The sequence below is a fragment of the Pseudochaenichthys georgianus genome, chromosome 17, assembly GCF_902827115.2.
Source record: "Pseudochaenichthys georgianus chromosome 17, fPseGeo1.2, whole genome shotgun sequence".
In the NCBI taxonomy this organism is placed as follows: domain Eukaryota; kingdom Metazoa; phylum Chordata; class Actinopteri; order Perciformes; family Channichthyidae; genus Pseudochaenichthys; species Pseudochaenichthys georgianus.
In genome coordinates, this window is record NC_047519.1 from 24,760,347 (window position 1) to 24,881,435 (window position 121,089).

General features: G+C 41.0%; 7 protein-coding genes across 14 annotated transcripts; 3 read left to right on the forward strand and 4 right to left on the reverse strand.

Annotated features, from left to right (window-relative positions):
• Positions 1-37,731: 37,731 nt before the first annotated feature.
• On the reverse strand, positions 37,732-71,451 carry kif1ab (kinesin family member 1Ab). Of its 7 annotated transcripts, none has more exons than XM_034103574.2 (50): positions 71,364-71,451; positions 67,498-67,992; positions 66,142-66,355; positions 64,076-64,149; positions 63,686-63,865; positions 63,494-63,562; positions 62,934-63,112; positions 62,683-62,794; positions 62,289-62,366; positions 62,137-62,202; positions 62,022-62,039; positions 61,838-61,916; positions 61,638-61,716; positions 61,243-61,385; positions 61,046-61,084; positions 59,759-59,889; positions 59,503-59,582; positions 59,051-59,126; positions 58,881-58,960; positions 58,682-58,788; positions 58,462-58,545; positions 57,762-57,942; positions 57,604-57,676; positions 57,438-57,528; positions 57,202-57,350; positions 56,607-56,785; positions 56,168-56,305; positions 55,935-56,053; positions 55,734-55,819; positions 55,473-55,602; positions 55,117-55,300; positions 53,283-53,373; positions 53,070-53,188; positions 52,926-52,981; positions 52,641-52,749; positions 52,403-52,469; positions 52,096-52,180; positions 51,892-51,997; positions 51,597-51,620; positions 51,347-51,461; positions 51,079-51,212; positions 50,900-50,961; positions 50,665-50,810; positions 50,064-50,252; positions 49,903-49,974; positions 47,969-48,078; positions 42,978-43,097; positions 42,635-42,827; positions 42,415-42,533; positions 37,732-41,553 (listed from the first exon to the last, which is right to left on the reverse strand). In XM_034103574.2, the coding sequence occupies exons 3-50, from the start codon at positions 66,245-66,247 to the stop codon at positions 41,496-41,498; spliced, it is 5,085 nt and encodes a 1,694-aa protein (XP_033959465.1). In that variant the 5' UTR covers positions 66,248-66,355; positions 67,498-67,992; positions 71,364-71,451; the 3' UTR covers positions 37,732-41,495. The 7 variants fall into 7 exon arrangements, with proteins under 7 accessions (XP_033959465.1, XP_033959468.1, XP_033959472.1 ...); XM_034103577.2 differs by having other exon boundaries at positions 59,759-59,958; XM_034103581.2 differs by lacking the exon at positions 61,046-61,084.
• On the forward strand, positions 71,363-75,416 carry agxtb (alanine--glyoxylate and serine--pyruvate aminotransferase b). The gene is made up of 11 exons (XM_034103582.2): positions 71,363-71,703; positions 72,054-72,246; positions 72,886-72,950; positions 73,096-73,196; positions 73,290-73,360; positions 73,464-73,548; positions 73,666-73,764; positions 73,855-73,924; positions 74,364-74,459; positions 74,587-74,715; positions 75,050-75,416. The coding sequence occupies exons 1-11, from the start codon at positions 71,431-71,433 to the stop codon at positions 75,155-75,157; spliced, it is 1,290 nt and encodes a 429-aa protein (XP_033959473.1). The 5' UTR covers positions 71,363-71,430; the 3' UTR covers positions 75,158-75,416.
• A 6,798-nt stretch (positions 75,417-82,214) lies between these two features.
• On the forward strand, positions 82,215-85,422 carry thap4 (THAP domain containing 4). The gene is made up of 5 exons (XM_034104363.2): positions 82,215-82,346; positions 83,608-83,761; positions 83,927-84,036; positions 84,345-84,448; positions 84,588-85,422. Exons 1-5 carry the CDS (start codon positions 82,322-82,324, stop codon positions 84,702-84,704), a joined length of 510 nt encoding a protein of 169 aa, XP_033960254.1. The 5' UTR covers positions 82,215-82,321; the 3' UTR covers positions 84,705-85,422.
• Positions 85,423-85,651: 229 nt separating this feature from the next.
• LOC117462232 (bcl-2-related ovarian killer protein homolog B-like) lies at positions 85,652-94,738 on the reverse strand. The gene is made up of 5 exons (XM_034104362.2): positions 94,357-94,738; positions 93,503-93,846; positions 91,657-91,785; positions 87,735-87,898; positions 85,652-86,825 (listed from the first exon to the last, which is right to left on the reverse strand). Exons 2-5 carry the CDS (start codon positions 93,723-93,725, stop codon positions 86,700-86,702), a joined length of 642 nt encoding a protein of 213 aa, XP_033960253.1. The 5' UTR covers positions 93,726-93,846; positions 94,357-94,738; the 3' UTR covers positions 85,652-86,699.
• Positions 94,739-100,171: 5,433 nt separating this feature from the next.
• Positions 100,172-104,501, forward strand: elovl1a (ELOVL fatty acid elongase 1a). Its single transcript, XM_034104361.2, has 8 exons — positions 100,172-100,668; positions 101,437-101,530; positions 101,773-101,963; positions 102,056-102,136; positions 102,512-102,568; positions 102,679-102,784; positions 103,018-103,157; positions 103,262-104,501. The coding sequence occupies exons 2-8, from the start codon at positions 101,470-101,472 to the stop codon at positions 103,583-103,585; spliced, it is 960 nt and encodes a 319-aa protein (XP_033960252.1). The 5' UTR covers positions 100,172-100,668; positions 101,437-101,469; the 3' UTR covers positions 103,586-104,501.
• A 1,109-nt stretch (positions 104,502-105,610) lies between these two features.
• Positions 105,611-109,607, reverse strand: cdc20 (cell division cycle 20 homolog). Of its 2 annotated transcripts, XM_034104619.2 has the most exons (11): positions 109,501-109,607; positions 108,949-109,160; positions 108,509-108,651; positions 108,324-108,420; positions 108,101-108,226; positions 107,759-107,955; positions 107,458-107,552; positions 107,145-107,373; positions 106,427-106,552; positions 106,176-106,293; positions 105,611-106,059 (listed from the first exon to the last, which is right to left on the reverse strand). In XM_034104619.2, exons 2-11 carry the CDS (start codon positions 109,136-109,138, stop codon positions 105,881-105,883), a joined length of 1,500 nt encoding a protein of 499 aa, XP_033960510.1. In that variant the 5' UTR covers positions 109,139-109,160; positions 109,501-109,607; the 3' UTR covers positions 105,611-105,880. The 2 variants fall into 2 exon arrangements, with proteins under 2 accessions (XP_033960510.1, XP_033960509.1); XM_034104618.2 differs by having other exon boundaries at positions 107,145-107,552.
• Positions 109,608-111,669: 2,062 nt separating this feature from the next.
• LOC117463002 (uncharacterized) lies at positions 111,670-116,063 on the reverse strand. Its single transcript, XM_034105402.2, has 6 exons — positions 115,719-116,063; positions 114,488-114,667; positions 114,151-114,408; positions 112,985-113,083; positions 112,711-112,728; positions 111,670-112,334 (listed from the first exon to the last, which is right to left on the reverse strand). Exons 1-6 carry the CDS (start codon positions 115,795-115,797, stop codon positions 112,249-112,251), a joined length of 720 nt encoding a protein of 239 aa, XP_033961293.1. The 5' UTR covers positions 115,798-116,063; the 3' UTR covers positions 111,670-112,248.
• Positions 116,064-121,089: the final 5,026 nt, after the last annotated feature.

Here is a 121,089-nt window from a genome sequence, read left to right on the forward strand (position 1 = left end):
GACGCACGGCCGGACTTATCTCAGCCAATGACAGCTCTGCATGCATCCCCTGGATATTATTTTAGAAACTATAGGTTACTTACGTAACCCCAGACCTCAGAGTAACATGTAGTGAGATGTCTCACTATGGGATGCGCCTCATCGCGGAGCAAACAGAAGCATCAATCTCATTACGCCAATCCTGATTGGCTGGTGATCTTGACGTCAGCGTCATGGGAATCCACCCCCTATAAGTAGCTTGCGCTACGTCGCATGCGTCATTCAAAATAAGCACCTCTTCTCGCTTCACCATAGCAAGGAGGGCAGTCTGGTGAGACATCTCACTACATGTTACTCTGAGACTGGGGTTACGTAAGTAACCTATAGTTCTCATTCATAACACTCTGTTCAATGTCTCACTACGGGATATTGTAGCTCCCGTATTGCCAGGCGAGCTTATCTCGAAATTCACCAAACCAACCAGAAATTAACAGGTAGAGCTCTGACTCAACAAGGTGCCCACGCCCAGCACTGGTCGGGCCACACTAGGAGCAGAGACGTCTAGCCTGTAAAAGCAGACAAAAGTGAGCGGCGAGGACCAGCTCGCTGCTGCACAAATGTCTTGGATGGAAACAAAGCCCAGGATGTAGCCAGACCACGAGTCGAATGAGCACGCCGACCCGAAGGTGCCTGCAAACCCTGACTCGTATCAATAGCAGCCAGGTACACTTTGATCATAGAGAAAGCTCTGTGTTTATCAATCAAGTCCTGTAGAAATGATAAAATCACCCCGACAGGACATTGAAAAGAGTCCTTTTTTTAAGGCACCACTCCTCAGACACCCTCCACTGATGCGACTTTCACACCAGCGCTTTTCAGTTTCTAGCTCCGAGCGGGAGCTTTTCTGGTTCAGCTCCGGTTTCCCTTTTCAGCTCCCGCTCTGTGCACACCGCCCACTGGCGCCCCAGAGCTGCCCCTGCTGCGTCATGACGTCACCGTTTACATCGCTGATTTGCTCCCCAACGGCAGCTCACAACAACAACAACAACAACAACAACTGCGTCGGGTCGATGATTGTGTTGCTTTTAATCACACGAAGCCAGAATAAATTGAATAACGACTTCTCCAACCTTATGCTTTTCTCCAGAGTGCCGTGGTTCATTGTTTATTAATATGTTGTGTTAATGTGTTTATTCTCCCGTTAGCTCCCGGTTAGCTCACACTGCCGCGGCCGCTCTAAAGTATTCACTGTCCGACTCACACAAGCAGCTGATGCATATCCCCAGTTCCCCTTAGCCTAAGTGAATGTGTGTCAGTCTGAATTGACGCTGTTTGGTATCACAACGCTGTTATGCAAGTTTCTCTGGTATAAAACGGGTGATGTTAGCATAGCAACCGAAGCTAAACTGACTACTTGCATCCGATAGCTGCAATAATACAAAACAACACGTCTGCCTCTCTCCACAATGATCGATAACAGCGAACGGATGGTCAAAGTAAGGTACAAATAAACAGAATCACACGAAGCCTGGTTAGTGTTGCCTGACTTTATAAAGTGTGTTTATAAGCACACTGCTTGTAGGCAGGCATAACAGTCGACCCATGTTCAGGGGAGGTGGGTTTAGTTTCCTGCACGCCTCGACGTAAGAGAGACGTAAGCGACGTCGCCTCTTAGCTCCAAAGCTCTTGCCTCTGGACCGACAATTTTTTGGAGCTGGAAATGAAGCGGATTCCGGAGCTAAGAGCCGGCGCCGCTGCGGTGTGAACAGGAAAACCCGGCGCTTTTCAGGCTCTAGCTCCGAGCCGGAGCTGAAAAGGCGCTGGTGTGAAAGGGGCATTACAGTCATAGAGAGACCTGGTGGAGGAAGCTCTTGTACTCTGAATAGTGTTTGTCACCTGTATTCAGATTGTACCACTCACGGGCCAGGCCCATAGTGCCAAGCGCTCTGGGTGTGGGTGAAAGATCGCCCCCCCCGCCTGAGACAGTATGTCCCTGCGTAGTGGGAGCTGCCATGGCTGCCCGCACAGCAGCTGATATATCTCCGCCAGCCAGTACATTGCGGGCCAGTGTGGAGCTATCAGGATAAGTGTGTGGCGTTGTTCCCTCACTCTGGCCAGAGTTGGGGGTATCAGAGCCAGGGGTGGGAACGCGTACAGAAGGCCCGGAGGCCAAACGTGCGCGAGCGCGTCCACGCCTAACGGTGCATTTAGATCGCGCATTGAAAAGAACAGCTGACATTGAGCATTTTCTTTTGTTGCGAACAGATCCACCGCGGCTCTGCCGTAACGCACCCACAGCTGACTCACAATCCTTGGATGTAGAGTCCAGTCTGCGTATAGTGGTGCACCTCTGGACAGCAGATCTGCCCCGAGGTTCATCACTCCTGGTACGTGCGTCGCTCTCAGAGAGAGGAGACGTCCGTCGCTCCATAAGATCAGTTTGCGTGCCAGCATGTGTAACTGGAGAGAACGCAAACCCCCTTGGCGGTTTATATACGATATTGTGGTCGTATTGTCTGTCCTCACGAGGACATGGTGTCCTCTGAAAAAAGGCAGAAAGCGTTTTAGGGTGAGGAACACCGCTAAAAGCTCCAGGTAATTTATGTGCGCCCGCTGGAGGTCTGCTCCAGAGACCCCTCACCGGGCGACCTTCGTAAATACCTCCCCAGCCTGTCAGACATGCGTCCGTGGTGACCACCTTCCGTGAAAGGACAGCACCCATAGGCACGCCCCGTACTAGAAAAGTCGGGTGCAGCCAGTGGCGCAGTGCCATTACGCATTTCACCGTAACCATTACTCTCCGCGCGCTATGACGTGCAGGTTTAGTTTTAGAGCGGCTACCCAGCGCTGAAACTCCCTCATGTGTAAGCGTCCCAGTCGTACGACCAGGAGCCCCAGCAACCGCAGGCATGATCTGAAGAGAACATGTTTGCGCAGCTGGAAATGAGCAAGACAAGCTCTGAAAGCTTTCACTCTTTCTGCTGACAGTCGGGCTGTAAAGGGTACCGAGTTCAGGTGTAAACCCAGGAAGAGTGCAGTCTGTACTGGGCACAGCATGCTCTTCTCTGTGTTTATTATGAAACCCAGGTTGAGCAGGTGCTTTACGAGGACATTTGTCTGCGTAACAGCCTCCTGCTCCGACTGTGCGAGAAACAGCCAGTCGTCTAGCTAGGTCGCCAGGCGAATACCCTGTTGTCTTAACGGGGCTATCACGGCTTCCGTACTTCGTACAAACACTCTTGGACTGAGAGACAGGCCGAAGGGAAGTACTCTGTATTCGTAACAGATCCCCTGAAATGTGAACCTCAGATATTTCCTGTGTGGGTAATATACTGGGATGTGGAAATACGCATCTTTCAGGTCGACTGATGTAAACCAGTCGTTTTGTTGCACGAGACGCAGCAGAGATGTGTGAGTGAGCATTCTGAATTTGTATCTTTTTAGATATTTGTTCAGAGCCCTCAAATCTAGTATTGGCCGAATTCCGTTCCCTCCCCGTTTGGGAACGAGGAAATACTTCGAATAAAAGCCGCTCTGACTCTGCTCTCGGCGGGTACTATAGATATAGCCCTCTTTTCTAGAAGTGAGAGGATCTCTCTCTCCAGAATATGGGCTGACTCTCCTCAGGCTTGTGAATACAGAATGCCCGAGAAGCGAGGGGGGGGTGACAGCGAATTGGAGTCTGTAGCCCCGTGTTACTGTCTTGAAAACCCAAGCAGATGTTGTGAGCATCTTCCACTGTATGCTCCTTAGAGCCAGCGGAGATGTCACGTTTCTAACCCTCTGAGACTCTATTTGTTGTGTTATGGGGCCCTCTAGTGTCTGAACACGGTGGTAAATGGTAAATGGACTGTACTTATATAGCGCTTTATCCAGTCTTTAAGACCCCTCAAAGCGCTTTACATACTACATGTCGTTCACCCATTCACACCCATTCATACAGAGCAGTGTACCTAACTCTAGGAACTAACATTCATACACATTCACACACCGTTGGCCATGCCATCGGGAGCAACTCAGGGTTAAGTATCTTGCCCAAGGATACATCGACATGTTGACTGCATGGGCTGGGATCGAACCCACAACCTTCTGGTTGAAAGACGACCGCACTCCCTCGCAGCCACAGTCGCAGTCACAGTCCCAGTCACAGTACCCCATTTCGACAATACCCACCGACACTGCGCATGACGGTAGTGCCTTCACAACCCCAGCCGGCACTGCGCATGCGCGTGACGGTGGTGCCTTCACAGACCCGTCTATTATCCGCCTTTTGAGAGAGGCCGTAGCTGCTCTCAGAAGGGGAACAGTTGACAGACTGTTTATTGATTTTATTGTTTTTCTTTTCATTTTTTTGAGCTGCGCCCTTGGCCTGAAGCCTGAATGCGTCAGCGGAAAATGGTTTATGTGAGAAACAACAACAATATTGTGACATGTGTTTTTGCGGACTTGATGATGGTGTTGAGGCATCTTTCGAGGCAGCGGGAACACATCTAGAGCTGGGGAACCGTGGACTTCCAGCTCTGTCACAGAGGGGAGAAGGGGGGGGCTGTCAGGCCGCCCGCTTCTTCTTCCTCGACTGCTGGCCGAAATTCTGGGTTGGCTGCGCCTGCGCTGCAGCCGGAACCGGAGATTTTCTAGGCCAACTCACCCTCGTCTCCTGCCTGTGCTGGGGACTCGGGGCGGGCTGTGACCTCTGCTGTTTCGGTACTTTGAACCGAGCAGGGTTCGAGGCAGCTTGGGCAGCTGTGAAGGCAGCGGCTGGACCCTTCGAGGGAGACAGAGGTGGAGGGCCTCGTCCTCCTTCTTTTTCGACTCGCATCTCCTCTGCATGGAGGCGAGAGCGGAGCCGAAAATCCCCTCGGGAACGATGGGCATGTCTAGCACATCCTCCTTTTCCCGGTCTGGGAGGTTGGTGAGGTTGAGCCATCTAGCTCTTTCCTGCACCACCATGATCCCCATTGCCTTGTCCGTGGCCTGGACGGCGCAGCGTTGAACACGAAGACAAATGTCTGTGATCGCGGCCATTTCGTCCAGAACGGCCGGTCCAGGATTGCTTGACAGATCCTCGCAGAGCTCCGCTTGGTATGCGGTTAGCAGCGAGGAAACGTTCAAAGCCCTGGCGGACAACGCTGCGGCTCGGTAGGACTGTTCAGTCATGGTCGACTGGAATCGGTCCGCCTTCGCTGGCAGCGTGGGGTTCCTGCTTGGTGACGGGACCAGCCTCGGTAGGAGGTGGGCTGCCACCAGCGGTTCCATAGGCGGTATGCGGAGCAGGCCGAGCATGCCGAGCCTCTCCATACCGTCACAGTCTAGGGAGGAGGCACCCTGGATTGGGGCCTTGTTGCTAAAGGGCCGGTCTCTCCACGAGACCGAGACCTCATCCAACATCTCCGGGAAGACCGAAAGGAGTTGCCTCTTTGTCCTCGTTGCTTGGGGAAAATGTTTCCCCTCGTAACGGGACCTGGAGGTCTCCTTGGCCATTTCGGGCCACGGGATGTCTAGTCTGGACACGGCACGCTGACACACGGCCTGCAGGTCCATGCTCAGACAGGGCGAAGCTGGTGTGCTATCGCCCGGGAGAGCAGCCATCGCTCCCGGCTTTTCAGCCTGAGCCGATGACATGAAGATATCGTCCTCTTGCTCATCCAAATCAGACAGGAGGAACTCAGAGGCACTCAAGAACTCAAGACGCCCTCGCGTCTTGATTGCCAGCCGGCAAATCAACGGACATGAGGGGGTCCTGTCCCGACAAGCTAGCTTGGCGTGCTAACCGTCGGCGGAGGCTCTTTATGGTGAAACGGGCACAATGCCCGCACGTCGTCGTCGAGAAAAAAAGTGTTACCAACCTGTCTTTAATCCGGAGAAAAAAAGGACGGTGTAGGTCTTTTTTCTCAAAGAATATTAACTGGTGTGTTAATATTCTTTTAATCCTTTCCTCCTCCGTGAGAAAGAGAAAAGAAAAACGGAAAGCAAGCTAGCGACAGGTGTGTTTCTAGCTTGAAAAAATCAAAACCTTACCTTAATTCCCGAGGAAGAAACGGCGAGGTCGATTATAATACTAACTGGTGTGTTAGTATTAGCAGTCTTCTTGCGAAGCAGGAATCCAATCCAATCCAATCCACTTTATTTATATAGCACAGTTTAAAAACAGAGGGTTTGCCAAAGTGCTTCACAATGAACATAACATTATAATAAAATATAATATTACACGAATAGATAAAAAAAGCACACATAAGAATAAATACAAGGCACATAAAGGCTATGGACAGACAGTGAAAGCATACAAATAGGTATGACATAGCTCGGACTGACTGGTAAGCGAGGGAAAATAGGTGGGTTTTTAGGCGGGACTTAAAAGCTTCAAGAGTGGGCGACAATTTAACATGAGGGGGCAGGTCGTTCCAGAGCCTGGGGGCTACCGATGAGAACGCTCGGTCTCCCCTGGTCTTTTTCTTTGTTTTTGGGACTACAAGCAGCAGCTGATCAGCTGACCTCAAAGCCCTTGAGGGGGTGTACACCTGTAAGAGGTCGGAGATGTACTCTGGGGCCAGCCCATTAAGAGATTTAAAAACAAACAATAAAATCTTAAAATGGACTCTAAAATGGACAGGAAGCCAGTGGAGCGAAGCCAGAACTGGTGTGATGTGGTCAAACTTGCGGGTTCCTGTGAGCAGCCGCGCCGCAGCATTTTGTACAAGCTGCAGGTGGGCCAGCGAAGTCTTATTTAGGCCGGCATAAAGTGCATTACAATAATCTGAACGAGTTGAAACAAAGGCATGAATTACACGCTCAAAGTTTAAAAAGGATAAAACCGGTTTGATTTTGGACAGGAGCCTCAAGTGATAAAAACTGGATTTAACCACAGAGTTTATCTGTTTATCTAATTTAAAAGCACTGTCGATTTTGACACCCAGATTTGTGACCATGGGTTTTGCATACTGTTGCAGGGAACCCAGGTCAATGGAAGGGACATCACCATTTGGTCCAAACACAATTACCTCAGTTTTGCTCTCATTTATATTTAAAAAGTTTAGCGCCATCCAGGCCTTTATGTCATTAAGACAGTCAACCAGGGGCATCAGAGAGCTAGTGTTTTTTCTTAGGGGTAGATATAATTGGGAGTCGTCCGCATAAAGGTGGTAGGAGACGCCATATTTTCTAAAAATCAGTCCAAGGGGGAGAAGGTATAAGGAAAATAAAATAGGCCCCAAAATAGAACCTTGGGGAACTCCACAGTATAAGGGGGCAGAAGAGGATGTAAAGTCACCAAGCGTAACAGAGAAAGATCTCTTGGACAGATAGGACCTGAACCACTCTAAGGCAACGCCCCTGATACCCACACAGTGCTCTAGACGAGAGATAAGGATGGAGTGGTCAATCGTATCAAAAGCAGCTGTGAGGTCTAAGAGCATAAGGATGGCAGAGTCACCAGAGTCTGTAGTGACCAGGAGGTCATTGAACACTCTTAGAAGGGCAGACTCAGTACTGTGAAGCGCTTTAAAAAAAATTGAAAAATATCGAAAATATTGTGTGCATGTATAAAAGACTGCAGCTGTAAGAGTACGGTTTTCTCCAATATCTTTGAAATAAAAGGAAGCTTCGAGATGGGTCTGTAATTAGAGAGGACAGAAGTGTCCAGATTAGTTTTCTTTATCAGGGGTGCCACAACCGCTTGTTTGAAATAAACTGGCACAGAACCGGACTCTAGGCTGCTATTTATAATGTTATGGACATTAGGTCCAATAGTGTCCCATACCTCTTTAAAAATTCGAGGAGGGACTGGGTCTGTGGGACAAGATGAGGGTTTTAATTTAGCAACAATGTCACTGAGAGATGACAACGACACAGGTTCAAACTGCTGGAAGACAGCAGTGCATGTGAAGTCAATGGAGGGGTCAAAAGAGGGTGGTGAGATACTGGCTCTAATAGTGGAGATCTTGTCTATAAAATAGCAGAGGAATTTTTCACACATCTCAGTTGAAGCATCAATACAAGTGGATAAAGGAGAGTTTAACATAGCATCGATTATTTTAAAGAGAACACGAGGTTTGTTTAAATTACTAGAAATAACATCAGAAACATCTTTTCAGCTTTTACAGTGCTCTGATACTTTCTCCAACTCTCTTTCAAAATGTCACGAGTTACATGAAGCTTGTCCTTCTTCCACCTGCGCTCAGCCTGCCGGCACTCACGCCTGGCAGCACGAGTGACGTCATTGAGCCAGGGTTCAGATTTAACTTTGGGGCGCATGAGTTTTCAGGGGAGCAACAATGTCAAGAGCTCCAGTGCAGGAAGAGAGAAAGGCTGAGGTTAATAGCTCAGTGTCCATGGAGTCAGCGGACATAGTATCAGACTGTGTTAATTTAACAAAGGCAGGGGAGAAACTAGCAGCAGTGGAAGGTTTCATCATACGACCGTGACGGACAGGAAGGGTAGCCTGCGAGCGCCCATCGACCGAAATTTAGATTTGGGTTCAGTCTGTGGACTGTTAAGCTAGCCCGGCTACCATAGAGATGTGCTCTGAAGCGAGAAGAGGTGTTTGAATGACGCATGCGACGTCGCGCAAGCTACTTATAGGGGGTGGATTCCCCTGACGCTGACGTCAAGATCACCAGCAAATCAGAATTGGCGTAATGCAGTGCTTCTCAAAGTGTGGTCCGCGGGCCACTGGTGGTCCGTGAGCGCCCCCTAGTGGTCCGTGAGTATATTGGTAACATTTCACATTTGAAATAAATAAATACATTTAAGTTGTCCACACTCTTGCGAGAATATCTCCGCAATGGAACGAGCTTAAGTTTCACTTTCTATTGCATGATAAAGCCATGATGTGGCCACTTGTTTGTACCATTTTCAGGCGATGTATAATCTGTTCTAGAAAAACGATGTGTTTTGGGATATAGGTGGTCCGCGAGTGTTTTTTTATTGGTTAAGTGGTCCTTGGTATGAAAAAGTTTGAGAAACACTGGTGTAATGAGATTGATGCTTCTGTTTGCTCCGCGATGAGGCGCATCCCTGAGACATCGAACGGAGTGTTATGAATGAGAACTGCTTTCATCGCGTCGCGATGTTTCCAGAGAGAACAGCTGTGAGGTCCGTGCAGAAAGCAGAGCAGTGTGTAGAATGTATATCACTCAGTATAACAGGCTTACTCTCTTTATTTGCTTTAGTTTAGTAGATATCTACAAACAAAGATTCAATATTTTTCTAAAACCATTTAGTGCTTCACATAATAAAATACACAATGGCTGTAGCCTGATTATGCTTTAGGAGCAGTAGTTGAGTGTGTGGAACAGTGTGTGTGTGTGTGTGTGTGTGTGTGTGTGTGTGTGTGTGTGTGTGTGTGTGTGTGTGTGTGTGTGTGTGTGTGTGTGTGTGTGTGTGTGTGTGTGTGTGTGTGTGTGTGTGTGTGTGTGTGTGTGTGTGTGTGTGTGTGTGTGTGTGTGTGTGTGTGTGTGTGTGTGTGTGTGTGTGTGTGTGTGTGTGTGTGTGTGTGTGTGTGTGTGTGTGTGTGTGTGTGTGTGTGTGTGTGTGTGTGTGCGCGCGCGCGTGTGCGTGCGTTCTCACTCCCATCCCATCACATATTGACGGACGGTCAGGGCCCCTCCCCGTTGCTATATTACGTACAGGGTACCCCTTGACCGTCAGGCTTCTACGGGCAGGGCGTCCCATAGACCTTCATTGCGGACAGCGGACCCCTTGACCGTCAGGCTTCTACGGGCAGGGCGTCCCATAGATAGACCTTCATAGACCACGTGATCAACAACAATGGCCGACCTTCGTGTTATTCTCGGTGGAAAATGCCTATTTTAAGGTTCATTTGGCCATTAAAATGGGTTTTGATGTCATTTTATGCGATTAATATGAGTTGTTATTTCTGATTATTTGTGTAGTAGATGTACATGATGTTTAGTTTGCTAGTTATGACGAAGATTACTTCATGAATGTGTACACATTCATGGTTGCTAAGGTGGTTGCTATGGACGCTGCAACAGCTCCCAGACCAGTGATCAACAACAATGGCCGACCTTCGTGTTATTCTCGGTGGAAAATGCCTATTTTAAGGTTCATTTGGCCATTAAAATGCGTTTTGATGTCATTTTATGCGAGTAATGAGTTTTTATTTCTGATTATTTGTGCAGTACATGTACATGATGTTTAGTTTGCTAGTTATGACGAAAATTACTTCATTAATGTGTACACATTCATGGTTGCTAACGTTTTTTTGGTGGAAATGTGTTTTTTCACAGCAAAGTCACCCTCTGTACTTGGACTTATTGGGAGAATCTAAAGGCAAGAACATCCCAAATATTCATTTAGGTCTTTATTTTAGACCTTTAGTGTTGCCGTCTGTGAGTAAAATAAATGGGGCTCAGAGCCTCGTATTTTTAAATCTTTTTTCCTTCTAATTTGTTATTCTTTTCAAAATAACACACTGTTATTTTCTCACCAATAACACACAATTATCCTTGCTTTTATTTATTGGTTTAATTCCATAATCTCGGGCTTTTTTGGCGTTCGTCAGGAACTGAATTTCAAAATAAAAATAACCGGAAACAGACGTAGGCCTATAAGGGACATTTCGAGTATCATTGCGATTGTCAACATTTTTGAGTTTAGGATGGCCGAAGACACTACACTACCCATAATCCCCAGCTATCGTTTAGGACTACAGTCCCCGTGATTACTCTTCAAGGTCTGGGATTGGATGTTGGAGTGGCAGTGCGCCAAGGTTACGCCGAGAGTCAAACAGCTGTTTGAAATGGAACGAAACCACGCCAGACTATGCAAAACTGGAATCGAACGCCCCCCCAGATCTACCCACTACACTATTGTGTTTCGCAAAATGTTCTATGGGACGTCTCTACTGAACGTTTTCGTTTTTCCCACAATTAGAAGTTGCCACTATTAAACACATTGGTGTTATTAAATGTAAAACATATAATTAATAAATGGGTGAAAATCGCTGTCCATAATGCGCAGCATCAATATATAGCATTAATATATACCCACATGACTCATTGATACTTTGTAATTCTACTCCACTACAATTCAGAGGTTAACCTGGTATTTTTACTCCACTACACTTATTTGAGTTACTTTACAGATTCTGATTAATGATGTGAAATATAAACAACCCTTAAATCAGACTTTAGTTACACCTGAGTAAAATTCAGGTAAGGTGATTGTCAAGTGCCAACAATCAGGAGAGATATTTGATAGTTGGTGCTTGAGAAGACTAAACATACCTGCAATTGACATGAATGGAAACGAGTAATAAAGTATATTAATTACTCGTTATTCTCTACTAATAGTTAATTAAAGACTGTATATTATGGCTATTTTGCACATCCCTTTCAAGATTTCAAGATTTTCAAAGGTTTATTGACATATCATATACACAACTACGGTGTAGTTATGCAATGAATGAAAAACTTGTGTCACAGGTTCCTCAACAGTGCATTACAAGACACCTATCAATATGTGTGTACCTCCACCATTAAACTGTCATATTCTGCACATTTCTTATTATATCTATCTACATAAGAGTATAATCCATTATATATAATATCAGTTAAAATAAGTGCTTCAACATAGTTAACATTGCAGGAAAGCAATATATTAGACGTTAAAGGTGGGGTAGGTAAGTTTGAGAAACCGGCTCGAGATCGCTAGAATTTGAAAATACACAACCAGAGAAAATCTGCCACTTCCTTATAGAGCCCCTCCTCCAACACACGAACGCGCACATGACCAATGAAGGCACGAGATAAGTTTGTGCCCCGATGGAAGGCTGGCAGGCAGGTAGGCCATCCAATTTTTTTACAGTATTACGGCTTCTACAGATGACATTTTTTTATGGATTTTTTGTCAAAGCACTTAAGATATTCATTGCTATCTGGGTGTTAAGAGCATTCCATGGAATATAACAAAAGGTGTATCTCGAGCCGGTTTCTGATACCCCACCTTTAAGTACTTTGTCAGGCTTAATATTTATCTGTAGATAGATACCCCCAAAGTTTTTTTCTTATTTAAAAGAAGACCTTAATCTGTTATTTAATGTTTAAATAAAGGTTAATTCGTTTTTCTGTTTTGCACCTCCTCCTATTAATATCTTTGTACATCCTGCACTAAACTGTTTTATTGTAGAGATCACTTATAGTATCTTCTTGATTTTTTATATTCTATATTTCTATCACAGACCTTCTACTTTCCCCCTATGAAAGTATGTACTCTTAATATTTTTTTAATCAAATATAACACATAAAAACAATAATTCAATAACGTGCTTTAACCACTAGGCGGTGCACACTGCCATAATAACTTTGTATTATTAGTGTAGGACACTTGTATGTACAACATCTGAAGATGTGTAGTTTTATTCATGCTTTCACATAATTTTACAGCATATTGCTATACTATTTCAGACTCAGTATTTACATTCTTACATTCAAAATTCAATCCAATTCAAATCAGTAATATCTTTAAAAACTACAAGTCCTTTTATATCAGCTGTGCACCGTTATGGTGTAAATATAACCTATCTATGAATTATATCAAATGTATAAGTCAGCCGAATTAGTGTTGATACTGCAAGGAGACGTATTGTGTGAAGAGAAATTGAAGATGTTTTTTAATTGTTGATATATTTATGATCCACGTCAAGTATTCAGTTTCGGCGGCATTTCTTCAGTTTTTCCAAAGGTCTTCTCATCAGGGTGCTATAAATAAAGAACTACGGCAGATCTGTAATATTTAATGCAGCCGAACCGTGTATTACAATGCCGTTATGAGAAAAGCAAGAGCACTCGGAATTAAGTATTATTTTATTCTTTTAAAATGTTTTCCGGATTTCATATAATATAAACACCAAATCCCAGCATGCATTGCGGCTAAAACATCCAATCAGCGTAGCTGAGAATCTTGGGTAATCGCTCGAAATGCTACGTCTGTTTCCGGTTATTTTTATTTTGAAATTCAGTTCCTGACGAACGCCAAAAAAGACCGAGATTCTGGAATTAAACCAATAAATAAAAGCAAGGATAATTGTGTGTTATTGGTGAGTAAATAGAAGCATTTACGTTAGCATTCATGAAGTAATCTTCGTCATAACTAGCAAACTAAACATCATGTACATGTACTGCACAAATAATCAGAAATAAAAACTCATTACTCGCATAAAATGACATCAAAACGCATTTTAATGGCCAAATGAACCTTAAAATAGGCATTTTCCACCGAGAATAACACGAAGGTCGGCCATTGTTGTTGATCACGTGGTCTGGGAGCTGTTGCAGCGTCCATAGCAACCACCTTAGCAACCATGAATGTGTACACATTCATGAAGTAATCTTCATCATAACTAGCAAACTAAACATCATGTACATGTACTGCACAAATAATCAGAAATAAAAACTCATTACTCGCATAAAATGACATCAAAATGCATTTTAATGGCAAAATGTACCTTAAAATAGGCATTTTCCACCGAGAATAACACGAAGGTCGGCCATCGTTGTTGATCACGTGGTCTATGAAGAGGCTTGTTTGAGACAAGCAAGACCTGCGCAGACCTGCGCAGTTGCGATCAACGTCTTGCTAGTGCGTTGCATGATGGTTAGTCATTTTGTCCGACTTGCTCTGGAGGCTCGCCCACATGAGACTTTGAAATCTCGCGGGACAAAGACGCCCGCAGCTTTGAGAGCGAGGCGAGGCGAGTTGGCGCAGTTGCTCTCCACGAGCTGCGGAAGCGAAATGCTTGATGGGAAACGGCTCGCTGGTATCTCGAGCTGAGCGCTCATTGGTGGTTTTTACCCCGTGCTGCTGATGAAACTCTCCAATTGGCTGGCAAATGTTTGTTGTTGTTTTGTGTCAGTTTTACGTCGCCACATCCATTCCCATTTTTCATCATTGTTCCACAATGTTTATCATCATGAAATTAATATCTATATATTTTATACTATACTGCTTACCGTTTTCATACTTTATATATCTTAGCATATTCATACACACTGTTCATACTGCTCACAGGCTGATATCTAATGTATTCATACCCCACTGTTTATTCATCATTCAATATGTTATTCTGTAGATTGTGTGCATTACTTTCCACTTCACTGCTTGTTGCACCTGGTTAGAAGCTAAACTGCATTTCGTTGTCTCAGTACCTGTAATATGTGCAATAACAATAAAGTTTCTCTTTAAGTTAAACCAAATCATTAAAATAAAATCTATTGTAATGTAATGATTTGGTTTAACCTTATTTATTGAATACATCATTTAAAATGGCAAGATTAAATCAATTTCCGCCATTGCAAACCCAGCCAGTCAAACCGACTCCGAGTCCGAGCTGTCCGACTTAAGACGAGCTTTTTGACACCTCCCCCGGCTGCGATCGGCTACTCTCATCTACTTTCGAGGCGAGCCGCAATGTGTCTCAAACAAGCCTAAGGTCTATGGGACGCCCTGCCCGTAGAAGCCTGACGGTCAAGAGGTCCGCTGTCCGCAATGAAGGTCTATGGGACGCCCTGCCCGTAGAAGCCTGATGGGCGAGGGGTACCCTGTACGTAATATAGCGACGGGGAGGGGCCCTGACCGTCCGTCAATATGTGACGGGATGGGAGTGAGAACGTGTTGGTGTTGGTGTGTGTGTGTGTGTGTGTGTGTGTGTGTGTGTGTGTGTGTGTGTGTGTGTGTGTGTGTGTGTGTGTGTGTGTGTGTGTGTGTGTGTGTGTGTGTGTGTGTGTGTGTGTGTGTGTGTGTGTGTGTGTGTGTGTGTGTGTGTGTGTGTGTGTGTGTGTGTGTGTGTGTGTGTGTGTGTGCGCGTGCGTGCGTGCGTGCGTGCGTGCGTGCGTGTGTGTGTTGTACAGTGCGTAGATGCGGCGGACAGACGGGTCTCAGTTGGTTTGGTGTCCTTACTTTTAATACTTGTAAATACAACTTTTGCCCCTTAATTTCAATTCCCCATTTCAGCGACCAGAGAGAGGGGGGGGGGATATATCCAGTCTCTGATTGTGTTACGTTATTATGAGAGTGCTCTCATACAGAGGCGGCGCTAGGGGGTGGCTACTTGGGCTCAAGCCCCGGATGTTTTTTGAAAAGCCCCGGATGTTTCACTTGAAAAAAAAAAAATGTGGAGTAATGTGCAGTACTGGAGTCCACCAGAGAGGCAGCCGCTGCGGGACATTAGCCTGCGTACTGCGTAGCCTTCCCTGCCCTGAAGAAGAAGTGATCCTTCTTAGTGCCTGACGAGTTTTAAGCTGATATATTAGAAAGTTATTTTCATCGAAGCAGGCGCCACAAGCTGCAGCAGCAGCAGTATCAGCAGCTGACAACAATGTCATCACCAGCAGTGAAGAAATGGATGATGTTTCAGGTTTGTGAATCTAATGGTGATATCTGCGCTCTGGCTGACTGAGTAAGAAGTGAAAAAGAGTGATGGACTGTAACGTTAATCTTATAGCTAGTAAACATGGAGTAACCAAGGCAAGGCAAGTTTATTTATATAGCACCTTTCAACACAAGGCAATTCAAGGTGCTTTACAAAAATGAAAGACATTCAGACAAAGGCATTTAAAAACAGTCAAAGATAATAAAATAAACATTAAAAGAAAAAATACATGAATACAAAGTTACAGTGCAGTTTAAGATATGAATAGTTCACACAGAAGTTCCACTTTACTGATGAACACAACAGCTCAGTTTAAATTAAAAGCAGTGACAAAAAGATAAACCACACTAAGTCAATACCCTTATATGTTAGTATGTATACAGAACATGACTAAAAATTATTCTAAGATGTAACGTTAACCCTTCATACCTCAGTCTACTTTTAAGACACTAAAATAACATATTCCAATTTTTATTTTGTTTTCGCGCGTGGAATTATACCGGCTCTCGTTTCAGTACACATAACAACGGAACCATAGCAACGGAACTGACAGGCAACGGAACTGACAGGCAACACTCTGAATCCGATTGGCTGTGACTGCATCCACTCAGAGTGCCCGATTCAGAAACGTGACTCTTACACTCTTTACGTCACAAACAAAGATGGTGGATGAGAATAGATCTATAAAACGATAAGCAATGCGCAGTGGATCGGAAGAGGACGGTGTGTCGGCGTTGTTCGATAGCGGTGCGGTATGCTAATGGGAACACACGCCAAACATGCTAAATCACATCAGAAGGCATCACCCAGATTTGCCAATCACCGGAGCCCAGCAAAAGACAACAGCAGTTCAACAGCTGATCCCCGCTGTTTTTAAGCCAATAGACATGAAAGCAGAGAGACTAAAATAAATAACGGAAGCTTTTGGCATATTTTTTCAACGACTTTGCGCTCTTGAAACACTTTCTTATTATTTATGATGTAATATTTTCAAGACATTCTTTTTAGTTTTACAGCTTGATGAAACCTTTTAGTTTGACATCAGCCATTATAGATACTATGGCCATCTGAGTGTGTGTGGTACTGTTTGTGATTTGTTTTTAACTGTTTAATACAGTTAATTATTCAAAATGTCAGAGTTCCTTATTTTTAAACTGAAACTTGCACTACTGTTCAAAAGTAAATAACAACAAACCTGGAATTATGCATTTGGGACTTTTTTTTGCTTTTTCTTGTTGTACCGAACCGTACCGAACCGTGACCCCCAAACCGAGGTACGAACCGAAACGTGACTTCTGTGAACCGTTACACCCCTAGTCCCCGGTGTTCCAGGGAACTCACCAAGTGTCAGAAAACACAACCCTCTCTCTTTTCCTCCATACCCAAATCTCTAAAAACGGGGCTGCAACGGATCTGATACAGACTGATCTTGAATTATTTTCTACGTACAGAAGTGGTTCTCCGCTTATTTGTCAATTCTCCACCTATCAGGGGAATGTGGGGTTGGGCCACGGCCGGCCATTGCGCTGGAGACGCTGTAGTACATATTCCAGGCCTGTAAGTGGCGCTGTAGTCTGCCACAAAAGCAGCGAAGAAGACTTCCCGCGCATGGTTGCCCTTCTGTTTATACTCTGCTCTGGCTCTTTTTCTCCCTCCCCGAGGCAAGCGTTTGCTCCCGCTGCTGTAATTCAATGCAATCCCTCCCTCGCTGTAATGCTCTCCGGTAGTCCACCAGCAGATGACAAACACCCTCCTCTCCGGCTCTTCCAAGGAACGAGGGGACCGTGCGGCAGAGTTTCAGTTAGATTTTTATTTCGCCGGTCAACATGTCCGTTAAAGTTTATATCTTCCGGACAAAATTAGAAAAGTGCCGGTCAAAGGTCTTCTTTGTTATTTATTGAGCTTTAAAACAAATGAATAACGACTCTATATAATCATATAAGAATAAAACACAGAGGACGGAGATCTCTTTTTCTCCCCCTCTTCTCCCCACTGCAGCCCAGCAGCTGATCTCAAAGCACGCGCCCCTCTCCTGCAGGGGGGCGTGGTCAGCTGCAGCTCACAGAATCAGCCCCCTGCAAAAACAGCGCTGGAAAGAGCAAATAGAGCGAAATGAGGCATGGCTAAAATGCAAGATCTGTTTGGTATTTTGAAAGAAAAACTATTTATATACTTTATATAGGTATGGCCCTACAATATATTGTTCAAATATAGCATGATATGTCCCCTTTAAGGTATTATTAAGGTAGGGTTAATGTTGCTCTCAAAGTGCACCAGATTGATGCCTTTAACTTCAATATTTAAAAAAAATTCGACGACCCCCCTAAAGGATGTTTGGTCCACCCCCCACTTGTAAAAAAAATAGCACTTTACCCCTGCACCCCCCCCCCCCAATAATTCCTGGGCTAAGCCCCGGATCTCCTACAATCCTAAATCCGCCTCTGCTCTCATACTTTAAATTGTAGCCGCTCAGGGTTGCCAACTCTCACGCATCTGGCGTGTGACACACGCTTTCACCCTCAATCTCACGCTCTCACTCTGCCCAAACTATTCTCACGCCAAAAACAAGAATACCGAAGACTAGAAACGGTTTTGAAAACTTTTGTCAGGTAGTGATTGTCTTCTCAATAGAACATCTTTGATAATGTCTTCTGGCCAATCAGAATCAAGATAACGGCGTGGTGTTGTTGCAGGAAGTCCCGACGGAGAATACTTTTGCTGTAGTACATCTATACATCGATACAACATTACGTGTTGATAGAAATCAACACGTAATGAAATAAGACCCCACGGTTTGATGATTGATAGGTGTGTGGGCTGTCTTTCATGTTGACACACAGAACAATGGGGGCTATCCACCCTTATCCACAATGTAAAGTAATTCACACAGCCTCTTCTCTCTGTGAGGAGCAGCAGGTTCAGCTTTCAGAACAAAGTAACAAAAAACTAAAATGGCATTCATTTGTTTAAATATGTCGTGTAGTAATAGATGTATTTATTTTTCTTCTCAAGAGAGTACCAGAATGTGTATTTTATGTTAGTATTTCAAAAAACGTTGTATTATTAGTGTAGGACACTTGTATGTACAACATCTGAAGATGTGTAGTTTTATTCATGCTTTCACATAATTTTACAGCATATTGCTATACTATTTCAGACTCAGTATTTACATTCTTACATTCAAAATTCAATCCAATTCAAATCAGTAATATCTTTAAAAACTACAAGTCCTTTTATATCAGCTGTGCACCGTTATGGTGTAAATATAACCTATCTATGAATTATATCAAATGTATAAGTCAGCCGAATTAGTGTTGATACTGCAAGGAGACGTATTGTGTGAAGAGAAATTGAAGATGTTTTTTAATTGTTGATATATTTATGATCCACGTCAAGTATTCAGTTTCGGCGGCATTTCTTCAGTTTTTCCAAAGGTCTTCTCATCAGGGTGCTATAAATAAAGAACTACGGCAGATCTGTAATATTTAATGCAGCCGAACCGTGTATTACAATGCCGTTATGAGAAAAGCAAGAGCACTCGGAATTAAGTATTATTTTATTCTTTTAAAATGTTTTCCGGATTTCATATAATATAAACACCAAATCCCAGCATGCATTGCGGCTAAAACATCCAATCAGCGTAGCTGAGAATCTTGGGTAATCGCTCGAAATGCTACGTCTGTTTCCGGTTATTTTTATTTTGAAATTCAGTTCCTGACGAACGCCAAAAAAGACCGAGATTCTGGAATTAAACCAATAAATAAAAGCAAGGATAATTGTGTGTTATTGGTGAGTAAATAGAAGCATTTACGTTAGCATTCATGAAGTAATCTTCGTCATAACTAGCAAACTAAACATCATGTACATGTACTGCACAAATAATCAGAAATAAAAACTCATTACTCGCATAAAATGACATCAAAACGCATTTTAATGGCCAAATGAACCTTAAAATAGGCATTTTCCACCGAGAATAACACGAAGGTCGGCCATTGTTGTTGATCACGTGGTCTGGGAGCTGTTGCAGCGTCCATAGCAACCACCTTAGCAACCATGAATGTGTACACATTCATGAAGTAATCTTCATCATAACTAGCAAACTAAACATCATGTACATGTACTGCACAAATAATCAGAAATAAAAACTCATTACTCGCATAAAATGACATCAAAATGCATTTTAATGGCAAAATGTACCTTAAAATAGGCATTTTCCACCGAGAATAACACGAAGGTCGGCCATCGTTGTTGATCACGTGGTCTATGAAGAGGCTTGTTTGAGACAAGCAAGACCTGCGCAGACCTGCGCAGTTGCGATCAACGTCTTGCTAGTGCGTTGCATGATGGTTAGTCATTTTGTCCGACTTGCTCTGGAGGCTCGCCCACATGAGACTTTGAAATCTCGCGGGACAAAGACGCCCGCAGCTTTGAGAGCGAGGCGAGGCGAGTTGGCGCAGTTGCTCTCCACGAGCTGCGGAAGCGAAATGCTTGATGGGAAACGGCTCGCTGGTATCTCGAGCTGAGCGCTCATTGGTGGTTTTTACCACGTGCTGCTGATGAAACTCTCCAATTGGCTGGCAAAAGTTTGTTGTTGTTTTGTGTCAGTTTTACGTCGCCACATCCATTCCCATTTTTCATCATTGTTCCACAATGTTTATCATCATGAAATTAATATCTATTATACTATACTGCTTACCGTTTTCATACTTTATATATCTTAGCATATTCATACACACTGTTCATACTGCTCACAGGCTGATATCTAGTGCAGTGGTTCCCAAACTTTTTGTGCCCAAGGCACACCAAAGGACAAGTCAAAATCTCAAGGCACACCTATTGTGCAAAATAGCCCTGATAACACGTGTTATCACTCATATGTAAAATATCTGTAAATGTGCATAATTATTTACAAATGCCAAATAAAATGTAACAAAGACAACTATATTACTCATGAAATATTTAGTAACGAAATATTTCAGAAATGAATTTGAAACGTTATCAAATTAGGCTTCATCAAAGCAGCAACACACTCATTTAAACCAGACAGGTCACAACATTAAAAATGAGACAAAGGAAATTCAGCACAGATAACTGTCAATGCAAGGAAGCTGCATTGTCCATGGTCCTGAACTACAAATTATAAATGTAACATTTCAGCAGAGTCGTTACTAAAAAAAAGTAATATATTACATATTACTTAAGTATTACACTACTTCGTTACTCTCTACATAAAGTAACTCGTTACTTTACTCGCAGGGCCGGCCCGCCCCTCCCTGCAGGCAGATCACGCAGACTGCTAACGTTTCAAATGTTCTCTTTAGTTCAGTTTCCATCCTGAATGTTTTCCTATCTGACCATGGCTGTCCTCTGTCTCCTGCTATCTGTATATTTTGCGCAGTCTATCTCTGCTCACTCTGTTGCGTCGGCGTGTTCTCCTGCGTGTTGGCCATGTGTTGCACTGGAACCAGACACCGCAAAGACTTCAGCCGAGCACGTACGAACTGCGCATGCGTGAGTGGCAATAACTCTCCTTACCAGCAGGTGGCGGTAGTGTGTATTCGTCATTCAAAACAGGCAACAACCGGAAAACAGAGAAGAAGATCAGACTGTGATATAAACAAACACATAGCGTGTGCGGTAGCTCCACCATAGCATGTGTTATTTGCAGGTGCTTGTTGAGGTTTGACGTTGTGTTTACAGCAGTGGATAACAGCTTCTGGCCTGGACACAGTTTGCACCTCACCGTCACATTCCTGTCTATTCTTCGGATGAACTCAAAATAATGGGCATACGTCCTCCACCCCTCGAGAGTTATCGCTGACTCAGCCATGTTTATGCAGCACTGCAGGTGGAGATGTAGTCGCGCAGATTACGTACATATAAACCTACAAAGTACTGATATAGTAAATAAAAAAATAATTATTTTTATGTAGTTGTATATTGCAATAATAACGTATGGTTGTCACAAAATCCCACGGCACACCCGGACTTGCCTCACGGCACACCAGTGTGCCGCGGCACACCGTTTGGGAACCACTGATCTAGTGTATTCATACCCCACTGTTTATTCATCATTCAATTCATTCTATATGTTATTCTGTAGATTGTGTGCATTATTTTCCACTTCACTGCTTGTTGCACCTGGTTAGAAGCTAAACTGCATTTCGTTGTCTCAGTACCTGTAATATGTGCAATAACAATAAAGTTTCTCTTTAAGTTAAACCAAATCATTAAAATAAAATCTATTGTAATGTAATGATTTGGTTTAACCTTATTTATTGAATACATCATTTAAAATGGCAAGATTAAATCAATTTCCGCCATTGCAAACCCAGCCAGTCAAACCGACTCCGAGTCCGAGCTGTCCGACTTAAGACGAGCTTTTTGACACCTCCCCCGGCTGCGATCGGCTACTCTCATCTACTTTCGAGGCGAGCCGCAATGTGTCTCAAACAAGCCTAAGGTCTATGGGACGCCCTGCCCGTAGAAGCCTGACGGTCAAGAGGTCCGCTGTCCGCAATGAAGGTCTATGGGACGCCCTGCCCGTAGAAGCCTGATGGGCAAGGGGTACCCTGTACGTAATATAGCGACGGGGAGGGGCCCTGACCGTCCGTCAATATGTGACAGGATGGGAGTGAGAACGTGTTGGTGTGTGTGTGTGTGTGTGTGTGTGTGTGTGTGTGTGTGTGTGTGTGTGTGTGTGTGTGTGTGTGTGTGTGTGTGTGTGTGTGTGTGTGTGCGTGCGTGCGTGCGTGCGTGCGTGCGTGCGTGCGTGCGTGCGTGCGTGCGTGCGTGCGTGCGTGCGTGCGTGCGTGCGTGCGTTGTACAGTGCGTAGATGCGGCGGACAGACGGGTCTCAGTTGGTTTGGTGTCCTTACTTTTAATACTTGTAAATACAACTTTTGCCCCTTAATTTCAATTCCCCATTTCAGCGACCAGAGAGAGGGGGGGGGGATATATCCAGTCTCTGATCGTGTTACGTTATTATGAGAGTGCTCTCATACAGAGGCGGCGCTAGGGGGTGGCTACTTGGGCTCAAGCCCCGGATGTTTTTTGAAAAGCCCCGGATGTTTCACTTGAAAAAAAAAAAATGTGGAGTAATGTGCAGTACCGGAGTCCACCAGAGAGGCAGCCGCTGCGGGACATTAGCCTGCGTACTGCGTAGCCTTCCCTGCCCTGAAGAAGAAGTGATCCTTCTTAGTGCCTGACGAGTTTTAAGCTAATATATTAGAAAGTTATTTTCATCGAAGCAGGCGCCACAAGCTGCAGCAGCAGCAGTATCAGCAGCTGACAACAATGTCATCACCAGCAGTGAAGAAATGGATGATGTTTCAGGTTTGTGAATCTAATGGTGATATCTGCGCTCTGGCTGACTGAGTAAGAAGTGAAAAAGAGTGATGGACTGTAACGTTAATCTTATAGCTAGTAAACATGGAGTAACCAAGGCAAGGCAAGTTTATTTATATAGCACCTTTCAACACAAGGCAATTCAAGGTGCTTTACAAAAATGAAAGACATTCAGACAAAGGCATTTAAAAACAGTCAAAGATAATAAAAGAAACATTAAAAGAAAAAATACATGAATACAAAGTTACAGTGCAGTTTAAGATATGAATAGTTCACACAGAAGTTCCACTTGACTGATGAACACAACAGCTCAGTTTAAATTAAAAGCAGTGACAAAAAGATAAACCACACTAAGTCAATACCCTTATATGTTAGTATGTATACAGAACATGACTAAAAATTATTCTAAGATGTAACGTTAACCCTTCATACCTCAGTCTACTTTTAAGACACTAAAATAACGTATTCCAATTTTTATTTTGTTTTCGCGCGTGGAATTATACCGGCTCTCGTTTCAGTACACATAACAACGGAACCATAGCAACGGAACTGACAGGCAACGGAACTGACAGGCAACACTCTGAATCCGATTGGCTGTGACTGCATCCACTCAGAGTGCCCGATTCAGAAACGTGACTCTTACACTCTTTACGTCACAAACAAAGATGGTGGATGAGAATAGATCTATAAAACGATAAGCAATGCGCAGTGGATCGGAAGAGGACGGTGTGTCGGCGTTGTTCGATAGCGGTGCGGTATGCTAATGGGAACACACGCCAAACATGCTAAATCACATCAGAAGGCATCACCCAGATTTGCCAATCACCGGAGCCCAGCAAAAGACAACAGCAGTTCAACAGCTGATCCCCGCTGTTTTTAAGCCAATAGACATGAAAGCAGAGAGACTAAAATAATAACGGAAGCTTTTGGCATATTTTTTCAACGACTTTGCGCTCTTGAAACACTTTCTTATTATTTATGATGTAATATTTTCAAGACATTCTTTTAGTTTTACAGCTTGATGAAACCTTTTAGTTTGACATCAGCCATTATAGATACTATGGCCATCTGAGTGTGTGTGGTACTGTTTGTGGTTTGTTTTTAACTGTTTAATACAGTTAATTATTCAAAATGTCAGAGTTCCTTATTTTTTAAACTGAAACTTGCACTACTGTTCAAAAGTAAATAACAACAAACCTGGAATTATGCATTTGGGACTTTTTTTTGCTTTTTCTTGTTGTACCGAACCGTACCGAACCGTGACCCCCAAACCGAGGTACGAACCGAAACGTGACTTCTGTGAACCGTTACACCCCTAGTCCCCGGTGTTCCAGGGAACTCACCAAGTGTCAGAAAACACAACCCTCTCTCTTTTCCTCCATACCCAAATCTCTAAAAACGGGGCTGCAACGGATCTGATACAGACTGATCTTGAATTATTTCTACGTACAGAAGTGGTTCTCCGCTTATTTGTCAATTCTCCACCTATCAGGGGAATGTGGGGTTGGGCCACGGCCGGCCATTGCGCTGGAGACGCTGTAGTACATATTCCAGGCCTGTAAGTGGCGCTGTAGTCTGCCACAAAAGCAGCGAAGAAGACTTCCCGCGCATGGTTGCCCTTCTGTTTATACTCTGCTCTGACTCTTTTTCTCCCTCCCCGAGGCAAGCGTTTGCTCCCGCTGCTGTAATTCAATGCAATCCCTCCCTCGCTGTAATGCTCTCCGGTAGTCCACCAGCAGATGACAAACACCCTCCTCTCCGGCTCTTCCAAGGAACGAGGGGGACCGTGCGGCAGAGTTTCAGTTAGATTTTTATTTCGCCGGTCAACATGTCCGTTAAAGTTTATATCTTCCGGACAAAATTAGAAAAGTGCCGGTCAAAGGTCTTCTTTGTTATTTATTGAGCTTTAAAACAAATGAATAACGACTCTATATAATCATATAAGAATAAAACACGGAGGACGGAGATCTCTTTTTCTCCCCCTCTTCTCCCCACTGCAGCCCAGCAGCTGATCTCAAAGCACGCGCCCCTCTCCTGCAGGGGGGCGTGGTCAGCTGCAGCTCACAGAATCAGCCCCCTGCAAAAACAGCGCTGGAAAGAGCAAATAGAGCGAAATGAGGCATGGCTAAAATGCAAGATCTGTTTGGTATTTTGAAAGAAAAACTATTTATATACTTTATATAGGTATGGCCCTACAATATATTGTTCAAATATAGCATGATATGTCCCCTTTAAGGTATTATTAAGGTAGGGTTAATGTTGCTCTCAAAGTGCACCAGATTGATGCCTTTAACTTCAATATTTAAAAAAAATTCGACGACCCCCTAAAGGATGTTTGGTCACCCCCCACTTGTAAAAAAAATAGCACTTTACCCCTGCACCCCCCCCCCCAATAATTCCTGGGCTAAGCCCCGGATCTCCTACAATCCTAAATCCGCCTCTGCTCTCATACTTTAAATTGTAGCCGCTCAGGGTTGCCAACTCTCACGCATCTGGCGTGTGACACACGCTTTCACCCTCAATCTCACGCTCTCACTCTGCCCAAACTATTCTCACGCCAAAAACAAGAATACCGAAGACTAGAAACGGTTTTGAAAACTTTTGTCAGGTAGTGATTGTCTTCTCAATAGAACATCTTTGATAATGTCTTCTGGCCAATCAGAATCAAGATAACGGCGTGGTGTTGTTGCAGGAAGTCCCGACGGAGAATACTTTTGCTGTAGTACATCTATACATCGATACAACATTACGTGTTGATAGAAATCAACACGTAATGAAATAAGACCCCACGGTTTGATGATTGATAGGTGTGTGGGCTGTCTTTCATGTTGACACACAGAACAATGGGGGCTATCCACCCTTATCCACAATGTAAAGTAATTCACACAGCCTCTTCCCTCTTCTCTCTGTGAGGAGCAGCAGGTTCAGCTTTCAGAACAAAGTAACAAAAAACTAAAATGGCATTCATTTGTTTAATATGTCGTGTAGTAATAGATGTATTTATTTTTCTTCTCAGAGAGTACCAGAATGTGTATTTTATGTTAGTATTTCAAAAAACGTTGTATTATTAGTGTAGGGACACTTGTATGTACAACATCTGAAGATGTGTAGTTTTATTCATGCTTTCACATAATTTTACAGCATATTGCTATACTATTTCAGACTCAGTATTTACATTCTTACATTCAAAATTCAATCCAATTCAAATCAGTAATATCTTTAAAAACTACAAGTCCTTTTATATCAGCTGTGCACCGTTATGGTGTAAATATAACCTATCTATGAATTATATCAAATGTATAAGTCAGCCGAATTAGTGTTGATACTGCAAGGAGACGTATTGTGTGAAGAGAAATTGAAGATGTTTTTTAATTGTTGATATATTTATGATCCACGTCAAGTATTCCAGTTTCGGCGGCATTTCTTCAGTTTTTCCAAAGGTCTTCTCATCAGGGTGCTATAAATAAAGAACTACGGCAGATCTGTAATATTTAATGCAGCCGAACCGTGTATTACAATGCCTTATGAGAAAAGCAAGAGCACTCGGAATTAAGTATTATTTTATTCTTTTAAAATGTTTTCCGGATTTCATATAATATAAACACCAAATCCCAGCATGCATTGCGGCTAAAACATCCAATCAGCGTAGCTGAGAATCTTGGGTAATCGCTCGAAATGCTACGTCTGTTTCCGGTTATTTTTATTTGAAATTCAGTTCCTGACGAACGCCAAAAAGACCGAGATTCTGGAATTAAACCAATAAATAAAAGCAAGGATAATTGTGTGTTATTGTGAGTAAATAGAAGCATTTACGTTAGCATTCATGAAGTAATCTTCGTCATAACTAGCAAACTAAACATCATGTACATGTACTGCACAAATAATCAGAAATAAAAACTCATTACTCGCATAAAATGACATCAAAACGCATTTTAATGGCCAAATGAACCTTAAAATAGGCATTTTCCACCGAGAATAACACGAAGGTCGGCCATTGTTGTTGATCACGTGGTCTGGGAGCTGTTGCAGCGTCCATAGCAACCACCTTAGCAACCATGAATGTGTACACATTCATGAAGTAATCTTCATCATAACTAGCAAACTAAACATCATGTACATGTACTGCACAAATAATCAGAAATAAAAACTCATTACTCGCATAAAATGACATCAAAATGCATTTTAATGGCAAAATGTACCTTAAAATAGGCATTTTCCACCGAGAATAACACGAAGGTCGGCCATCGTTGTTGATCACGTGGTCTATGAAGAGGCTTGTTTGAGACAAGCAAGACCTGCGCAGACCTGCGCAGTTGCGATCAACGTCTTGCTAGTGCGTTGCATGATGGTTAGTCATTTTGTCCGACTTGCTCTGGAGGCTCGCCCACATGAGACTTTGAAATCTCGCGGGACAAAGACGCCCGCAGCTTTGAGAGCGAGGCGAGGCGAGTTGGCGCAGTTGCTCTCCACGAGCTGCGGAAGCGAAATGCTTGATGGGAAACGGCTCGCTGGTATCTCGAGCTGAGCGCTCATTGGTGGTTTTTACCCCGTGCTGCTGATGAAACTCTCCAATTGGCTGGCAAAAGTTTGTTGTTGTTTTGTGTCAGTTTTACGTCGCCACATCCATTCCCATTTTTCATCATTGTTCCACAATGTTTATCATCATGAAATTAATATCTATTATACTATACTGCTTACCGTTTTCATACTTTATATATCTTAGCATATTCATACACACTGTTCATACTGCTCACAGGCTGATATCTAGTGCAGTGGTTCCCAAACTTTTTGTGCCCAAGGCACACCAAAGGACAAGTCAAAATCTCAAGGCACACCTATTGTGCAAAATAGCCCTGATAACACGTGTTATCACTCATATGTAAAATATCTGTAAATGTGCATAATTATTTACAAATGCCAAATAAAATGTAACAAAGACAACTATATTACTCATGAAATATTTAGTAACGAAATATTTCAGAAATGAATTTGAAACGTTATCAAATTAGGCTTCATCAAAGCAGCAACACACTCATTTAAACCAGACAGGTCACAACATTAAAAATGAGACAAAGGAAATTCAGCACAGATAACTGTCAATGCAAGGAAGCTGCATTGTCCATGGTCCTGAACTACAAATTATAAATGTAACATTTCAGCAGAGTCGTTACTAAAAAAAAGTAATATATTACATATTACTTAAGTATTACACTACTTCGTTACTCTCTACATAAAGTAACTCGTTACTTTACTCGCAGGGCCGGCCCGCCCCTCCCTGCAGGCAGATCACGCAGACTGCTAACGTTTCAAATGTTCTCTTTAGTTCAGTTTCCATCCTGAATGTTTTCCTATCTGACCATGGCTGTCCTCTGTCTCCTGCTATCTGTATATTTTGCGCAGTCTATCTCTGCTCACTCTGTTGCGTCGGCGTGTTCTCCTGCGTGTTGGCCATGTGTTGCACTGGAACCAGACACCGCAAAGACTTCAGCCGAGCACGTACGAACTGCGCATGCGTGAGTGGCAATAACTCTCCTTACCAGCAGGTGGCGGTAGTGTGTATTCGTCATTCAAAACAGGCAACAACCGGAAAACAGAGAAGAAGATCAGACTGTGATATAAACAAACACATAGCGTGTGCGGTAGCTCCACCATAGCATGTGTTATTTGCAGGTGCTTGTTGAGGTTTGACGTTGTGTTTACAGCAGTGGATAACAGCTTCTGGCCTGGACACAGTTTGCACCTCACCGTCACATTCCTGTCTATTCTTCGGATGAACTCAAAATAATGGGCATACGTCCTCCACCCCTCGAGAGTTATCGCTGACTCAGCCATGTTTATGCAGCACTGCAGGTGGAGATGTAGTCGCGCAGATTACGTACATATAAACCTACAAAGTACTGATATAGTAAATAAAAAAATAATTATTTTTATGTAGTTGTATATTGCAATAATAACGTATGGTTGTCACAAAATCCCACGGCACACCCGGACTTGCCTCACGGCACACCAGTGTGCCGCGGCACACCGTTTGGGAACCACTGATCTAGTGTATTCATACCCCACTGTTTATTCATCATTCAATTCATTCTATATGTTATTCTGTAGATTGTGTGCATTATTTTCCACTTCACTGCTTGTTGCACCTGGTTAGAAGCTAAACTGCATTTCGTTGTCTCAGTACCTGTAATATGTGCAATAACAATAAAGTTTCTCTTTAAGTTAAACCAAATCATTAAAATAAAATCTATTGTAATGTAATGATTTGGTTTAACCTTATTTATTGAATACATCATTTAAAATGGCAAGATTAAATCAATTTCCGCCATTGCAAACCCAGCCAGTCAAACCGACTCCGAGTCCGAGCTGTCCGACTTAAGACGAGCTTTTTGACACCTCCCCCGGCTGCGATCGGCTACTCTCATCTACTTTCGAGGCGAGCCGCAATGTGTCTCAAACAAGCCTAAGGTCTATGGGACGCCCTGCCCGTAGAAGCCTGACGGTCAAGAGGTCCGCTGTCCGCAATGAAGGTCTATGGGACGCCCTGCCCGTAGAAGCCTGATGGGCAAGGGGTACCCTGTACGTAATATAGCGACGGGGAGGGGCCCTGACCGTCCGTCAATATGTGACGGGATGGGAGTGAGAACGTGTTGGTGTGTGTGTGTGTGTGTGTGTGTGTGTGTGTGTGTGTGTGTGTGTGTGTGTGTGTGTGTGTGTGTGTGTGTGTGTGTGTGTGTGTGTGTGTGTGTGTGTGTGTGTGTGTGTGTGTGCGTGCGTGCGTGCGTGCGTGCGTGCGTGCGTGCGTGCGTGCGTGCGTGCGTGCGTGCGTGTGTTGTACAGTGCGTAGATGCGGCGGACAGACGGGTCTCAGTTGGTTTGGTGTCCTTACTTTTAATACTTGTAAATACAACTTTTGCCCCTTAATTTCAATTCCCCATTTCAGCGACCAGAGAGAGGGGGGGGGGATATATCCAGTCTCTGATCGTGTTACGTTATTATGAGAGTGCTCTCATACAGAGGCGGCGCTAGGGGGTGGCTACTTGGGCTCAAGCCCCGGATGTTTTTTGAAAAGCCCCGGATGTTTCACTTGAAAAAAAAAAAATGTGGAGTAATGTGCAGTACCGGAGTCCACCAGAGAGGCAGCCGCTGCGGGACATTAGCCTGCGTACTGCGTAGCCTTCCCTGCCCTGAAGAAGAAGTGATCCTTCTTAGTGCCTGACGAGTTTTAAGCTAATATATTAGAAAGTTATTTTCATCGAAGCAGGCGCCACAAGCTGCAGCAGCAGCAGTATCAGCAGCTGACAACAATGTCATCACCAGCAGTGAAGAAATGGATGATGTTTCAGGTTTGTGAATCTAATGGTGATATCTGCGCTCTGGCTGACTGAGTAAGAAGTGAAAAAGAGTGATGGACTGTAACGTTAATCTTATAGCTAGTAAACATGGAGTAACCAAGGCAAGGCAAGTTTATTTATATAGCACCTTTCAACACAAGGCAATTCAAGGTGCTTTACAAAAATGAAAGACATTCAGACAAAGGCATTTAAAAACAGTCAAAGATAATAAAAGAAACATTAAAAGAAAAAATACATGAATACAAAGTTACAGTGCAGTTTAAGATATGAATAGTTCACACAGAAGTTCCACTTTACTGATGAACACAACAGCTCAGTTTAAATTAAAAGCAGTGACAAAAGATAAACCACACTAAGTCAATACCCTTATATGTTAGTATGTATACAGAACATGACTAAAAATTATTCTAAGATGTAACGTTAACCCTTCATACCTCAGTCTACTTTTAAGACACTAAAATAACGTATTCCAATTTTTATTTTGTTTTCGCGCGTGGAATTATACCGGCTCTCGTTTCAGTACACATAACAACGGAACCATAGCAACGGAACTGACAGGCAACGGAACTGACAGGCAACACTCTGAATCCGATTGGCTGTGACTGCATCCACTCAGAGTGCCCGATTCAGAAACGTGACTCTTACACTCTTTACGTCACAAACAAAGATGGTGGATGAGAATAGATCTATAAAACGATAAGCAATGCGCAGTGGATCGGAAGAGGACGGTGTGTCGGCGTTGTTCGATAGCGGTGCGGTATGCTAATGGGAACACACGCCAAACATGCTAAATCACATCAGAAGGCATCACCCAGATTTGCCAATCACCGGAGCCCAGCAAAAGACAACAGCAGTTCAACAGCTGATCCCCGCTGTTTTTAAGCCAATAGACATGAAAGCAGAGAGACTAAAATAAATAACGGAAGCTTTTGGCATATTTTTTCAACGACTTTGCGCTCTTGAAACACTTTCTTATTATTTATGATGTAATATTTTCAAGACATTCTTTTTAGTTTTACAGCTTGATGAAACCTTTTAGTTTGACATCAGCCATTATAGATACTATGGCCATCTGAGTGTGTGTGGTACTGTTTGTGGTTTGTTTTTAACTGTTTAATACAGTTAATTATTCAAAATGTCAGAGTTCCTTATTTTTAAACTGAAACTTGCACTACTGTTCAAAAGTAAATAACAACAAACCTGGAATTATGCATTTGGGACTTTTTTTTGCTTTTTCTTGTTGTACCGAACCGTACCGAACCGTGACCCCCAAACCGAGGTACGAACCGAAACGTGACTTCTGTGAACCGTTACACCCCTAGTCCCCGGTGTTCCAGGGAACTCACCAAGTGTCAGAAAACACAACCCTCTCTCTTTTCCTCCATACCCAAATCTCTAAAAACGGGGCTGCAACGGATCTGATACAGACTGATCTTGAATTATTTTCTACGTACAGAAGTGGTTCTCCGCTTATTTGTCAATTCTCCACCTATCAGGGGAATGTGGGGTTGGGCCACGGCCGGCCATTGCGCTGGAGACGCTGTAGTACATATTCCAGGCCTGTAAGTGGCGCTGTAGTCTGCCACAAAAGCAGCGAAGAAGACTTCCCGCGCATGGTTGCCCTTCTGTTTATACTCTGCTCTGGCTCTTTTTCTCCCTCCCCGAGGCAAGCGTTTGCTCCCGCTGCTGTAATTCAATGCAATCCCTCCCTCGCTGTAATGCTCTCCGGTAGTCCACCAGCAGATGACAAACACCCTCCACGGCTCTTCCAAGGAACGAGGGGACCGTGCGGCAGAGTTTCAGTTAGATTTTTATTTCGCCGGTCAACATGTCCGTTAAAGTTTATATCTTCCGGACAAAATTAGAAAAGTGCCGGTCAAAGGTCTTCTTTGTTATTTATTGAGCTTTAAAACAAATGAATAACGACTCTATATAATCATATAAGAATAAAACACGGAGGACGGAGATCTCTTTTTCTCCCCCTCTTCTCCCCGCTGCAGCCCAGCAGCTGATCTCAAAGCACGCGCCCCTCTCCTGCAGGGGGGCGTGGTCAGCTGCAGCTCACAGAATCAGCCCCCTGCAAAAACAGCGCTGGAAAGAGCAAATAGAGCGAAATGAGGCATGGCTAAAATGCAAGATCTGTTTGGTATTTTGAAAGAAAAACTATTTATATACTTTATATAGGTATGGCCCTACAATATATTGTTCAAATATAGCATGATATGTCCCCTTTAAGGTATTATTAAGGTAGGGTTAATGTTGCTCTCAAAGTGCACCAGATTGATGCCTTTAACTTCAATATTTAAAAAAAATTCGACGACCCCCCTAAAGGATGTTTGGTCCACCCCCCACTTGTAAAAAAAATAGCACTTTACCCCTGCACCCCCCCCCCCCCCAATAATTCCTGGGCTAAGCCCCGGATCTCCTACAATCCTAAATCCGCCTCTGCTCTCATACTTTAAATTGTAGCCGCTCAGGGTTGCCAACTCTCACGCATCTGGCGTGTGACACACGCTTTCACCCTCAATCTCACGCTCTCACTCTGCCCAAACTATTCTCACGCCAAAAACAAGAATACCGAAGACTAGAAACGGTTTTGAAAACTTTTGTCAGGTAGTGATTGTCTTCTCAATAGAACATCTTTGATAATGTCTTCTGGCCAATCAGAATCAAGATAACGGCGTGGTGTTGTTGCAGGAAGTCCCGACGGAGAATACTTTTGCTGTAGTACATCTATACATCGATACAACATTACGTGTTGATAGAAATCAACACGTAATGAAATAAGACCCCACGGTTTGATGATTGATAGGTGTGTGGGCTGTCTTTCATTTTGACACAGAACAATGGGGGCTATCAACCCTTATCCACAATGTAAAGTAATTAACACAGCCTCTTCCCTCTTCTCTCTGTGAGGAGCAGCAGGTTCAGCTTTCAGAACAAAGTAACAAAAAACTAAAATGGCATTCATTTGTTTAAATATGTCGTGTAGTAATAGATGTATTTATTTTTCTTCTCAAGAGAGTACCAAAATGTGTATTTTATGTTAGTATTTCAAAAAATCTCCTGGGGGAGAATCCCCCCAGACCCCCCTACAGGGGTTGGGCTTTCAGCATGTCAACTCTTTCACCTGTGGGTAAATTGCAGAATTGGCTCCAGGTCGGCCTTTTTATTTACAAGACAAATGTGCCTTTTTATTTCATACAATTCAATTTGGATTGAGACAGGGAAATAATCTAAACTTCACGCGTGGCGTTTCACTGTCAAGGGGTAGCGTGTATGTAATTACATTGAAAATACTGACTTCACCCCACCACTGTATGGGTTAGCCCTACCACAGATTACCCAACACAAATACTCTCTGGCAACTGCCGACCCGTATTGCGCAAGCGCAGATCTAAGATCCAGTAGAAATGATAAAAAAGTAAAAGTCTGCTGCTTATTGTTCTACTAGGCCAAAATAGAGTGTGTTAATTAATATGTTTGGCAGTTTGGAATAAGTCTGTAGATTTGTTTGTGTGTTTCATGTATAGGCCTCTCACGATAATTAATTTTGTTGGATACATTTTCCAGGAAATTATTGCGATAAACAATAATATTGTCGGCACTGTTGTATGACCATTTTAGACCCCTGACATAATGATAATATATAATAATAATTGAAGTACATCCTTTCGAACTGCTAGTCACATCCTCATGTAAATGAAAATGTATCGAGTTCATTTTAATTTAAGTCAATTAATTGCTCTGACTGGGGGATCCCAAGGCGCTCCCAGGCCAGCGAAGAGATATAATCCCTCCACCTGGTCCTAGGTCTACCCCTTGGTCTCTTCCCAGCTGGACGTGCCTGGAACACCTCCCTAGGGAGGCGCCCAGGTGGCATCCTAACTAGGTGCCTGAACCACCTCAACTGGCTTCTTTCGACGCGAAGGAGGAGCGGCTCAACTCCGAATCCCTGCCTGATGACCGAACTTCTCACCTTATCCCTAAGGGAGACACCAGCCACCCGGCGCAGGAAACCCATCTCGGCCGCTTGTATCCGCGATCTCGTTCTTTCGGTCATGACCCATCCTTCATGACCATAGGTGAGGGTAGGAACGAACATGGCCCGGTAGACAGAGAGCTTTGCCTTCTGGCTCAGCTCCCTTTCCGTCACAACAGTGGGGTAAAGCGACTGCAGTACCGCTCCCGCTGCTCCGATTCTCCGGCCCATCTCACGCTCCATTGTTCCCTCACTCGAGAACAAGACCCCGAGATACTTGAACTCCTTCACTTGGGGTAAGGACTCATTCCCTACTTGGAGTGGACAGTCCATCGGTTTCCTGCTGAGAACCATGGCCTCAGATTTGGAGGTGCTGATCCTCATCCCAGCCGCTTCACACTCGGTTGCGAACCGATCCAGTGAGTGCTGAAGGTCGCAGACCGATGAAGCCATCAGAACCACATCATCTGCAAAAAACAGTGGTGCAATCCTTAGTCCACCGAACTGCAGACCCCCTCCCCCACGACTACGCCTCGAAATCCGATCCATGTATATTACAAACAGGATTGGTGACAAAGCGCAGCCCTGGCGGAGGCCAACCCTCACCGGAAATGGGTCCGACTTACTGCCGAGGACCCGGACACAGCTCTCGCTTTGGGAGTATAGAGATTGGATGGCCCTGAGTAGAGACCCCCTCACCCCATACTCCCGCAGCACCTCCCACAGTAACTCCCTGGGAACTCGGTCATACGCCTTCTCCAAGTCTACAAAACACATGTAGACCGGATAAGCGTACTCCCAGGCCCCCTCCAGGATCCTTGCGAGAGTAAAAAGCTGATCCGTCGTTCCACGACCAGGACGGAATCCGCATTGTTCCTCCTCAATCTGAGGTTCGACAATCGGCCTGACCCTCCTTTCAAGTACCTTGGAGTAAACTTTCCCGGGGAGGCTGAGTAGTGTGATGCCTCTGTAATTGGCACACACCCTCTGATCCCCCTTTTTAAGAAGGGGAACCACCACCCCGGTCTGCCACTCCTTCGGTACTGTTTCCGACTTCCACGCAACGTTGATGAGACGTGTCAACCATGACAGTCCCTCAACACCCAGAGCCTTCAGCATTTCCGGGCGGATCTCATCCACCCCCGGGGCTTTGCCACTGTGGAGTTGTTTGACGACCTCAGTGACCTCCCCCCGGGAGATTGGTGTTGATCCCCCGTCATACTCCAGCTCTGCCTCTAACATAGAGGGCGGAGTTGTCGGGTTCAGGAGTTCCTCAAAGTGTTCCTTCCAACGCCCCAACACTCCATCAGTTGAGGTCAACAACGTCCCATCCTGTACACAGCTTGGATGGTCCCCTGCTTCCCCCTCCTGAGGTGTCGGACAGTTTTCCAGAACAACTTTGGTGCCGCCCGAAAGTCCTTCTCCATGTCTTCTCCGAACTTCTCCCACACCCGCTGCTTTGCCTCTGCCACGGATGAGGCTGCTGCCCTTCGGGCCTGTCGGTACCTTGCAACTGCCTCGGGAGTCCCCCGGGATAACAAATCCCTGAAGGCCTCCTTCTTCAGTCGGACGGCTTCCCTGACCACCGGTGTCCACCAGGAGGTTCGAGGGTTACCGCCCCTTGAGGTACCTAGGACCTTGAGACCACAGCTCCCCGCCGCGGCTTCGGCAATAGAGGCTTTGAACACCGACCACTCTGGTTCAATGTCCCCAACCTCCACAGGAATGCACGAAAAGCTCCGCCGGAGGTGCGAGTTGAAGGCCTCCTGAACTTGGGCCTCCTCCAGACGTTCCCAGTTCACCCGAACTACACGTTTGGGCTTACCAGGTCTATCCAGAGGCTTCCCCCGCCACTCGACCCAACTCACCACCAGATGGTGAACAGTTGACAACTCCGCCCCTCTCTTTACCCGAGTGTCCAAAACATAAGGCCTCAGGTCCGATGATACGATAACGAAATCGATCATGGACCTTCTGCCTAGGGTGCTCTGGTACCACGTACACTTATGAGCATCCTTATGTTCGAACATGGTGTTTGTTATGGCCAATCCATGACTAGCACAGAAGTCCAGTAACAAACCACCACTCCGGTTCAGATCAGGGGGGCCGTTCCTCCCAATCACGCCCCTCCAAGTGTCTCCATCATTGCCCACATGTGCGTTGAAGTCTCCCAGCAAGATTAAAGAGTCCCCTTCAGGAGCCCCATACAGGACTCTTTCCAGGGTCTCCAAGAAGGCCGTATACTCTGAACTGCTGTTGGGTGCATAAGAACACACAACAGTCAGAGTTTTCCCCCCATAACCCGCAGGCGTAGGGAGGCGACCCTCTCGTCCACTGGGGTAAACTCCAACAAACGAAGCACCTAACCGGGGAATTGTGACTGGCTCCAGAAAGGGACCCCGGGCTTCCTCCGGGCCGGGTATCCTCACTTCTTTGTTGTTCTTTCATGAGGTCTTTTGCACCACTCTTAGTCTGGCCCCTTGCCTGAGACCAATTTGCCATGGGAGACCCTACCAGGAACACAAGGTTCCAGACAACACAGCCCCCAGGTTCATCAGGGCACACAAACCTCTCTACCACGGTAAGGTGCTGGTTCTTCAGAGAGGGTATGTGTAATTAAACCCATGATATCAAAATCTCACTCCAGCCAGGTACCCAAAGTTGGCAACCCTGTTGTAGCCTATATTTATATAAATATATGTGTGTGCGTCCGCATCTGTAGCCTGTTATTATCTCAATGAATTCAAAGTAAATATGTGGGGGAACAATGTTCAGCTGATCTAACAGAGATTATAAAATACAGCGCTATGACAAAACACTCGACAGCTGATGCAGCTGTTGTCACGTAATAATGAACGGACGTCGCTTTAATATGACCGCTCAGAGGAGAGGAGTTCTCATTTCTTTAAACGTCTGCTGCTTCCCCTCCTCTCCTCGGTTCCCCTCCTCGGTCCTCCGCTCGCATCTCCTGTGAGAGAGGAGGGGACATTTAAGAATTGAGAAGCCTCTATTGTCACGTGTCAGCCAGGAAACATGATGTGCTGCACAGAAGTAGTCGCAACAACTCAGGATAAAACACCAGCTTTTGTTCTGCTTCTGTCTGTTATAACTATTCTTAAAGGAACTAAAGGCTGATGTAGTTGTGCTTTTGATAATTAAAAAGAGAGCAGAATCAAGATTTAAAGATCCCCCAAACACGTTTTTAGACAGAATGAGAATCTGTCTCATATGGACTATTGGTCGCTGGGTAATCCTGCGCATGACTGCGCTGTTTATCTGTCAGTTGCTTATGAACAATCATGTTTTCTCATTAATAGTTATGAATGCAATCGAGATTGTATTTAAAAAAGCAATACCTGACTGCCATAGTTCTTTATGAAAGCAGTCATCCCATTCTTCAAATTGTGTGGTCAAACTAAAATGGTTTCATTTTTTAATTAAAATTGGAATATATTCATTTTTAGTCTTACCTTTGATGAATAAGATGACCACAGTCACAACCAGTATTATATATTTTCTTTTGCAGATGTCAAGGTATATATATCTGAAGTTTGCTGGGTCATTTGGACAATATTCAATTCAAATTGTGCACAATAATGCAGACTTCTACTCACCCATTCAAGTGTCACATGCTGTGTAATGATAAATGTGAACAACACATACACATCACACTCAAATGTTGCATAAGTTTCAACACTCATTTATTTTTATTTTATTTTTATTGACAACTTTTGTTACGTGTCCACAGACATGAGAAATAACTCCAGAACACTCAAAAGCTAAATGTGAGCACTGAGATTAAAACTCGATCACAGGCTGAGACCCGATTCTACTTCGGTCAAGCTGCTCAGAGCAAGAGTGGCAAACCAGGGATCATCTACTCTGTCCACGATCGCCACCTCACCCACACTGAGCTGAAATGTGCAAAACTGATCCCCGCTCAGCACTCTTAGCTCTGGGGTGACGCTTGACCAAGCAGCAGGCCAGTTATTCTAATTCATCATGGTATACAGAGGAAGAGAGAGTTAATATCATCTGTGTGACGAGACCCAACACAGAAACATCTCCATTTATATACAAGACGGAGCCAGGAGGAAGGTTTCCAGTTAGTCATACAAGGATCATGGATGACAATACTTTACAAGCAGCACTTCAGGGGGGGAAGCTGTTGTCATTAGCAGGCGGTAAGGCAGGAGAGAGGGACAGAGAACAGCAGAAGAGAAGTGGACCTGCATGCTTTGATCCAGAGCTGTGACAGTTAAAAAGCAGCCAAATATAAATTAATCAACTCATTAACCTCTCAACGTTTATTGGCCAGTACACTAAAGCTGTCTCACAAAGTGTTTTCTTTTAAACATGATATCCTTGAACTATTGCGTCTGGAAGCATTGCAAGACATACACCAGCTGTATATTAAAACATTAAAATAATCAATGCATTTTGGTGCAGTGTTGTTCGTGGTTTGATTGCTGAAGCAAAAATGGCACAGATCTAATTCTAATCTTCTCCCTCCAGGACAGGGTTGCTATAGGTTATTGTTTTTAAACAAACCAGTATTTTCCATACATTCCTAACATCATGATATGAAATCATATTGAATAAAGATGCCTTGTGCATGAGTGCAAAATATAGAACATAATCCATCCTTCTAAGCTTTATAAATAAACCTTTTCCTTTGTCTTCTGTTCCAGCAGACAACATACCGTATATATATATATCTTTAAACATTTTACAAAACAAAGTTGATTATACCAAAATGACCCAGAAATCAATTATGCTATCCTATTTATTCCTTGCAAACAGACAGAACATCATTTTCAAAATCAAAGCAGCGACAAGAAGCAACAAATCTAAAGGTCAATTTGAAGTAAAACCTTCCATTTATCACAAGTATAAGCCTGCATTGCTCAACAGGTTGGTTGGCCTGTGGCGTACAGAGTCCTCAACACTTTCTGTTATCTGATTATATGTCGGGTTAAACCAAAAGAAAGATCAGAACCACAAACGAGAGGAAAATGGGAAAGACAAAATGGTTGACTGACCATGTCTTTGTCAGAGATTTGCAAAAGAACGAGGTGAATTAAGGTGTAGATAATGATGTAAATAATGCTATCGAAGTTCAAATAATGTCCACCTTAGGTATTTTCAATTACCTTTATCTTTCCTCTGATAATATTGATCTAAAATCAACATTAAGGGTCATCTTGGTATAATGCAAAATAGACAGTCGGTGAAAGCAACTACAAACAATTCCCTGAACATAAGAGTCAAAACGACACCAAGCGAATCATACTGTACTGGTTTCAGACACAAGCATCAAGCTGTCAAATATCTAGCAGATACAGTACAAAAGCTGAGGGGGGGGGGGGGTTGCTTTTAAATGCAACATTTACAGTCAATGATAATGAGATACAAACTGCACCACAGGCTATACCAACATACTATAGCATCATTGATAATATTCACTCTCCAAAACAATGACATAGGTCAAAAATGTGGGAACAAATTAAGATTCACAGCTTTACACTTTACATAAAAGCCAAATCTTGGACACATGTTATTAACTTCCGCGTTGATGTGAAATACAATGAGGGAGGGGGAGATAAGTAACGAGGTGAAGAAAGGGAGGCACTATCTGGTGCATGGACAACGCTCCTGCCCACTCAAAGCAACCACCTTCAACAGATCCCAGGTCCATCGTCAATTACAACCTTTCATTTAGCTAGAGGAACCGTGAATAGTAAACGTATTAGCTCTGCTGGCCCATAACAGACAGAATAAGTGCTCATTTGATTCAAGTTAAACAGTTGTGGCCCAGGTGCATTTATCATCTTAGGTTAATTTAGATATTATTGATACGTTTAAAAAAGTTGCTCAACAATTTTGGAAATATGCTCATGTGCTTTGTTGCTACTTGGGAGTGTGAGATTTGCGTCCTTGCGAGGATGCTATACTGAGGTTTGTGACTAGATAGAAAAGTTAGCATAGCGTTGCCGTACACTTAAAAACGGACTCCATTTATAGGCAAAACATTGTTGCTACCAGCACATTTAAAGCTCACTCATTTATGCATTAAATCTCATTTGTGTATTCCTTAATCTCGGAAATTGTCAAAAAATATTCTGGCACAAACGGCCTTGTTAAATCTCAACTTTGTACACTTATTAAATGAGATATAATGTGCTATAAGTGATTTTAGAGTTGCTTCTTTTGGACATGCTAGCTGTGTACCTCTGGTTCCAGTCTTCATGCTAAGCTAAGCTAACCTTCTGTTTGCTGTAACAACTTCATAATTACATTATCAATCTGCTCATCTAACTCACAGCAAGAAAGCAAATAAGTGCATTTCCAAAAATGTAAAACTATTTCTTCTATGTTTTAAATATCTGCTCAGCAGCACAGTGGACAATGATTTGAAACACTAAAACAAAAAAATAATGCTTTGGTTAAACAAATGAGTAAATGATACATTAACTCAACAAAGACAGTAAAGTGCCATGCAACAAAACTGGTAAGTGGTCATGTCACAAATAAATAACAGTGCAGAAACGTACAATAGCGACAATAAATATCATTATGCTTTCTGGTTCTATGTGCACAAGGGATTATTATTTAAAAAAATAAGAAGCACATAACAAGAACAAGGCAAGGACATGAGTTATCTCTCCTGATATTGGATTATTTTTGCCTTATTTTAGCCAAAGAACTCAGTTTTCGTGGAATCAATTAAAAAAACAACATCACATGAACAACAACGTCCCCTTTTGTCCTAACAAATCCCACATGCTACTTCAGTGTTACAATGACTATCTGAAACCTCTGCAGTGAAACAAATACTCTATGCTGGAGAACACCAAGCAAACCCAAACTGAGGTAATGTACAGTATACGACGGATATATGCGGAGTGATCATCCCTGCACTTAACACACTTCTACAAAGAGAAACATCCTGTTTGCAACTTCCCACTCGCCTGATGCCATTAATTACAAATACACGAATGGCGGATTTCAAATTGGGACTTATTTTTTGTTATAATGAGTGAAGGAGGGACTGACCACTGACTAACTCTCTACAGGGATTCACAGATACTGGATTATCTACACCAAAAGCTAATCAAAACTAGTCCCAATGCCCAGCAGAGGTAAGTTTATTTATGAGTTTGGGTAATTAGTTTGTCTTATGTTTCTTCTAAAGGTCAGGTGGGAGCACATCATGCAGGGTTTTGAGGAGGGGACTGCAAAAAAGACAGGAAGGAAAGTTTTGTCTGGTTTCAGGATGAGCAATCAGGTGATGTTTGGGATAGAGACGGTCATCATATAGAAGGGTATTTAAGTGGTTTTATGTATAAGTTTGTTTATATGGTCTATGTTCATTAGAGCAGGATGCTGAGTGGAGCTTTTGGATTGTTTTGTTTTTTTGTTGTTCTCCACCGGGCCGGTTCACCTCTCACATCCTCAGAGCAGCGGGGGCCGACTGCACCGACTTTCTCCGGGAGAGCTTGGACCTGAGGAGATGGAAGAGAGGGGAAGTAAGATGTCAAGAAGTAGGACCTTGTAAATAAACAGAAAGAATTTGTGGTAATCTTTATTTTGCAGGTTAATTAAATTACCAATCATTTCCAAGGATTTTTTTCTGAACTATATCACTCTTTTCTCTTTATTTAACTATTGTGTGCTTGATTGTGAACAAATTAAAACATTTTTGGATGTTATAATGAATCAGATGCACGCTGACTTAAACACAATCTAATGCACAGTTCTCACTACACAATAATCAAGTGATTTTTGGTCTGATTCCCCTCAGACAAGCTTTTTATTTTTTCTAAAAATCATCCAAAATGTTGTGTGGTGTGTGAGGAAAGTTTATTACATCCCCTAATCTGTTTGATCCATCAAAGCCGAACCAATTTCAAGTCCAAAACATATAACATGTTGGTATATTCGTGATCAGGTAACCTGTTGTGGGTGGAGACCCCCAGATTTTTAAATCCTGTGAAATACAAGTCTGTTAATGTCCTTCCAAAAAACAACCAAATATATAAAATTACCACTTTTCTTTATCTTTAACCTGTAATAAGTAGTCACCTCAGGTACTCACACTACTTATCTTGAAGGTTTTATAAGCAAAAAAGTCTGAAAACCGTTGCTCTTGGTTTTGTTATTGACAATGTAACACTACCTGCATTTTCCCAGTTAATAAACTGTAATAATTTAGATCTCATTTCTTTCTATGATAACTAAATGAAAGGATCTGCATATATAATTATATTATATTTTAAATGCTTAAGAGCAACATCTGTGTTGCTAATCAGATTTCCCTTGTGTTTTATGTGTATTTTTACCTTTACAGTGTCTCCCCCACTCACCTGATGGTGCCAGCTAACAGAGGGTTGAAGGCGTACAGCCAGTCGTGCATCTCTTTGTCGTTGGTGGCCTGCAGCAGAATCCCACGATGCTCAGTGCACACAGCAAACGTGTTGGGAGTCTGGAAACATGAGGTAAATGAAGCTCATCAGGTTTACTGCACAACTATTTATTCATTTATCTATAAACATGTTTTGCTATTGAGCAGTAGCTCGGTCGTACCCGCAGTAAGGTCTGCTTGTCTTCGCTGTATTCCACCTTGGCAGACGACAGGTTGATGACAGCTCTCTCCACGCTGTCCCTCTCGCTGCGATACAGGTAGACGTAGGGCCGGCGCACCACCACGAAGCGCCTCACCCAGCCGCTGGTGTGGGGCTCCAGGAAGTGCAGGTAGCCTTTCTTTGACACAATAGGGCTGCACACAATCAAATAAATACAAATGTTAAACAACAACTTTTCTTAAATAATGATTGTATCGGAAATACGCACTGTGGAGGTTGCAGTTAACAAATACAATTTTTTGTCCACAGTGACTTCAATGTCATTATAGTCCGAGTGCTCTGACCTGACACGGATCTCCTGTATGTCCGGAACGAAGCTGCATCCTCTGAGAGTTTTCTTTCGGTCCACCGGGCTGTACGGGTCCAGATCTGGAGTGGAAGCTCCTGAACTGGGATCAGTGTGTCTACACAACACAAACAAGGGACAAGGAACATAAATGAACAATTTAAAATCTCTACTGTATATATTGGCCTTTAAATCTGTTTGACACTTTTTCTTAATCCACAACAAAAAATATTTTTGAATGATCCTTTTACAATATCTCAGCAATAAGGGACTGCTCTTGTAACTTAGATAAGTATTTTCATTTAATGCCATTTTAAACTTTTAAATCACTACATTTCAAAACGATATATTGTCTTTTTTACTCCACTAAACTCAACAGATTTTTTGCTTTAAAAGTAGTGACAATCATCTCCCCATACTGACCTGCTTTCTACATTGAAATACTGCTTACATGTTACTGCATCAGCAATTCTTTTCCAATATGAAATGTTGACTTAATAATTATACATAATAAAAGAACAGCCTGAAAGGAAGTGTTCTGCTTATTAAAGACTTTCAACAAGTGTATTTGCTGATCATGCTGTTCTACTTTTACTAGAGTAAGACTTAGAATGCAAGACGCTAGACCAGGACATCAAGAGTATTTCTACATTGTGTTATTGCTATTTTACTTGATCAAATAAAAATACTTTTGCAAAATATCTGGTATTGCCTGGTTTTGGTTCATGCTAAATGTGTTTGAAGATTAAATATAATAATAATAATAATAATAATAATAATAATAATAGATTTAATTTGTTAGCGCTTTTACAGGTGCTCAAAGACGCTTTACAGATATAGTGAAGGGAAAAGAAAAGGAAGGAACAACAAATACATATATAGTTAAAGTTAAAGTCAAATAATACAAAAACAATCACACATTAAAAGCCAGATTGAAGAGGTGAGTTTTTTGAAGGTGGTGAGGTCAGTGCCGTCTCTGATGGGTTGGGGGAGTGAGTTCCAGAGGGAGGGGGCAGCGACGGAGAAGGCTCTGTCCCCCCAGGTCCGGTGATTGGTGCGGGTGGGGATGGATAGGAGGTTGGCTTCTGATGAGCGGAGGCAGCGGGAAGGGGCGTGGTGGTGCAGCAGGTCTGTGAGGTAGGGGGGGGCTGATTGTTGAGGGCTTTGTGAGTAATGAGGAGGACTTTGAAGTTGATTCTTTGACGGACGGGGAGCCAGTGGAGGTTCTGGAGGACGGGAGTGATGTGGTCTCGGGAGCGGGTGTGGGTGAGGAGGCGGGCAGCAGAGTTCTGGATATGTTGGAGTTTATTGAGGAGGTTGGATGGTATGCCGTAGAGCAGCGGTCGGGAACCTATGGCTCGCGAGCCATATATGGCTCTTCCGGTGACGGCATATGGCTCCCAGACAATTTTGAGTTGAAAAAAAAAAATCAGTTTGGAACTGATTTTAAAATACTTGTGATATTTCTTAATAATACTGTGTCATTTTAAAGTAAACAGAAATTAGTTTTGAAGATACATTTCACGGGTCACGGGTCACCCGTGGGTCGGGTCGGGAACCAATGGCTCGCGAGCATGTCCGGGTCATTTTAAAGGTGAAGAAATCAAGTTTATCCGCTTCAACCCTTGTAACGGAAAAGATGGCGAAAAGAAAAAAAGACGATGATTACCGTGCATTCCAGGCTGCGTGGACAGAGGAATTTGCATTTGTGGAGAGAGCAGGATCTGCAGTATGTCTAATATGCAATGATAAAATTGCATCGATGAAACGGTCAAATATCAAGCGGCACTTCGATACGCACCATGCTTCATTTGCATCGAAATATCCAGCGGGGGACAGCAGGAAAAGGGCATGCGAGGAGCTACAGCGGAGAGTGCAGACGAGTCAGCAGCAACTACGTGTGTGGACCAAGCAAGGTGACGGGAATTCCGCTAGCTTTGCGGGTGCTTTGGCAATAGTAAGGAATGGAAAGCCATTCACAGATGGCGAGTATGCCAAAACATTCATGCTTGATGTGGCCAATGAACTGTTTGATGACTTCCCAAATAAAGACAAGATAATCAAACGAATAAAAGACATGCCCCTGTCAGCAAGAACTGTGCACGATCGTAGCATCATGATGGCAAATCAAGTCGAGGAAACACAAATTAAGGACATAAACGCCGGGACATACTTTTCTCTCGCGTTAGATGAGTCAACAGACGTTAGCCATCTATCTCAGTGCAGTATAATTGCCAGGTATGCTGCAGGTGACACACTGCGTGAGGAAAGCTTGGCTGTTTTGCCAATGAAAGGGACAACAAGAGGAGAGGATTTATTCACCTCTTTTATGGAGTTTGCTAAAGAAAAAAACTACTGATGGACAAACTTATTTCTGTCTGTACTGATGGTGCACCCTGTATGTTGGGGAAGAACAAAGGATTTGTAGCGCTTCTCCGTGAACATGAAAAGAGAGCCATCCTAAGTTTTCATTGCATCCTGCACCAGGAGGCGCTTTGCGCTCAGACGTGTGGCCAGGAGCTTGGTGAGGTGATGTCGCTGGTCATTCGAGTGGTCAACTTTATTGTTGCCCGAGCTTTAAATGATCGCCAGTTTAAAGCTCTGTTAGAAGAAGTTGGGAATCATTATCCCGGTCTGCTTTTACACAGCAACGTGCGTTGGTTGTCAAGGGGGAAGGTGCTCAGCCGTTTTGCAGCTTGCCTGAGTGAAATCCGGACTTTTCTTGAAATGAAAGGCGTCAAGCATCCTGAGCTAGACAACACTGACTGGCTCCTGCAGTTTCACTATCTCGTGGACATAACTGGCCATCTGAACCAGCTCAATGTAAAAATGCAAGGTATTGGAAATACAATCTCATCCCTTCAACAAGCAGTGTTTGCATTTGAAAGCAAGCTGGAAGTCTTTCTCAGGGACATTGAAACAGGTCGTCTTCTGCACTTTGAAAGACTGCAACAATTTAGAGATGCATGCTTAGCAAGTGACTCCACTCAACATCTGGATCTCCTGCAGCTAGCTGGCTTTACGTCCAATCTCCTGCAGTCATTCAAAGCACGTTTTGGAGAATTTTGTGCGCGCACTGGTCTTTTCAAGTTCATCACTCATCCACACGAGTGTGTAGTGGACAAAATCGACCTGACATGCATCCCCGGGGTCTCTATCGGAGACTTTGAGCTGGAAGTTGCTGACCTGAAGGCATCAGACATGTGGAGGAGTAAGTTCAAGTCACTTAATGGAGAGTCAAGTGTCCATCTTGTGTTGCCGTCCGGACTTCCGGACCATCTCGCACATGCGCAGTACCGATCGGGCAGGGTGAGCCATATGCCATACATGTTTGCACACATTCACAGTAAATATGTATTCAGTATGATAGCTGTCTAACAGAAGTTAAATCCATTTCTCACTTATTCTGACAATGTACTTAACCCCAAATAAAAGAACCCAATAAAAAGAGTTGTTAAATAATAGTGAAGTCACGTTGTATTAACAATAACTCATCTCTCTCGGTTTTTCTTTTTGAGTTTTGCTAAAAGCCACTGTGTCAAGTGTCCATCTTGTGTTGCCGTCCGGACTTCCGGACCATCTCGCACATGCGCAGTACCGATCGGGCAGGGTGACGGATCGGGTAGCATTAAAAACGCCCTGCTCTGCTTTTTGTGGTGTTCCCTCTACTGTAGTGTGTTCTATAGGTTTGTGTGCATGTAAATGGTCTGCAAAGGCTAAAATAAATAAAAAAATGAAAAGCTTTTTAAACATTAAAGCAGCTCTTTAAGAACCTTTTCCTAAGCATTGCCAACATTTTAAAAAAAAAGGTGGAAAGAAGTGCCATCTGAAACAAAAAGCTACATGTTTCAGCCTTTAAGTGTGTATTAAAAGTCCCATGTCATGGCCATTTCCACTGATCATAATTCCATTGTTGAGGTCTACTAGAATAGATTTATACTGTGCAATTTTCCAAACTCACATTGGTTTCGCATACAGCATCTCTGTAAAGATGTGTATTCACTCTCTCCACTAAACGGCTCGCTGCAGCTCCCCCCCCCCTCCCTGTGAGCCCAGTGTGCTCCGATTGGTCGGGACCAGTCGGGACGCTGTGAATCGCGCTAAGCTCCGCGGAGGTGTGATTTCCTTGTTTAGCGATACACAGCGAAACACAGCCAAACTCACCCTGAGCACACACAAAGTCACAGCCGAAGTCAAAACAATAAGTGTGGCTTGATATTGAGTAAGAAAAAGGTTGATAAACGCTGTGAGAATGGGTCTGCAGAGAGAATTTCGCCGCGATCCCAACTGTTATCAGCCTGCAGCAGGGAGGAGAAATCAGCTGAGCTGCTTGCATAGAGTGTGTGTGTGAGGAAGTCCGTGGATTGGTCAATCGGAGCACACTGGGCTCACAGGGAGGGGGGGGGGGGGGGGTAAGAGCTGCAGCGAGCCGTTTAGTGGAGAGAGTGAATACACGTAGTTTACAGAGATGCTGTATGCCAAACAATGTGAGTTTGGAAAATTGCACAGTATAAATCTATTCTAGTCGACCTCAACAATGGAATTATGATCAGTGGAAATGGCCATGACATGTGACCTTTAAGACCAACCTACGCTCACGTTTAACTGATGGAAGCCTCAACGCCTGCATGAAGCTCAACCTCACCACGTATGAACCAGATTACAAGGCCATCAGCAAAACCATGCAGCACCAGAAGTCGCATTAAAAGTAAGACATATTTAATTTATTATACGTTAAAAATACTATATGGCTCTCAATGAAATATATTTAGAAATATTTGGCTTTTATGGCTCTCCCAGTCAAAAAGGTTCCTGACCCCTGCCGTAGAGGATGCTATTGCAGTAGTCGAGTCGTGAAGTGATGAATGCATGAATCAGGGTTTCAGCAGCAGAGGAGGAGGAGAGTGATAAACACAACATTTCTCATGCACAGAGGAGATAAGCTGTTTGTTACTGATAATGAGCAGAGTAGCTGCATGTGGTTTGTACCTAATGTCGTAATTCCCCTCGACCAGTGAGGGGCAGGTGGAGGACGGAGTGAGCGTGCTCAGTCCAGACGAGCAGGAGTCTCTCATCAGCGACGCAGACATCTCAGAAAGCTAAAGAACACACACACACACAGAAACACATTCACAACAAAGCATGCATTGAGAAGCACAAGCACACACACACACACACACACACACAAACAAGACAAGAAGGACAAATACAAGTACAGACAAAACATACCCGCAAACAATTAAGCACGGACAACACAGACATGCATTCAGAGAACAATACAATCAGGACATTTTCTAGCGATGTACAGTAGAAATACCTCTGCACCATTTTAAATCCTCATTATCTAAGAGCCCCTCGCTGGTTAACATGTTTAGTAGGACATGCAGGAGTAATATTGGATTAGTGGAAGCCCTGCAGGGTCTAAAGAGGGGGGGGGACAGTGAGGGAGGAGGCCAATGTAAAAGGAGGTGGGGGAAGGAAACCTCAAATATTTTAAGGCGTGAAATATGGAAACATTAATTTGGAAATAAAGAGATGAGCAGTAGACCTGGGTCATTATTATTTGAAACTAAAAGGTGTTATATGATTGATCAAGCTCAAATTCAAATAATTATTGGTGAATCATTTCAAACCCCAGCCTACTGAGTGGTTTTAGAGTGCTGCAGGAATGAGTTAGCATTTTAGTATTTCAGGTTACCTCATCTCTAATTTTTTTTTTTCTAACAGGTTTAGGTTCGATGCCTGAAAGATAGTGTTAATTTCGTCAGCTATTTTTTTATTTAGTTTTAGTCTTAGTCCTGTGTTAAATTTCCTTTTTAGTTTTAGTCATATTTAGTCACCTTCATCCTGTTTTTATTTAGTCAAGTTTTAGTCGACTAAAAGTCTGAGCATTTTAGTTTTATTTTGGTCAAAGAAGCCAAAACCAATAATTTGTCATTTTAGTCAAACTTATTTCATAATAAGACTATATTTTGTCCTTATTTGATGAAAAAAACAGATTGAATTATTAAGAATGCAGCTTTGCAGAGAGTATCTGGTCAGGTTTGTGGTGTTTTTACCAGCTGTGTTATGGCCACATTGCTTCCCTTCTGATAAAACAATGCATTCACTTTTTTTCTCCACCTCATTGTAGCGAAAATGGACCCAAATATCACATCGTTTCTTTCTCCCAAGCAGTGGTGTCATTAGACGTTTTCGTTGTCAGTCATTTTGCCGGAGAGGATCGTAACATTTCCGTCATAATCCATTATTACCCGTCGAGTCTGTACACAACTCGTCTCCTCATTTTTCGTCAACGAAAGTAAAGAGAGATTTTGGCATAGTTTTTATCATCATGCAATATCGTTGACGAAAAGTGACGAGACGAAAATGTAGTTTACATTTTCGTCTCGTCACTTTTCGTCAACGAAATTGCATGATGATTACATTACAGTTATTGTTTACTGCCGTCGGTGCCATCTCGTCATCGTCTCGTTTTAGTCATGTAAAAAAAGGTCGTTGACGAACATATTTCGTCATAGTTTTAGTCAACGAAATGAACACTACTGAAAGATAAGACCGTGTTTAACACTATATTAGGAGATATTTATGTTTTGTTATACAACATAAAATACACCAGTAAATAAGCCTCACTTGTGAATTTTGGCAGAAACTTCATTTTGCTTAAGAGCTAATTTTTCTGCAATCATCCAAAATCCAACAGGCAAATCCCCCAAATAGGTCTCCCCTGTAGCACTCTATTCACTGTAGCACTCTATATAATGTTAAGGGGAAAAAAGAGTGAAATACAAAAAAGACAGGATTATGTGTTGAAAAAAGGCAGAGAGAGGGTGGAGTGTGGGGCTTGAGTATTTTGTGGAGGTAATCGCTAAAGGTTGGAAAGGGTTAACGGGCCGGGTTAGAGGGCCTAGGCTGGGGCTCACCTTGCTCTCACTGGCACTGCTGCTCACCTGGCTGTACTCCCTGTTGAAGGTGTGCATCAGCAGACGCAGACACTGGAGAGAAGATACGAGACAGAACAGATGATGTTGAATAAAAGCTGATAAAAACAGGTAAAAAAAACATCTCAGGGAGCATCAGTCACCTTGGCAGCCAGCTCCCTCTGCCTCTGGTTGGGACTGTCGAGGGCCGGGCTGCTGCCGGAGCTGTGGCTGTAGACGGGACTTTTAGTAAAATCACAGATGTCGCTGTTCTTGAAGAGTGCATCCTGCCCGGCCAGCAGGGTCGCCTCCAGCTTCTCCCTCAGCAGCAGGTAGTGCCTGGTCTTCTCCACCTGAAAACACAAGCACATAAGAATTAGAATTAGAAACTCTCTTTATTTGTGTCACTGGGGTGTCCAGTGCCTCGCTCAAGGGCACCACCATTTTCATCAAGTGGGGGGATTTGAACTGGCAACCCTAAGATTCCCAAGCCCCGACTGACTGAGCCACTCCCGGACACACTTTAATGGGGTAGGTCTTCTGTGGGTCGTACAGAAAAGGATCTACATATGCTTTCCTTTGCTGAGACTAAATAAATGCACCAACAGTACGTTTCTTTTCTCTTTATCTCTCTTTAGTGTACTGCATATGATTCAAGCCTTGCATCTGCAGGGTCATCGGTCAAGTAAAAATACTTATCTCATTTAAATGATCTAGAAGTCATCTCACTTCTCACTAACAAACCTCTCAGTTTTAAAGACTGACCTCCTGCAGTAAGCTGAGTTTCTCCAGCTCCCACTGGTGGTCCAGGATGAGGCTGTCGCTGCGAGGCCTCCAGCCTGCCAAGTTCTCCTCTCCTCTGACGTACGCCACCGAGGTGTCCAGCACACGTCTGCGACGACGCTGCATCCCTGAAGAAGAAGATGCTCTGTGAGTATTTCAAATTAAAATAAAAAGACTAGCTCAATAGAAACCATTTGGTTGTTTTATTTTGTTTTACCTGGACTTCCATTGTCCGCCACATGGCAGAGGGTGACTTCATACACTCCAGTGACACGGTTACTGGGAAAGAAAGAAATTGTATATAATTATGATATCAAACACATTTTTTAGATTGAGCATTTATAGAATTTAGAATCAGTACAAGATCCAGTTTGTATCTAATCCATAAATGTGTACCTCTCAGAGGGCCTGAGGCAGCCGGTGCTGAAGAGGTTTCTGATGGAGCGAGACGCTGGCAGCTTGGCATCACGGGAATAAAACACCATGCAGAAGTCTTTGGTGATCACTGTCGGCTGAGTGCAGTTCTCCATCTAGTTCAAATATAGATGGACAGCAACAAATCAGAATCCAGGTGAGTTGGTTACACAATGACATCATTTATATTTCTTTCTATCACTTTAATCTACAAAGAAACACATTCTGTAAATCAAATGTCATTGAGTACCTCTAGATAAGCAGAGAGCGTGATGTAGATCTTCTCCCCGTAGGGAGTGACTCTGTTCAGGAGCAGAGAGTTGTGCATGGAGCTGTCCCATGCCGCCTCAAATCGGTAGAAAGTTCTGCAGCAAAAACAAACAGTCATCTATACGCACAACATTAAGCAGATGTGTTAACCTTATTACAAGCCTGTGAGCTAATAATGTTATTTTGTAAATAATAATAGATACAAAGACAAAAATGATTGTCATTTATACCTATGATCAACTCCCAAGGAGACGCTGGCGTTAGCAAAGGATAAAGAGAAACAGGAAACAAGTTAGAAACTTTTAACTGCAGCTGTTAAAAGTTTGAAACCAGCAAACCATACTGATCCATGCAAAATAAAAAAATGCATTAAGGCCAAAGAATATTTCATTATAAAAGGCACGTTGAAGCAATGGGAAAATATAGGTTTTAGGTTTGGTAACAAATTCAAAGAGGAAACTTTTGTTGAATATCAAATACACAGAAAGATAGTAAGTAAATCAGAAATGTGTCTGATGTGTATACTTGTCACTGTGTTTGGGCCAGAAATATCCAGAAGACAGGATGTTGAGGGACAGGATGTTGGGGTCTATGATGGTTTCATCTGCCTCGGGTGTGTTTCGAATACGACCTGAAGTCAAACAAAACAGTAAGAAAAAAACAACTTTTTCTTTTTTCAAATCTAACCAACTGGGCCAAATATGTTTTTGAATTGTTGTTTTTACTCACCAATAACCAGCTCCTTCACCTCTTTCCACTCAATATCATTTCCTGTCTCATGAGCGATGGTGACTGTGATCCTCCTCTGGATGCCCTGAAGACAGGATTCAAAGAGTTGAGTGGATTAGGTTTGATGATTATTGTTAATGTTTTGTTTTATTTTTCACTGGTTTTATTAACTTTGTTATTGTAATATATACAGACATAAGAACAAATCTGATTTTTTTTATTCTAAGCTATATATATATATCATCTGATGATATTAAACGATTAATATAAAAGGTATGTAATTGGTAAACATGATGGTGGGCCAGACCTGATGTAAAAGGTAAGTGCCGTGGCAGGGCATCCCACTCCTGTGGTCAACAACAGCTGGGATGTAGCTATAAAAAGGGAGATAATTAACACAATAAATACTCAAAATAATAACGCAGAATATTTTCATCGATGCTGCAAAAGAATTGTTGTTATTATATGTGCAAAGAGTATGAACTACTGTGTTCTTTGCTTTATATTTGTATAGCGGGACACACAGCAATAAAGTCACAACTCACTCTCCGTTAGCTTCCAGCTCACAGATCTCAAAGAATGACATCAGGTCGTATTTGGCGTGACAAGGTCCGGCGGTGGAGCGCATCAGAGTGCTGAGCTTTGTGGCCGGCACTGGAGGAAGTAAGAGGAAACAGATTCATGTGTGAAACTGGGTCAACCTGTCTGTACGGTCCGAAATGAAGGGTATATTAAACTGGAGGCTGAGACACTGATCATTTGTGGAGATTAAATCATGAAATATAAAAACTTTTGATATACTCTCAGGCACATTGAATGTCACTGCTTACCTGGTTTGGATAAGGGCATCACCCTGGGGAACTGCCTCCTGGACGGTCTCAGTGGACTAAAAAAAAAAAGGACAAAGAAACTAAATACTAGGAAACTTTCTAAAATATCAGCTGGTGGAAATTAAAGGTCAAATGTCTACTTACCTGATGAGGTCTTTGCAGAGCGGAGGGAAGGGCTGTTTCTGATAGTGACCGAACACCTCGAAGACGATGGGCTGAGTCTTGATGTACTCCACGAAGGACTTGGTCACCTCCACTGTGATCTACCAGGGAAGAGGGAAATGACATCTTAAGCACAGCCCTAACACAGTTGTTTGTATCTAGTGATATTTGTTCATAATAGCTCTGAATGTTTACATTTTGAACATGGTAGAAGCCCAGCGGAGGCCCTCTGCCCGTGTTCTTCAGCGGCTCGGTGGAGAAAGCTTCATCGTGGCGGTGGATGAAGCTGGAAAAAAGGGAAGCCATTTTATTAGACTGACCTCCCTTTGCTCTTCCTGCACATTATGCTGACCGAAAGCACCCAGCTGACCACCACACATGCTGATCACTTTGTTTAAAGCCACAAGCCACATACATTAACAATAAGTGAACATTCATATTACTGTAAATAAGAAAACGTAGTTAGTCAATTGTTTCCAGCAGTCAGGACACATTAAGCATTGAGTTATATTTTTGCATAATCTTTCTGCAAAAACCAAAATAATTTGATATTATGTTTTTCTATAACACTTAACAGATGCATGCATTAGAGAAATAGGTTGCTGACAAAGGCAAGGCAAGGCAAGGCAAGGCAAGGCAAGGCAAGGCAAGTTTATTTATATAGCACTTTTCAACACAAAGCAATTCAAAGTGCTTTACAAAAAATGAAAGACATTAAGAAAATGGCATTTAAAATCAGTCATTAAAAAGAAAAGCTAATAAAATAAACATTAAAAGAAAAAATACATGGATAAAAGTTACAGTGCAGTTTAAGATGTGAATAGTTCAATTAAAAGCAGCGACAAAAAGAAAAGCCTGGATTTAAAAGTAGTCAGAGTTGCAGCGGACCTGCAGGTTTCTGGGAGTTTGTTCCAGATATTTGGAGCATAATAACTGAATGCTGCTTTACCATGTTTAGTTCTGACTCTGGGGACAGCAAGCTGACCAGTCCCTGAAGACCTGAGAGATCTGGATGGTTCATCATTTAGCAGGAGGTCAGAAATGTATTTTGGGCCTAAACCATTCAGTGCTTTATAAACCAGCAGCAGTATTTTGAAATCTATTCTTTGACACACAGGAAGCCAGTGTAAAGACTTCAGAGCAGGAGTGATCCACTTTCTTAGTGTTAGTGAGGACTCGAGCAGCGGCGTTCTGAATTAGCTTCAGCTTTCTAATAGATTTTTTAGTGAGACCTGTGAAGACACCATTGCAGTAGTCCAGTCTACTGAAGATAAAAGCATGGACAAGTTTTTCCAAATCCTGCTGTGACATTAGTCTTTTAATCCTAGATAATATTCTTTTGGTGATAGTAGGCTGATTTAGTAACTGTTTTAATGTGACTGTTGAAACTCAGGTCAGAGTCCATGACTACACCTAGATTTCTGGCTTTATCTGTTGTTTTGAACATTGCAGACTGAAGCTCAGCGCTAACTTTTATACGTTCTGCTTTGGCTCCAAAAACCATTACCTCAGTTTTATCTTTGTTTAATTGGAGAAAGTTCTGACACATCCAGTCATTGATTTGTTCAATGCACTTACTCAGTGTTTGAATTGGAGCATAGTCTCCTGGTGAAATGGTTACGTACATTTGTGTGTCATCTGCATAGCTATGGTAACTTATGTTGTTGTTTTTCATTATCTGAGCCAGTGGTAGCATGGAGATGTTAAAGAGAAGAGGCCCCAAGATGGAGCCTTGAGGAACCCAACATGTCATATTGGTCAACTCAGATGTGTATTTACCTATAGAAACAAAGTTGTTTCTGTCCTTTAAGTAGGATTCAAACCAATTTAGAACTGTTTCCGAAAGTCCCACCCAGTTTTCCAGTTGGTCTAGTAATATGCTGTGGTCAACAGTGTCAAACGCAGCACTGAGATCTAATAATACTAACACTGAAGTTCTGCCAAGACATATGCATTCTATAAAAAATGTGAAGCAGATGAATCATTTTATTTCCAGCACCTAAGTGGAGGAGGCATGCTTGAAACTCACTTGAATTGGCAGAAGATGTCGGCGTACTCGGCTGAGATGCTGGAGGCCTGCAGGACGGTGACTCTGAAGGTGAAGGTGCTGCCGATCTTCAGGTGGGACAGCACTTTCTCTGGGGAGAGGTCTAGAGCGAGATCCAGACCCAGACCTGCACTCTTCACCGGGCTGCTGGGAGCTTCTATGATTTCTACGAGAAACAGAGAAAGAGACACGGATGGTTTACTTTAAATTCTTTATATATTTTTGCTTTTGACTTTATTATAGAACTGACGAGCTTACAATTGTTGTTTGAATTTAGACTGTTAATGTAGACAGTGGCTGGAATGATTTTCAGTCCCTGTAAAGGTTTTTCCTCTCACCAGTGTTGTTGTTGACTTCATCTGCAGAGATCCCTATATCTGCGCTCGGTCCTTCTCCCTCCACAAAGCGCAGCTCCTCCTGCGAGGTGTTGGAGTGAGAGAGAACACCGGGACACGACTCGGTCTGGAACTGGACCAAAACAGAAAAACATCAGCATGAATCTAACTTACACCACACATACACTGTGTTTATTCTTTTGACTTGTATTGGTTGTATAAGACGGATTCAGATAACCAGAACAAATCACTGCATGTTGGTACCTTCTCAAACTGTTTGTCTTCAAAGGAGATCTTAGCAGTGCCTGACTGCCTCACACCAGAGCCGTAATCAGGGGCCTCCTCATCAGCTAAAAGGAGACAAAACAGAGAGATATGATTTTTTGTTTTTTATAAAAACAGTATTTTAAAACAAACTAAAAGGAATGTCCAAGAGTAAGTCTGATATTCCACCTGTATTCGTACCTGAGATTGCCTGCACAGCCACTCTGAGGAAGCCTTTCACTTCTCCTTTCTCACTGACGATGGCCACGCGGTGCACCAGGGGCACGGGGTACAGCAGGTTGCTCAGGTACACAAAAGCCCTGAGGAGGAGGTAGGAAGTGATGAGGGGATGTCAGTTTGTAACAAGCATTTATAGTGCACTAAAAGCAGGGTTTTAACTCAATACTGCCTCCAGGAGGGAGAAGATGACGCACCTGCCCACCAGACGGAACCAGGGGAAGCGGTCGTAGAAGGGGTCTCCTCCGGTCAGAGCGTGGTCACAGTCCTCCACAGCGCTGCTGGGGAGCTCTGCCGCTCGGTCGTACATCTCCCTCATCAGGTCCAGCCTCTGCCTGCAGGGGGCAGCGTGAGAAGAGAGGAAAAACCCTTAATAATGGCCTCCCTATCTACAGTTTACTGTGTGCACATATTATGATAGAAAATAAAATAGCTAGAATTATTGTGGTTATTTTAAAGCTTATATGGAAAAATATCATTTTCTTTGTTATTGTGAATAATATATCATTTTACATTATATATTTGTTATCAGTATCAGATGAAAGGAATGTGACCTTCAACATTTTAATAATGTTATGTGTAATTAAATCGACCTATACCAAGGCATCAGCTTTTTATTATTAGATGACACTGTACCTGAGTTTCTCCAGAGTCCAGTAATGTGTCGCTCCGTTCTTCTGATCTTGGACTTCAACGGCGACGATGGTTCGCGGGAAAGGTCGCTTCTCTCTCTCTTTGGCCACGCTGGCAGGCAGTAGGTCGGGCGGCAGAGGAGAGTAGAGAGTGTCTGTCAACAGGACGAACTGGAACTGCACCTGTGGACGACAAGAGCCATAAAAACATTAGTAATTGCTGGTTTAAATACATGATACCTTTTTTCAAATGGGTGGCTTGACAGAACTGACATGCAATATGCAGCATTGTGTACATCACTGTGGAGATTGGGCACTGACAAACATTTATTAATCTGCAGTCTGCATCCATTGTGGATTGAGGAGCAAGCTCTTCCTTCATACACCAGTATCACAATATCAAATAGATAACACATTTGCAATAAGGATGTTATTATTTTAGAGAGACAACACTAAGCTTTTATTGCATTGCCACTGGAAGTAAATTTAGAAAAAGCTGTCTTTTGTTTAGCTAAAACAAAACAAATAATCATAACTTATGAAAATATGTCACAGTGCAACACAAAAAGGACAACGTTTTACAGTAACAAACACCCCACCTTTTTCTTCAGCTCCACACTGATAGCATTGGCCTCTTTGAGGAAGATGGCGTTGCCCCACAGCAGATCCCTGAGAGAGGTGAACTGGTAGAAACGCCACTTCCTGAAAGCCCACAGAGCCAACTCCGTCTCACGGGGCATCCACGGCACTGAAGGGGAGGGTCAAATGATTTGTAAGTACATTTCTGACCAAAATAAACCTATTTAAAATCAGTTAAAAAAAGTGACAGTACCACCTTCCTCTTCAGGCTCCTCTTCTTCCTCAGGAGACTCCAGGTAGCGGGAGTCAACTTGTTTCTGAAGAGCCTCTAGTTTACTCTCATAGTCCTGAAAGAAAACATAGGAGTCAGTTGTTTTCTTTACACACACATTTGAAGTGTTTCTGTATGACTGAGCACTCACCAGCCTCTGCTGCTCCAACAGGTTGCTGGCTTCTTCTCTCTCTTTGCGGTACTGATCCTCGAGCTCCTGAAGCCTGAAGGGATTCAGAACTATATGTCAGAAAAGTGATTGTGACTAAATGTAAATAAATACAATAAAATGATGTGTTCTCCACCCACCTCTGCTCCATCTCCTGCTTCATGTCGATGCCTTGTTTCTCCAGCAGCTCTCTCTGAGCGAAGGCCCAGTCCACGGGCTCCACGGGGGTCTCGGCGCACGGCGTCCTCTCTCGCTCCAGACGAGCCTGCTCCGGGTCGTTGAAGCGGAACACGTGGCTCTTTCCCATGATGATGCGGTTGCCTAAAAAGTGTGTATGATCACAAGTTATTTAAAACTTTTAAGATACTTTGAAAACCACTTTTAATTAAATTCAGGACCTAACCCAATTATACACACCAAACTCATCGCTTCCAGTTCAAAATAAACAGTGATGTAAAATGACAATTCCCCGTACAACACAGTATAATTATTAATAGATTCATGATTAATGATAATACCATACAGTATATACTTAAGAAAAGCCAAGTTAGAAGATTCTCAATTGACTAAAGGAGCCAATAAGTCACAGCAATACATTTGGTTCTACGAATAGACATTATATAATAACAATAAACAGTAAGTATTAGATACGTTATTGATCCTTCACTGCAGTATAATGTTCACTGAAACTTGGAATAGTCACAATCGTAGAAAATGATCTTACTTTGGCCGTTGTGATGTAACAGAGTTTTATCTTTCCCTCTCTGTTTCCTCTCTTGGTAAAGTTCATTTAGATTCACACCTTTTTTTAACCAAAATAATATGAAGCTTCACACGAACCAGACCGCAGGACGGTGGGGGAGCTCACTGTCTTCCCGTTGACGTACGTCTCTGAGCCCTCACACGGCTCCATGATGACGCATCCTGTCAAAGGACATTGTATAACTTTAACAACAAAGTCTTAAACCCATGCACAATAAGTATTTTTCCTTTTTAATATTGTTTTTAATGCAATAACTTTTATTAAACTGTTATTTTGAGGAGAAAGCAGCAGGTCTACCTTCCCCCAGAGGCACCGTGGTGCTGGTGAAGGTGCAGTGCTCGTCTCGGATGAAATGTCCGCTGAGAACAATGTCCTGACGAGTCTTGGCATTTTCACGGCCAACCCTGAGGGAAGAGGATCCATTAGAGACATATTCACAGCAACACCAAAATATCTTGAGTACATTTCAGAAACTAAAAAACATTTTAAAAATTACTTTGTGAGGCCGTCTTTGATGTAGTACAGCAGACACTCTGACATCAGAGGGTCTTCATTCAGGTTGACCAGGTGAGGCGTCTATACAGGAAATAATGACAAACGTGTTAAGTCTGTGGACAGATGTCGTAAATAATTCAAATTATTTAGCAAAAGGAAGGATCATCTTACCTTTTTTGGAGAGAAGACGCCCAGAGTGCCTCCATCTTCTCTCATGGCAACACCCATCTCAGCCAGCAGGGCCTCTCTGCAGGAAGCAAACACACATGATGCTAACATGGCTACAAATATGTTGTTTGTATTAACACTTGGCTGGCAATCCAGAACTGAATATATCCTTTAAGACATTATGTCAAAATAAATCTCAAGGGTCAAACCATCAAAGATTGTCCATACAAAAATTATAATATTAACAACATATATTATTTGTACACATACAGGGCTGCATACGATCATGAAAACAAAGGAAATGTGTCAGGAGTGGTCCATAAGCCATGGGCATATACAACAGACCTCAACTCAACTTGAGGAGAAAACAATCAATAAGAACATTTAGTTTAGTTTAAATAAATTGTAGATTTATTCATGAAACCATGAATCAGGCGTGAATATGTGTGACCAACCTCTCCATACGGATGGCCTCAGTACGACGCAGCTTCTCTTCCCATGTCTCATTGAGCTCTGCAATGATTTTCTCAGTTTCCTGTTGGCAAAATGAAGACACAGTTACATTTATACACATAAATGTACTTACTCTTACTTTCCAGCAGATTTCTATACCTTTCCTGTAATTAAATCATTCCGGCTCTGCTTGTGTCAGTCCACAGGTCATTATCTAACTCTCCACATCCTGAACAATATCAGCATCATGGTTCTTACCTTGAGCCTCTCGATGGCCTCTTCGCTGGCCGGACTGAAGATGCGGTCATGGATGTTGGTGATGGACCCGACGCGACTGGACAGGACCGAGAGCGAGGGGGAGGGACTCATTCCTGTCATGACAGTGGACACTGCGGAGAGATCACCCCTTTGATTGACAGCCTGGCGATTATTCACAAAGTTCTTGTAATCGCTCAGGTCTGTCAGAAAGAGAGGCGTTGCATGGGAGTGAGCAAGGAAGATAAGGAGGAAGGAAAAAAGGAAGGAAAAAAGGAAGGACAGAAGGACGGAAGGACGGAGCAGACGCCAGGTAATTAAAGAGAGACATCAGGAATGAGAGGAACACGCAGAGAAACGGATAAAAAGGAAAAAGGTAGGGGCAACAGGGAGGAGTACAAAAGAAGAAGAGAAAGCTCAAATAATGGATCAAAGCAGCAGGTCAAATCTTTACCAAAGCCATCGCAGAATGAGAGAAAAGGGAAACTCAAACTGACAGAGCACAAAATGCTGAGAAGAGAGTTAGAGCTTTTTCTCCGACACTGAAATACATGTAGACACATTCAACAAGCCTGCAAGCATGAGAATGAGTAATAGTGCATTAAGACAAAATACAGGCTAGAGATTACTAGTGTTGCATGTCTTAATGTTTTCAAGTGTTTTTTAAAGCGCAGCCTTTGGTTGCACAGCTGCCGGGGATGCAGGCCTCCAAGCACCTGAGTCGTAGCTTCAATTAGCTCCACACAGAGAACCAGGATGCAAATAAAGAGTGCCCCAGCAATCTAAAATGGTATCCTCTAAATCAGTGCTCTCTTCCATGTCTTGCAAAACAAAATGCATAACAAAGCATGCTTTATGCAAAAGCTGACTACGACTGTCTGTTTCTGCAGAACCAGGAAAGCAGAGTGTTGGGCAGCTCAGGTTCGAAATGGATCAAAGCTTCTCAGTGAAAAAGAAAATCCCAGCAAATTTAACATTTGTAATGAGGATTCATTTATTAGGAGGCTGGACTTCCTAGATGAATTAAGCGAAGAAAAGGGCATATTTCTATGGAAACCAGATCTAATGGGGAAAAAAGGAGGCCATTTTGCAGAATTTGTTAGAAAAGAGAAACTAACTATAGCTCTAAATGCTGTATGCTACTTAAGTGCTGGCTCTCCTAACTTATGTCATGTCTGACTTAGTTTCTTGGGACTGATATTCAGATCTCTGGTGTGCTGGAGGAGGAAGGCCAGCTCGGGATTCATTTATTTTGGTGGCAAAGCGCAGGCTTGCTCGAGTTATACACACATTTCAAACCAGCGATGACGGGGCCGGTGCAGCGATACGCTGATAGGAGAGAAGAGAATGGGTGTGAGAGACACCCTCACTCCAAGTTAAACTGTCATCCTCTGTCTTGCATGTACAGTCAGAAAGTGTATGTTTGTGTATGCCTGTGTAAGAGCATTTCTGAGACAGAGCATTGTGTTTGTGGGTGCGACACTCACTCTCTATGATGTCTCCCAGACCCTGAGCCATCAGCAGGTCTCTGAGGCGGGCCACTTCCTCCTTCAGCTCACGCACCAGACGGTTGCTGGGGTCCTCGTTGATCACAGCGTTACAGCGGATCTGTTTAGCACGATCAGCGTACCTGGAAGGACAAAGGTCTTCTAGGTCAAACGGACACTAAGCTATAAAGCACGATTCCTTAGACTCTCTATACTGCATTACAATGACCAACTAATGGCTGTGACGGTACAGCTGAGGGGAAAAGCATTTGTTAAACACTATCATTGTGTGCAAATAACAGAATACATGTGTAAAGGTGTTAAAAGTCTAATCAGTACATCTCTTCTGCAGGTTGAACATTAAGAAAGAAACAGATTGTTGACATGTTTCTCACCGGAGGGTACTGAGGGTCTCATCATAGTTGATATCAGCGGGGCTGAGGGCCGCCACCATGGCAGTACGAGAGTTTCCACCTGTAACACAGAAAGTGAGACGATACATAAACTGACACAGAACATTTGTTTTTATTGGTAAAAGCTAAGGTTTATGATTATATTTTATATCAGATTTTGCATTAGTATTATGTGTGCATACCCAAGTTCTCCCTCAGCAGCCAGGTCAGAACTGAATCTCTGTAGGGGATGTGATTCTCCACCTTCTTCTTTTTCTTGTTCTGCACACAAAACAAACACAAATTATTCTCTTATCGGAAAGCATTATTGTTAAAAGCATTTTATAAAAATAAGGATTTAATTTGCATTAAATATTGCATACTGACCTTGTTTGGTGCGGAGTCCTGGTAGTTAAAAAATAAATGCCAACATGTGTTAATTTGACACGATAAAATAACAGTTTCTAAATATAATTATTTGATGAAGTGTGAAAAAACATACCACTTCAGCCAGAGCAGAAATAACCTTTCCCAGTGTAGTCAGAGATTTGTTGATGTTTGCTCCTTCCTGCAAATAAAAGTGAGTCTTATAAAGAACTGCCCATCTATTCATACATTTATGTATCTCTCTAAAAAACATCTTCCTCCTCTCACCTTCAGTCTGGTCCCTTTGGCTCCGGTGGAGTCGGCTCTCTCGCTGCCAGCCAGGTCCACCAGGCTGATCTTGCTGACCTGTGATGATACAAAACATTTTCAAAATAAGATGCTCTGTATAAAAAGATCAAACATCTACCTTTGCTAGCATATTTTCCTGAAACTGCAGTAAAGTGTTACATGTGGTTATCAAACAATACACTAACTCATTCGATAATAATAAAAACACAAACGGCCTCAGCTCAGGTCATAAAAGGCAATCAAATCATTGTTTAGCATCTCTAAGGCTGCTGTGGTGAATAGGACTATTCCTATTATTGATTTGTTTGTCTGAGGAGCAGAACAACATCATTTCAGTCGTGCAGATTATTTGTTAGGAGCTGGTTATAAGTACCTTTTCTGACGTGTTCTCTGAATCCATGTCGTGTTTCTTCTGCGTGAAGATGATGTTGAAGACGGCGTGGGAGCGGCTGCTGGTCTCGTTCATGTTGGTAGCAGCCACAGTCCTGAAAAAATGAATTCATATTATCTGCTCCATCCATCAATGGTTCCAGCGACTGATTAATGTATTCATACACCCCTTATCTACATCTCTTCATAATAACACAGTATAATCTGCGGAGTCATTCAGTCTCGCTCTGTTACCTGGCCTTGTTTCCAGACTCCATCAGGTCCTGGATGTCGTTGTAAGAGGTGACGGCTAGTTTGGAGAGATCTTCCACGTAGGGTCCCATGAGAGGGTGCTCTCTGACGCGCAGGTTTCCTTTGTTCTTTGGGTTCAGCAGGTCACGCACACGCTCGCAGTAGATCTCCATGTAACTCACCTGGAGGATGCACAGGGTTGGTGATCTTGTTAAACGTTTTTATTTAGTTAGTTTATTTTTAGTTATTAATTGGTTATCATTTTTACTGGTTGCTCCTGGGACAATAAAAGATTAAAACTTGAATAAATCTGTTTCACAAATGATTAATTAATATAACTACAATAGCAGCTACCCCTCTGCAATCTTTGAATAGTTCTCTAAATTTGAGCTAGTAGCAGGATCTAAGAAAAACTGAAAGCGATCCAGGTGTCTTTGTAACAACGAGAGCAACAATAATACCACTTGAAAACTCTATGGATGAGGGGTAGGGGTTATATATGAGGCACTCGGAATAGAATAGCTTCCAAAGTTGGAAAACATAGAGTAAATTAATTGACTCACCTCGACAGAGTAAGACATGCTGTTGTCGTTATTGGTGTCATTGAACTTTGTGAAAAGGTCCTCACACATCTGAAACAAAACAGAGTGTCAATGGTGTGTTAAAGCTTTTATCTTTATTTCATTCACAATGATTAAAGGGAATTTGATTTGTGCAATTTAATAATATTTGGTCAGCGCTGCACTCTGTATTACCAGAGGAATGATTCCTTCCTGGTCCTGCTCCTGTCGTCCCATCATGGTGTAGCTTTTTCCCGATCCTGTCTGGCCGTATGCAAATATGCACACATTGTAGCCTTCAAAGGCATGAAGCAACATCTCCTCTCCGATGTCTTTGTACACCTGCAGCTGGGACGCAAAGCTGATGTCCTCAGGCTGTGGAAAAAATGAAATGGACGAGTTAGAATTTCTCCGAGCATGAGTAAGCTCTATAATAGACATCGACACATTTCTACCACCATGAGGTGGCATAAAATGGAAATGTAGATCAATATTGAATATCAATTACTAGTGGCTTGTTCGAGCAGATCTTGAATGTCCTTATCTGTACTTTTAGTTAAAAATAGGTGTCGCAGTGAAACTCACCGTGGTGTGGGACCAGTAAGAATAGTCAAAGTTAAAACTCTTGTTTTCTTTGGGCTGTTTGGGGTTCAGGATCGCTAAAACAGAGCAAAAAGAGGCATCAGAAAATGGGTCCCTCTTATTAGCTGCAAATTCATTACCGTCTATTTACTGTTGGTTTAAAAAATGCACGACACAAACTGTGAAAACATCAAAACCAACCATATACATCTTTTGATAAAACACATTCATTCTCTCCCAACCAACCACAGTAGGATGCTGGTTGCATAATTTCCCCCCGATATCTTCCCCCTGGATCCCTGTTACCTCCATACTTTCCACCACTAAATAACAGCAAAATATGCTTCAAAATAGGGCAGGGTGATATGGAGAAAATCTTAATCACTTTCATTTTTACCAAATCCCTCACTAACAATATTGTAAAGTTGACCATTGGTGATTTGTCAAAAATATTTATACAATTAGATTGTTGTAATTATTGTAGATACAATTACTAAGAGGGTAAAGTTAAATTATAGACTAGCAAAGACAGTCTAGCAAGCCCTAAAACCTAGGAAAAGATACATCTATACCATATTACGAGATCCAAAATCTAAGATAAAATAAAGTCACATATCATGATATTGAGATCATAAACAAAAGGAGGTGACATCATTTGTAATCATTTCCCCAAAGTTCAGAGAGGTCTTATTACAGTTAGTATCAAAAGCAGCATTGTAAATGCACTGTTCATCCTTTTTTAATAGAGGTGATGGGAAATGCACCAGGATATGAAACAAGAACTGAGCAGGAGAAAACGCCCCCTGTGGACACATCTTATCATAGCTGCACAAACACATCCTGCTGTTTCATGCACTCAGACAGAAACAACACAGGGAGACCTCCAACCATCGGCTACACCCGATTATCCTTATGGGTTTTTGAGCAGCTGTGAACAAGATGCAGACACAGCTGACCCTGGGTCTGGGCTCGACCAGAACAAGGAGGTATTTTTGGTCTGTGCAGCTCGTATGGTGAGAGCATAGCTGCGACGGTCCCTACATCCTACACACAGACACAGACACACACACACACACACACTGGCTGACCTCAGGCCTGACTGAATCTTTTGTTTCTCTCTCTGGCTGCCATGATGCTGCATGCCTCCATGTCTATTCCCTTGTTGCTGAATGACAAAACTGCCTACCAGACAAATAACTGAGCTCAAATGCTAAATGTGCCTCAATGCAGGCCGCAAGAGTTGGTTTCAAAGAACAGCAATTGCTGGGTTTCACACTCTAAAGACATGACATTAAGGATTATTCACAGTATATATTAACAGTAAATCACACCTACATTATTTCTTGATGCAATCATCCAAATGTATAAATCAATATTTTCTTTTACGACCCATTATTTGTAGTGCTATTATGATATAGAGGGGTTGTGTCATATGTGTTGTTTTCAGCCCACTAATCATGTTTTGTCCTTAAGTCTTATATCCCCCTTTATTTTTCTTCAAGTATAATTTTTATTTCTTTATATCTTAAAAAGGTTTACCACAACCAAAGATTTTTTCAATCACAACTATTAAATATTTGCTGCTTTCATCTTCTTAAATGTGAGGCTTTGCTGTTTTTCCTTGTTTTATAATAAAGTAAGTTGAATATCTTTGTGTTTTTGTACATTTGATCTGACAAGAAGGCTGAAGAAGTAAACTAAAATTATGTCGTCTTCCACTACAACCTTTAAATATTTTGTGATTTTAAAGACCACAAATTCATGTTCAAAGAGAAATGTTCCCCCCTGCCGCAGATTAATGTGAACATAAGCTTCCAAATGTACATCATTCTGCACAGTGAAGCTCAAACATCCAAGTGACGTAACAATAAACCAACAAATTCACAGTAAAATATGGCTGGATGAATATCAAAGCATAATGTTGGAAAGTTACTGATAGACCTTTGATTAATATATTCCAATTACCAATTAAAACATGTGTTTTGGTCACCCTGTAAACATTAAAGTCCACATCCATCGGATTTAACTTTTAACTCTAGGTACATTAAAACTGACTTGAGTATACTCACTTGTGGTGTTTCCTGACATCTGAATGATGCACTTGCTGTCCTTCCCAATCTCTCTCGAGTTGAAGGGTCGGACCCTCACGGCCACCTTTACTGACGCTGCCGCCATGTTGCAGGAGGTTGTGTGAGGGAGCAGAGAGCTGAAGATTTGTGTGGCTACTCACACACACACACACACACACACACACACACACACACACACACACACACCTGGTACCTGAACAAATAGAAGATGAGAGGGATTCAATAACAACAGACATGTATAGACTATCTCTCAGATGGACACAGGGCACTTTTTTTGCACCGTGATACATTTAAATTACATATTTAATGAATGCTAAATAAAGGAAAATACATAAATAATATGATAATCTATGGTCTGTTGCTTTTATTGTAATAGAATATGGAGAACAGGGCCTTGAAAGCCAAATGTAACCCCTAAAACTGACACACATTCTTCATGTTCAAACCCCTTATCAGTCAGAGCAAGACACAAAGCTCCCGCAGGCTGACTAAATGGCTAGGAAATTATCTGGCAGGAAGATTATCAGCATCCCTGCTATTCCACAGAAAAATGGCTGCATCCCCTGGCCTCATGCACCTAGGATGAAGGCCTTGTGTTGAAACTGTATCACCCCGCTTCTCAAAACAACACACCACTGTCTAGGATCAGCTGTGATGTTTTTCACAGCATATTTACAATTATTAGCCCAAATCCTTACACTGTTCCTCTTGTTAAATCCCAGAATGATGGCTGTTATGTTTTTTTTTAATCAGTTAATGACCAGACCAGACAGATTTAACACTAGGATAATTGTTTCAAGGCAGTGACGAGCACATCCATCTTCTCTGTCTGAATCGATGGAGGAAAAGAAAGCATCCTTAAAATACTTATAATAGGCCTTTATACTGTATGTGCATGGAAAAATGAAGGATGACACATATTTTCATAACATTTTAGGAAACATTAGCGGTAAAGATATATCAGTCATGTAAATATTGTCTCCTCCATCTTGCTTCCCCTGCCGCACCTCAAAGACAGGCCGCGTAAACATAAACGGGACAAACACAAAATCATCCAACACTGCGTCAGAAAGGAGTTCAACATTCATCATTTAACATCCATCAACATCTTGAATAAGATCATATGTTTTCCTACTCGATTCGGGGTGTTTTTTAAGAGATGGACTTGATTATTGAAACATAATTGTTGACAGAGGCGGAATCAAATACCCTGACGCAGCGTCGTTACGCGTACAAAAGGCCTCATAATCATCAACACACACAAATACCGTCCTCACCGAAGCCTGACACCCATCAATACCGAAAGAAAAACCTCTCAGAGGAGCAGTGTCTTACCTCAACTCAGACTCGACGACCGCAGAGGGTGAATCCTCTGCCCATTCAAAACAGCGCCCGGATGCTCCGGTGCCTCCTCCTCGGATCTCCTCAGCAGCTTGGATTTTTCTCCGTCTTTGCTCAACCTACAACCTGTCCTCTCCGCTTCCATACATGGAGAATCCGAGAGTCAGCCTCAGCTTCAGCAGCAGCAGCAGCAGCAGCGCTGGGTGCGTCAATCGAGACTGTGCTGAGAAGCAGGAGGAGGAGGAGTCAGGGCCGGGTGGATCAGCGAGAGGAAGGGTGCGGGATGCTTCAGCGGCCCGCCGTCGGTCTGTCCGTCAGTCGTTCTGGAAGCAGGGAAAATGGCGGTGCTGCTGTGGCACGGATGCTGGGAGGCGGCGGTGACATCATCAGCATCATCAGCAGCAGCCATGAGGCATCGCGATGCAGGGACACAGCGGGGGGTGGGAGGGGGCGAGGGGAGTTGAGGCCCATGGCTAGACCTTTGTAAGCCTTGGAGAGACGAATAATGGTGGAAGTTTCGTTTAGTGAGTGTAAATGTCAAATAACAGGTATCTCTGAGATTGATTGTTTGTTTTTTTAATAGGGAGACTAATAAAGTGTTCTGATAACTTGTAGTTAAAACATGACGACAAGTGGAGTGCTCATTTGCATGAAACTGATCATTGATCAAATAAAACGTTTACATATTAAAATAAAATGTTTTACAAAAGGAATATTTGCTATCACAAAAAATATATGTTACCTTTATTTAACCAGGATATGTCTCATTGTGATTACAATCTATGTTTCAAGAGAGTCCTGGCCCAAGATAGGTAACAGCACAGTTACAGACCATTTTAAAACATAAAATCACATCACAGTCATACAACAAGTTAGCCAAAGCATTTACAGCCACAGCGGCCTGCTTCAAGGTCATTTAGAGTCACTTGGAGTCAGTTTGTATAACTGTCAACAGCACAGTGTGTTTTGTCATTTCTTTAGGAATACAATTGTATAAGAGGATGATACATGAACATATAGGCCTCAATAAAAACGTTCTCAATATACTGTATGTAGGAATGAACTGGAAAGCCTGTGCTGCTGAAGGATTCAATACAGTTGAGCAAGGTACATATAAGTCTGCATCTGCATCATGTTGCACTTTTAAAACCAACAGCAGCACCGGAGATAATGCGTGCATGCTTTCACCTCTCAGCCTCAACCTGACTCAGCAAATGCATTGTGAGGAGGATCAAAATCAATTAAGCATTTTAAATTAAAGTTTGGCAAAAGTTGTTTTAACTGAATGTGCCAGTCACAGGCTATGGAACAAGGGAGTAAGTGGTAAAGTACTTTTTCTTTTTAACAATTATTTTCATAATACAGTAGGCCTATTTTGTTATACGAAGAGCCCATTTCTCAAGCATCTTTAATGAGAATATGTGCACATTTTAGAATAACTGGTTAAGTAAGACATATTTCTGATAATGTCCTACCAGGATTTAGTATTGAATAAGAAACCAATATATCTGTGGAAACGTTGGGGTTAAGGTCTTAGTTCATAGTTATTTGTATTTACATTGTAAAAAATTAGGATTAGAAATGAAGATAAGAACACTGTTCTGTCTTTTAAACTTGGATGAACTGGCCATGGCCTTGTATATAAACAAGTTTACGAGTTTATGGCGTCATTCATGACAGTTGCATAACGCCCCCTGTGGATGAACTTGTACAGCATTGTCTTTATCTTTCTCTTCCTCTTTCCGTGTCTCTTCCAGCTCCTCCTCCTGCTCTGTTTGGGTAGATTTTGAGTGTTACGTTCAGTGCAAAGGCCAATATGAGGAAAACATTGAGTCCAAATCTATTTGCCAGAGGTATAATTATTTACCCAGTCAGACCCAGAGAGGGGCCCCTGCTGGCTGTGACACAACAACAGTTACAGTTACACAAGATTATACTCAGTTACTGACAATAATAAATATGATCTCTTAAGTTTTTGGAGCAAAACTTAGCTTTTGTTTTCTTTGTTAGTATAAATATTTCACCTCAATGGTTTGTCTGTGTCAGTTTGACCTCTTTCAATCTTTAACAATCCCTAAAACATGATTTCAATGATTGAACAACTGAAAAAGAACTGGATGACATTGTAGTTTACATAATGTGAAAGTAATTGCTGTTTGCTGTCAATTTGAGATCAAAACTACTTGTGAATACTCTTACCAGCTACAACAATACTCCTATACCATTAATAATACTCCCCATTCCGGTTACTCATCTCTGTGTGCACCTGGCACTAAAATGATGTAAAAGTGTTACATAATCCCAGCAGAGCAGCGCAGACACAACACGCTTCGATCACTCAGAAGTGGTCAGAGGTTAACAAAGAAATCTGATTTTACTGTATTTATGCACTCTGCATATTCTACCAAATCCTGTTTGTGTTGGAAAATGTATTATGATTTATCACAAAACTTGAACATTCATTCTGATGCCTGTTGACCCGTTGATGACCTGACACCCGAATCAGGTGAATAAAGACACCTGTGTGCCGTGTGTGGGTAAAATACGTTTCAGACCCTTGTGTGACATTTTATTTTGAGTGTGAAAAAGAAAAACCTCTAATTTGAACGAGAATAAATAACAAAGTGAATGGGGATGCTTTTAAATCTTACCTCACAAGAACATTAAACATATGATGATTTGCACGATAGGTAATAACTTTGTGTCTGTTTGAGTGTGTGTGTGTGTGTGTGTGTGTGTGTGTGTGTGTGTGTGTGTGTGTGTGTGTGTGTGTGTGTGTGTGTGTGTGTGTGTGTGTGTGTGTGTGTGTGTGTGTGTGTGTGTGTGTGTGTGTGTGTGTGTGTGTGTGTGTGTGTGTGTGTGTGTGTGTGTGTGTGTGTGTGTGTGTGTGTGTGTGTGTGTGTGTGTGTGTGTGTGTGTGTGTGTGTGTGTGTGTGTGTGTGTGTGTGTGTGTGTGTGTGTGTGTGTGTGTGTGTGTGTGTGTGTCCTGAGCAGATTGGCTCTCTGAGAGGAGACTCCTCTTGGCAAAAGCAGTGTTGGCTCAGACTCAGAATCAACAAACCACCTGCATCTGACCTGAACCAGTTCTGTCTGCATGTCCTAACTTTCCACAAATGTCCAACAGTCATGGAGATCAAGTTCAATAAGTCACAAAAACAGTTGTGGTGGATCAAAACTGTAAGAAAGAATGCCAACACGCACTGGAGAGTGTTCGCATTGGCAACACTTTTCTTACATTTTGAACTATTTCCTAGATGTATGACCTTAAAGTAGTTACTTTATACTCTAAAATCCATTACATATTTATACTGATGGAATACATGTTTAGGTACCAATTAGTTTGGTTAAAGTTTCTTTCAAGGGTCTTTGTCTTCTCTTGGGTTGATAGTCTGGTGTTTAGTTTGTAAATGTTAGTGTTTATTACTTGCAATTTTCCAATGAACACAATGTGTTTCTTATAAATATTAAATATTCTAGCCTACTTTCTTTTCTCTTAATTCAAAATTCTCACCAAGGTTCCCCATTTCACATATCTCCAATATTTATGATTACCTGTATTTTAAATATGTTTTAATTAACCAAAACTAAACCAACAAAACGATATCATGTAATTATGAAATGCAGAGAAACAATTTCCCCACGAGGGATTAATAAAAGTCCATCTTAATCTTAAATAATTTAATTTGTCTTGAATACATTTTAAATGTGGACGCTGGATAAAAAAATATTTCATAACATGATTTTGTATTTTGTTTACCATTGTGTCTCCCAGCCTGAACTAAAGGGCAGGGTTAGCTGTGAGGGGAGGCACACCTCCCCTTGGCCAACAGGTCAAATACCTGTTTGTTTTAAATATGTACCTGAAACTCCTGGTCAGGTTCATTCCCTCAGTCACTCAGAGCAGGCTCTCAGGAACCAGCAGCAGTCATGCAGCGGGCTTTGTTCAGCCGGAGCGCGCTGCTCGCCCAGCAGGCAGCAGCGGCCCTCGATGGTCCGTTGGCCGCCACGAGCGCGCCTCTGATGCTCAGACTGGACCGCTCCATGTCCTCCGTTTCCATCCCGCCGCCGGCATGCCTGCTCCGGCCGCTGGAGGCTCCACTGCGTTACCTGTTCGGACCTGGACCCTCAAACGTTCCTCCACGTATTTTAGCCGCACAAGGCAGGCCGATTATCGGTCACATGCATCCAGAAATGTATGAGGTAAATGCTTTGTTTGAACATCTCAATAGTATACAGAATTAATTTAGTATTGTTACATTTTAAAATTGTGCACACTTGCTCATTAATTAGGGTAAAGGACAACTTGCGAAATATTTTCTTAACCGCAGAAATATTAGTTTTCTTAGAATAAATTAAAGTTGAAGGTTTGTTGTGGTGCAACACATATATGTTAATATACATTCTTCAGATTTTATTATAAAAGTTCAAATAAATATTTGCATAATATCCCAAATCAATGGCAATTGCACTGAAATAACTTCAGTGATTGGTAGCAATAACTGACTAATTAAATGCTAAACGAGATTTCAAACTTGTATTGTCTCCGCCAGATCATGAATGACATCAAGCGAGGGATCCAGTACATCTTTCAGACAGAGAACAACATGACTATAGCTATGAGCGGCTCTGGGCACGCGGCCATGGAGTGTGCAGTGTTCAACACGGTGGAGCCGGGGGAGAGCGTGCTCGTTGGCGTCAACGGTATCTGGGGAGAGCGTGTCGCAGAAATTGCCGAAAGAATGGGTACGTCATTACGCAAGGTTTTACGCACGCGTCAAATGGGTCTCCAAAGAAGATACACATTGTTGTGTACTCTAGCATTATACCATGCATTCCTCTACCTATCTCTCTTTCTATTGGTGGAAAGTAACAAAGTACATTTACTCAAGTACTGTGATTAAGTTAGGTTTTAAAGTACTTTAATCTAATAATGTCCATGTTCTGTTACTTTATACTTCACTACAACTGAGGCAACAATTAAGTAAATATGATATAGTACAAATATGTGTTTTTTTATCAAGATTAATATTACAAACATATTAAAATTATCCATGATGATATATTATGAAAACTATCCATAGGTATTTCAAGTAATTAGAGTGAGCTCCAGCTTTAGTTGCAAACATAAAGTGATAAGGACATTAATGCATAAATTACATGATATACATATTTTGAAATACATACAATATAAAATACAAATAATATAAAATACAAATAATATAAAAAATATAATATATTATCCTGCAAACTTTTGAATACACTGAGAGACTAGGGATAAACTGTATAGTACAACTTTAATTTAGGTGGATTATCTGATTACTTCTTTCACCTTTCTTTCATTCTATCCATTACAGATTATGACATTTGTTTTTACACTTTTAGGTGCCAATGTACATAGAATGGTAAAAGCACCTGGAGGATATTTCAGCAATAAGGAAATTGAACAGGTAGGCACTATCATTTACTAAAGCTAGAATAAACCACTACACAAATGTCTAATACCTCAACCAGAACTTGTATGTGATTGTATGTGACTTGTACAAGTAACAAGAACACGTATGCGATTAAACTCACTTCTACATCTTTCTGTAGGCTGTAGAAAAACACAAGCCTGTCCTGTTTTTCCTCACACATGGAGAGTCCTCCGCTGGCCTCTGTCACCCAGTAGACGGCATTGGAGACATTTGCAGAAAGTAAGCCTCCTAATGCATCTGCCTGAACATACACTTTCATAAAATGACCACATAAAATATAATATTTCCCCTATACTGTCCTCTCTCCCTCAGACATAACTGCCTCTTCCTGGTTGACACAGTCGCATCTCTTGGTGCAGCACCAATTTCTATGGACAAGCAAAGTAAGACTATAAAATAAAATAAACAATGAATAACATCAGATCACATTCTGTCAGCTGCTACAATGTGCTTGTGCGTGATGTAATCTGCCTCTTGTGTTTCCAGATATTGACATCCTGTACACTGGTTCTCAGAAGGCTCTGAACGCGCCTCCTGGCACAGCACCCATCTCCTTTAATGACAGAGCATGGTGAGGGGGCGCTTTCTGCATGCATCTGTCCATTTGAGAGATACATTGCTGCCACTGCAAGGATTATTAGAGTTAGGCCATTCATGTATCTATTTGTCTCCCTGTTACCCCTCAAAGCCACAAGATGTTTAACAGGAAAACAAAACCAGTATCCTACCTCTTTGACATGACATGTCTGTCCAACTACTGGGGTTGTGATGGCCAACCAGCCAGACTGTAAGTCCACAACGGTTTCATGTCACCTAAAACCATATTTTAACTTAAAGTATTATTATGAAACGTTTTTTGGTTGGCTCTGGGTTTTAGATACCACCACACTGGTCCAGTATCTGGATTCTTTGCCCTGAGAGAGAGTCTGGCCATTGTTGCTGAGAAGGTAAAGGGAAATTAAATACATTTCTTTGTTTATGTGATCTAAAATGTATTTACGTAGGCCTACACTATATTTGTCTTAAGCCAGTTTGTTACAGATACAAATTCTGGGCTGTGATAGGGGCATACCATGCTCTTTATTTATTTTCATTAAAAAAAATAAAACTATAAGGGAGATAATAAAACTATAATAGCAAAAACATAGAGCAAACTATCAATAAAAAAGGAGGTTATTCATGTCTGAAAAAAGGAGTAGAATAAAAAAGTAGTATTTATCAAATCCTGCCTTTTTTAATATATTGTAAAATGTGATATAGAAGTTGTGTTTTCATTTAGCTAGAAAAAGCACACAGCCTCTATTACTGCAGTAGTTGGGCCTTGGCAGTGTCTCTAACTTCTGGTCTGATTCTCACGTACTTCCATTGATCTTTGTCTCCCTCTAGGGGCTGGAGGAGTCCTGGAAGAAGCACAAGGAGGTGGCAGCCTACCTTTACAGGGGACTGGAGGACCTGGGCCTCAAGCTCTTCATCCCTGATATGGTGATACAGACAACAACAACAAAACGACATTCTGGATATAAAACGCTAAAGAATATAGATACGAAAAATCAGTTTGGAGCTCTGTATATCACTGCACTACATCTGACAGTTATGTTGTATCCTGCAGGACCTGAGGCTTCCCTCTGTCACCACCATCGTCATCCCTGAAGGCTACAACTGGAGAGAGCTGCTGGCATACATCATGAAACACCACCAGATGGAGATGACTGGGGGCCTGGGTCCTTCAATGGGCATGGTGGGTGCTTGCTGTCAATATATTAACCCTGTACAGTTGACAAACACATGTATGCCTTTGACATTGTAGTCATTATCAGCTGACCTGTAGATTGTAGATGTGAACAATAATCTCAGCATCTTTTCATCAGGTTACTCTAAAAAGATAAATATTTCTCCCCAAATAAACATAACCAGGGAAATAGTGTCATTCAGAATACTCTAATCAAGTAAACATTAAGATCAAACCACATTCAACAGTTATAGCTAGAGCAATGTTGTCAGTTTGTAGCCTTAGCTTTCTGAGTCATGCTGCTGAGTCATTTTAATGCATTTTCCACCTCTTGTTTCATTAGGTGATGAGGATTGGATTGATGGGATACAACTGTGAGAAGACTAATGCTGATATGGCACTGCATGCCCTGGCAGACGCTCTGAAGAACTGCAAAAAGAGCAAGGCTTAAGAGACCGTTCTCCACTCACCCTGTACTCATTCATTAAGGAATAAAACATGAAGTGTCCCGAAAACGCTAGAAACCTGGAACAGCGCATTGGTTCTGCATGTGTCTGTACTTTTGACGGTAGAGATTGTATGAAACCTAAGGCAATGGGCCCTTCGTAAGTAGTGCACTATTTAGAAATAAAGGAGCAGATGTTTTCATTTATGTTCCACTCTCAGTGCACTGAAAGCTGTCAATAAAGTGTGCTTTAATTTATCAAACACTAATTGTCCTGCCTTAATGTGTGATAACAGTACAAATGTCAAAAGCATGGTCAAAAGTCTGTACATGTGCTTAACCTTCAGAGCTAGTGATGTGTCGGTCGCGAACGAGCCGGTTTTTTGGTTTTTGTTGTTGTTAAGAAATACAAGACAGAATGATATGATGATCTCTGCGCTATGGTGCTCCGTGCATGCATGCAGTGACATGTAATATCCAAGGATTAGAGACGGTTGGATGCTGCTGTTTTGAGCATTGCAATATGTTTATTTTCACTGTTATTTATTTATGATTATCTTTAGGCTCAGCAAAGATTTGATGTCAGCTGATGCTGTCTTTTTTTCTATAGTTAATACTGAAATAGAGCCCTGCTGTTTTGTTAGGGCTTTTTCTTAAATACAATTTAAAAATGTCGATACAGTAGCTGTCCTTTTTAAAAATGTCTATGCTTAAGTTGTTATCGGCTATGTGTTGCTATCTGCTTTGGGTAGCGTGGTTCTACAAGCAAGTCAGTGCATTCATTGGGTGGTATCAGAGAGTTACAAGGGTCTGTAAATGCAATGAAAACAATTGGCCACAGCAAATCATTTATATTAAAAATGTAATTTTTACTTTTGAATATTCAGTAGGCCTACAAAGGATGTATTGAATAATGTAAGTGATATATGTGTACAAATATAAATCATTTGTCAAAACAGGGCTACATTTGATTGAATTATAAAAAGGTATGTGGTAAAATTAATAGCCGTGTGTGAGCCGAAAGAGCCGGCTCTTCTTGGTGAGCCGAGCCAAATGATCCGGCTCACTGAAAAGAGCCGGAATTCCCATCACTATTCAGAACTACATTACCCAGGATTCCCTTCTGTGATAGCCGTATATAAAATTGATTAACAACACTGTCGCAGTTGAGCAGGTGTGTTGGTACTTCTTGTCACTAGGGGCCCTTCTCACTTCTCTTATTTTTCATTTCCTCGCTCCTCGATTTCGGTCTCACCGGAAGTTGATTTGTCTGCGCCATCTTGAGTAACGTCCCAATGACCTTATTTTTGCCGGAGGAGCGATAATGGAGGAGCTATAACCGAGGAACCACCAGAGCATCCTTCGATGAAATCCTCAGACACTCGCCCCGTCCCCTTACTGTGAATCGCTCACTGATTGGACAATGCAGTGCATGCACTGATCTGATGCTTCTTGACATGAGAGCAGTTTCCCAGCAGAGTGAAGAAAATACATGAACCTCACGGGAGTCACTCCTCAGTTTATACCGTGTTTTGTTTCAATTAATGTATCATTTAGTTACACATATGTGATATATCTGAACAACAAAGTGGTCAAAAATCATTTTATTCATTTTTTGGAAACATTTTCATGATCGCTTTTTTCGTTTTACATTTTCATTTATTGTCATTTACATTCAGTCAGTCATTAAGTGCTATTAAAATGTGAATGTGCTACATATCCAAAAAAACAAAGTGTGCAATCCAATGAATGTTAATCTAACTGGGTTTTGATAGATAGCATATCTCTTTTTCTTCTTTGAATTATTTTATTTATGTTGTGCACTCTAATCAATATTAATCCAACTAATGTTCGTTTATACATTTTAAGAATGGCGTTTATCTTTTTTGAGAATGAGTTCTTATTTTATTTAATGTATTTGGGTCTACAACAGATGATACAAATGTTTGTGTCAGTAAATGTGTACTAACAGAGGCGGGGGTATGTGTGGAAATTGTCACTACCCGATCCGTCACCCTGCCCGATCGGTTCTGCGCATGTGCGAGAGGGTCCGCCATGTTGGACAACTCCGGACGGCAACACCAGATGGACACTTGACACAGTGGCTTTTAGCAAAGCTGAAAAATAAAACGAGAGAGAGATTAGTTATTGTTATTACAACGTGACTTCACTATTATTTAACCACTCTTTTTATTGGGTTCTTTTATTTGGGGTTAAGTACATTGTCAGAATAAGTGAGGAATGAATTTAACTTCTGTTAGACAGCCATATGCCATACATTTTTGCATACATTCACAGTAAATATGTATTCAGTATGATAGCTGTCTAACAGAAGTTAAATCTATTTCTCACTTATTCTGACAATGTACTTAACCCCAAATAAAAGAACCCAATAAAAAGAGTTGTTAAATAATAGTGAAGTCACATTGTAATAACAATAACTCATCTCTCTCGGTTTTTCTTTTTGAGCTTTGCTAAAAGCCACTGTGTCAAGTGTCCATCTTGGGTTGCCGTCCGGACTTCCGGACCATCTCGCACATGCGCAGAACCGATCGGGCAGGGTGACGGATCGGGTAGTGACAGAAATAACGAGGGCTGCAGTCGGATAGTTTAAAAATCAGCTCCTAAATTCTAACCCTATCGTCTATTCCTTGACCTCTGAGTGAAACGTCACGGGGTTAAGGGATAGTGGATAGGAGAATTCAAAAGGACTTAGGAGAAGAGACTGCGGTACTTTAGAGAATCCGAATGCACTTTCACTATCCGACGTGTTTATGATGCGCCAGCGGACGTCATTGTGTGCGTCTGCTGCTGTGGGGAAACTATGGAAACCACAGTTTTCTATACAGCGGACTACAACATGGATGTTCAATAAGAACGAGGGACTACCGTAAACTCATCTAGAGACTCTGCACCCCGTGCTCTGATGCTGCTGCTTTGCTTTATGAACGTGGACAACAGAGAAACATATTCTTCATGACCAAAGTTGGAATTGAAATAAAAAAGGAAAGTGAAACTTATGCTCGTCACCCTCTCCCTCCGGTCCACATTAATACAAATGATCCCAATACGTATGATTGTATGAACTAAAGATCTTAAAATCAATACAGATGTATTTATTATAAACGTTAGTCCTTAACATCTATCACTGTGTATATCACCATTCAAACATCTTTTAAAAGTTGAACAAACCCCACACAGCTCAGCGAAGACTGAAATGTTGACTTTATTTGATCATTTCAGTAAAAACTAACGTTCATATTTCTCTCTTTGATTATAATACTGATGAACGTTCAAAACAAAGCACTTTGGCAACTTACCACCTATGTTTTAAAAAGCTTAATAAGCACCGTAACTTTCATGATATAATTTCTCCGTCATAATCGTTTTTTTCCGTGAACGGCCGACTGTTGAGTGACGGCAAATGCTGCGGCTGCAAGGCATTGTGGGGCAGCATTTTCGCTTCTCCTGTCAGTTAGGGAGGTCCAGTGGTTCCTAAGCTAAAGGAGGTTATAAAGGAAGTTTGAAACCTCCTTTCCTATCATTCTCATCATTCTAGAGAATTCGAACGGCACTTATCATGGCTGCCACTGAGGGACTTCCGGGTCATTTCACTCCTTTAGGAAGGTTCCTAAGCTAAATGGACTATTCGACTTCAGCCGAGGACAGAGCTGGCTGCTGTCAGACCATCAGCTGTGCAGCGTCATCACAAACGGACGTCGCTTCACGTGAAGCTCCGGAGGAAAGGACGTCCCATTGCTCTTAAAACTAATTTCCCTGCTTCTTGTGGTTTCCTTGCAACTCTCCATGCTTCCCTGGTGGGAGGGACTAGTCACAGGGAAACGACGCAAGTGAGGGACGCAAGGAATCCATTTAACCGAAGTGAGAAGGGCCCCGGGTCACTAGGTCACTACCCGATCTGCGGATCTGCCCGATCTGCAGTGCGCATGTGCGAGATGGTCCGCCATATTGGACAACTCCGGACGGCAGCCCAATTAGGACAACATTGACACAGTGGCTGTTGGCAAAGCTCAAAAGGAAAACTCGAGAGAGATGAGTTATTGTTATTACAACGTGACTTCACCATTACAACGTGACTTCACTATTACAACGAAATGCAGTTTAGCTTCTAACCAGGAGTGCAACAAGCAGTGAAGTGAAAAGTAATGTACACAATCTAGAGAATAAAATATAGAATGAATTGAATGATGAATAAACAAGGGTATGAATACACTAGATATCAGCCTGTGAGCAGTATGAACAGTGTGTATGAATATGCTAAGATATATAAAGTATGAAAACGGTAAGCAGTATAGTATAAAATATATAGATATTAATGTCATGATGATAAACATTGTGGAACAATGATGAAAAATGGGAATGGATGTGGCGACGTAAAACTGACACAAAACAACAACAAACTTTTGCCGAGCCAATTGGAGAGTTTCATCAGCAGCGAGCGCTCAGCTCGAGATACCAGCGAGTCGTTTCAAGCATTTCGCTTCCGCAGCCCGTGGAGAGGAACTGCGCCGCATCGCCGCGCCTCGCTCTCAAGGCTGCGGGCGTCTTTGTCCCGCGAGATTTCAACGTCTCATGTAGGCGAGCCTCCAGAGCAAGTCGGACAAAATGACTAACCATCATGCAACGCACTAGCAAGACGTTGATCGCAACTGCGCAGGTCTCGCTTGTCTCAAACAAGGGCTGCAGTCGAATAATCCAAAGATCAGCTCCTAAATTCTAACCCTATCGTCTATTCCTTGACCTCTGAGTGAAACGTCACGGCGTTAAGGGATAGTGGATAGGAGAATTCAAAAGGACTTAGGAGAAGAGACTGCGGTACTTTAGAGAATCCGAATGCACTTTCACTATCCGACGTGTTTATGATGCGCCAGCGGACGTCATGAATGTGCGTCTGCTGCTGTGGGGAAACTATGGAAACTACAGTTTTCTATACAGCGGATTACAACATGGATGTTTAATAAGAACGAGGGACTACTGTGAACTCATCTAGAGACTCTGCACCGTGCTCTGATGCTGTTGCTTTGCTTTATGAACGTGGACAACAGAGAAACATATTCTTCATGACCAAAGTTGGAATTGAAATAAAAAAGGAAAGTGAAACTTATGCTCGTCACCCTCTCATTAATACCAATGATCCCAATACGTATGATTGTATGAACTAAAGATCTTAAAATCAATACAAATGTATTTATTATAAACGTTAGTCCTTAACATCTATCATGTGTAGCCTATATCACCATTCAAACATCTTTTAAAAGTTGAACAAACTCCCCACAGCTCAGTAAAGACTGTGAAATGTTGACTTTATTTGATAATTTCAGTAAAAACTAACGTTCATATTTCTCTTTTTGATTATAATACTGATGAACGTTCAAAACAAAGCACTTTGGCAATTTACCACCTATGTTTTAAAATGCTTAATAAGCACCGTAACTTTCATGATATCATTTCTCGGTCATAATCGGTTGTTTCCGTGAACGGCCGACTGTTGAGTGACGGCAAATGCTGCGGCTGCAAGGCATTGTGGGGCAGCATTTTCGCTTCTCCTGTCAGTTAGGGAGGTCCAGTGGTTCCTAAGCTAAAGGAGGTTATAAAGGAAGTTTGAAACCTCCTTTCCTATCATTCTCATCATTCTAGAGAATTCGAACGGCACTTATCATTGCTGCCACTGAGGGACTTCCGGGTCATTTCACTCCTTTAGGAAGGTTCCTAAGCTAAATGGACTATTCGACTTCAGCCAAGCTGTCACTACCCGATCCGTCCCCCTGCCCGATCGGTACTGCGCATGTGCGAGATGGTCTGCCATATTGGACAACTCCGGACGGCAACCCAAGATGGACCCTTGACACAGGGGCTTTTAGCAAAGCTCAAAAAGAAAACTCGAGAGAAATGAGTTATTGTTATTACAACGTGACTTCACTATTATTTAACAACTCTTTTTATTGGGTTCTTTTATTTGGGGTTAAGTACATTGTCAGAATAAGTGAGAAATGGATTTAACTTCTGTTAGACAGCTATCATACTGAATAAATATTTACTGTGAATGTATGCAAAAATGTATGGCATATGGCCTTTTTACCTAATCCTAATCTTTCTTCCTCCCTCCTAAACCCCAAAACCTCTCCTACGGTAAGAAATTAAAATCAATGTTTATACTACATGGGCTGTATGATGTAAATCTCGTCAATTCGCTTTTAACGGTGGTGCCTCTCAGCCACTGTAGTGTCGTGTCAGGTGGGCGTGTCGTGTACCATCGTGTACCGCCGTGTACTGGCCGCGGCCGCAGCTAGACCATATTGGAGAGATCGGGTAGTGACCTTATATATACAGTAGAGGCTTCTCAATACTCAAATGTCCCCTCCTCGACTCCTCGGTCCTCCGGTAGTGACCCGGAAATGAATTTCAGCGCGCCATTTTGAAGGACGTCTCATTTCTCTAAATGCACACCGAGGACCGAGCGTCGAGGAGGCTCTCTGGAGGAGCTATAACCGAGGATACACTGATGGTTCCTCCACGGCTCCTCCGCGGATGCATTTCCGGGAACGGTGGAGGCGTGACGCACGGCCGGACTTATCTCAGCCAATAACAGCTCTGCATGCATCCCCTGGATATTATTTTAGAACCTGCTCTCATCGCAACGCGATGTTTACAGTGAGCACAGCTGTGAGGTCCGTGCAGAAAGCAGAGCAGTGTGTACAATATATATATATATATATATATCACTCAGTATAACATGCCTAATTCCCCCCAGCTGATGCAGCTGTTGCCACGTAATAATGAACGGACGTCGCTTTAAAATGACCGCTCAGAGGAGAGGAGTTCTCATTTCTTTAAACGTCTGCTGCTTCCCCTCATCTCCTCGGTTCCCCTCCTCGGTCCTCCGCTCGCATCTCCTGTGGGCGGGACTAAGTCTCGAGGAGGGGAGTCGAGGAGGGGAAATTTAAGAATTGAGAAGCCTCGAGTCTATGGTAGTGACACAAGCCTACTGTGTCAAGTGTCCTTCCTGAGTTGCCGTCCGGATTTGTCAAATATGGCGGACCATCTCGCACATGCGCACTGCAGATCGGGCAGAGCTGCAGATCGGGTAGTGACACTTCTTCCTGATTTATACTCGCTTTAGAGTCTGTTGACTGCAATTTGGATTATAAAATGGCGTGTCCTGCAAATCAGACAGGTAGGACACTGGTTAACATGTATAATATTATATTATACACATATTAGAATCAATGTCAAATGTAGGTTCACGCTACAATGTCGCAGGGATCAAATGATACCTTGCAGTAAGGTTACTAAATAATAATTCGGCAGCTTTTTAGAGCAATAATTTACAGAAAATGATCAAAGTGAAACGTTACATTTGTCCTGAGGTTTGTGAGTTTTTACATCAAGCTTACCATTGAATTTAGGATATCAGAGAGCTTTAACAACCGACAGTAGCTTACTTCCGTGATAGACTAAACCAACCAGGCACAGGTGGAGACGTTGTTTTAGTACTCTGACTTTTAAATGGGTTATGTTGTGGTCTGCGAATCAAAATGTCGCGAAATGTTGCTGTGATAAATGCGTGTTATTTGCAAAGTGTTACTTATATTATTGATATGAGTGTGGAACAAAACATTCACCTTCCTCTGAATTTACTGAAGAGTCTTCTTCTGGTGTCTGCCAAATGTCCTTCGCTCCATCGCCACCTACCGTTAGAATGGGAGAGCTGCAGCACATACAGTGTATATAGTGCATTTTTATTAGGACTCTTCCTTGCATCTAATTCACATTTTCTTCCCTCTCTGTTGCAGGAATATACGTTTAGGGGGCTCTTTTATTTCACATTCTGCAGTTACTTAAAAGCTCTGCCATGAAGGTTAACTTAACCATGTATATACTGTTCAGATCCTGGTGACATTGTCCGCAAAATGTGTAAATCAAATACATTGGGATTACACCATTTAAATAATATAAAAAACCTACCTGAATAGGATGCAGTCCAGGCAACATTGTTATAACTATAGTAAGAGTTCTCTACATTTCCAGCATAAAATGCAACAGTTGTTTTATGCTTTACATATAATTGAATGACAAAAAAAGCCTACACTTTGATCAGAAGACATTTAGATAAAAAAAAAAAGGAAAAAATAGAATTAATGGAAAGATAAACGCTTTAAGGAGAAATGGTTAAGAGTGTTTTGATTTGTTATCTTGGTGTTTTAAAGGTGTTACTCTGGTCTGTTTTTGCACTCCCAATTGTATAACATTGTTTGTTTGATTAAAAGTTCATTCAAAATTAATGACATGCTGAGTTACTGTATATTAGTGTATTCTTATTTGTGGCATCACCCATCACCACCTGATATTGATTGAATTTGTTCTCTGTTTTCATGATTTTCATGATCAAGCGTTTGATGATATTATTTCATGATTATGATGTTTTTTACCATCAGTGGAATTGAACCAAGCCCTCCTCGCCCTCGACTGGCTTCTGGGTACCTGGGAGTCGGATGAACCTGGTGAGGGCAATTTTCCCTCCATAAAACCTTTCCACTACATAGAGACACTGAACTTCAGCCATGTGGGACAACCAGTCATCAACTTCACGTAGGTAACTGGGAGAATTTAGAAATATAACACTAAGCTGAAACATTTTGTGGCCCTCTCTGGTTTATTCTCTCAACTCTTTGTTTACATCTTACCTTAGCAAATGTGCATCCTGTTAACAGACTTTATGTTTTATTCATTTCTCGTTCTTATTTTGTTTGACAGGTTTAAAGCCTTCCATGCAGAGACCAAAAAGCCCATGCACAGGGAGTGTGGTTTCATTCGAATGCAGCCGGGAACTAACAGAGTGGCGTTCATCATCGCACAGAACTCAGGTGGTTACATTCATGTTGCTGGATGTACCCTTGTTTAGTATGTACTTGTATTTCTGTTATATGTGGTAATCACTCAGATGTGCAAAGGCCTGATATGTAAGTGTTATCTGAGGGAATGTTAAGGTTAAATTGAATATATAAATATAAGAGGTGACTTAAAGCATTAGTGAAGAGATATATTCCAGACATGACATGGAGATACATTTTTCTCATAAACTAAACTTAAAATTGTGCATATAGTGAATTTGTAAGCGCTAACTTCCTGTGATTTCACACATGTTTTGAGACCAGTGTGTCTTTATGTGCAGGTCTGGTGGAGATTGAGGAGGGGGATCTGACCGGGCAGCAGCTGAACCTTCAGAGCCAGGCGGTGGCCCGGACCTCCTTCGCCAGAGAGCCATATGTGCAGAAGGTAAAACTGGTTCTCTGATCCTGCATTATTAATAATTCATATTAACTACTGCCCACACACAGTCCAAAAAGCATCAACAAAACATAACTTGTTTTATTCAATAAATTATTTATGCTTCCTTTTGTGCCGATGTCCTCAGATTTCTCGAGTGATTCAGCTCCGATCAGATGGGAGGCTGGAGCAGAGCGTTTCCATGGCAACAGACAACCAGCCTCTGATGCAGCACTTGCACATCACCTACAGTCGGTCATCATAACCTAACAGGCTGCTGGGCTTCTTATAATAGCAGTATGTTGGTCAGGAAAGACAAATGTTGCTGAAATGGGGCATGATGAAAAATCACTGTTAAGTCAACGAATAATTTAAAACAGCTTGGGGTAGGGTGTGTATTATTGCATTACATACAATAACTGAGAGTCAGGCATTACAGTGAGAAACGTGTAGAGTTATATTCAAAAATGTAAAAAGCCCTGTGGAGTTTTCTTATGAACAAACACACATTATGATTATATTCAGTTTCAAACACCGTGTGTGTGTTCATGAGGTTTAACAAAGCACATTTCCTTCCTCATAGAACAAGGTATTTCAAATACTCCATTTACAGCCATGCTAAAGAGCAACCTGTCTTCTTCTTCCCTGCATTTGCTGGCATTCTGCTGTATATCTCAGGACATTACCATCACCTGTAGATTACTGAAATAGAGTTAAACCAGAAACTACAGGTATAAAACTCCACTGGGACAATTTATTAAAAAAGAAATGTATTATTATTTGCACTTAATGGCCTTGGCTAAGTACGGGTGCTTACGGTATATTTATATATGTTGTCTGGATATTTATTCTTGGAGCTGGTCAGCTTATAAAGCACTGATGAACTAATGTTGTGCTGTGTTCTCATGTCTTGAACTTTCATTGCACTAAGTTACAATTAAAAGCTAAAGTAACTGCTGTCCTGCTGGAGTGAATGTAAAGGGTTTTGTGTGTAAAAGGTCAGTTATTCTTATGAGTGTTATTGTGGTTATGGTAAAGAGTGTCATTTATGTGTTTGTTTGGTTTATGTCTGTCAGTGGACAGGTTCATAAATATAGATGTTCTAACACGGGTTGCATTACAAAGAAAAGTGATTTGACTTTGTCTTCATCTATTTCAATAACTTAATGTTTTTAATCCTCTTGATAGTTTCTTGGACTTTTTTGGAGCATTTTATAGCCTTCAGTAAACGAGGGGGGGATTGTTGTGTTATGACTATGACATGCAACAAGAACCCACCTTTAAACCCCTGTGTCAAATCAGTGGGTAGTAGCATCAAAGAATAAATAAAGTAAGCAAAAGTGTTTAGATTTGTTACGTTTATTATAGCTTTTTAGAAAAAACATTCAGACACACATTTATAAATTAACACTGAAAGTTACAACCATCAAGCATACCACACAATCGTCCTGGAGAGCTGTGGTCTTTATACTGCAGTGGCTTAAAGTCATATTCAATATAGAAAATAAAAATCATAGATACAACTTTATACAGATTTAAAAAAGGAATCAAGTTCACCAAAATATATGCATACAGTTCATACCATTCCTGTGTCCTTAAGTTCTTTGGCCAAAAAGAGACCCAACATTTCTTGGTCAACGATGTGTGGAATTGCAGCAGCAGGTTTATAGTATTTGGGAAGAGTCACTGCGTGTGCTTTGGTGAAGTACAATAGTGTAAATCAAAGAAGTGATTGCTGTTGAAACACCTTAGCTTCATCATATGATAGCAGGCCTTTTCACACTCGGAAAACTCACGAGACCCAGCCAGCTGAGCACAGATTTTCGTTTCAAGTGAGGCTTTCACCTCAAAATATTCATTCAGGTTAATTCTCTGAGACAAAACACCAAATCAAAGCATTGAACGTTTTATCTCAGGAGTGCAAAATACCTCACATCAGACTTTACACCATCAGACTTTACAGTTACAGCACTGGAGGTGTCTACCGCACCAGTGTAAGCAGTGTGAAAGTATGCAGAAGAGGTGGAGTGACACAAACTTAATTCAATGCCATTGATGCTCGAGTGACAACTCTTTGGATAAAGAGAAATCACTTATCGGAAACTGAGATGACACAAACACGATGCTGATGAAACATTTGTCGATGGTCATTCAGCAGACTGACATCTGCACGCAGGCACGAACCATCTCCGACCCACCCATTATGATTGAGTCTGAGATTTTGAATGTCATTTAAAACAATGATGACTCCTGTGCTGATTCATGGTTCCTTCATGATGTACACGTACATTGTAGTGAGGAAATATTTCAGGGACTCGATGGCAGACGACAGCCAGTGGTGCTTAGGGGTGAGATCCTTCTTCACCACACATTTCGTCATCTCCGCCTGATGAAATGAAATTCATACTTTTAAAAAATGGACTACAAATACCTACACATATTTACTGTGTTTAAAAAAAAAATCTAAAATTCAAATATAATTTCCAGAAACCAGGTGAACTATCAGGGGAAACCCCTTCCCCAAAACACATTAAGGAACAAGGCAGCCCTCCATTGGTGAAAATAAAGGCAAGACTTGGCTAACATGTTTTTATTATAACTATTCTCACAAAGTAAAGCTGAGGCTGATGAAAACGGTGTAAGTTGTGCAGCTATTAGTAAATTATCTGGTGAATTCAATTTTTATTTTTGAGTGACAGGTACATCACAAATTGTTCAGAGGTGAACCGACTTATTTTCCATATTTTTGTAATCATTGGGTTGCTGCCTTTTGTTTTAGTTTGCTTATAGAAAACAAATGATTTACAGTATGTCTGATCTTATTTGAACATGAAAAAACTTATATAAGCACATTTTTGTACTCCTTTTTACCAAAAGAGGGCAATAGAAACAAATGAACTGTAAGTATTAGTATCAGATCAGCCAACAGGAAGCAACGGTATGTATGAAAAAGCTACATATTCAAACCCATAACTGGGCCTTTCTGAGCGAGCTTCTCATTTTAAGCAACTCCCCTCTGACTCAGAGCTTGTGAAAGCAAAGTGAGCTCTGATCCATGAACAAGATAACATTATCAGTCATCTAGCTTCAACAAACGTTTTTGCAAATTTAAACCCCAAAACAAGATGTAAACAGTGCATTTCCCTCTTACTTTCTCAGATGTTAACTTGTTTGATATAAATGAAATATTTCCACCAAAAGTCTCAGTAACATCCTAATACAGCAGCATTCATCATATAAAGATCAGGGGGAAAGCTAGTTCACAAACAGGAACATTCCTGAAAATTGCACCTACCCATCCTCCCCGTCTCTTCAGCCAGGGAGCCAGGAACTTGCGGACGAACTGTCCCAGATTGTCCACTATGATGTGCACGGTGGTGGGGTAACCGTTTCGGACACAATCCACTGCCAGGGCTCCGGCTACTGCAAACATGGCCACCACCTTACCCCATGTTATACCTGCAGCAGAACAGAACACACATCACCCGGTTATGTTTTATGTCTTTTGTTTTACATCTATGAATAGAGAAGCTTTTCTGATAGGCATCTTTTTTTGCTTCAGATATTCAAACAGTGATTTTGTCTTGCGGTCACACAGCAGTTGTTTGATAAGTAAGAAGCAAAAATATCTCACTACAATATTGTGAAGCCCTGAGCGTCTATCCTCCATGGAGGCAGTGTTTCCTGACTGTTATCAATAAACTGCTTTATTTACACCAACATAAACACTTTGTTTTCCTGTTCTCTTGGGTGCAAATCCTAGTCAACACCCATCTACTCTAGCCTCATGTGAACAAAAAAAGAGGTTTGATAATTTAGATATTTTATTCAATTTGCTTTTCTTAATTATTGGCTTAATTTCAGTTAACTGTAAACTTAAATTGCATGACATTATGTTTACTGTAATAAATAAAATAAAATAATTACTTAAAACGTATATGCTCTTTAATTGCCCAAATGCAAGTAAAACACATTTGTAATTTTGACCATTTAACTCCTGCTAATTTGAAATGAAACGACGTGTAATGTTGGTCACACCCCCATGTTTGTTACATTACTAAAACACCCAGGAAGTGTGTTTCACGCTACATTAGGACTGCAATAAACTGCCTGTAATGGTGGTTGAAATAATGGCCTCAGTGTCACGTCTCCAAAAGAGGACAAAAATGAATGACCCGGTCTTAAGGTTACATATTCTGTGACCTGACATGAAGCATGGGAGGCAGTTGGTGTACTTTGTACTGAAACAGACTGTAAATATGAGGTTTAAGTCAACAAACCAGTGCATTTGCTTTAATGTAACTGATAAGACGTCTTTCCAGCCAGTTATAAATTAAAACGTGTGAGATTGTGTTGCCTTTGCATGGATGTGGGCGAACACTGCTATGTTTCTGCTATGGGGAGGTGGACGGGTTCAGAAATGATTTCGCATTCACCACTGAGAAGCAGAGTCATAAAGCTGAAAAATGAACATTCTTTGTCCCTCTTTCTACCTAAACAATCTGATAATTAATGGCATTGAGCCATTTCTGGGCTCAGTTTCCGTGGCAGCTGGGATGTTGTAACGACTTTCAGTGATGCAGTGCAGGGCCTAATGGCATTAGTCTCCTGAGGCCAGCATGCATTGTCATGGCTGACCTACAGTGTCAGGGGATAGAGCGAGCTCTGGCCAAGATTAAATGAGATAACTGTCCATGAAAGCTGTCAGAGGCGTCACATAACGCTCCCTACTGAGAAACAGGCCAAGAATAGAGACAAGATAGTCAGGGATAAACCTGGAGGAGGGTGGAAAGCGGAAGAACAGAAGTGGGAGGCAGGCGAAGATAGATGGATGAGAGACAAGCAGTGTTGATTTTACTGAGGGACACCACAGTGCAGATGGCCGCTTAACCGTCTCTATAAAGAAACATGTGGTTTGATATGTAGATTCACTGGTTTATCCTTTATTGTGGTCATGTTAAGCACTTTCATAGTGAAGAATGACAGAAGAGACACTTTATATAGCAAATTCCGTACAGCCGGAAAAACAAGATGCATTTTTCTATTTATATTCAGGTTCCAACCCTTCCCAGAAGGCTGGAGCAGCCTGGGTTCACTAGTTTGTTATTCTTCAGGAGGAATCCCACGCTTTTTCCAAAAATGTCATCCTTGTGACATCTAAACAAGGATAAGTTTAGCAATGCATGACAATTATAAAAAGCGGATACATTTTGTATCTTTCCTGGAAACATGACTATTTACACAGCGGCCAGACCCTCTAATCTCTCCCAAAGGCCCATACTGAGGACAGAAGGTCACTCTTTATTTGAATACTTCAAAATGTCAGTGGTACTTTATTTAGTGAACAAAGCAGATCTGTTGTCAAGACAACTTGAAACAAGTCCAAGAGCCAGCACACACAAGTCGAGACGTAACTAGACCAACCAAACCAAAGGCATCTCTCCAAGACCAAGACTGAGGAAAGATCAGAACAATGGGACATGAAGAGGAAATCGCAGGGTGTAGTTTAATAAAGAAAAAATACATTATGGTTACTCTACCAAGTGACACAAATGCCAGATATCCGAACAACAACCAATTTCAGCTAGTTTAAATGCACTTTCCATCAACTTTTATAGGCTGTGGTACATTTGGATGATACTCCAACATGCTCACCTCCCATCTTTGTCAAAATACTCATCAAATATAATATGTATCAAAAATATAACTTGATCCCTAGGACTGTAAGAAATATATATCGATAAAAGTAGGGTAAACTGACTGCCTAAAATATAACATGTAATTATTGTATTCATTTTAAAACCCTGCAAGCACATTTTATTGTACCGATTCAAGCAAATGTAAAAGCTTTTGCGCCGATTGCACTAAAAGTAAACCTATGATGTTGGATGTTAAGGACTGTGATGGAACGCAGATTCCACCGTTTCAATTGCATAAAAGTATACATGCATATGGTGGTGTGTTCTTTATATTATGATGCATATCAGATATTTAGACCTGATTCAGGACCAAAAGTGGGCAGTTTTGTGTAAAGAAGAATATCTTAATGTTCTCAAAATAAGGCAGAATACTTTAATTCATGAAACTCCATACCCACAAACAAATCAGTGTCTAAACTTAGAGATCCCAAAAATCAGTGGGAGCAATTATGTGCTTTTAAATGAAGTCTCACTCTACCTACTTATGATTCACAGCCACTCACTCCCACTAAAAGCACCTCGCAGCCAAAAGAGGCTGATGGAAACTGCAGAGTCACACCTGTTAAATCACAGTAACGGTCCTCATCAACAGTCACAGACTCTGTGGAAGTGTAAACCACTTCCTGTGCTGGCTGAAGACTACAGCTCTGTATCCAAATAACATACTAGTTATGATGCTTAAGATGAAAAATTGAGTATGTAATACATTCCAACTGCGCTTGGTGTTTGGATTTTGTGTCGGTGTGAAATGCTCCGATTTATACCACATAAGCTATAATGCGTGAGCATGAGACGTGAGCTTAATTAAGATACTAAACAAACCCCAAAATGCATTGCATCTAATATGCAATGGCTGCGAGGCAGGCGGTTGAAAATCAATAGTAATCATTACGAATAACGGCAAGTATGTGCGGGTAAAGTTACATATAAAAATTAACTGGAGCCTACTAATTTAACACTAAGCCTGCATATGCATTTGTGATAAAGGACAAAGCTTGGATCACAATGTTGTGTCAGGACGGCCGAGCGGTCTAAGGTGCCACACTCGAGGACAGACAAATGGAGGCTACGGTTCAAAACCTACTTCTGACGACGGCAGTAGCTCAGTCTGCAGGGACTTGGCTCTGGAAATTAGTTCAAGTCCTGATCGGACCAAAAGAATACAGTGTGAACTGATAGCTGGAGAGGGGCCAGTTCGCCGTCTGGGTACTGCTTGAGCAAGGCATCAAACTCCTTAATGCTCCCGGATGCTCTGCCACACTAATGCATGTGGTCCTGTTTGTATATTTGTTCATGTGTATAAAACTATGCGTGTAATGTAACACCCTGAATTGTATACAAAAAATAATGTCTTTCTTTCCTCATAAAGCGCATTGATTGATACTTGTATGCAGTACATGCAGATTGAGGGTGTGCTATGTAGTACATTCGAATGTGATGTTGAGCACAGCCTCCATGTTTAGTTTGGATAATGTACAGTCTGCTACATCATCATCACCTTCAGCAACAGCCGTGTACCTGTTGAGAAGATCTCTGTCGCCACTCCGATGAAGGCATCTGAAACCATGTTCTCCATGGCAACAGAGATGTTGAGCTGCCGCGCCACGTTCCTGTACAAACTGGGCTGTATACACTCCAGCTCGTCGCCTAGGTAACAGAGAGGGAGCACAGACACACAATAAGAGAGAGAAACATTAAAAGTCTGTGTAAACCGATTGTTTAAATGTCTGGGTTAAACAACCTTTACACTGATTCAAACTATTTGACTTGTCCGTTAGTGGAGTGACTCTGATGTTAGGATGTTCAAAGTAAGACTTTTATATCTCACCAAAATAGGACTCTGGGCACTTTAGCTGCTGTGTTAACTGATTCAAGTCCTCCACATGTAATCAATTTGTTCTAGATATCCATACACAGAAAGACATCTCTTTCTCTCATCCTCTGAACCAAGCTTATCAGAGTTTGAAAATGATCAACAGTGCAGTGAAAACTAGGAGTTTCTGGATAAACAAATCTATATATATTGCAATTATTATGACCGATTGTGCATTTGTGATATGATTCACAATATTGGAGGTGAATGTGAATCATTATTCTCATTTTCATTGAAAAACATATACAAAAATAATCATGATGTGACTTATTGCTAGGATCTGTACCAACGAGAGATTATTTCTCATGTCTTTAGAATAATATGTGCACCATAACATTTAATTTGGTAGAGCATTTTGACACATATGTTCCCTTAAACAAATTGCGCTTCCTGGGATGTAGATACAATGCACTTGTCCGATTTGAGATTTCAATAACATTCAGAATAATTGTTCAGCACTAGTGGAAATCATTTAAAGTAATATCTAAAGAGTTATTTTACTTCTACTTGTTCATAGTTTATGTTGTCAATGGTGTATTCCAGCTCTGTTGAGTCATCGCAGCTCTCAGCCTACTTTAATATAAAAGTAGATTAGCATCTCTGCTTTTGACCCAAGAGCAGTGATCATATCACCGTCACACTGGCTTCCGGCTGAGATCTCACTATATAAGGGTACAAAACATCAAAGTCTATCATTTTGAACCCAATCTATAATGCTCTAAGAAAAACATACAATAAACGTTATTTTGAGAGTTTTCAGTACTGTAATGTCCTGTTATTTTTCCAAGAGGACACTCAAACTAACTTTTGCAAAGTCGTAAATCCAAAACGTTCATATTTAAAAGTGGACAATTTTCTTGCTCCCCTTATTTTATTTCATGTTGCAAAAAAAAAATAAAAAATGCTCCACAAAAAAGGGATCTCTCACTCTATCCTGTTGGTTAATGTTTTTAAAACCAGCAGGCATATTTCAATGTGGATCCATCGGATTAAAAGAATGTCGTAATATTATAAAATAAATAAACACATTTTCAATCTTAATCGTTCTATTAAAAAAATGATGTGTTCTGTGGTTAAGACATTGACAATAAAGCAGAATTTCCTCTGACCGCTCTCCCTAATTTGTTGTGATCCTTCTACTTTCAACACTAGGTATAAATAAAAAAGTTGAAATGGCTTGAGACTATGTGTCATTTTTGACTCGCTGACAAACGCTTGGACTTTATTGTTAGGTGTTAGAAGGCTGTGCCGTTACAAGTCTAGGGAGTTTTCTGGTGAGTTTTACTGTGCAGTGTTTGCTGTGCTGCGCTTTTCTGATCTAGTTAAAAGAATTATGACTATATATATACTTATTTTAACTATATCCTGGGTGTTGGAGGTTCAAAGTACACAAATAAATAACAACAAGGCCTTGAATGTGCACACATGTTGCTAAGATGTATTGGAATTAACTTTTTTCTGAGACTCAACATATCTTTAGGTTTCTCTTACCGAGGCAGAGAAGCACCAAAGAAACCTCAGCAAGTGTTGCGTTTGAGGGAGAGAGGTTGAGTTCAGTTTTGGACCATCCCAGTCCGTTCTGGTTGAGTCTGGACACTATGTAGTCTCTGCACAAGGCTTTGGACTGGGACACCAGCTCCTTCTCAGACAACGATCGGTCAAACACATCCAGGACTTCTGCAGCAAACACAGAGGACCGGCGCAGGACTTCCATGTCCTCCTGCGGGGGGGATTCTGGGTCAGAGAGTGTCTGACCTCTGGGGATCAGCTGTGTCTCAGCGTGCTGTCTCTTAATCCCAGAGGAACAACGTTTAACGAGGTGGACAATATGGCAGCTGTGAGGAGAGAAAAACATGACTTAGAGGCAGAAAGAGACAACTGGTTGAATGCATGATTCACATATCTTAATTTTGAAATGTTAGAATAGGTGTGAGACAAAGACACTTTTATTCAACCCACTAGTGCAAAAATGATAGCATCTAGATTGATCCTGCTATACACACTTTTTTTTACATTCACAAGGGTGGATACAGACACTGATAATCTAAATCAGAACAGAACCTTACATAAGAATATGATGGAGGCGTTATTGTTGTGAGTCACATGGTGGGATAGTCAAGAAGATATTGCTACATTTCTTGGGTTATGCAATACCAAGCTGATAGCACAAGGAAAATATGTTTGAGTATGACAGCAACAGCCCTCTAAATTGAGCTTAACACGTTTTTTTAAAAATGCATATTGCAGGCGTTTTTCAGTGCAACATAATGAAAGGAGAACATCTAATAAAAAAACACGGTCGATTTATCAATATTTAGAGCGGTTGCACGCAATATCATACTTACATTCAACGTTGTGTCCACATCTATGTCCCCGCTTATGATGTGATAAATAAATGTGGTTTGCCAATTTGCCTAATTATTTAGAAAACATTTAGCAGCTATCTGGTCAAGTGTATCCCAGCTAAAAGAACCAAACAGTCACGGGAAAACAGCTAGACAACTCTGAAAAGAAACAGTTTCAGATATTTAGGAAGCAGCGGGATAAATGTAGGTCTTATTCCTCAAAGAGCTCATGTTGTGTTCGGTCCACTTGTTTCGCCGGAAAGCAACGACTGATCGCAGGGACGCAGTGAGAGGACGCCTACCTGTAGATCCACCTTCCTATTGGCGCTCAATAGGAGCGTTTGATTCAAAGTCAAGAAGAGCCCGGAGGAGGAGTTTGACGCCTGCTTTCTTGCCTCCCAGCAAATAAACAGTCGAACCTGACTACGGCGGGCAGAGAGGGAGGTAAATCATCTGCATCTGTATTTTCATTCACAAATCTGTGAAAACTACTCAGAAAGAACCTATTTTGTGTCACTTTTGTATTGTTATTTTACTTAGGCTACTGATTATCCTGTGTATTGTTATTTTACTTATTACTGATTATCCTGTGTCCACACTCTTAAAAGAACAGTGTTGTAGCCTTCCTATAAGAACATTTTTGGTTTCCAAAAATGTAACAATTGTGATGTGAATGGGGGAGTGAGTAACATAGCATTCCTTGGTGCATGTGCAGTCTGCTGGTGTAACGAGATGATCTCCTTCCTGAGCAACGTGTTCGTTACCGCAGCCAACAGTGTCTCACCTTAATCCCGTGCAGGGCAGATATATATAGATCTGCACATAAAGTAGCCTACTAAGACACACTTAATTGGGGTTTTACCAGTCTATGGGTTTTACATGCTCGTTGTATAAAGCTGTTGTTTTGTAATGTTCTTATTAAATCAAAAATAAAATGAAGCTTTTGTTTTGAAAGGTGCTGTCAAAATATTTGATCATGTATTCTACAACGTCAGAAAAAGGAAAAATAAGGTCAGTCAAAAAAGAAAAGCTGTTATAAACCATTTTTAAGGACACATTCAGACGTTTGATTTCCCTCTATTTCAGGTGTGTTTTATTATCAATATGTCAATCCAAAACGAAACTAATTCTGATATGTGATTATGCAAACAAAATATCACAGTTATTATGCATATTATTGGAAGAAGTTATTTAACTTATTGTGTAGTGTTCGGGTCAAATTGACCCAATTTCCATTTTCAATGAATACAAAACAATATAAGGATATTTTTGTTCAACCTGAAACTCAATGGCCGGGGCTTATTTATTGTGAAGGACATGTGGAATTGTTTTGATTTTTTCCACTTGTGAAAAAATGCCCACCCTCATTTATGTCCTTCATAAGAGTTTTGGGTCAATCTGACCCGGATACAATACCAGGACAGACAGACAGAGAAAAACACACAGAAACACACAAACATTTGACAGCGAATTGGAAGATGAACTTGACTCAGAGCCAGCTGCTGGAAGACTCCCACAGCCAGCCTCTGAAGGACCCCCACAGCCACATTAAAAATAATAAACATTAATGAAAAAATGTTTCATTTACATTTGTGCTAGAAAAGCATGAGCAAAATGTAAACCTAGTTTTTATTAGTGTATTTTTTTTTAACATAAATTAAATTTTTATCACAAAAAACGATGGACACTTCCATTGTTAAATTTAATCTAGCAAAGAGTATTTTCAAAAACTAATCATATATTTCATTTATATTGTTGGGGAACGAGTTAAAGACAATATATATATATAAGGAATTGTGCATGTTGAATTTAGTTCTGTATTTTTTTTAAACCCTGAAATATGTCCCGGGTCAATTTGACCCGAACATTACCAAAGGGTGCGAAATGTGAACATAACACAAGGGAATATCGATAGGTTAAAACTAGTTGTTAGTTCAGTGTTTGGCCGCGGAGTGTCGCTGTTGCTCCCTTCACTGTTCAGCTCAACATTGTTTCCAATGGTCTCGGGGGTTCATTCATTCAGAAAACATAAAGCAACATTACATTCTCTAAACTAATTTGATGAATAAATCATAACTAGTTTGTGTCTTGGAACATAGTTAGCTTCTTATTGGTACATTAATATATATAACACCCTAACATTTGCACGTTTTACTTTTTGTATCAGACTGATCATCCTTGTGCTCAATATGGCAATGACATGTTTCATATAGCTAGATCATGCCAAACAGAGAAAAATATAAACCTTTCCTTTTCGATATTTTTTTCTGCCGGTAGAAGAGTCTCCACAAGCTTGTCTGGACCAGAAATGCTCTGCATAAATACTGTAATTCATTCAGTTTAAAAATCACCAATAATATGTCTGACTACACTGACAGGTTATGTTCAGCCAGGTTGGTGATTGACACAGCATTGTGGGACCGGTTTACCTTTGACACAGTGGTAATCGTACTTCTAGTGGAGCTTTAGCACTAGAAAAAGCAACATAAAGTAGAATTATTATTATAATTATAGTAAACCTCAATTGACTTGCCCAAACTTGTGTGAACCATTGTCCCTTCTACTAAAAATAATACCATATCATTATCACATTAAACTGTAATCTCAGTTTTTTATTTAATAGTCCATAAATTAATAAATTGGTCCCTGATGATATTTCTTTATAAAACAAAACCTGTGTCCGGAGAGATTGAGTTTTCAGTGTTCAGCATGTTGATGGGTGAGTTTCTAAGTGATCCTGTGAAAAGAAAAGAGTGACTTTATAAGAGAACCTCGCCCCATTTTTAGTCAGTATTCACAATCATTTGTCCTGATGAGAAACCTAAACTTTCAAATAGACTTACAACTCACCTATCCCTAGTTTGTATAACAGGTTGTACAGAGTATTATAAGTATAGCAAGTTGAAGTCATTGTTTCAATGTTTTTGGTCAATTCAAGTTATCCAGTTTATTATAGTTTGGTTTAGTTTAGTTCAGTTAAGCTTAGTTTAGTTTAGACGTTTTTAACTTATTCAACTCAATAACAAAAATCTAATATATTAAATCAGTGACACGTCTTTTATTTTCAAGTATTGACAAACCAAAACAAATGTACACTGACCTGAACAGGTTTAGAAGCCTTAGCTTATTTCACCAACATAACTTTGTTGTGTAAAATGATCATTAAATGTATCATATGTTTTGTCAAATTGAGTAATTAAAACAAAAATAAATTTTAAATATATAATTTTTATTTTAAATACCTCAGAAGTCCCGAACCAAAATGAATTACACATTGTTCAGTTTTATAATTGTTATCTTATATTTTATTATATATATTTTACTTTGACTTGATTTGAAATGTATTGCAATGAATGAAACACAGCTACAGTTGCCAACCATATTACCATATTGTGAAACAACACATTCTCTACATAAGACACCTTGAATGGAATCTAGTTATGTCTCATTACAAATAACCACACAGTGCAGCTCTAGGAGAACATATCACTGAAAGGTGGATTTACAAGCTTCGGTGACTCTTTTGCTAAACAATTTCCCCTGCTATTTCAAAAAATACCGCATTGCATGTCCACATTCATGATCACTGAGTTAGTTCATTCATGTGAAGCAGCTGAGCTCAGCCTTTAACTTCCTGAGGAATCTTTTCTGTTACATTTTTCACAATTAGCTCATTGATTATGAGCTGGTATGTTTCAAGGCCACTGTCTATCCTCTGGCTATGCAATTAGACAGAGAACTATGCTACGGATGTTATGCTGTTTTGTTGTTTGTTAGTTTCTGATTAATTCTATTTGGCCAAACCTTGTCTTACATATTAAGCCAATGTGAAACAGTCACAAGACCTACAAGTACAGGGAGTTTGTTGTAGTGTGTAGTGTGATGGCGGTTATGAAAAACAGCTGACCAAGTGGTAAGAGACAACAACTCCTATTCTCCCATTCAATCTTGGTGAAAAACATATAAGAGTGCAAAACATGGAAACTTTTCTGTCGTGCTTTGCTTTCCATTAATCTTTAACATGGACAAAGGGGGCTATATTTTAAGAGTTCAGTTAAAAACATCGACAAAATGCAATAGCCCTTATTTAAACCAACACATTTTGATATTACCTGAGCTGCACACAAACAAAAGAAAATGATTTATCAAAAGTAAGAAACAAGTTTTCTGCATGAATCCTTCACTTGATGTGACTGTATTAACTTGTTTAAAATGAAATGTGTCTTTAGGTTGACTTACAGAATCTGTCTAGGGTCTACAGATGAAAAATAGCCTCTTGGCCAACTCTGGCACATTTACAGAAATGATGATTAATGTGCACTGTCCCTGTTAAATAAAGACATTAGTTAATTAATTAACTTGAATACAACAATGCTTTATCATATTGACAAACAATTCCCAATCCTTGACTGCAGGCAGCTCTGCAAGAAATTATATAGTGCAGCTTCTCCTTTGCAGAAACCCTTGTTGTAAACAGTATACATCGCCCTCTTCAGAGATCAATGAGTGAAACTGAACAGGTGAATATGTTAAAAAAAAGTTTCTCTTCCATTTGAAATGTTGCTGACCTGAGGCAATTGAGATTGAGTGCCACACCTTCAAGTGACCATTCAGTAGCCACTGGTCAAGCCTTCTCTGAAAAAAATAATACCAAGAAATGTTGTCTACCTGACAAACGAACAAACATTGAACTTAACATCTTAAACTGTAGTGAAATTCTTGGAGCAAAGAACTAGAAGAGTATAGTGGAGACTGGAGAGCTCTGAATGGATGTCAGATACTGAAGATGTATTGGAAGGAGAATTTACATTACAATTTTCTGAGAGTAGTGACACATCCTCCTTCCCAACTGTGAAGTCCTCGTCCCCTTGTGCCTGCCACTTAACCATTCCTAAGAGCAGAATTCACATTAAACTACAAGACGCTGCAAATCCTGTCCCTGTCAGGGTCAAACTGTCCTCAGGGAGGTTCTACCTGATAAGATGGACTCCCAGATGTCTCTTCGGCTCTTCTCTGTCAACTTTGTTCTGTTATTGTCAGAAGAAGAGATTGTTTTGTATTCATATCTAAGACACAGCTAGCTGAAGCCTTTATTTGATCAATCACACAGAGAGAATGCTGAAGCCCAAGGCCGTTTGCCTGCCTATGAAAGAGGAGTGAGAGAAGAGGTAAAAGCTAAGAACTAAATGACCTCTGAACAAACAAATCAAAAACCACATCAGCATGTCATATTTGTGTATAAATCAAACATGTATTGATTTAATGTCTGTGGTTTTCATGCATGTACTTAATTGAAGAGCCACCATGTGTTAAACTGTCATTCAATATGTAAACAGTCAGTGATGACTCTTTCCCCGTCCTCCCTTCTGTCTCTCTTCCTCTCGTGTAGAGATTCTTTTCATTCCAGTCTGCCTTTTATCTATCGTACGACTTGGGGAGTACATTTCCAACTTTACGCAGGCCTCACGCCCATGCCTGATGAAACAGGTTAAACCAGAAACTCTGGAGGGCTCGTCATAGCGGCAAGGATTGGACGGGTACCCAACCTCTGCGACAGGGATGGGCAACTTTAAAAGTGACGTTAGGTTAGTTAACATAGGAAATCTCACCTTTCGCCTAAATCCTGTTTGAGGGACATGAATGAAGTTGAAATATAAAAACCTTCCTTATTTCCTTTTAAACTATTCAGATAATTCACAAAAAGGAAACCCTGTGACCTCGTAGGTTAATAATTGTGCAACCTTTATCAAAATGTTGTTGTTTTAGCCTAGTTTGCTAATTAACTGAAGCATCTTCATTTTGATACTGTTTATTTTTTAACCTGTAACTTTGTTTGTCAATAAGTGTATCATATTTTGCCCCAGAGTGTGGATTTCTTAAACCAAGGCATGTAACTCCATGACCCCATCCCCTTTACCACCATTGATGAGGCAGGACCAATCGCAGAGAGGCTAAGTGAGGATATGAAGGTGGGGCTAAGCACTGAAACAGGGTGTGGTCCTGAAACTAGCAAGATTTGTAGTAGTGCCCCGGGGTTTAAATGGACTGCCTGCCTGACTGACATTCCCATAGTTATCTTAGTTTGCTCTGTCTCTTGCTTCTTTTCCATTTCTTACCTGTGAAGCCTGTGTTGGAATTCCAACATTTGAGGACATCTGGAGGCTTCCACCCACAGGATATCTCTGCATGTGTCTGGTTTCCACCTGATCACCTCTCACTGCTGCTGCTGATCTGTTTGATTCTCTGGATTGAGTGCTGCCTGCTGTGGCTGTGCAGCTGCTTTCCTCACACACAGGAGTGAGGACTCAGCCGGTGAGTCACAACTGCAAGTATTTTAGATTTTTCAGAAATGTGAGATTTGTACCTGTGCTTCTCCTGTGGAAGTGTTAATTGTTTGTTTTAAACTTTTCATGGTTTAAAATGGCAGACACATCTCCCATTTAACAGTTCAGTATAGTTTATCTGGATTAGGACAGCAAAACGTTGATACTGTTGCTTTAAATGGTGTAAACTGTGTAGTTTCCCTCCCTGGAAATCCCTGATCAGCTTGTATCTTGGGAGTTTAGGAGGTTGGCTACGCTGGCTATAAGGGCCAAGTTCGTTGCCTCACCTGTTTGACTTGCTCTGTTAGTCAGCAAGAGAGTATTTCATTGTCTTCACATTGACTGAAGGGCTCAGATGTTTCACAATCCTTATTTTAACGGTCATAGTTTTTTTTTTTTTTTAAAGGTCTTAATATTTTTTTTAATCATTGTTTTCTTTTTCAGTTGCTCAATTAAATAAATAAAGCTTTTCATTTTTTTTAATCGAGGCACACATGGTGCTAAAACAGTAAGGATATGTAGTTTAAACGCTACATTTTTGATTAGGCAGTGAAATTAGCTCCTAGTACAGATTTGTCATTATTATTTTAACACCAGGGCACTCAGGGGAGTTTGAGCTTGTGCAGCTGTCTCCTGTTTGTTCAGTCAGTGAGGAAGCAGGTGGACAGGTTGCTTTGTCACTTACCTGGCTGCCCAAACTCACTCAGCTCGGCTTCATCTCCTGGTTCCTGACTGTTTGTCTTTTCTTTTCTTTCAGTTGTGATTATAGGACAAGAAACAAGGAGTCATCATGTCGCAAACAGCGGTATCGATCATTTCAAAATTCTACAGTTTTGTAGAATTGAGGACTGGTAAGTGTCTTTGTCACTTTAACAGTTTTTACCCCACTGCTTTGTTAAGATATGAATGACTGCTGATCTCATGGAATAATGATACAATTTATGGTTTGTAAAGGGTAGTTTCCTAAACTACTTCATGAATCTGGCAAAACTGTGTATAAACTGCATTTAGTTTTAACCAGATATCTGTGTGTGTATCAATTACTGACATGCCTTTTTTTAAGATGAGAAATGTGTATTTTTGTGCTCCCCAGATGAACGAATCAAAAGTTATCCCCTCATGCAGAGACCTATAGGGATGAACCTCATCCTGTTGACCTATGTAATCTTCTCAAAGTACATTGGACCTCGCCTGATGGCAAACAGGAAGCCCTTTCATCTCAACACAGCCATGATTGTCTACAACCTCAGCATGGTTTTACTAAATGCCTTCATTGTCTATGAGGTAAACTACAAGATTAAGCAATTTGCTGACTAAAATTCCCATTTATTCCCAAACCTGAGATGTTAATAAGTTGTTGTTTTATTTACATCTAGTTCCTGATGGCCGGATGGGCAACCACCTACACGTGGAAATGTGACCTCGTTGACACCTCAACCACCCCTCAGGCTTATCGGGTAAGCCAGTCCACTGTTTTTCATTTGCCTCAGAGCAAAGAAGCTCTTAGGCCTACTACTAAAATGATTCTGACTATTAAAAGTGTGTATGGAAGGCTAGTACTGGCAGAAATTAGGGAAAACGAATTGTGTTTTGCATTTCAATAATACAGTTGAAATGTCGAATCCTTGAGCTTTTGAGATTAACCAATATTTATTTGGAAAATTTGACTTTATTTTCAAAGTACAAAATAAAGATTTTCCTTTCCTTTGGCCTGGCCATAATGCTCTTTCATGGTTTGTAACTGTTCTGAAGGCAGAAAAACAAAGATTATTGTCTGGTTAAGATGGATATATGAATCTTTGACATTCATTTTCTTATTTTTCTTTCCCCAGATGATTCGAGCGTGTTACATGTTTTATATGTCAAAATATTTCGAACTCCTTGACACAGTAAGGACATTCTCATCTCAAACATTTTCCTTATTTGATTATCTGACCTTCTAGAGACATGGCTTTTGTGCGTGTAAACTTATGCTTATCCTACTTTTTTTTATTTTTAGGTATTCTTTGTGCTGAGGAAGAAACAAAGCCAGATCACATTTCTGCACGTTTTCCATCACTCCTTCATGCCCTGGACGTGGTGGTGGGGCATCACCCTGACTCCTGGTAAGGTTTACTCTGCATCACATCAAAGTAATCCATTTCACACACATAATATGCATAAACAAACTATTTTAGCTCTAGAAATGGCTTAAAACGTCCTTAAATTATATATTGCGAGTGTGCTACTATGAATCCAAAAGAATGAAAGTTCAACGCCCAAACAATATTTGAAGAGATCCCTGTACAGTTGTTTTAAAATGTTTAATCAATTAATTTCCTGTTTTCCCCCTTTCAAGCTGGAGGAATGGGCTGCTTCCATGCCATGGTGAATGCAGTTGTCCACGTTATCATGTACTTCTACTACCTACTCTCTGCTTCAGGACCTCGCTTCCAGAAATACCTTTGGTGGAAAAAATACATGACCGCCATCCAGCTTGTATGTCCTATAATATTACTGGCATATATTATGATTTTACATTGGATCGAGCGTAGAATAAGATTTTCAATAACAATTTGTCCTTTCTGTTTTTTTTTTTACAGATACAGTTTGTCATCGTCTCAGCTCACATCAGCCAGTACTACTTCATGGAAAAGTGTGACTACCAGATTCCCATGTATATCCACCTGATTTGGATGTATGGCACCTTCTTCTTCCTCCTCTTCTCTAATTTCTGGATTCAGGCCTACATTAAGGGAAAGCGGCTTCCTTCTGTGGAGGAAATGCCAAAACAGAACGGCTCAACCAGTAAACCTATCGCTGTGTTGGCCAACGGGAAACACATGGAGAATGGAAATGGGCACCACCACACCAACGGCAATTTCGTCATGAGCAAATTCGTCATGGGCAAAGTAAAGGAAATCTAACTTTGTGACTTTGGAAATCAGGAGGAGACATACAAGAAATCGATATCGAGCTACCTTGAAAGTGTCATCCAGCATTCAGACCTAGTAGCATATTGGATTGGCACAATTTCAATATGTTACTTCTAAACTTTACATGTTCTATATACATTTAGTCTTATGCACACTTGTTTTTGATGGGTGTTTTGGTGAAGATCTCTTCTTGCCACATTGTGTTTGTTAGTTGTTGTGAAAACGATTAACTGTGATGAACACTGTATGAAGATTGGTGCTCACTTTGTCACTGATGGTATCTTCAACTCAGGCTTGGTCCGCACCAGCCTGACCTACTGTCTAGCGGGCAGGACTATTGTTTATCACACAGTTTCCACTAAAGACCTGTAAATTTAAATACCTGCTACAAAACAAAGCTGTTGTTGTAAATGTCAAATATTCAGTTTTGTTGTTTTTATTTATCTTTTTGAAATAAATCTTTTTAGATAAAGGTCTGTGTCATTTGGAAAGCAGTTGGGGTGTGCACTTTTCAAAAAGACATACCACACCTCAATTTTATTTTTGGAATTGTGGAAAATAAATGTTATACTGTATATTACAGTATTAATGCATTTAGGTAGTGACATATAAACTGTTTTGGAACCCGGCATGGTCTGTTTCTCAGCACACTGCAGGGGCTCGCAGGAAGTTAATACACTTCATTTTAAAATCAGAAAAAAGAGCACTGTTTTTGAATATCCCTGCAGAATGAATGTTGTTTTGTAAACCTACCAGTGTTTTTACTGTTTTATATTACACATGTGCACTGATGACAGATGAAGTAGTTTTGAAGTACTGCCAGCCTTTTAAAATTTGATTTGGCATAAATACTTCAGATTGGATGTCAAAGTGTATCCTTGAGCTGTTTGTTACAATGAACCTTCAATGTTTAGTAGATTAACCTGTTTCTGATTTAAGCAGAAATAAAGATGTTTTGTAATTATGATAGACGCTTTTATCCAAAGTGACTTACATACTCAATACTGTTGACAATCCCCGCAATTTAGGGTGAAGTGTCTTGCCCAGGGACACAACGACATGCTGACTGCAGTGGGGTTTGAACCTGTGCTGCCCCTGATACCACTGCGCCACACGTCTCCCAGAGAATTCTTGTTCTCAACTTATTTACCTAAGTGAATAATTTATATTTGAATAATTGTCTACACCAGGTGAATCCTTAGATTGTAAGAGTAAAAGAGGACAAAGCCTCAATACAAGAAAACGGGTTAATGTATATAAAAACCTAAATAGTTTGTGGATCTTCACTAAAGAACTCAAAACATGAATGTAATGCAGTGGCGCAGGTTGGTTCGTGATGAACTGCCGATAATCTGATCGTTATCTGTGCCCTTGGAATCAAATGCTTCACATTCCCACATTGTTTCATATTAGCAAGTCATGCTATTCAAACCAGTACTGGGGTTGATTAAAAAAAAACTGTCAATTAACAATGACGAGAGAAAAGGTCACAGCATTAGTATTCCTGTAAATCCTAAATATTGACATATCTTTAGATTACTCAGCTACAAGGTAATAGTTTACAACAAATCCAGTCAGACAATACATTAGTTTTGTTTGAGATTTACATTAAACTACTTTATCAGATGCTGGGCTTGAGAGTAATCAACTCATGTTAATCAGTTATCATGCATCATTGAAATAGGGACACTGACACTGCAGCAGGTGTTGGTTAAATATCAGATATGGTGACCTCAACAGGACTTTTAGTGAATTCTATAGAAAACACAGCAAGCGGGTTTGGAAATATGCACGGTGATGTGTATAACAGTTCCTGAGGACACAAATTTAAGTGATCAGATATTGACGTAGACAACAGAAGTTGAAACCAAACCAGAGGCAAGCTGCATTTTGGGCAAGAACAAAAAAGATAAAATGTGGGTTGGTAGATGTTACGATATGGCACACATTTAAAAAAGGCTATCACCATTATGTGAATTATTAGCACATGCCAGTTAACTGACAGAAGCAAAAACATTGGGTAATCAAACAATTTATTTAAAACCAAGTAAAATACATCCAGATTATAAACAAAAGCCAAGGTCATATATACAATTTCTGTTTCAAAACTTGTACTTTACCACATGATTAATCCTGTATAAACACTTGGGACCAATTACAACACTGCAGGAACTTGTCAGCTACAGCTAAAACACTGGGTAGAAATCTTTATTATGGATGAAATAAAAACATTTGCACATAACTCAACCGGCATGGACAGAAAATCCTTTCATAAGACAAAGCACATCATCTGATAGACTGGTGAATGACACCGCTAGTTGATTTGGCCAGCCTCTCTTTGGCCTTCTTCTTAATAGGATCCAGTTCAAAGCTCTTCCACATACGGATGGTCTCGTCTCCAGCCACAGTCGCAACGGTGGAGAAGTCTGGGCTCAGAATCAAACTGAGAACTCTATCCTCGTGGCCTGTAATTAAAAAAACAACACATTCAGACCAACAGGAAGCAAACAATGTGGATAGTTTCTTCCATTTTTCTTTTTGTTCCTTTACTCCCCCATGTCTTGTCTTTTTACCAACTTACCATTGAGTTCTGCAACCCTTGTTAGAGAGGGGTACTTCCAGATAACGACATTGTTGTGGGCATATCCATGGGCGGAGACCAGCTCCTTGTAGTTTGGTGCGAACACCAGGGATGAAATCTGAAAATGCAAAGTTATCGTTTACAATGAGAAAAGGGACAACCCCCATGTTGTTATGTTGAAGTTAAATACATTTTCAAATGTAATCCTTTTTGACTGAAATAAGCATTGAGGTTCTAGCTGTGGTATGTACCTGGGACTGAGTGTCAAGCGAACTGATGCAGGAGCCACTGTTTACATTCCAGATGCGAATGTGACGGTCACTGGTTCCACCTCCAGATGCCAGGATGTTTGGCTGCCACGGACACCAGGCCAAAGCCTAGAATGTCAACACATCCAAAAGTTAGTTTTTCAAGCTTTTACAGTCTATGGAATAAATTGTGGCTGGTATTACTGCAGTTCTGGAGAACTGCGGTAGCCTTTGTGTCAAATACAAATGCTAAAGGCTGCATGTAGAGCTAGAGTTTGCCTGTTCTGAGCTAACGTATAAACATGGTGGTGCAACATAGCAGAATCTGACATGTTAACCGCTGCCTCTCTGGACATGAAGGGTTAATTCTGTGGTAACAAAAACATGTTTTGGTTGATCTACTGATTAAGATCATTCTGAATATTGTATTCCATTTGTGTCAAAAGATTCCACTAAAACTATACGCTGCCCATTTGATAAAATTAGGTTACTTGACATCAACATGATGGGGGGGGGGGGGGGGGGGGGGGGAAGACAAAAAACTAAAAAGTTGATCTCATGGTTTGAGCATTAGCTAAAGTGCAGGGCACTCTATTGTGTAGGGTTCTTGTGTGCACATATTTGAATGCGTAAAGGAAAGAGTGTTTTCTTTTAAAAAGGTGAAATAAAAGTGAGTGTAGAAAATGATTAAGAAAATCACTTGGGCCATTTTGATGCTCACCTTAACAGCTCCTTGATGTTCACTCCAGCAGTGGACGGCCTGGTTGGCGGGGCCATCCTGCACACGGGGCCAAACGTACACCATGTTGTCATTGCCCCCACTGGCCAGGTATCGCCCATCAGGGGACCACTGCAGCCCACACACTTCCTGTGAGTGACCAGTGAGAGTCGCAATGTGGTGGTTTGCCACCCTCACATCATGATGGTGGATGTGTCCTGATCTTGAGCCACTAGGATAGAGAGAAACATATTTGAGTCTAACAAACACAACTAGAAGTTTGTCTTTTGTATCAGAAATTTGGGGGAAAATGTACCTGGAGAGAACATGGTCATTCCAGCTCAGGCTCACAACTCTAGACGTGTGGCTGGCCATGCTGCGGAGATGCTTCTGGTTGTAAACATCCCATAACTAAGAAAATAAAATGTCATAATTAAAAGCAAATAAGAAAGCAGTTATTTTATTGCCACATGTCCTTATTTTAAATACAATGTGCTTGCCTTTTATATAATAGTGTTACATTTTCATCATCTTTATATTGCTGTAACTTCCCATTTGTGGGACGAATAAAGACATTTTATTGTGTACTCAAGTCGTGTGTTCCTCAGCGCACTAACCTGAGTTTGGCAGTCACTGGTTCCAATAGCGAGGTAGCTTCCCTCTTTGGTCCAGGACAGTGAACAGATGTAGTCCTCCTCACGTTCCAGCTTCATGAGAAGAGTGATCTCTCCTTGAGAGGCATCCAACAGGTAAACACAGTTATGAAGCGCCACAGCCAAAACATTGCAACTGCTCCAGTCAAGCAAATTCAAATCTGTGGAGGAAAAAAAGACAATTAATGCTGGCTAATTGTACAGTAGCACCTTCTTGCATAAAGCTCAAATTATGTACAACATCTTTACATTTAATCACTAATATGCAGCCGTGTTAAAGGAACAACCTCGAAGTGCCAAACTTACAGAAATCATTACGAAGCTCAGGAGCATCCAAGATTCTGTCAGGAGTTGAAGAAATGTGCCGTGTCTTTTTGACAGAGGCAGGTGTTGCACCCTGACTGTAAAGCACTTTCAAGTTGTTTTGATACCCTGTAAATAGGACAAAATAAATTGTTAATTCCCAGACACCCCCTTTATATGTATGCAATATTCTGGCGATGCAGCATGTTGACAAACACATCTTTACCTTCTGGAGCATTCAGCGGCTTCCCTCCAAGATGCAGGATCTTCGCCTCTTCAATGTTGTATCCGTTTAGTGACATCGACATGGCCTTTTGGTTTTCCTTTAGAGACACATATGATCTTAATAAATACAATCTTTATTTAGCTATAGGATCACTAAAAGATAAATCAATATTTTTTTAAACGTACCGATGTTGCATTTTGTTCGTTTGTGTCCACAGTTTCATTCTCCTTAGTGAGCAGAAAGCTTGCAACATCCATTTGTTTGCTGTTTCTGGTAGGTATGAAGCGGTCGCCTCCCATCTTAGAGGGTGTTTGTTTTTTATTTTTGCCTACAATACAAAAAAAAAGTGGTTAAAGACTTCTTTTTGTCGCTGCTTTTAATTGAACTGTTCATGTCTTAGACTGCACTTTAACTTTTATCCATGTATTTTTTCTTTTAATGTTTATTTTATTAGCTTTTCTTTTTAATGACTGATTTTAAATGCCATTTTCTTAATGTCTTTCGTTTTTTTCACAATTGCCTTGTGTTGAAAAGTGCTATATAAATAAACTTGCCTTGCCTTAAAATCTCCAGAAACAAACCACAGAGCGTTTTTACGTTGCATGGATAGAGTTGCACAAACTACCTGGTGTTTTGCTGGGCGTTTTTGTTGTACTAAGAGACACATTGGCAGACTTGCCAGGCGACAGGCCGTTCAGTGCAGAGGCGTTAGAAGAACTGGCCTTCCTTTGCCACCTTGCCATGGGAGCGTTTGTGATGGGCATATCCAGCTTCAGGATACTGTGGATGTCGTTCTCAAACCCGAACTGCGCCATTGTATCCAGGTTTTCACACAGCCTGTCAGGGAAAATAGTAATAATAAGTTAACACAGTAATAATATTAACACGGTCCGTTAGCGTAATGGGCGACAAATGCTAACGCTTGGATCCAGCTTCTGCAGCGGCTGATGTCAGCCAGAAAACGTTTTTAATTTAATTCGCCAAAAAATTCAAACAAGAAGTCGTTTCACAGCAGCTTAACCCGTCTAGCGTTCAAATATTATAATTATATTTCGTTTATCATAGCTAGTTGACCATGAAGTGAATGAAAACAGGTTAGCATTCAATTCAGCATTCAAAACAGCTTAAATATTATATTCAAAAGTAGGCTTTTACAATGAAAAGATTACGACCTCACCTCTTGAATGAAACGTTGACTTTCCTGCAGCAAACCCTGTTGTTCCTCTCTCGTTTCTTTCTAAAGTTTGAATTTCGGGACGATGACGACACACGGTTTAAAATCCCTGTAAGCGCTCCTGTGATTGGTTTGTTCAAGAAGCGGCCGTTACCAGCAGGCATTTTACGAATGCGTTGATGTGATTGGTGGAAGAAACTCCCTCCCCAGAAATATACCGCCACCTATAGGACAAATTATCATAACGTTTTGATTGTGTCAAACGTAGACAAGAACAGAGTTAATTAAAATTGTAAGTATCAAAATGTTCTGAATAAGGATTAATTTAAGTAAAAGTGTATACAACTATGTTTTATTTTTATATATCTTTTTCTTTTGCTATTTTATTATTATGCTGCAGAAACAATATATAGATAGATAATTGATCCCAATTTGGGAAATGTTTGCATTGCAGCAGCATAAAAAAACAAGGCAATGTACAGGATAAATTAAGACACAAGAAATAAACAGTCCAAAATATTTCTGAAATATAAATAATAAATGTACATTGTTCCAGTGTTGGGTCAATATGGCTCTTATTTGACAATTTTCTTAAGCATCCGACCTTTAAAAAATAGGGAGACAAACGTTATTCAAATGTTTCATACAATTCTATTAAGCATATTGAGAAATGGAATATATCTTTAAATGCATGTCTGTAATATACATAGTTGTTGGTGCACATACATTTTTACAGTTGGGTAGAGTTGAGTTTTTGTCATGTTCTGGTCATGTCTGTCCAGTGAAACAAGTGTTTGTGTCTCTGCTATTTGATAAAATACCAAGTGTGCTTATGGATATTAATAAGATTAAGTTCTTGATCAATTAGTGGAAATGTCCACCTCATGCATAATGGATGGTGCTCCAACAAATCAGTAAAGCCCCTAACGATACAACTAGAGTAATGTTTTAGAGTTGTTGTTTTTGTATCGATTCATTTAGAATACTTATAATACAAACTTTATTTCAAACACAGACCACGGTATATAATCTGATGTCTGTGTGAATAAAAAAGTCTTTGCTAAATCCAGGGAGCATGTTTTCTTGAAATTAAAATAAATAAGATATACAGTATTGTTCTCAGTGGGCTCCCAATGAAAATCTGTTATCATGGGAAATCTGGTGTTCGAAATCAAGTATACAAATAAATAAATTCAAACATTCAAGTCAATCACAGAAATGAACCTTGACATCAAGATATGTCTCCGACTAAAACTTTATCAAAAATGATCAAATCTGGCCCTCATAAGATGATATGTGCCAGAAGAGCAGAAGGATAACGGCAGGCAGCTGATACTGCTCTTTTTGATTGTTTTGCTAGTATCAAGCAAGATAACTTTGATATTAAAAACAATTGTTTCCCAGATAATTAAAACAATAATTATGGAAATGAATGTCAATGTGGAAGCTTCTCAACTATCTTGAAATCATCACACAAACACATTTTATAAAAGTGTATGACTGACTAATGATGAGGTACAAATGTCCAACTCTTTTCCTGCTACATTAGCCATCTGTAAGAGCCATTTCAGCCCTGTCTGTTTTGCTCAAATGTTTAGGTTATTGACACATGTTTAACAAGTTCTAAAACTATTTTATAGGTTGTTTATGTCATTTTTTAATAGTGTATTATGCAGGTGTAGTTTTGTTGTTTTTCAAATGGATTTTAGTGTGGGAGAAAAAATAAAACATGGATTTTCGTTAGTGAACTTTTGAAAGAACATCCATAACAGTCATCGGTTTGCAACTTATATATATCAATATTCCAATTACTTGTATATAGACTATTCTCCACTATTTCTATTATATTCTATTTTATTTTATTTACTTGCACTACTATCTGTTTTGTGTTGCACTGTTGGAAGAGCCTGTGACCTAAGATTATCATTGTCAAAACTACACTGTAGCTATGTACAAAGGACAATACAAGCCTTGAATCTCGATGTGGCACTACACTATATCTTATACAGAGTGACGCACAAAAAGCACAAACAAATATAAATGTATATCTTAATTTGTATATATTTCTGTGAAGCCCAAACCTGTTATAATATAAAATGGGGCGAAATGAATTTTTGTTTAGAATACATAATCAATAGGGCAATCTGACTGAGAAAATAAATCTGACAAATATTCCATAAAAGTTATTTTAATAGAAAAATGTTCTCAAATGTCACATAAACAAATAATAGGGTAACATATAGACAGTCACAAAAACGTATCACAAAGAAATGTGAAAATCACAAGTATGCAGCACACTCTTTGGATAACAAGACACCTCAACAGTTCATCCAGTGTTTGGCAGAGTTCCGTGTGACATACACATGCATTGTTTACCGGATTAGCTCAGTCCAGAAATAATTAAAACATCTGCCCATATGGTTATTTATTTTGCAAAAAGAAGCTTGTACATTGCTTTAGGCAGTGATTATGTTTTCATTTCTTTGGGTGTGTGCGTTTATAAAAATATGTATATATATTAAATGCATATGCAATGTGTTAATTCAGTGTGGTACAAACATTAAAGTGCATTAAATAACCTGGAATCCAGACCACAGGGGTTTCAAACATTGGGGCAGTTGTTACTGTTGGAAAATGTTGGTTCCATTAATGAAGCAACACTGTCCAATGGTGAATCAGCAGGGGGACATTCAACAGTAGAAATGGAGGAAAAGCTCAAACATGGTTCTGTTTATCGGCTGGAGCTTTCAACTACAAGGTACGGTAACCATTGCCTTTTATTTCTGGAGCAGTCTCACCGATGTCTTTAGGGTAATGTATTATCGAGCCAACAACACCTGCAAGAAAAACAAAAAGCACAGAAAAAAAGACATAAACATAATAAGCTTAGCAATCTCACTCGCTGTTTTCAATTATTAGACATCATTCCTAGAACAATTCTTATCAGCATTCACTATGTTTTATTTCTGACGCTAGGATGGTCCCTGTCTGACCTGACAACTTCAGTCATATTATGTTTGAAATTCAGTAATAAAATGTATTCAGTAATAAAAGTGAAGTCATGGTGAATCAGGAGAAAAAGAAAAAAACATTTCCATACAAATGGTATCTGGCTTTAAGTTGATTTAATATGTAACTCCTCCCTTCATCCCAAGACTGTTATCAGAAAAGTCTTCAGGAACTTAAGAGAAAACGGGAATGTTGTTTTCTTACCTCCAGGGTGCCTCAGACCTAAGCAGAGAGTGTGAGAAAGACAAAGCACATGACTATGCTTTATATTCCCCTGTGAGCATGAGACTCCATACCCAAATCATGTGACAACAATACAGCCATGAAATAGCTGCCACTGTCTGCTAACAACATGCAGCACAACACTTCAAACTAGCTTATTGCTGATTTGGAAGGCTGCTTTTGAGCAAACATCTGTGATGAATGGCACGGTAACTTTTGCAATAATTATTTAAATGTAAAACTCTTATTTACTCACCTTGTTTTTTAGAGAGGAGGATAGTGATCATGATTAGACCTGTAAACACCAGGACTGCCAAGATTGGAACGAGGAACTGAGGCAAAGGTATCCCTGGAACTGGAAAAAGAAAAGAAAATAGATCTGTAAAAATGGTCACGGTAAAAATGTGTGGGAAATTGTATGTAGAGATGAACTGTTGCAATCGTAGGGACAAACTAATGTTTTGCTTTCAATTAACAACCTTTCTTTTTTTCCATCGTGTCATATGACTTACAGTTAAACACCATCAGCTGCCTCCACCAGTTAGGCATTAAGGCTTTTTCTCTCCTGATTTTCAAAGCTACTAGACAAGTACATGTTGGTCTCACTACAGGTATTGCACATTTGTTCACAGCAGTGAATGAAAATGTAGAATGGTTGCGGGCTGCATTACATTACAAAAAAGGTTGTCCTGATTATTCATGATACAGGCCTCTTATTGTCACAACTATTTATATTAATGCTACCATTTTTATACATACCTTTATAGTTGAAATTACTGCAGTAATACATCTAATAATTTGGGTTTTCTCAAATTCGTTTTAAAAATGTTTAACAGTGCAGCCCAAGAGCCTGTTTCCAGATATATCTAAAGACCAGATGGTAACAAAGAAACTAGGATCATGTGGTGAATGGCAACTTTAAAATACCAGGTAGATCTAAATTTGAACAACCAGCTTTCTTCATAAAGGACCTTCAATTCTGGAACGCATTTCCAACAGAAATAAAAGTAATTCCACAAATAAAATCCTTAAGAATAATTGTCTAAAAGCATTTTCAATTTATAATTTTCCTGTAAATTGCACGGTGTAATAGTGTATGTGCATATCTATTGTATTTCAATATTTGGAATGTATTGGGTTTTTTTTATACTGAAAGCTGTTTATCTTTAACTCATCTTGACATAAAAAAGCAAAAATTGGGACAAGTGTTGACAATTAGTCACAGCTAAAACTCTCTCTGTAGCATATCAGTGTCATGCTCTGTATTGTAACTATGTTAAATTGCATTGATCCTAACTTTTAAATTAAGTTCTTAATCAAATACAAACATTTTAAAAGCATACACCGTGTGTAACATGCATTAATAGGTTATTGAGTTGATGTTAGTTTCACATTTTTCCAAAAGCTAAAAAGAATATATACCAGACTGCTCCTGAGAAAGCATCAGTTCTTTCATCAGCTTGACGCATTCCTCCTGCAGGCGGGGACTCTCAATTTTTGTGCGCTGCTCTTCCTTCTCCCACAACACTTTGAAGGCCAGTGCTTCCGGTACGTGTGCTGTCCACGTGTCAGTGTGGTCCAGAGTCAGATACACCTTCCCATCGTAGAAGACACGGTCAGCCCAGAGCAGCTGAGACCCCTCCAGTATGCATTCTCGAGAACGGAGAACAGTGTGGTTACCTAAAGAGGAAGAAGAAGGCTGTTGACAAATGTTTGACTGACCATCCCTGTCCAAAATTGTACATGTTGATTTTCTTACTCAGGATGGAAGTCTGGTTCACATTGATAAGAGTTGGGAGTGCATCAAATGACATGGTTTGAATAATGCTGTCAACTTCCTGGCTTTTGTCTTTTAAAGAGACTCCATTGAGAAGGACTTGCTCTGCGACCTGCTGAGCCCCCACCACTCCCCACTGTTGGACCTGCACGATGACGGTGTCTAATGAGGGGAATATAAAATACATAGATTAACACTCAAACATTGAAAATAAGGAATAATCCAAACGTTACAGTAAGCTCTGGTAAATCCTGGTAAGAAAGCTTTCATGTTAAGACACAGATGATTACAAACAGGCTAAAATGTGAGCTAATATGTGAAGAAAATATTAAAATGTATGATTTTTCATTCAGAAGAAGTGCTGCGTAAATATTTAAGTTTGCATAGCATAAATAGATTATACCTGTGATACTTAAAGTAAAACGGTTCATTCTAATAAAGAGTCCTTTTCAAATTGTTAAAATGATCAATGTTTTTACAACAGGTCTTTGTCTAAGGGCACTAGATCCAACCACATTTAATGTTTAAAGTTTGTAACTATTACAATGCATTGTTCAAGGTTAATCTGTAATGTATAGTCTAATTGCATTTGTAAAAGTATAACAAGTAGTTTGCAATGTGACCAGTTTTATTAGGTATAGCCTACCTGGTCAATCTCACATTGCAGACCTACAATAAGTCTTACATTAAAATGCATTTTAATTGAAGTTATTATATTACTGAAATCTCATGTTTTTGTTAACACTGTCAGATAGTTACATTTAGCTGTGTCATTGCATGATGTTGTGAGGTGTTTTTAATGATCTGTTCCTCTAGGTTTGTAAATAAATCAGAGTAATACACCTAACTTTCTATTTGACATAGTCCAATACGAAACCACAACTAATGTGACCTCATAAATAACCATAAGTGGGAACTAACACTGTGTCAACAAAAACGGAGCTAAAGACAGGATGTATTGCAGGGCTCGTATTGACATTGTATAGATTAATATGAGAGTCTAAGTCAGCTGTACAATAACCTTTTGTCCTGTGACAAGTAGAGGAGTAAGTGTTCTCACTTTACTGATTCATCTTTCCAAATATAATGCATGAGCAGCAACAAATAGTGACGTTAGCTGCTTGCAAAGGCTAATTAAATGCATAAACAAGTGTTAACAATCGTGTGAAGTCTTAACCAGGAGTAAAGCAATGCAAAGGGACACGCTTCTTACCTACTGGAACAGGAAAACACAGTGATAACTCGCAAATAGTTAGCACAAGAAGACCAAGGAAATGGCCAAGAAACTGCATTTCTAACGCGAATTGTTGTCCCGTTATTGTTAAACCGTAAAGGAAGGATACAAGTCTCCCGAGTTATAAATAGCACGGATTGTTTTAAGCCATTTAAGCGAAACCAGGGAATAGAAAACAGCCAAAACGAAATACTTCAGACGGTCACGGACATCAACACCAATCTGCTCCACTCCACTGTTTCGTTTTGACAGACTTTTCTTTAAATGGACCACCTTCTCTCCTCTGGTTGGTTAATGTAGCTACTGCGTAAATGGGAGGTGCTCTCTCGCAGATTCAGTTTAACAGGTTTGCCGTTTGTGCCTTAGAAAGTAGGCTTGTTTGAGACACATTGCGGCTCGCCTCGAAAGTAGACGAGAGTAGCCGATCGCAGCCGGGGGAGGTGTCAAAAAGCTCGTCTTAAGTCGGACAGCTCGGACTCGGAGTCGGCTTGACTGGCTGGGTTTGCAATGGCGGAAATTGCGTTGGCGTTTTTCGTTGCAGATGAAGTGGATGCAATAGAAATGCTCCTCCCTCTTAATGTTTGCAAAACTGATAGGTGGACAGGCTACAAATGTTCAGTCCCTTCAGATCCGCACACATGAAGCTTAATGAGCATGAATTGAACAGACCTGCTGCTGTGTTAATTCTTTAGCTGCCACTTTAAGCTTTATGATGTGTACAACATGGATGTAATTTGATTTAATCTTGCCATTTTAAATGATGTATTCAATAAATAAGTTTAAACCAAATCATTACATTACAATAGATTTTATTTTAATGATTTGGTTTAACTTAAAGAGAAACTTTATTGTTATTGCACATATTACAGGTACTGAGACAACGAAATGCAGTTTAGCTTCTAACCAGGTGCAACAAGCAGTGAAGTGGAAAGTAATGTACACAATCTACAGAATAACATATTGAATGATGAATAAACAGTGGGGTATGAATACACTAGATATCAGCCTGTGAGCAGTATGAACAGTGTGTATGAATATGCTAAGATATATAAAGTATGAAAACGGTAAGCAGTATAGTATAAAATATATAGATATTAATTTCATGATGATAAACATTGTGGAACAATGATGAAAAATGGGAATGGATGTGGCGACGTAAAACTGACACAAAACAACAACAAACTTTTGCCAGCCAATTGGAGAGTTTCATCAGCAGCACGTGGTAAAAACCACCAATGAGCGCTCAGCTCGAGATACCAGCGAGCCGTTTCCCATCAAGCATTTCGCTTCCGCAGCTTGTGGAGAGCAACTGCGCCAACTCGCCTCGCCTCGCTCTCAAGGCTGCGGGCGTCTTTGTCCCGCGAGATTTCAAAGTCTCATGTGGGCGAGCCTCCAGAGCAAGTCGGACAAAATGACTAACCATCATGCAACGCACTAGCAAGACGTTGATCGCAACTGCGCAGGTCTGCGCAGGTCTTGCTTGTCTCAAACAAGCCTAGTAAGTTTAAGATAACAAATAAACAACCTCCTGAAGGGGTCCGTGTACGTTTTGTTAGTTTGATTTTTCGTTTGAACCAAAAGCCAAAAAACGAAAATACCCAACCTGATCTCACCAGAATGCGTGACTCCACCACGACTCCTTTACACCACAATGCGTGGTGGAGTCACGAACTTTGTTACATTTACGTGTCGGCACCACGCAAACAACCCCAATGTAAAGTGAATGAAGCTCCTTTGTCGTGGTGCACACACATTTCTACAACGTCCCGCAGTGAGCTTTTATTCTATAAAACGTGTTTAAAATCTACTTTATAGCTTGTAGTAACTCACGGGAGGCTTGTAAAAGAATGTCAGAATGTAAAAATTACATTAGTTACGAATTTGTGTTCTCAAAAAACACTGCATTGTGTGTAATGCAACTGTGATTTTTATTAAATTAGTTAGTTTTTAAGGAAGGCCAGAGCTTCAGCTGTGTCAAATAGATTGTTCCCTTTAGTTAACGTTATTTAAAAGATAAAGATCATGTCCCCTGTATTGTATTACGAGCGTCCATTCCCATTGGATAACGGAGAATTGTACACCCGGAAGTAAGTAGCCTATTCTCCTTACTGTCGATTGATTTTACAGTGCTATCTGCACTACTCATCGACTAAAAAACACCAGATTATCCTTGTTAATTACACAACATTGATTGGTTTGAATTGTGTGCAATGATTTTGTATTTTCCCCCTTCGAGAAACAAATATTTCTTTGGAGTTTTTGGACGGCAGAAGACACTACACTACCTAGAATCCTCAGCTATCGTTTGGGACTACACCATGTGCTTAGCTTGACAAACCCCGTGATCAGTCCTCAAGCTCTTTGATTGGTTGACCTCCAACTGCATTCCATATGAAAAAAAACGTTTCGTAAAAAAAAATCATACTTTATTCAGCAGTGCTTGCTTTACTCTTTGAAAGTCATCACATGAATGCATTGTAATAAATGGTTTGGCTGCATTAAATATTACACATCTGTCGTAGTTATTTATTTATCTACAGAGATCGGGCTCAGAATAGACCCGAAACTATTCTTTTACCGTTCTGTTTTAATTTCACAATAAAGTTAGTAGTAATATTTTGTTTTGATATTATTGTTTTTTATTAACTACTAGACGACTGGGTCATGTTAAGACCATCTTTTTTTTGTTGCTATGGGTTTTTTCCATCGCTTTTGTGTTACAAATATCAAAACAATAACAAAATAATATTCGTTGTAAACTAAACCGGAAACAGCAGTATATTTTATTTTGTTAACACTGTAAACTTGACAGCCTTTTAACCTATGCTTTTAACCCAAACCACCTACTGGTTAAAGCACGTTATTACACGTTTAGAGTAATTGCAATGCAGGAAGATTGTGTTGCTTTTTAATGACTGTTTAAAATGTCTTTTTCTTAATGTCTTTCATTTTTGTAAAGCACTTTTGAATGTGTTATATTTTATGAAAACATTTCAATATTAAGAGTACATACAAAATAGTGGGAAAGTAGAAGGTCAATTATATAAATATAGAATAGAAAATATCAAGAAGATACTCAAATGATATCTAGAATAAAACAGTTTAGTGCCTGATAGGAGGATGTGCAAAACAGACAAACTAATAAGGCTTTATTTAAAGAAATGTGCAGAATACGACAGTGTAATGGTGGAAGTATACACACATTGATAGATGTCTTGTAATGCACTGTTGAGGAACCTGTGACCCAAGTGTTTCATTCATTGCATAACTACACTGTTGTGTATATGATATGTCAATAAACCTTAGAAAATCTTGAAATCTTGAAAGGGATGTGCAAAATAGCAATTATATACAGTCTTTAATGAACTATTAGAGAATAACAAGTAATGAATATGCTTTAAACGGATCTGCAGATAAATATTTAGTCTTCTCAAGCACCAACTATCAAATATCTCGCCTGATTGTTGGCACTTGACAATCACCTTCACTGCATTTCATTCAGGTGTAACTAAAGTCTGATTTAAGGGTTGTTTATATTTCACATCATTAATCCAAATCTGTAAAGTAACTAAAATAAATGTATTGGAGTAAAAATACCAGGTTAACCTTAAAGAAAGCCCTCAGGATTATAAAAGACCCCATCACCCCAGCCACAAACTGTTCTGTCTGCTGCAGTCTGGCAGGCGGTACCACAGCATCCGGACTAAAACCACCAGACACAGAGACAGCTTCATCCCACAGGCTATACGATTATTAAACACCTGCATTTAGAAATAACATTCATCTGGCTGCTACTTAGAAATTATTTATCTAATATATCATATTCCAATCACTTGTATATAGACTCTTATTGCACTATTTCACAATTTTTTCTGTGTATCTGTTTTATTGCGTAGCACTGTTGGAGGAGCCTGTGACCTAAGGGGGGAGGAGGGGGGGGGGGCGTAGGACACGTTCGATTCCTGTTTTGAATAGTGTGCCGTCCATGGGTTTCATTCCATTTCAAAGTCCTTTTTGACGCTCTGTGTAAACGTCGCGCATCCAATCACAGAGGTTGAGGACTGATCACGGAGTTTGTCAAGCTAAGCACATGGTGTAGTCCCAAACGATAGCTGAGGATTCTGGGTAGTGTAGTGTCTTCGGCCATCCTAAAAATCTTTGTTTCTCCGAATCGAAGGGGGAAAATACAAAAGTATTGTACACAATTCAAACCAATCAATGTTGTGTAATTAACAAGGATAATCTGGTGTTTTTTAGTCGATGAGTAGTGCATATATCATTGTAAAATCAATCGACAGTAAGGAGAATAGGCTACTTACTTCCGGGTGTAAAATTCTCCGTTATCCAATGGGAATGGACGCTCGTAATACAATACAGGGGACATGATCTTTATCTTTTAAATAACATTAACTAAAGGGAACAATCTATTTGACACAGCTGAAGCTCTGACCTTCCTTAAAAACGAACTAATTTAATAAAAATCACAGTTGTATTACACACAATGCACTGTTTTTTGAGAACACAAATTCGTAACTAATGTAATTTTTACATTCTGACGAAAAATAAAAATAATTAAAACTGCGGTCGCACTTGTGCGCGCAGTGATGAGCGGGCCCTCGCGTCCGTGCGCCTGTCGGGGAGGGTTGCTGGTCCCCCCCCTCAGTCCTCCGAGATGAGCCGTTTGTCATCCCTCTAAATTGTTTACCTGACTTTGTTTCTGACCAGGAAATCTTAGGCATGTGCGCCAACTGCGTTGGTACCATTTTTCCTGCATCAACCAGGTAGCTATATGCCGACAGTGAAGAATAAACATATTTATAACTAGTTTAGCTAGTTCCAGAGGGAGATGGAATAGCTAAGTGTGTTTGGTCTAACTGTTAGTGTGTGTTTTGCTCAGCTCCGCAGTCCGTCACAGCAACAATTAAAATGTAAACCTAAGACGCAAAGAAGTGCAAGATAACAGATAAATATATAACAACCACAATGTAGATTCAATAATATGAGAGAAGTTGTAGATTAAGTGTAGACAGTATTTCAAATAAAGACAATGTAATAAGTATATACAGTATATGCAAAATGACAAGTACTATATGGCACACAGATGTAATGTTTTAATTATAAGTAAAAGTATGTAAGGCTGAAGTGACAGCAGTGATGAGCTCTACACGTCTACACTCATACGTCTGTACTGCAGTCAGCGGAGGTTTGGGTGGATGATGTTCCTGAGCGCTGTTCAGGCTTGCTTTATCCAGCACCTCAGGTGGCAGCTCTGTCCTTCTGATTTGCCGTGCACTTTTCAAAGTAAGGGTCGTTCCCCAGCAGATCCATTTCTCCAGAATTGTGGTAATCA

Bases quoted from the DNA above. Each gene is read 5' to 3' on its own strand.
- kif1ab (XM_034103577.2), bottom strand. From the start codon at position 66,247: ATGGCGGCAGCGTCAGTAAAGGTGGCCGTGAGGGTCCGACCCTTCAAC. The intron at 55,820-55,934 runs GTACGAATACAG...GTCTCCTTTTAG, and splicing joins GGCTGTGCAGGCAATCTCAG to CTGATGAGGAGGCCCCTGAT. The intron at 55,603-55,733 runs GTACCAACATGC...GTTTTGGTCCAG, and splicing joins AAGACAAACAGTTTGAGAAG to TTCCAGACCGAGTCGTGTCC.
- agxtb (XM_034103582.2), top strand. From the start codon at position 71,431: ATGCAGCGGGCTTTGTTCAGCCGGAGCGCGCTGCTCGCCCAGCAGGCA. The intron at 73,549-73,665 runs GTGAGGGGGCGC...TACCCCTCAAAG, and splicing joins TCCTTTAATGACAGAGCATG to CCACAAGATGTTTAACAGGA. The intron at 73,765-73,854 runs GTAAGTCCACAA...TCTGGGTTTTAG, and splicing joins GATGGCCAACCAGCCAGACT to ATACCACCACACTGGTCCAG.
- LOC117462232 (XM_034104362.2), bottom strand. From the start codon at position 93,725: ATGGAAGTCCTGCGCCGGTCCTCTGTGTTTGCTGCAGAAGTCCTGGAT. The intron at 91,786-93,502 runs GTAAGAGAAACC...TCTGTTACCTAG, and splicing joins TTTGGTGCTTCTCTGCCTCG to GCGACGAGCTGGAGTGTATA. The intron at 86,826-87,734 runs GTAGGTGCAATT...TCATTTCATCAG, and splicing joins TGAAGAGACGGGGAGGATGG to GCGGAGATGACGAAATGTGT.
- cdc20 (XM_034104618.2), bottom strand. From the start codon at position 109,138: ATGGCGCAGTTCGGGTTTGAGAACGACATCCACAGTATCCTGAAGCTG. The intron at 106,294-106,426 runs GTACATACCACA...TTGCATTTTCAG, and splicing joins CGCTTGACACTCAGTCCCAG to ATTTCATCCCTGGTGTTCGC. The intron at 106,060-106,175 runs GTAAGTTGGTAA...TTTTAATTACAG, and splicing joins AAGGGTTGCAGAACTCAATG to GCCACGAGGATAGAGTTCTC.
- LOC117463002 (XM_034105402.2), bottom strand. From the start codon at position 115,797: ATGCAGTTTCTTGGCCATTTCCTTGGTCTTCTTGTGCTAACTATTTGC. The intron at 114,668-115,718 runs GTAAGAAGCGTG...TCCCCTCATTAG, and splicing joins GTGTTTTCCTGTTCCAGTAG to ACACCGTCATCGTGCAGGTC. The intron at 114,409-114,487 runs GTAAGAAAATCA...CTTCCTCTTTAG, and splicing joins GAACCAGACTTCCATCCTGA to GTAACCACACTGTTCTCCGT.
- thap4 (XM_034104363.2), top strand. From the start codon at position 82,322: ATGGCGTGTCCTGCAAATCAGACAG. The intron at 83,762-83,926 runs GTAGGTAACTGG...TTTGTTTGACAG, and splicing joins CAACCAGTCATCAACTTCAC to GTTTAAAGCCTTCCATGCAG. The intron at 84,037-84,344 runs GTGGTTACATTC...CTTTATGTGCAG, and splicing joins CATCATCGCACAGAACTCAG to GTCTGGTGGAGATTGAGGAG.
- elovl1a (XM_034104361.2), top strand. From the start codon at position 101,470: ATGTCGCAAACAGCGGTATCGATCATTTCAAAATTCTACAGTTTTGTA. The intron at 101,964-102,055 runs GTAAACTACAAG...ATTTACATCTAG, and splicing joins ATGCCTTCATTGTCTATGAG to TTCCTGATGGCCGGATGGGC. The intron at 102,785-103,017 runs GTAAGGTTTACT...CCCCCTTTCAAG, and splicing joins GGGCATCACCCTGACTCCTG to CTGGAGGAATGGGCTGCTTC.